At 40.0% G+C, this 106,939-nt stretch overlaps 6 protein-coding genes and 1 long non-coding RNA gene across 10 annotated transcripts; 5 read left to right on the top strand and 2 right to left on the bottom strand.

Moving 5' to 3' along the window:
* Nucleotides 1-14,874: 14,874 nt before the first annotated feature.
* LOC130558270 (uncharacterized) lies at nt 14,875-20,928 on the bottom strand. The gene is made up of 4 exons (XR_008963416.1): nt 19,942-20,928; nt 19,837-19,858; nt 18,911-18,974; nt 14,875-15,752 (listed from the first exon to the last, which is right to left on the bottom strand). It is a non-coding gene; the product is annotated as an uncharacterized LOC130558270 (long non-coding RNA).
* Nucleotides 20,929-25,778: 4,850 nt separating this feature from the next.
* LOC130551403 (uncharacterized protein K02A2.6-like) lies at nt 25,779-28,819 on the bottom strand. The gene is made up of 3 exons (XM_057328989.1): nt 28,768-28,819; nt 28,536-28,668; nt 25,779-28,344 (listed from the first exon to the last, which is right to left on the bottom strand). Exons 1-3 carry the CDS (start codon nt 28,817-28,819, stop codon nt 25,779-25,781), a joined length of 2,751 nt encoding a protein of 916 aa, XP_057184972.1.
* Nucleotides 28,820-38,665: 9,846 nt separating this feature from the next.
* On the top strand, nt 38,666-44,377 carry LOC130551395 (uncharacterized). Its single transcript, XM_057328979.1, has 10 exons — nt 38,666-38,787; nt 38,964-38,993; nt 39,733-40,003; nt 41,592-41,731; nt 42,078-42,348; nt 42,429-42,568; nt 42,956-43,229; nt 43,316-43,455; nt 43,942-44,024; nt 44,171-44,377. Exons 1-10 carry the CDS (start codon nt 38,754-38,756, stop codon nt 44,375-44,377), a joined length of 1,590 nt encoding a protein of 529 aa, XP_057184962.1. The 5' UTR covers nt 38,666-38,753.
* A 9,641-nt stretch (nt 44,378-54,018) lies between these two features.
* Nucleotides 54,019-70,805, top strand: LOC130553006 (adenylate cyclase type 4-like). Of its 4 annotated transcripts, XM_057331993.1 has the most exons (27): nt 54,060-54,122; nt 55,326-55,475; nt 56,685-57,406; nt 57,764-57,961; nt 58,527-58,688; nt 58,821-58,970; nt 60,385-60,527; nt 60,688-60,799; nt 60,896-61,023; nt 61,303-61,461; nt 62,678-62,834; nt 63,584-63,757; nt 63,882-63,913; nt 63,990-64,049; nt 64,123-64,183; nt 64,294-64,391; nt 64,793-64,880; nt 66,967-67,104; nt 67,186-67,263; nt 67,410-67,588; nt 67,684-67,768; nt 67,853-68,011; nt 68,099-68,248; nt 69,302-69,409; nt 69,492-69,606; nt 69,890-70,014; nt 70,160-70,805. In XM_057331993.1, the coding sequence occupies exons 3-27, from the start codon at nt 56,885-56,887 to the stop codon at nt 70,298-70,300; spliced, it is 3,522 nt and encodes a 1,173-aa protein (XP_057187976.1). In that variant the 5' UTR covers nt 54,060-54,122; nt 55,326-55,475; nt 56,685-56,884; the 3' UTR covers nt 70,301-70,805. The 4 variants fall into 4 exon arrangements, with proteins under 4 accessions (XP_057187819.1, XP_057187976.1, XP_057187749.1 ...); XM_057331766.1 differs by having other exon boundaries at nt 67,853-68,248; XM_057331915.1 differs by having other exon boundaries at nt 54,076-54,122; nt 55,326-55,400; nt 67,853-68,248.
* A 3,959-nt stretch (nt 70,806-74,764) lies between these two features.
* si:cabz01101003.1 (ubiquitin carboxyl-terminal hydrolase CYLD) lies at nt 74,765-86,212 on the top strand. Its single transcript, XM_057332828.1, has 16 exons — nt 74,765-74,848; nt 75,143-75,344; nt 75,594-75,869; nt 77,185-77,562; nt 77,816-77,921; nt 78,308-78,816; nt 79,347-79,512; nt 79,584-79,725; nt 79,818-79,940; nt 80,217-80,308; nt 80,999-81,062; nt 83,365-83,563; nt 83,642-83,750; nt 83,960-84,078; nt 84,166-84,373; nt 85,798-86,212. The coding sequence occupies exons 2-16, from the start codon at nt 75,165-75,167 to the stop codon at nt 85,980-85,982; spliced, it is 2,856 nt and encodes a 951-aa protein (XP_057188811.1). The 5' UTR covers nt 74,765-74,848; nt 75,143-75,164; the 3' UTR covers nt 85,983-86,212.
* A 726-nt stretch (nt 86,213-86,938) lies between these two features.
* Nucleotides 86,939-90,519, top strand: emc4 (ER membrane protein complex subunit 4). The gene is made up of 6 exons (XM_057339344.1): nt 86,939-87,092; nt 87,430-87,550; nt 87,790-87,904; nt 88,011-88,164; nt 90,101-90,261; nt 90,357-90,519. The coding sequence occupies exons 2-6, from the start codon at nt 87,447-87,449 to the stop codon at nt 90,390-90,392; spliced, it is 570 nt and encodes a 189-aa protein (XP_057195327.1). The 5' UTR covers nt 86,939-87,092; nt 87,430-87,446; the 3' UTR covers nt 90,393-90,519.
* Nucleotides 90,520-91,476: 957 nt separating this feature from the next.
* Nucleotides 91,477-97,940, top strand: LOC130556500 (lysophospholipid acyltransferase LPCAT4-like). The gene is made up of 8 exons (XM_057337612.1): nt 91,477-91,809; nt 94,425-94,788; nt 95,010-95,122; nt 95,200-95,260; nt 97,127-97,185; nt 97,479-97,513; nt 97,587-97,641; nt 97,719-97,940. Exons 1-8 carry the CDS (start codon nt 91,729-91,731, stop codon nt 97,803-97,805), a joined length of 855 nt encoding a protein of 284 aa, XP_057193595.1. The 5' UTR covers nt 91,477-91,728; the 3' UTR covers nt 97,806-97,940.
* The last annotated feature ends 8,999 nt before the right edge of the window (nt 97,941-106,939 follow it).

Here is a 106,939-nt window from a genome sequence, read left to right as displayed (position 1 = left end):
GTTCAACTTATTTTGTTAGTGTAATGTTTAACAGACAAAGTTCTCTATGGTTGCTCTCCTGAAGCTCACAGCTCAAGTTTATTTCATTTATACAAACCAATATATAAACACATGCATTCAAAACACTGTATTATATTAAAGTGAAATTCATCAAGTTTTCTTTTGTAAAATAATTGAAAATCTAGTTCCAAATAAAAATTGTAGACATTCAACAAGTTTAACTGAAATCTCGTTTTATTTGTCAGAAATGGCAAGGACACACAGTGGGATAGACAGCTCTTACAGTGAAGTAGACATTTTAAATGATAAACATACAGATGTTCAATTGTAAATATATACTTGAAATCTCATTGTTTTGTGTTATATTTGTCCAGGCACCCACCGATCTCATCAGCCGGACAGTAAGATTAGTGTGCATGTTCTTTGAGAGCCCTTAGGAAAACTAACAGTGGTTTTACACCAGTTAAAAACAGATGCTGTTTGGTCTTATTTTTCAGGACAGCGAGCACACATCGTCAGATGATGAGGAAGAGCCACCAGACCCTCACCCCCCTCTTCTTCCTCAGCCATCACCACCTCATCTGGACATAGAGGAGGCATGTAATGGAAATATTACACATGGTCTGTAACCCAATGGTTTAGCATTGCCTGGTTATTTTTTCTCTCACTGCAGTATTTTGCCGATGATGAGGACGAGGGTGAAGATTAATATTTCATTTTATGTTCATTGTGTTTTTTATATTTTTAATTCAATAAAACAAATGATTCTTACCAGTGCATTGGTTTGCTTCATTTTTTCTTGTGGCTCTCTATGGTTGCTCTCCTGAAGCTACAGGAAGAATCAAATAAACACGTGCATCAGTTGAATTGTAAGGGTATTTTAATACCAACATTTTTTATTTAAAGAATCCTGAAAGAAAATGCCTGGCTGCATATGCAACATTTTATCAGCATACAAATATTATATATCATTTTAAAGCTTAGAATGTCACCTCTGCAAAGAGTGTAAACACACGGATGTGGAAGTCTGGTTTTGCCTCTCTCAAAATCATCTGGCAGTCTGTAATGGTGGGAGGTCCATCACATCTGTGTCTGGATGAAACATAAACAAGACGGATTAGGGCTAGGTGATTTTGGGAGGAAGCAACAACATAGTGAGTGTAAAAATGTGAAACAAAAGGCCACCTACAAATGACTCCATTTGCTGTGGGTAACAAATTACACATAATCTGTAACCCGATGCTTAGCATTGCCTGGTTATTTTTTCTCTCACTGCAATATTTCGCTGACGATGAGGACGAGCGTGAAGATTAATAGTTCATTTTATGTTCATTGTGTTTTTTATATTTTTTATTCAATAAAACAAATGATTCTTAAAAGTGCATTGGTTTGCTTCACTTTTTCTTGTGGTTCTCTATGGTTGCTCTCCTGAAGCTACAGGAAGAATCAAATAAACGATGATGAGTGCATCAGTTGAATTGAAAGGGTATTTTAATACAAAAATTTTTATTTAAAGAATGCTGAAAGAAAATGCCTGGCTGCATATGCAACATTTCATCAGCACACAAATATTATATATCATTTTAAAGCTTAGAATGTCACCTCTACAAAGAGTGTAAACACATGGATGTGGAAGTCTGGTTTTGCCTCTCTCAAAATCATCTGGCAATCTGTAATGGAGGGAGGTCCATCAACAAACCATCTGTGTCTGGATGAAACATAAACAAGACGGATTAGGCTAGGTGATTTTGGGAGGAAGCAACAACATAGTGAGAGTGTAAAAATGTGAAACAAAAGACAAATGACTCCATTTGCTGTGGGTAACATCTCTACCTTTCATTGCACATTATATGACAGTTGAGTTTGCATGAACAGGATTTGGCATGAAATACTTATTTGTAAGCCTTTGAAAATATTTTCAATAAATCATATTCACTTCCACTCTAATGACAGCATTTAAACTGAATTACATTTAACTCTATTTATGATGTAGAAATGTGTATGTTAGGCATAACCTCAGTCTAATTGTAATCATCTTTGGGTAGGATATTAATTCTACACTTGTCTAATGATAGTCATAAAATGTACACTTGCTTGAACTGTTTCAAGATAATCAAAAATAAATACATCCAATAATTTCTACATTGTAATATGTGTTTATTCTTGTAAGAATATTGTATTGTTTTCATTTGCCTTGGCGGTAAGGGACCTGGAAAATGGATGGGGGGCGTTGGCCCAAAAACGATTGAGAACCACTGCTCTAGAACAAGGCTGAACATTAATTTGATTTGCACATAGCACTGGTGCTACAGATACAAAACACTTGTAGCACAAGTATAAACCTCTGCTGTCATCATTAAAAAAATATCCAAAAGCAGTTCATCACATAAACAGGTAACTGACATTGTTACATACAGATGGATAAATGAATGCCATAACATTGATTGGTAACACTTTATTTGACGGGGTGTTCATAAGACCGACAAGACACCTTCATCATGACGCATGTCATGAATATGAAGGAGATTTTATGCATGTTTATGACAACTGTCATTAAGTGTCATTCGCTCATTTATGTCATTTTTAATGCAAAGATGACAATGTTTGAGTGGTCTTTGTTATGACAACTTGACATACATCATAATCTGTCAGTGTGTTTGTCAGGACAACTTGACATTACCAAGACAACATAACCTGTCATAAGCATGACATAGCAGAATAATAATCAAATTTAAGAAACTACGTAGCTTTATGGATTAACATTACATAAAACTGTCATGTGGTTGGTTTTGACGTTGACTGTCATGAGGCCATTACATTCACATTTACATTTATGCATTAGGCAGACGCTTTATCCAAAGGAAAAGTCAGTCTTATGAACACCCCGTCAAATAAAGTGTCACCATAGCTTATTCATTTGCATTTTTGTCAGCATGTCTCTCATTGTCATCGGTTGCAGGTACATGTTCCTACTATATGTGGTTGCCTAGTTACGGTTGTTTATTTAATGTGGTGTATAAAAAATAACACAGACTCGTTGCATGCTGCTCTCTGTAGTACTTTGCAGAAAACAACACAACAATGCTGATCCAGAATTATAAAATAGAGGTATGTTCTGCAACACAGAGAATCAGAAAAAAAGGAATGACACTTAATAAAACGGCCTGCTTTTACAACAGAATGCATAACATCTGCACTGATTTCCTTCACATCCAGAGATGACCTCTTCTTCCACTAGAATAGACTTTGTGCCATTAACCAGAGTCAGTCATCTCAGTAAAGCCTTAAGGTTCAGGACAAGTAAATGTTTAACTGTCCATCTCACAGTAAAATGAAAATGTATGATGCTGCAAATCCCATAAAATAATCAAACAACAATAAACAAAATACAATTCTGTACAATAAAATTAATACACAGAAAAGTATTTATGTGCAACAATAACATGCATAATAGTGCCAATGTAATGTCTTAACATAATATTACTGTGACGATAAGGGTTGTTTCCATTTAAACAGCTCAGTTTACACATTTAGTGTGAGGGGGTCCCTGCTCCATGCATCTCTCATCTAAGGGGTCCTTGCCCTGAAAAACATTGAAGAGCCCTGGATAAAAGTGTTTGTTCAGAGGGAGCAAACCAAACGGTTTCAATCATTTATACACATTTTGTTTTACGTGTTTAACATTAATTACGAATTTACTTAAATAGTAAAATACTTAACGTATTTTTTATGCATTTTCTTGTGTGAGGAACAAAATCTTGGTTATAATATTTTGAAAAACAAGATGATGTTGTGGATTTTGTGTTTTCTGTGACATGTGAGAGCTAGTAGACGGTTGGTCAAGTCATTCTGTCTGCTCCCTGACCTGGGCCCCAGCGGGTCAAGTTTTAACATTAAGACTATGTGCCATATTTCTAGACAGGAGATCAGCCCCAGCTCAAGAGGGATGGAGACAGTCTCTTTTCAACAGGTCAGGTCTGCCCCAAAAACTCTACCAATTATATTTAAAACTTATTTTATTTTATTCCATTTTATTTTATTTTATTATTTGTAAACCCTCAATATCGTAAAACCTTACAACTCTCATTGCTACCCCACTGCCCAGGTGTTTTGCTGTGACACCACTGAAATCAAAATCTCCCACGGTTTACTTTCTAAAGTTTTGCATGTGTTCTTTGATACAGCGGTACAACTTATAAATTCTGTCTGAATAATGTTCTCTCAGAAGAACCAGTCATGTGCTATGAGGTGCCCTTATAAAGCTTCAATCTAATAGTGTTTGTATGAGACACAGCTGCTCTCCAATGTCCAGTTTAATGAGTAAATTGATGTGTGACGTCATCAGTTCTTCCTTCACCAATGAGAACACATAAGATCTGATGATGATGATGATGAGCAGCAGCTGTACACATTCAACAGCTCTTGTATTTCAGCACTTAAATACACTGACTCAAAACTTACATTCTTATTCTAGTCATTATACAATCATATATAATATAATCCTGATATTGTTCCTGTTTACTAAATAAGGTCTTGTTAGAGGTTGACATCAAATTAATATCAAACTTTGAACTTAAAACTTTGTTTCTCAATTGCATGGTTTTCACAGACTGGGTCACATGTGTCCTACGATTACAGACATCAACTCTATGCTTTGCATTAGCTGCATATTTACAAACAACACAACTATACTTTTCATCTGCAGCATATCTTATTTGACCTGCAGTTTACATTGTGGTGCCTAAAAATACACAACAGATTTGTGTCACAAAGACTCAAGTTCCTGAAAATGATTTTTAGCTATTTGTTATTATTCTGTATACACAAGTCTACATCCAAATAATCTGCAGCAGGTCTCTGAGGTGTATCTGAAACATTTGATGGAAACATAATTGTCTTTGAAGTGTATTCACACAGCAGATCTTTACTATATACAGATTTATTGGTGTGCATGTTTTACTAAAGCAAGCCTGAAGCTTCTGTGACATGTTTGATTACTTCAATGCTTCACTGATGCTCTGCTGTAGAGAAACCTACCACACAAATCACTGTTTGTGTTCTTCTCATTGTCATTGCACCATGAAACCACTAATATCATTCAGTGTTTACAGATACACACTAACATGACAAATAATGAAACCATTTCCACCATAACTTTGTTTTCTAACACACCAAAATGCTCAACAAAATGACAAATTCCAGAGAAAATGTTTTAGAAAATAAAAAACGCTGCTTTGCTATTTTTGGTCCAAACCCTTTCTTGAACCCTAAACTCAGTTAATTTACTACTTTACTTGCTAGTCACCATAACATTGACTCCAGATTACTGTGGTGTTCTAAAGGTTTTAATATTTGTAAGATATCTGGGGTTGTATGTATTGAGCTTCTTGGAGTAAAATGTGATGTGAAAAAGAATAAATGTGATTTTACTGTTATTCCTAAATTTAAGAATGCTCATCATATATCACATGTTGGCATGAGTGATGTGTAATGTGCCATTTGACAGAATAATGGTCCTTTGGCCAGAATAATGGTTGTTGGGTCATTTATGCTCCTAATTTATCACACGTATGTATAGTGATGTGTAAAGTGTCATAATGCAGAGTACATGTTCCTAAGTCATTTATGCTCATGATATATCACATGTTAGCAGTGATGTGTAATGTGCCATTTATGTAGAACAGTGTTTCTCAACTCCAGTCCTTGGGCCCCTCCCACAATGTTTTAGATGTCTCTCTAAATAAAACACCTGGGCTGCGTTCAGCCCTGACAAAACGTTGCAAAAAGTTTTTTTAAACGGAAATTGTGAACATCCTGATGTCATGATGCAAGAGTTGAACTATGGCAGTTGAGAAGGCCGTTCTTCGTGTTCTTTTTGAAGAATTTTCAGAGCCTGATGGAATCTGTATAAATTCGTGTTGAATACTGCAAAATACATCTCTTCTAATATCTTCTATTGTTGCCTATACCGAGCTGCAGTGGACACATTTAAACCACTTTACTTGGACCCATTGTGCGAGCTGTGTCTTTAATACCACGTGGGTTATATACATGTTGCTGCTGATTGGGCCGACATTCTTGACACACCCACCAAACAAGAGAAAACGTTTCTCAAACCCTGTTGCACACCGTTTCCAGGAAATGTGCAGTTCAACCCGGAAACCGTAGCAAAACGTTGCGCAGCGGATTGAGCTTGACCTTGCCCCTGACTTAACTCATTGGTTGTTTAGTGTGTTAATTGGGAGGACTAATTAACATGCTAACTAACATTTAGAGTGGGGGCTGATGAGTTTAATTAGATGTTTTATACAGGGACACATCTAAACAGTTCTGGGAGGGGGGCTGATGTAGATTATTATGTACCCAAGTCAGTTATGCTCATGATATATCACATGTCATTAGAGTGATGTGTTAAGTGCCATTTGGCAGAATAATGCTCCTTTGGTCTGGTTCTGGAATACTGGCTCAGTATACTGGCTTACAGCCCGCTTCCCACTGAGCAGACACGTCCAAAAGACGTCTTAACGTCTTGTTGACGTTTAAAAGACGTCCACAGGAGCCAGAATGAAAGTTTTTACGACGTCTTTTAGAACATCTTTTTAATGTTCCCTGTTGATGTCCAAATGACATGAATACTGAACGTTCATTGCAACGTCCAATGAGGAGCCAGATTAAACGTTTTTTGCAACATCTTTTTAACCCATCAAATGTTTCAGATACACTTTAGAGACCTGCTGCAGATTTATGTGAGTGTGCTTAAAACAGTCTGCATTCTCAAAAATTTGCACAGAGACTTCTCTAAAATTAAACAAAATTTATTATCAGATGTAAAAAGTAACAAGCTTGGGTTGTCGACGATCTCCTCACTCCATAAAAGCCAACAACCAAAATATTCAAAACACCCATATTTATTAGTATGTGACGCGCTCGTATCTTCTGACTCCCTCCTCTGCCTTAAGGAGTGCTGCTCCGTTTCCACCAATCACCGTGAAGTCCTTTTTCTTATTCCTGTAAAATAACATTTCAAAACGATATCCTGTGGTCAATCGCCAGCTGAGGAATGTTCTCCAGACAGTTTTTTGGGAGTGGTCTCCTAGAAATTCCCTGTGGCCGGACAACATACCAACATTCTTAACATTCTTTTAGTAAAAAGAAAACACTTAATCATCTAATACTTTTAATTATGTAGCGTTGTTTCTTAATCCTATGATTCATTAAAACACATCACAACTCATGATTATACTTAAAACATATGCAGTGGATTGATTCATAACATTTTTATGTGAAAAACACTCTTTGTGTGTGTGTGTGTGTTGATCTAGATAATTTATGGCTCCAACCCCCATTTGCCACAGTAACTATTTTACTGAGTAAGATAGCAAGCACACGACAAAATCACACAGCTTAATGATTTAATGAAAGAAAACACTTATTGATTATATTGATATTTAAATCATACTTTTATCTGAAAAATATTCCCACAATAGCAAGCACATGACAAAAGCACATAGCTTAATGATTTAATGAAAGAAAACACTTATTGATTATATTGATATTTAAATCATACTTTTATCTGAAAAATATTCCCACAATGTAGACTTTCATATAAACAATAATAACAAATGGCTAAAATTCATTTTCAGGAAACTTATAGATGACTAAGTCTTTGTGGTGCCTAAAAATACAAAGCATAGAGCTGATGTCTGTAGTCGTTTTAAGGTCAAAGTTTGATTTTGATTTGATGTCAATCTCTAACATAACCATTTTTAGTAAACATAAACAATACCAAGATTAGATTGTATAGTGAGTAAAATAGGAATATGAGTTTTGAGTCAGTGTATTTAAGTGCTGAAATACAAGAGCTGTTGAATGTGTACAGCTGCTGCTCATCATCATCATCATCATCAGATCTTATGTGTTCTCATTGGTGAAGGAAGAACTGATGACGTCACACATCAATTTACTCATTAAACTGGACATTGGAGAGCAGCTGTGTCTCATGCAAACACTATTAGATTGAAGCTTTATAAGGGCACCTCATAGCACATGACTGGTTCTTCTGAGAGAACATTATTCAACCAGAATTTATAGGTTATTCCTCTGTCTCAGAGAACACTCACAACTAGAGATGGGCAGATAAAGCCTTGTGAAGCTTTTGAGGCTTTTTCCTGATTGTACCAAAAATGATTCAAAGCCTCAAAGACAGACCCTACCAGTGACATCTAGTGGTCAGCTGCAATAATAGAAGGCACTTTTTATTGATTCACATCTTGTTGATTCCAGTTAACACAAAAGCAATACTCAGCAATACCAGCTGTATCTTCAGTCTGAGAATCATTGTCCACACATGAAACTGTTACAACATTTTGAAATGTCACTTTACTAGTAAAATGTTTAAAATATGTTGCAATATGCAATTCAGTGGATACCTCTTATGGTGGAACTGATTATAAGGACATCCCTGGTTTTAGATTTTCTGATTTGCATTAAGAGCATTTTGCATCTCCTTGTAATGAATGAAGGCACGGCAAAGATTTGAATCAGTCACATCGCTTCAGGTGTTTAATTGTGACGTATGAAGCCTCAAACGTCATCAGTCACGTGATCACATACATTTGATACAAGCTCATTACAAAGGCAGCACAAACGTTTTTAAATGCCAATGTTCATTTATCCGCTAACGTGAGCTGCTGCATAACGTGATATGCAACATAAAGCCAAAAGAAACCAGCGCTGTTCCAATCAGAGAAGCGATAAAGTGAGTCATACTGTAGATTAAAAGATCCAATGACATGCTAAAAAACAAGTATGTGATATGCATGATTGAAGAAATGTAATACACAGGGGCGTAGCTACATGGTGGCCATGGGTGGCCACGGCTACCCCTGAATGATGGATGGCCACCTGTCTGGCCACCTCTGTTGTAAGATGTGTGTCGGAATTTACGGAGTTCTGCGCAGATCATTTAGCGTATGCACTGAAAGTAACGCGAGAACAGTACTCTCGCATTAATACGATGTCGTACGCTGACGCACTGATGCAAACAGTCTGAGCGCTATAGCTGAACAGCTGCTAACTAACCGCTTCGTGACAGTGTACTGTCTGTGTACCATGTAAGTTCATCGCGAGCAGAAGGATCAGGTCAGTAAAATCAGTCTTGTTTAACTGGATTTCATTCATTAATTACATTTCCCGAAAGTTTAAGATGGGGTACTGCAATATTTATTTTCTATAAAAAATGCTAAATTACTGCAATAGATAGCTAGCAAATTATTTTAAAATAATGTTAGCACATGAAAGCATTGCAAATAAATTGTTTACTTTACGTTCGTTGTGTATGTTTTTGACCAGCAAACTATGTGTAATGAAGAATTGGTGTAAATTACAGTAGAAGTTTAAGAATTTCTGTCTGTAAGGATTTTTTGGTCACCCTAATAAAATCACTGGGTCTTACCTGGCCACCTCTAAAAAAAAAGTTCTGGCTACGACCCTGATGGGAGGTGCTGTCAAAGTTAAGAAATAGACTGCAACACTGTGAAACAGCTCGTTTCTCAATAAATATACAGTATATGCGTGTGTGTGTTATTAAACATTACTTGATTGTCCCAACGTGGCTGGTTTCTGCGGAGGCATTTGATGAATATGTGTCAGCATCAACCATCATTTTCTGAGATCAAAACAATAACCACGTGTAGTAATGGAATCCTTAGAAAACTCGTGCAACACTAAACTATCAACAAGGGTTTAGTAAAATATAAACAGATGATTCAATATATTGGTAACAAATACATTCTCTGAGCATCTTTAGGTCACATCGATAATGCTGGAATAGCCCATATGCACTTCCACATTAAGTACTGTGTTTTGGTTCAAATAGAGTCCAGTGAGGAAAATACTGTTGATGTGTCAATATTTTAATTGAGAGATGCAAAAGATGCTGGTGCTTGCGGTGGCAAAAATGGTCAAGGTAGCCCACCCCCATATCTCTACGATGTTCTGAAGCAGAACTTCACGCAGGTATGTTGTAAGTGAGGTTAAAATTAGACTGTGACAAGCTACACACAGCCAAATCTGCCATCCCCATTTTATATATTGTTTGTCCATGTTCATTTTGTTATTAATAAATGTCCACTTGACACTTTATGTGCTATATTTAAGAGGTCTGTCTGTGTAAGTAATGCAATTTAACTGTATTTGAAGTGCATATGACATGATGTATACGAAATAGCGAAATTTGGCAAAAGCTTTTACTATAGCATATTACAGCAAGTGATTGTGTTATTTCATGCCTTTTGAAAGACCATCAGAATAGCTGTCTCTGCAAGTCAAACACACTCATGGCTTAAACAATAGTTGTGATTCTACATCCATCATAGAGCAATTTTTCCACATTTAAATTCATAAATCATGATAGTAGCTCAGTAGTCCAATGCACTGCTGTTTATGTGAACTTCTGGATTTCTTCCCAGTCTCGCTTTCGATTCAACATGGAAGTGACGTGAAACCAGTCTATGGAACGGTCTCTGAGTGATAGTTCACCAAAAATGTAAATTCTTTCATCATTTACTCACCCTCGTGTCATTCCAAACCTGTATGACTTCTCACCAATCAGAGTCAAGGACTGGAACTGACCAATTTGTTAAACTTCACAAGGGTAAGTAATAGGGCTAGGATGATACACCGATCTTCGATTCAATACTATCCCGATACTTGTGTGCCAATCAATATTTTTTTGCGATTCCACACATATAGATTTTACAATTTATTGAGATTTTTGTTTGCCCTTTGTTTGTTCTTAATCACTACTCATGTGCATGTGCACTTAACGCATGTGATGCATTTTTTCAAATTAACGCGTGAAAAATATTTAATGCAATTAACGCAGCATCCGTGTTTTGTCATCCTATGTCTAGCGTTACATTATGTAAATTTATATTAAAGACTAGCCCACAGATACATTTGGAAACATATTCACTTTTAATCTCAAAACCTCAAGACGAAATGACTCCGACACACAAAAACCACATTAAATGATATTGTCCATTGGTAATTTTTACTTTAGTTCGGGCGCCAGACAGCAATTAAGTCTGTCAAAAATAAACCCGGATAGCATAAACACACCACCGGTTACATATGATCAAACACAACAATAATATATGTTAACCAACAGAAAAGCAAACATACTCTTTTGTTTCAGTCCATTTTCATGACAAAATTGGGAACTCATTAAGCATCACTGCAGTTCATTAGTAACATTGTTCGTAATACTAGGTGTTTGTTTTTACTTATTCACCCCGTTTTAGTCCATAAGTGTGATAGAAAACCCCAATAGCACTTGTTTTCGCGCCAAGAGAAGAGGGGTAATAAAAAAAACAAAATACATGTCAATACAAGAAAACCATAGCAAGGAGTGTTTGAATTAAGCGTCTGTGTGAAATGTGCAACTGGAAGTGTGCGTCTTAAATGTTTGTGTGTGAAATCACTGACCCAAGTTTAGCAGATCGTGAGGTTTGTCTGTGAACCACCCTGGACTCCAACTTTTACTCTGTCGCTTTCCCAATCTCGCTCTCTGCAGATAGCATGCAAATTTTCACGGTCCAAAAAAGACAGCACGCATGAACACTTTGGTCGATAGATACAGGAACAATGAGTGCCCAAAATACGGTAATGCCATGTTTAAATTACGACTTTCCCCACGAGGACTGCTTCTCTTGGGTTATTGCATCGCTCTCTCTCACAATTGTGACGACTACCAGCACATACGCCATTTCCTTTTTATCGTTTCCGCTCGTTAATTCACACACATCTACTTTTACGTCATCGATTGAGGAAGAGGAATGAAAACTTCAGTCAATGGCATAAGGATCACAGAATACAGTATACTTGGATAGGCTTTACAGACATGGGCAACACTAGGATTTAATCAAAGATAGATTTTACAGTTGGTTGAGACTTATATTAATGGCTACTCCTACACGGAAACCTTAACCTAAACCTAATGTCCGTGTTCTGTGTTTATTCCTTGTATCTTGATATGGCTGTCTCTCTATCTAAACCTACACCTAACCTAATGCCCGTGGTCTGTTCTTATTCCGTGTATTTGACTATTTCTCTCAATGAGTATTTATAAGCCCTAACCTCAGTCCAACCCTAAACCTAATTTTAACTTGTCTTCCTCTTTTAATGGATCCCTATTTGGGCAAAACCCTATATTTCATAACCCTTTATCTTAATATTTCTTAATGCTCCATAGAATTTCACACATCATCTTACAGAATTATGTCTGGCTTAAAAAACTTCTTGATGAATTTCCCTAAATTATTTATTTATTATTGTTTATTTGTGTTAAGTGGATCCCTATAGATATTTATAGGAATTGTCTTTATTTCACGTTGAGTGGTGTGGAGGAATGTATTTGTATTCTTTTAAATAAAACAAGCACCTGTATACTTTGATTTTATGAGCACTTTCTACTCGGTAAAATTTGTTGGGCACTTATTTATTATACTCCTATACTAAGTCTTATCTAGGGATCTTTTTAACATAAATTGATTTTGGTTTTTAGATGTTTGTAAAGCCAGATGGTCCAGAGGTACAACCCACCTGCTAACCAAGCAGGGTACCTGAGCTCATGTTTTTGAAAGGGTTATTTTCATTAAAGTCATCTCACACAGGTTTTATAATTATTTTTTAGTTCAAGCGGTGTAGGGGTGTTGGTGCCCGTCTGTTAATCAACTGGGAGACTGGAGTTCAAGTACTGAGAGGGGACTCCTATAACTTCTTGTTTAAAGGTAAAATAAAGTTTGTTGGAGTTGTTGGAGTGCAAAACAAGATTTTTATGGAGACTTTTACAGTTATCCCATGTGTGCTTTTATTATACTTTAAAAATGCTACATGTGTATGCAATTTTAAATACTAAACTTCTTCATATCATAAAAACTTCAAATCCGTGCAGAACCACCTTGGTGTAGTGGCTAGTCCTTCGTTATCAGCAACGGGCTGACCGGTGTTCGAACCCTGATGGGGACGTCGACAGATGGAAGCCCAAATGTCAGGATAGAGGGAGGAGGTGCTGGAGGTGATGCCGTGGGATCCCAGGTGGGGCTATACCATCAGTGGCGAAAGCCAGTTAAGGCTGAAGAACAACCCTGGGTGTCACGAGGGGTGGGCAGGCCTTCCTGGGATCAAAATTATGGTGAATCCTCTGGTCTTTCTTGACCCATACATAAAAAATAGAGCATGTGCCAGTGTTTAAAATAAGACAACAAAGTCATTTTTTTAAAGTATTTTATTCGCCTTCACCTATCAAGTCCCTATAGTAAGTACATGTTGTTACTTCTTAGTTCTCAGTACTTAAATGTATAATTACACTTGTAAAATAAAGTGTAACCTTTGTTTGTTTAAGATTTTTTTTTAATATAGTCTATTCAATAGGAATCTGAAAAATGGAGGAAGGAATGGAAAAAGTGAAGTGATGAAAGGCAGCTGCAATAAAGACCTTTATGAGGTGCATTGTAAATATATATCTAGCCTAAAACCTGTAAATTAAAGCACAAAATCTGTAATTAACTATATATTATGTGTATTTTTTGTGTGGGGGGCACAATATCATATTGTGAGACTGTTTTTATTTTAGAATTAAACAGTTCCATGATGAAACCACTATGGATGTGTCCATCCATAGTTATAATGAGTGTATTAGTGGAAACATAAATCCAAAACTTATAGTTCATTATTAATATACATGTATTACTTAGATTCTAAAGCAATAAGCCCCAAGAAGCCATGATTTATGTTGATTTTATAACAGCTAGGGACAAGACTTGAAGCGCAAGTGATAATTACAGTATGTAATGCAAACAGCTGCTTAGAACACAGTACAACCAATCATTTACATTTATGAATTTGGCAGACGCTTTTAACCAAAGCGACTTACATTGCATTATACTGTACATTTGTTTCTAAGTATGTGTAATCCTGGGATCGAACCCATGACCTTGGCATTGAACCCATAACCTTGGCATTGCTAGAGCCATGCTTTAACCACTGAGCTTTTTTTTTATAAAACATATTTTACGTTATACTTGCTAATTAAAATGTATCTATTTGATGCTGATTTGTTGTTATAATGTGAATTCATGACATCGTAGATCAATACATCTCAAAACCTTTTTTTTTTTAAATAGTCCATTCATTTGTGGATCTCGTGTAGATGCAGGACACGCAAATCTGATGCTTACTGCATTTGTTCTCTACCACAAAATTACAGGAGCAGCTCTTCAATATTTCCTCACTCTCCTAAATGAACATGTCAGCGCCGAGGCTCAAACATGGGTCTCCGGTGTGGTAGTCAAATCCTTAACCCAGATGCCACCAGGGGCCTGTACCATGAACGTATCTGAACAAACTCAGGGTTACAGTTTCAGAAACACTGCTGATTGCGTTAATGCGCAAGTTAAACAACTATATAGTACACACTGTAAAAAAAAACCCCGTAAAAAAACGGTCAAATGACTGGCAGCAGCGGCTGCCAGACAAAAACCGTAAAATTAAAGTCAAATATCTTAATTCCAATAACGTGCAAAAACAATAACATTACTGATTTTTTTCCTTAAAGGGTTGTGGATAAATTCTGTTATTTTACTGATTTTTCCCAGATTATTACGATCAAACACTTTAAATAAAGCAACAGCGCTAATAGTTCTACAGAAAAAATCTATTATTTTACAGATTTTTCCCAGATTATTACGGTCAAAAGCGTTTAATAAAGCAACAGCACTATTAGTTCTACAGAGAAAATCTAATCATTTACAGATTTTTCCCAGATTATTACGGTCATACACCTTTAATAAAGCAACAGCGCTAATAGTTCTACAGAGAAAATCTATTATTTTACAGATTTTTCCCAGATTATTACAGTCAAAAACGTTTAATAAAGCTACAGCGCTAATAGTTCTACAGAGAAAACCTATTATTTTACAGACTTTTCCCAGATTATTACAGTCTAACACCTTAAATAAAGCAACAGCGCTAAAAATTATGCAGAGAAAATCTGCTATTTTACAGATTTTTCCCAGATTATTACGATCAAACACCTTAAAAAAATTGTAAATTGAAAGACATGTTCAAGATTGTAATTTAAAAAATGTATTCAGGTAGACAAAAAGTCAAGTAAAAATACAGTTTAATTGATTCAAATAATTTCAAACTTTAAATTGCAACAATTGTATTATTTAAAATGTAATGATTTCGTTATAAAACACAAACATTTAAACTTGTGTACTTATTAACAGTAAAACGTTTAGTCAAATTCGTAATATTTAGTCAAGATTTTCACTATTGATTGTAAAACAGTTTTAACGTATTCAGATGTAAATTTGGATTCTTTATAAACCGTACTTTAGAGCTCCCAGAAGTAAATGATGAAATAAGAATGGCATTTATTCTATTAGTATTACTATTGTGTAATGATTTGACCTTTGAAACAGGTGAAGAAAATAACAAATTGTGCTGTTTTAGCTTGTATTTCCCAAACCAGTTTTCCAAAATATTCTACCTGACACCTGGGAGCTCCATACAGTCTTTTAATTCAGAACCACAGCTTAACAAGTGTATTATTAGTAAAAATAAACATAAAACTATAATAAAATAAATATATTACAAATATCAAAATGTCAATGATTCTGTACCAGAAGTGACATATAAAGAGCAATCCTCCAAACTGCCAATAATCAGCTTAATCCTTGGTGCATCTGGGCATAAAAAAAAGAACACACACATTATTTAATTTTCTTACCTTTTAAACAAGCTTATTTTTTTTATTTACATTGTAACAACACTTGACATTGAGACATTCTGGCAACATGAAAAAAGAGTACTATGTCAGCTGTTGCAGTGTTAATTAACAAATGTGGTTATATCCTTTTAAAATTCCCAGAAAGCCAAGAATGTTGGATCAAGTTAATGAAACCATTTCTAACAATGCAAGTCTTTATTATTAATTTGTTCATTAACTTGGAACTTATATGAACGTTATATGAAAATGTGTAATAAAGCAAACCAAAACAACTTGACTTATTCTGTTGATAGACTGTCCTCAAGTAATGTTTACAACAAGCTTTATTTTACAATGTCAATTGTCATGGCTCTGCTTCATTTAGTTATGTTTTTCTTGGTCCTGTGCAGAGTCATGACAAAGTCTTTGGTTAGTGTGGAGAGAAACATATTATTATTCTTTTGACAATAATATGCGTTCTTTCCAGTGTCTCGTCTCTGTTCCCGCCATCTCGTTTCCTCGTTATCTTTCCCTAAGTGTTTGATTACCCACACCTGCCCTGTGTCGTTATCCCTTGTTTGTCTTACCTATATATACCCTCTTGTTTCTTTGTCCTGTGTTCGGTCATTGTGTTTGGTGCGTGTGTGTTTGTGTATGTGTGTCAAAAATATCGATATTTCGATAAGTATCGATACTGAAGAATCTGAAACGGTTCCAATACCCATGTCCCACGTATCGATATCAGCTGCGCGTTCCCGCTCTCTTTCTCTTTTCCGACAGTGAGTTAACACACACTGCACGTGAACGCATAACAACAGAGCCCCGCCTCCTCTCACAGACTTGACTCGTTTGTGGCAGTTAAATAGTGTTAATGTTAGAAAAGATGGCCAGTCTCAGTAACACATCTGGCGTGGTGCACGCTCGTTACGCTTCCCGTGTTTACCATAGCGATCCATGTATGTGCGCTGATCAATAATTTTATCCACTCGTTTCATTCGCCCTGGTTATATGTTGTTTATGTTAGTACAGAGTCTCCGCAACAGTTCTCATGTTTAATGCACGTGTTTCTGTCTTTATGTGCGCTCATCAATGATTTCATCCACTCGTCTCGTTCGCTCTGGTTAAGTTGATGTTTGAAATAATGCTGGTGCGAGTGAAGTCTCCGCAACAGTTCTCGCGTGTGATACACGTTTGCACTCCAGTGTTTACCATAGCGCTCTATGTATGTGCGCTGTTCAATGATTTCATTTCATCCACTCATCTCATTCGCTTGTTCGTTAAAAGTTGTTAATGTTAGAAAAATGCGGAGTCTCTGCAACAGTTCTTGCGTTTAAGTTTGCGTTTCTGTCTATATGTGCGCTGATCAATGATTACAGTATGGGCCTATGTGAATAAAAGCCAATTTAGCCAAATAAAAATGTAGGCTATTAACTAACATTAACGAACAATGAATGAGCAATACATTTGTTGAAGTATTTATTAATCTCTTTTAAATGTTAGTTAAAAAATACAACTATTTATGTAAGCTCCCCTGTTGAAAAATCCAGTATATGCTGGGTAAGGTATGTTTTGATCGATGCTGGTTTGATCTTAAACCAGCTAAGAACCATCTTAAATCAGCATATGACCATCTTAAACCAGCACATGAACAGTTTAAACCAGCACAAACCAGCAAACCAGCATCAAAACATACCAAACCAGCATAGGCTGGTTTTTTCAACAGGGTCTGGTCCATTAATACTGACAAATACAACTTTGATTTTAAATAGTAAATGTATTCGTAAAATTAACATTAGATTAACAATTAATAAATAATGTAAAAATATATACCTCATTGTCTAGTCTTGTTCAATTTAACTTCAAATAAAATTTAAAAAGGCCTATATTGCTATTGCTTATTAGGGCCTTATTGCTATGGCAGTTTATTCCCCGTGGTATCGAAAATGGTATCGAATATCGATATTTTTTTAGGTATTGAATCGAAGTTAGAAATTCCAGTATCGTGACAACACTAGTTATATGTGCTGTCTTGTTCTCGTCCAGCGTTAGTATTATTGCCTGTTCCTGTTGTATTGTGAGTCTAGTCAAGTAAGTCTTTTAGTGTTTAGTTATAGTTTGTCAAGTGTTTCTCAGTTTAGTCCAGTTTTAGTCAGTCTATGTTCTGTTTGAGTTGTTTCCTGTTTTCTTGATTTACCCCATTGTGGGTCTTTGTTTTGTGTTTATTTTCTGTTAAATAAAGCTTTCTGTTAACCCCTTCATCCCCGCTGCCTGCAACTGGGTTCTTTCACCATTTTCATGACAGTCAATGTAATGTTTAAAAACTGTGTGAGAGTAACACACATCAGTGATGGCACAACAGAGAGAAAAAAATATTATTTTATTTCTGTATGCACTAAGCTTTTAAAATTTATAACGTTGGTAACACTTTAGAATACTGTTTCTTACTTAATGGGTAACTAACAAGGAATTACTGCAGAACTGATAGGTCATTCTTCATTAATACTGCCCTCTGCGCTATTAACTACTAAGATGTTTTAACTAATCAGTATGTAGTAGCATTTTATAATTGTGTTAAGTAACAGTTAACTAATCAATAACTTTTGAATTCTCTCATTTCTCCTTAAGAGTGATCTACTAATGCAGGTTCTACATAAATAACTATGAAGTAATTACTAATAAACAGTCATATACGCAATAGACCATCACAATAATCAAGCTGTGCACCTTTCTTTTTATTTACTACTACTATTACTACTGCTTTTATGGAGATACCCTAATGTTGCCATTAATTAAGTAATTCTCTCAGAATATGGTAATTCTATATGAACTATTAATGGGTTCCCCACATTTCCACTTCCACCAGTCATTGTCTTACAGGGTAATACTCAATGGTAATTTGATATATGCTGTGGAAAACAGACACACGTACGGTACTTGAAGATCATAAACTTATTTGAGGTAAGTGGCTAATTGCAGGCAAAGCAGTTGGAGCGGTAAAGTTGATTTCTGGTTACTGAAACACTCACAAAGCAAAATGTGTTGTAATGACTCTTGGGAGTGCAAGAATTCCATGAAATGCATATTGCATTTCCATAGTAGTAATAACGTTGGTTTTATAGTGCAGCTGATACTTACTAGTAATGAATTTCTCCTTCTGTTGGTGCATGTTCTTTCCGTTAACAATGCTGCAATGCTTGATCTAAAGAATGAATGAATGAAAGAATTAATGAATGTGCTTCATCAGTTATTACTGTTGGAAAATGGAATTTAAAACAAACAGGTTTAAGCTCAAATTTACCAGCTCTCCAAGACAAGCTCATGCTGTATTACACACTTATGAGAAGTAACTTTAAAAAAATGTAGAACATACAAAAGAGATTTCTTTTTTTTAATAACCTACATGCTAACAGTATTTTTTTTAGATCAATTTTAATTCCAAAAATCAAATGTCCCATGTTCCTCACATTTATGTGGTACATAAGGATCACATGAAAAAGGTTTAGATTTTTATGCCACATGACTATGGTCCCCAGACTCTAACGAGAAATTGTTGTCATGCGGTTACTAAGGCCCTGTCCACACGAACAGGGGTATTTTCAAAACCGCAGCTTTTTCTATGCTTTTTAGCCATTCCTCCACCCAAAAACGCAGTACCCGGTCACTGAAACCAAACTTTTTTGAAAACTCTGGCCAGTGTGAAGATTTTTAGAAACCTCTAAATTTTGTAGCTGTTTAGCTCACCTAAAAACTGAAAATTCTCTCATCATTGACACACTAATGTTGTTCCTATCAAAACACAACCTAAAAAAAGAGAAATGTCTTAGAATACATACACAGTTTACAAGTTTAAAAAAAGAAATCTATGGACAAGCTATGCCTTTAAAATCAAGATTTAAACTTAAATGTTGCCTTTCACATGAATTTACTCCCACATAAAAGTAAAAGTCATTCCTAACAAATACTAAACAGAAGTTCAGAGCATCCAACAGGAAGTCACTTGCAATTTTTCTTCACCCTCCACGGTAAAGATAAAGGTGGATTAGGATGAAATTAATACTCACTGGCTTGTGTATGGTATCCTTTCTGGAGCATGAGGGTAAAACACAAAAACAATATTAGCTATTTTACTTACTGACAGAGATATGGACTTTCAAAATTGTACTCACCAACTCATTTCCACTTATCGGCAAGTCCCAGCGATCCACAATAGATCCAAAAAACTGGACTGCAAAATTTCCCAGAGTCCAGGAGTAAGGTTCAAGTTCCTCTCGGTCTAACAAGTGTACATGACAGTGATTAATTTACTCATTCCAAATCGCCTTTAATTTTTATGCTACGTTCTTGATCATTAAACTAGCTGGTGATTGTAAAACCGGGATCACACAACGGGACTTTTGACCTGATTCTAACATTACAGAGCGTGTCAAATGCTTTAAATATCAGCCTCATATAACAACACAAAAGAAACATGTCTGTATAATAAAATACGAACCGACCTTGACCAAAAATCTTGTTATTAGCAGACTTCGTCTGTGTAACGTTAGTGCAGATGCTACAAAGTCGAAGCACGACAAGAAATGCACTATAGCAAACCAGGTACTATCCTGTAGCGTGAGCTTGACTAACGCATATAACATACACAAAAACAACACACATTAGTTAACTAGAATTAGTTACTACAATTATATACTTATATAATATCCTGTGCTAATCGCGATTAGCATGTAACAGATAGCAGTAGAAAACGGTAACTTAAAGGGTGAAAGCTATTTATTACCTTCTGCAATGTCTTTGTCCAAATTCTTTTTTTAAGTTCTCTATTGACATTTAACAACTAAAATGTAGACAACATAATAATTTAGCCGTTAAATGTAAAACAATCCAGGTAAAAACCATTAGTGAACCGACCAAAGTATTACTGAAGACCTCCAGCGGCAGCAAATACGCCTACAGATTTGAAACGTTGAAAAGGCGCGCTTAATTGTCATTTGCCAGAGATCTGATTGACAGTCAAAACAACGAATCATGCTAATAAACAACAAGGAAAGGAAATAGTTATTTTAAAAGGAAGATTAGAAATGTATGTAAATTCAGTGTATACATCTTAAACCTGATAGATTTCCACTGGTTGTAAATCAGGTTTAAGAGAATTACATCACCTAATCCAACCCTATCCATAATCCTTCAATTTACCCATCACAGAAACATGTGCAGAACAGGTCCAAATAAAACATGTTTGCGCCAATTTTAACTAGTGAGGTCCAGGAAGATTTTGGACGTGAGAGTCCTCAGTGTTTTACAAATGTCCATGTTTTTGTACTAAATCAGATTCCGTGGAATAATCAGCATGGCAGCATGCAAGGCAGCATTGTAAGCAACCCCCAGTAAAGGATTTGGGTGGAAGCTTAACCTTTGTCCTTTTCACTTTATAAGCACTAATAGCTAACGCACTGTACATGAGCCATTCAAGTGCCATAACTAAAGTGTTGAAATGAAGGATGTTCTAATGATGCTGGACCATAGCTTTGACATACGGCCTATATACAAACTCTCTTTGCTTACATCAGTAACTGAAACTGCGGTCAAAATATTATATATTATATAGACTTCTAATGGTTTTATATCAGGCTAATGGTATATTCTATCCCCAACCCTACCCCAAACCTAACAATCACACAAACATTTGCAAGACATAAGATTTAAAGAAAAAAACAAACTATGAGCCTTTTTATGTAGTGTGGACCAGTAAAATGTCCTCATTAATTGGTTGTAATGATATTTTACTGTATGTGTTACTGAGGACAATTGGGCCCTCACAAATATAGATAAACAAGAAACACAAACAAGCACGCACAAAACTTATAAATTAGACTGATATAAAATCAATAGAAGTCTAATGTAAAGTATGTAATGTCTCCAGTGGGATAGAAAAACAAACGTGTGTGTTGTGTGTGTGTGTGTGTGTTGATCTAGATAATTTATGGCTCCAACCCCCATTTGCCACAGTAACTATCTTACTGAGTAAGATAGCAAGCACATGACAAAATCACACAGCTTAATGATTTAATGAAAGAAAACACTTATTGATTATATTGATATTTAAATCATACTTTTATCTGAAAAATATTCCCACAGTCCCCACCGGGATATACAAACATGAACACACACACACACACACACACACACACACACACACACACACACACACACACACACACAGGTTCTGTTTTTATATCCTAATTGGGACTTGAACATAAATGCACACACTGATGACTCATGTCCTCAATTTAGGTCACACATGTGATATCCAAACATACAGAAAGTTTGTGTGAGGGTTAGGTTTAGGGAATAGAGCATTGGCATGATATGTCTTCACCGGGATAGAAAACAAATGTGTGTATGCGTATGTGTGTATTTGTATAACTATGCTTGTGAGGGCCAAATGTCCTTATGAAATATTATCTCAGCTGACTAGTGGATATATTGGCTCTCTCTAGCTGAATCTGGCCAAATGTTGTTTTTACCTTTCAGTGATGGTTTGGTTTGATGATAGAAAATAGCATTAACCTGATTTGAAATCAAGGGAAGTCTAAGCACTGTCCTTACAGATATAGTTGACTAATGTTGTGTGTTTTCCACCCAGTGCATGTGTTATAAAAAAACAGGAAAACATTGCAACTTATTACAGTTTATCTAGTCTTAACGTTTTATTTTTCAGCTGGTAATCAAGTATACTGCAAAAAAAAGACTGGCTGGATTTGCTGCGTTGTTTTTACGCAACTGGCACGTGCTCAATACACGTGCTGCTACGCATTTTCTGTTCTGTGAGAGCACCACACCGGCAGTGGTTTCTGCTCTGACATCCAGAGTTTTCCATGCGTTTTGCATCTGCGTTGCAAATGCACCATCTCTGTACCTAAGTGAATACGTAGGTAAGAAACAGGTCGTCTAACGTTGATTTACGTTATATTTAAAAAATATAAGGTTTGCTCGGTAAGTAATTACCACGTTTGGGCCATATAACTTCATCCATCACGTGTTAGTTTGCATTTAGCGTATTAGCCTACTTTGTTTTCACGTACTTATTGTTTGCTGCGTTTCAGTTTGTGTACAGAGATTAACGTTACACGTGTTTTCTTGCCCCACAGGTGGGTGGATTAACTACTCATCCGGAGACACGTTTTGCCATCGACATCGAGAACAACGACCACAGCCTTTGGTATGTTCATTTATCACACATGCAAACTTGGTCTGTGTGAGTGCTACAATGGCATATATTATGCCAACTTTTACATGCCACTCCTGTGGCATGTCACAGAAAAGTATTAAAAGGTATGTTGATCACCAGAGTTTGCATAGGCATGAAGCAAATAGTCAGTTTCCATGTTGCTTTTCAGACTGCAAACAAAAATTCATTAAATACACGGCTTTAAAAGCGCATGTCTATCGTTCCCACATCAGACCTGTTTCACAGCTGGTTGACACACAAAGGTCATTTGTATGCAATGATGTGAACTGTAAGAAACAATGCTTAGATTTAAGTGATCTTCTTGGACACCTCAAGGTACACTTGAGTAAGCATGACTTAGTACATTGCCCATTTAGCAATTGTAACAAGGCATTTAAAGTCAAGTCATCATTCACAGCCCATGTTTCAAGAGCACATAAACACGAAACTTATGTGAATCCTAGCATTACTGAGCCAGCTGTGGCCTCTCAAAATGAACCAAATGAAACTGAAATGGAAAGAAATGACAGTCAGTCAACGGTTACAGAAGATGTTGACATGAGGTCTTTGTACATGAGAAATCTGTGCCTTTTTTACATGCAGCTACAGGCAAAGTATCTTGTTCCATCATCAACAATTCAAATGATTGCTCAAGAAATAAATGGTTTGAATGACATTTGTCATCAATACACAAAAGACAAGATTAAAGAGGCCCTTAGAGTAAACACTAACATGTCAAATACTGACATTGACTCTGTTTTTCTGAGTCTTCAGGAAACCGACTTACATGCTGCATGTAGCCCTCATCTCTGCACTGAATATACCAGAAACCAGTATTTTCAGAAGAATTTTGCCTATGTGCCACCACAAAATGTGTACTTGGGCACCAATGAACATAGAAGAGATTGCTATGCACAATACATCCCCCTGCCTGACACTTTAAGAGCTATTCTAAAAGATCCTGTTGTGTGGCAGGAGTGTGGCAAGTCTCAAAATCATCTTGTATCTGATAACACCTTAAGTGATATTTGTGATGGTTCAGTCTTCAAATCCAATGAGCTATTTCTGCAAGCAGGTCACATGATCTTAAAACTGATCTTGTATCAGGACGCTTTTGAAGTTGTCAACCCGCTTGGGTCAGCCAAAAAAACCCACAAGCTTGTTGGAGTATAATTCACTCTTGCTGACTTTGAGCCTTTCCATCGTTCCAGAATTGATCATATGCAATTAGTACTGTTGTGCAAAGAGACAGACTTCAAATCCTTTGGTCCAGACACAGTGTTTTCTAGAATGTTGTCGGACCTGAGACAGCTTGAAGACCAGGGAATTGTGACCACCTCTGGTCATGTGGTTCAAGCAACACTAATATCTATTGTAGGTGACAATTTGGGCTCACACTGCATTGGTGGCTACACACAGAATTTCAGCACTTCTAAGTACTTCTGCAGGTACTGTAAGGCAGAAAGAGACCAGCTTGAGAATGTGAGTCAGCAATTTCCTGTTCGAACAGTTGATACCTGTAATGTTTCTATTTATAATGAAGATACTGTTTGTAGCAGATGTCTTTATTCCAGCTCACATGTTGTACTGTCAGCTCTCTTACTCGAACAACAACCATCTGAGGTCCACCTACCTCTAGCTACCTCTAGTGGTTAGTAGTTGTAACTTACATACATTTATATATCATGACATCCCCTTTTCTTTCAATTACTGAACACTTAGATAACAACAAAATAACATGTCAATATTGTAAACATTATATTGACTATATTATACAGTTTAACCAACCAACATTCTTATCCACCATTAATTTGTATGTTACATTCTTTTTTACAGATTTCAATCTTCTTTTTACCATAAACTTTGAAAACACTTAAAGTGTCTTTGTTCACTTTAATCTACAAGTTTCATTCACAAATTAAGTCTATCAGGAGGCTTTATTGTGCGTTTAGATCTTCTCTGTTCAGGTAAGTGTATTTCTTCATGTTTCTTTCTATTGTCTATGACTGGTGATGTTGCTTGTGTCGTAGGCAATGTTTCACTCTCTGTTTCGTTTTCAGAATGTTCCTCTGGCATTGTTTCTTGTGTTTTTAACAGACTCCTTCTATTCCTTCTAAGGATTTGTCCATCCTCTGTTTTTACTGTGTAGGATCTCGGGTTAACTTCCTCTAGGACTGTGGCTCTTTTATTCCAGGTATTGTTATTCTCGAGTCTTACTGTGTCTTTTGTAGCCAGTGGTCGTAGACTTCTGGATGTCTTGTCATAAATTGCTTTCTGTTTCTGTTTCAGACAAATTTGTTTCTTTCTCCAGGCTCTGTTTTTGTTTTGCTTTGTTACGTAAGGCAGTGTGGTGCGTAATTTGCGTCCCATTAAAATCTCAGCAGGAGACATACCATGTTCCAGTGGGGAGGCGAGATAGTTCAGTAATGCTAAGTATGGATCCCCTTTACAGCTCGCTGCCTTCTTGAGTAGTTGTTTTACTATGTGTACTCCCTTCTCCGCTTTTCCATTAGATTGGGGGTATAGCGGGCTGGATGTCACATGTTTAAAATCATACTCCACAGCAAAGTCCTGGAATTCTTTGCTACTGTAGCACGGCCCGTTGTCACTGCAGACGATCTGGGGGATGCCGTGTCTTGCAAAGATTGAATTCATGTACGAAATTACACAGGCAGCAGATGTATTCGGAAGAAGTGCCATCTCTGGATAGTTTGACAGGTAATCAATGACCAGCAGATAATTCTTTCCATCCAGGAAAAACAAGTCAGTTCCTATTTACTGCCATGGCTCTGAAGGTGGTTGTATTATGATCATTGGCTCCTTTTGCTGCTTTGCTTGATGCTTTAAGCAGATCTCACAGCTTGACACCATTCTGTCAATGTCACCATTCATCCTTGGCCAATAGACAGCTATTCTGGCTCTCCTCTTGCACTTTTCTGCTCCTAGGTGCCCCTCATGAAGTCTTCTCATCATATCCGGTCTCAGTGATTGAGGTATAACTATTCTGTTTTGTCTCAGTAACAGTCCTTTGACAACACTCAGTTCTGTTCTTATGTTGTAGTACTGAGAACACGTTCCTCTTGGCCATCCCTCATTCAGATGTTTAATGACCATTTGTAGATCCTTGTCTTTTTCTGTCTCAGCTGCAATTTGCTTGGACTTCGCATCGGATACTGGAAGAGCATCTGCGACCATGCTTACATGAAGAGTCACATCAGCCTCTGTGGATCTCTCATGAGATTTTTCTCTTTGCGTAGTTGCTCTGGACAGGGCATCTGCCAGCACTATGTACTTTCCTGGTGTGTAGATTAAATCAAAATCGTACCTTTGAAGCTTCATCATCAGCCGTTGTATTCTTGGGGACATCTCATTCAAGTTTTTCTTGATGATGGCTATTAATGGTTTGTGGTCCGTCTCTGCCACAAAAGTTGGAAGTCCGTACACGTAGCTGTGAAACTTTTCCACTCCATACACCAATCCAAGGCATTCTTTTTCTATTTGAGCGTATCGACACTCCGCTGAAGTCATCGTTCTTGAGGCATATACAACTGGCCTCCAGTTTTCTCCCTCTGCTTGCAGAAGCACCGCTCCTAATCCATCCTTAGATGCATCTGTTGAAATCTTTATCCTTTTTGTTGGATCAAAGAAAGTCAGTACTGGTTCTGTAGTTAGAAGAGTCTTTAAGCGATCCCATTCACTCTCATGATTGTCTGTCCACTTGAATTCAGTTTTGTTTTGCAACATTTCTCTCATGTACACTGTCTTTGAAGAGAGATTCGGTATGAACTTTCCAATGAAGTTGATCATCCCCATCACTCGTTGTACAGCCTTCTTGTCGGTGGGTCTGGGCATGTTAAGAATCGCTTGTATCTTACTCTGATCTGGTTTAACACCTCTCTCTGACAACTTGTCTCCCAGAAATGTGATTTCCTTTACTCCAAACTGACACTTTTCTTTATTCAGTTTCAGCCCGTAGTTCTGTACTCGCTGTAGTACTTCCATCAGCCTCTCATTATGCTGCTCAATTGTGGATCCCCACAATATTATGTCGTCCACATAGACGCGCACTCCTTGTATTCCCTCAATCATGTGCTCCATTGCTTTATGAAATACTTCCGGAGCCGAAGAGATTCCAAAAGGCATCCTCAAAAAAGAATACCGACCGAAAGGAGTGTTAAATGTGCAATAATGTGTGCTGTCTTCGTGCAGTTTCAGTTGCCAAAAGCCCTGGGATGCATCCAGTTTTGTGAAGAATTTTGCACCTCCCATTTCACTTATAATTTCTTCCCGTGTTGGAATCTGATAATGTTCCCTCTGTATGTTTGCATTTAAGTCTTTTGGGTCCATACACACACGTAGATCACCATTTGTTTTTTTCACACAGACCATGGAATTCACCCATTCTGTTGGTTTTTCCACTTTTTCTATGACTCCCATTAATGTCATCCTTTCTAGCTCTGTTTTTAGCTTTTCTCGTAGTGGAGCAGGAACCCGTCTCGGTGCATGAACAACTGGCTTTGCATCTTCTTTCAACTGTATCTTATACGTTAATGGTAGCACACCAAACCCTTCAAAGATGTCAGGAAACTGTTTCACTAGGTTATTTACTCTGTCCTGTGTGTTTGCTCCTTCTATGTTGTACACTCTTTTTACTAAGCCTAGGTCTTCGCATGCTGTGTCTCCTAACACAGAATCGTGTCCGTCTGGAACCACTACAAACATGAGATGATATTCTCTGTTTTTCACCTTTACCTTGAGTTTGCATGTTCCTTTTGTTTCAATTAAATGTCCATTGTACGCTTTTAGTTGTACAGTTTTCTGATTAATGTGTGGCTTTATTCTCATTTCTCGTATGTCTTGCTCAGAAATCAAGTTGGCTTTAGCTCCTGTGTCCAGCTTTATTGACACTTTTAATCCGTTTATTTCCAGAGCTTCTATCCACTTTTCTTTTACAACTCTATTCACTTCCGTATTCTCTGAACTCCTTTGAAATGAGTCTATTTGTTCCACCATGCCAACAAAGAATGTGTCACTGAGGGCTGTTTCTTCCACTGTATGGACATGTCCACTTCCATGTTGTTTTCCTTTGGAAAAGCATTGTTTTGCAAAGTGATTCTGTCCTCCACATTTGGCACAGGCTTTGCCATAGGCTGGGCACTGTTTTGGCTGGTGTCTTTTGCCACATCTCTTGCAATTAAACATTTCGTTCTGCCTTCTTTGTGTCATTTTTCTTGAGATGTATTTTTGCATTTTTCCTGTCACTGCTGCTACAGATGAACTTTCACCTCCACTTGTTTTTGTGTTGTCACTGAAGGTTTTAGCATGCTGCTGAGCTTGTTCACTTGCACGACATATCCGAACTGCTTCAGCTAACGTTAGTTCAGTCTCTCATTAATCCCGAACACAATTTGATCACGGATCATTGAATCATTTAGTAATTCAAAGTTGCATGTTCTTGCTTTAAGTTTAAGATCCATTAGGAAACTATCAAAAGTCTCTCCCTGTTGTTGCAGACGCGACCGAAACACATACCTTTCAAAGGTCTCGTTCTTTTTCGGCGAACAGTGGACGTCAAATTTTCCAATCACCACGTCGTAGTTGCTTTTATCCTCTTCTCTATCAAACACGAGCGTGTTGAACACTTCTATCGATTGGGGTCCCGCAACTGTGAGTAGCAGAGCAATTTTTCTTGCATCGGGCTTATCGTTAAGTCCCACTGCTTGTAAGTACGGCGTAAATCGTTGTTTAAACGTGCGCCACTCACAATCGACATTTCCAGTCCAGTTCACAGCGTCAGGCGGTTTCACTCTTTCCATGACGGCGATCCGGTTTTCTTACCACTCCTGGTACCATGTAATATTTCTATTTATAATGAAGAAACTGTTTGTAGCAGATGTCTTTATTCCAGCTCACATGTTGTACTGTCAGCTCTCTTACTCGAACAACAACCATCTGAGGTCCGCCTACCTCTAGCTACCTCTAGTGGTTAGTAGTTGTAATTTACATACATTTATATATCATGACAATACCTACAAAGAAGCAGTGCAATTACTTCAGCAGAGTGATGTAGTTGATGTTAAAGGAATACGTAGTGACTCAGTCTTTAATGCTCTGAAACATTTCCATGTATGTCAGCCAGGCCTTCCTCCATGCATAGGGCATGATTTGTTTGAGGGAGTTGTAACTTATAACTTAGACATTTACCTGCGCTACTTCATAAAAGTTAAGCATCGATTCACATACTCTCAGCTAAACAGACAGATTACACAGTTTGCCTACAAGGACTCGGATTGTAACTCCCGTCCATGTCCGGTGAGTGAAAAAGCCAACACACTAGGTGGCAAAGCAGCTGAGAACTGGTGCCTACTTAGACTTCTGCCTGTCATTATTGGTGACAAAGTTGATCCTCATGACCCAGTGTGGCAACTACTGATCACTTTGAAAGAACTGGTCGAATTAGTGTGTGCTCCCACAATCACCACTGCCCAGATTGCTTACCTCAACATTCTTGTGGTTGAGTATCTAGAAACAAGGAAATCCATGTTTCCTTCTGATCATTTAAAACCCAAGCACCACTATCTTCTCCATTACGCCGCACTGATCCTCAAACTGGGCCCCCTAATACAGCTATGGACAATGAGGTTTGAGAGCACACACTCCTACTTCAAAAGGTGTGTGAGGAGGATACAAAACTTTAAGAACATTTGCCAGTCTCTTGCAAACCAGCACCAACTCCTCCAAACAACCCTCACCTCAAAGTCATTTTTTGCACCAGTGCTTCAGGCAAAAAACTCAACTCCATATCATGCACACCTGTATAATGATGCAGTGTGCAATGCAGTTGAAGCCCACATGTTTACAGAACCAGATTCTGTGTCCAGTGAGGTAAACTTTAAGGGCACACTTTACAAAAAGGGATCTTTTCTTTGTGTAAATCGTGAGTCTAATGAATCAATTAAGTTTGGTCAGATTGAATTTATTTTGATCAAACATGACAAGGAGGTGAGTTTTTTGGTGACGCCACACACTTCAGTGTATTTGTCAGAGTATGGACTGTATGAGGTCACACAAGCCCATGAGGATATGCACTGCATCAAAGCAGAAGACTGCCTGGATTATTACCCATTGCCTATGTACAGTCTTAACAGAGATAAAGTTATATCTCTTAAGCACAGTGTTTTTATCAGGCTTGAGGTTCACTGCTATTTTGGATACTAGTTAAATGTAGAAGTTAGTGTAATTCCATGTAAAAGTTAGTGTACAAACTGTCATTGGGAGGAGGGGGATAATGCAGAATATTACTGAATATAACACATTGTAATTGTGGTGAATCTGATCCGATCTTCACTAAACATTAACCTCATCAATTTTTCCTTGCAGCCATGGATGAATGGACGAGCAACCTAACATTATCCCTTGGTTCTGTAATCAGCCAAGAGGATGTAATACAGCGAGTGATGGAAGTGATTATAAACTTTGGAGTCTCTTCAGCTATGGGCCTGAAGTATGTGGAGGCAGATGACTTGGCAGGAGCCCTGAAGCCAATAGAAGCAAGAAAAGTTATTGCCCACTTTAAATGTAAGTAAAGTAATAGCCATAAGCAGCTGATAAAGATTCAGTTTCAGATGTCGTATAAAGTTCTGAGCAGCATGTATGACTAGTCCATGTTGCTTTCTCATTTTACTAGATCACATCTAGTTGTGTATCAAGGCTGTTTATATAATCCAAAAATGAATAGAGACTTTGACATTTTTATTGCCTGACATCAATGTCTTGGTTTTATATTGGGTTATCTTCAGTCATGGGAATGGTGGATGATTCATTCTCAAATGCTGCTGCTCCAGTAGAAGAGTCAAGTACTGGTGAAGATTCCTTCTTTAGTGACCTTGATGATTCCTTCACCAGTGATCACTCCACAATAGAGGCCACTGCCACAAGAAGGTCAGGTTTTTTCATGGCCTCTCCCAGCGTGCCACATCGGTCCTCACCCAGTGTGCCAAGTGCCTTTCCCTCAGCAATGGAAAATAATAGCTGGCATTACAGCTTCGATATACCATGGAGTAAGTTGACCTCGACTACAAGAAAGTTACTGGATGATGAGCAGAGGCCATCTGCAGCAGAGAGCAGGAAGATTATAAGGATTGTGATTGCTGAGATATTTACTGCATGGAAGAAACCAGGGAAGAGACATATTGTTGAGATAGCAAGAAAAATGATAACTCGCTACCCAAAATCCTTTCGTGATGAGATTGAGGGCCAAGTAGTCGGCACTGGATATGACTCTGTTGTGAGCCAGTTAATGTCTCGAATAGATAATTGCAGACGACTCCAAGCTCCTGCCAAGAAAAGGCACTCTAAAAGTGGCATCACTGAGAATGTTAAAAAAGGGTGTAAAGATGCATATGGCTGCATTAACCCTGACCCAGAGCTTCCTGCTGGTGAAACAAGAGAATTACAAAAGATAAAACAAGAAGAACTTATTCAGATGTTTAAAAACAAAGATGAAGATTCAAAGAAAATGGAACAATTAATGTTGGAGACATTTTCTTCACAGAGGAGAGACATATTGTCTGGACAAAAAGAGACAAAAGATATCATTAGGGAGTGGCCTTTTCTTTTCCATGAAACTGGAATGAAGCTTCATTTCAGGCAACTGACGGGCATTCACATTGATGACTGCTTCGAAGAGTCTGCAGCTACCAAGTTCAGAAGAATTCTCCGGTACTTTCAATTTGCTCAAACTGATTCAACCAGCAAAGTAGGCTCTATTCTGAGTGAAATTCTACAAGGATGTGATGAAACTTGTGCGGCTGTTCTGATGCTTCTAGCCCATTTCAAAGAGCAGGAAGACAAGATGTTTTTACAAGTTGATGACACTGCCGTGGCAACTGATGTTGACACCACTAAGCTTCCATGGACACCCTGCATTGTGGTTTGTGGTAAGTTGTTGGTTAAATTACTTTAACACAATACAGAAGTAATGGGTCAGGAGGGGTGTACTGTATACACTGTAGAACAAATATGCTTGGAGTTTAAGAAATTGTGTAACAGAATTTGTTGCCAGTTTTCATTTATTTTACAATAATATGGGCTGTTAATAAAGAATAAAGCTAACTAAGCAAACTCCTGGCTTTTCTAACGTCACTGGATCCACATACCTGAAGTCAAATATTTACTTGCCATTATAATTTTACTCTGTTCAAACTGTTCACAGGAAACAGCCCATTCTCTGCCAAGATGTTCATGATTGCAGTGGACCAGGTCATAGTAAACGATCAGCTTCCCAGCTTCAAGAAAGCATTCCAGATGATGTTCTGCTCATATGATCTGCACAACATTGATTATCCTGTGGAAACTGCAGCTACACTGGAGTTCCTACAGAGGTATGTATTCAGTATACATACATTATGTTTATCATTTGGACAGGATTTATGCCCTTGTTGTAAAGGTAACTCTAAGGATAGCATTGTCTGTTTGTCAATTATGTAAAGTAAAAGGGTTATTTAACAAAAAATTGTAATTCTATCATTACTTACTCTTATATTGTATTATGTCATGGCTCTGCCTCTATTAGTCATGTTTTTCTTGGTCCTGTGGCAGAGCCATGGCAAAGCCTTTGGTTATGTGTGGAGAGAAACATATTATTGTCCTTTTGACAATAATATGCGTTCTCTCCAGTGTCTGGTCATTGGCCCCGCCCCTCTCATTTCCTGTATTGTTTCCCGGCCGTGTTTGATTACCCTCACCTGCCCTGTGTCGTTATCCTTCGTTTGTCTTCCCTATTTAATGCCCTCGTGTTTCTTTGTCTTGTGCTCTTGGATTACTTTTCGAGCTTACCCGTGGTTGATGTCTGCTTTACGGTCCATGTGCTCCCTGTTTCTGTTTCCCCTGTCTTAGTAAGTGTTTAGTTTCGTCTTTGTTAAAGTATTGTCTAGTTTAGTGTTTAGTTAGCCTTGGTCCTGTTGTTTGTATTATTATTTTGTTACCTTGTCGTTTACCCCCTCGTGGGTGTTTTGTTTCTGTCCCTTTGTGTTTACATTAAAGTCTTGCTTGTTAACCCCTTCACCACTGCCTGCCTGCCTGCATCTGGGTTCTTCCCTCGAGATTCTGTGACAGTATTGTGCCAAGCCCGTAAGACTTTCATTTTTCTTTCAAACACAAATTAAAACCTTTTAATGAAACCTGAGAGCTTTTTGTCCCTCCAGTGAGAGATTATAAAAAATCTGTCATTCTTTACACACCCTGTTGTCATGTCATACCTGTATGACTTACTTTCTTCTGCAGAACACAAAAGAAGATATTTTGAAGAAAGTTGGTAACCGAACAGCACTGGACCCCATTTACTTCTATTTTATGGACACAAAACCAATGCAAGTGAATGGGGGCCAGTTAACAACAGTTTTCAAAATATCTTCTGTTCTCTGTGTAAGAATGTCATACAGGTTTGAAATGACAAGAGGATGAGTAAATAATGACAGAATTTTAATTTTTAGGTGAACTATCACTTCAATGCAGTCTTTAAAAATTGAACTTAACATTGTTAACTTCCTATTTACAAGCGTTGTCTCTCTGGCTTTGTCAATATTAATTATGAGTCTGAATGCCTTGTGTTTAGAGAAATTTATTTTTCCAACAGATGCATCTTTAAAATGAATCCCGATCAAGGGACCAAAGTCTCACGGAAGGAGAAGAGATGCCAGTATGCTGTGAGTCCAAGAGTGCTGAGCCTAATTACTAAAATTTCCAACTTCGAATGGACCGAATAAATTGTACGATCACTCCTTCATGCAACAAACACAATTATCAGTGAATCAATAAATCAGTACATCAGCAAGTCCCAATGTATTTCCTTTGTTAGTTTTGGGAGCAATAGCAAACCAAGGTGTAGATACATCTACTCTTATTAGAAATATTGATGCATGTATGTACAAGTGTGTGCATGGCTGTCTTTCAAATGAACAGTTTGAAAATTCAGTGAAACCATTTACTCCACTGTCTCAAACTCAATTTCTGGAGGGCAAGAGCTCTGTACAGTTTTGCTCCAACCCTTTTTAAACACCTGATCCAGCTTAGTATGATTTTGAGGATTACTAGAAACTTCCAAGCAGGTATGGGTTGGAGCTAAACTCTGCCGAGTTATGGCCCCCAGGAACAGAGTTTGAGAACACTGATCTAGACCATGTCCACATTAATACGTTTTAATTTGAAAACAGAGTTTTCGTTTTGAAAGTGCTCTTTGTCCACACTAGCATTTTTAAGCATTTTCTGTCTATCCACACTGAAATGTACTGAAAACATCCATGTACTGCGCATGTGTAAAGGGTTAGACACTTCAACCTGTGTCATTTGTCATGTGTTTATTTACTTTCTGCCTATTATGTCAAGGCAATGTGGGGCAAAGTTTTTTTTTATTTTTATGGACGGACATTGAGGTAGGGGTGTTGCTGCAGGTATCACAAGGATAAAGCTGCGAAAGTTAAACTGTCCTCGCACTCCGCTGCCAAACTGTGTCAGTCTTTTAAAATGCAATCTAAAGTAAGCACGCTATCAAACTGGAGAGCAGCCAAAACAACTGAGTCACATGACGAAAAACACATCATCGTTATCAAACCCCTCTGTTTTCCTCATCTACACTACAACGTGAAAACTGTTTTAAAATGTATCCACTTTCGAATGCCTTTTCAAAAAGCTCGGTTTTCGTTGACAAAATCTCAGTGGGGACGGAAGGCCAAAACGTAGAGAAATAGATGCGTTTTCAAAGGAAAACTCATTAATGTGGACAGGGTCTTAGTCTTTATTCTGGCAATGACCTGAAAGGTGGTCATGGTAATTGTTGTACATTCAATTAGTAACATGCTTTGCTAGACATTTTAGAGAATAAGTTATAATTCTACCACATTCAATCAATCTCACAAGTTTTTCTTTCCTTCCTTTACAGATACCTGATCTGCAAGTTGACATGACCTTTGGTGATGCAGTTTGTTTATTCATAATCCTCCCTAGGTTGTGTTTATTGAAAATGTTCCCTAGGCTGTGTTAATGAGAGCTACAGTATGTATAGATGTTTGTTCCATGAGAGTTATATACAGTATATATTTATTTATATGTATATATACAGTATAAATATCTTTTATTTTTTTGTGTTTTCTTGATCTTGATATCCATGTGAAGGCCTTTTTTACTATGCCTTTGTTTTTTGAAAAAAAAAAATGGTGTACTTTACTATAATTTGTGTTATTCTTTATTCAATTCATAAAGCTGCATTATGCAATCAGTGATAGAAAAATGTATTCAAACCAACTTAACCTGAAAGTTATCTTTCAACATATTCTTAAATTAGAATTGAGAAACAAAATAATCCAAGTAATCGGGAGCCTTCAAGAGAAGAAAGTAGTCCTGATCTCTGCCTCAAAAGCATTTTTAAGCTCAAACAGAATCAAAATGCAGTCTTAAAAAACTGAACTTAAAACTTATTTGTTTTATTCTTTATTCAATCTGGAAAGCAAAACATCTAAGGTCCAAACATTGTTTGATGTAAAACATTTTATGTAAAATTACAGTTTAAATGTAAAAGTACACATGCATATAAAACAAATAACATTTTCTTTAAAATTACGAAAAGAAATGTTAAATTATTACTACAGTCATTTATCTTTTATATAATGAAATTCATTCATTTACATGAATTTGATATAAGGAAACAGGGAAATGCTGTATAAATAATACAGTATTTTTTTTACAGGGAAATACTGTAATTTATTATTAATAACATAATACTTAAAATATCAATCCATTAATTAACAGATATTGTTTGTAGTTTTATAGTGTTTTAAATATAATTTTAAATAACAAACTACTGTAAAAAATTGAGCATAATTGACTGTAAAAATAGGATGTTTTTTACAGTGTAGTGCTTACAGATCACCTGAATTGTTTTTCGAGTGTGTGTTGAACTTCAAGATTCATTTAAAATAAATTATTTGACTGTCCTGAGATCATTTCGGTCACTCGTTGCAAATCCAGACAACTAAATTTGGGTATCCAAAACATACAAGTGAAGACTCTGATGATGAGCACGGCAGGATTTTAATACCGAGAACAAACACTGGAATCATTCAAATATCAAACAAAAGATTATAAAACTAGTTTTCAAGAATGATAGATTTACAAAGAGCACCAATGTTGAAAAGATGAATGAAGGTCAACAATTGATCATTGAGATCATGAAATCATTATATCACAACTAAACATGACTCAAACGTGAGAAGTTTTATTTTGGATGTATAACACAAAACATTAGTTTGATAAATGATCGGGAATACCCATTTTATTAAACCTATGATTATTTATGTTTTATTAAAGAATAAGAAGATTTTACGTCATAGTAAATAATAGTTAAACATATAATAACTTCGTTCAAACTTGCTTTTTCGTGTGTATTTCTGTGGACAATCAAGTTCATTCAATAGTTGACGACAAGAGTTGGTCATGAATTATTTCAATCATTTGTGTTATAATATTATTAAACACATAAAATAAACACAAAGTTAAGTGAACTTACAAATTTAAGTTTAATCAACATGAGCATCAAGTGAAGTGAATTTGAATATGCAATGTTCAACATCACTCAACTTCAGTTAAGTTTTCAGTTTTATACTTCCTGTATGAAAGTGTCTTTATTCTGAAGTCATAACACAAACATGATGAGAGTGATTATTCAATTCAATTCAATTTTATTTATATAGCGCTTTTCACAATGTGCATTGTTCCAAAGCAGCTTTACAGGAGCAAATAAGAAAAACACAGAAAGGTAAAACACAGCACAGTGCATGGTGTTTATAGACCAAGCAAGATCATTATAATAAATAATATCTAATAAATAAATGAATAAATAAATGCAGTCTCCCGGTGAGCAAGCCAACACTGCACTGCTCTGCTGTGGCGAGGAACCCAAACTCCAATGATGAATAATGGAGAAAAAAAAACCTCGGGAGAAACCAGGCTCAGCTGGGAGGGCCAGATCTCCTCTGACGTGTCATAGCTGCACTCAGTGACCCCGACCAAAGCCACCGAGCAACGTCCAGGGAGAGCCCACGAGCCGCGACCCAGGAAGCCCCACCCGCCGAAACCGTGCAGGTCCAACCCGGTCCCATTCCGTGATCAACAACAGACAACAGAGGAACAACCAGGGAAAATTAGTAATGTCATAATTAACTTTATTCCTCTGTTGTCCGACATCGACCACAAAACAAGACCAACCAGACCAGACCCACACAGTCCCAACAAATGAAACGCCCCGAACCACAACCAACAAGACCCCCCACTCCCTACAACACCCACCCAGCTACCTCCAATCAAAGTCACTGAGTGCAGCCATAACTTCAAACTGCTGTCGTGTGATGTAAGTTTAGCATTAAATACCAAGTATTGTAAATTTAGCATTTATGTGACAGGTAGTCCGTCTTTGCTCTCGGTTGGGGATGGAATTGTCTGAGCTGGGCCGGCCAGATGGTCGCCTTTTTCTTGGGTGGTGATGGAATTGCCTTGGATGGAGCTGGATGGTCAGTCAGTCCGCAGGCTCTCGCAGGAGGATGGCACGGGATTTTCCGATGTAGCTGGCGTAATCTCTAGTTGTGGATGGGCATATGACGTTCATCTGGGCCTGGCGGAATCTCTCCCTACCTCGGGATGGGCATCCCGAGGCGAGGGCAGAAACAGAAAGAGAATAATTAGCGTAGCTGCTGTTCATTAGCTATGTATTAGTGAATGCTTGGCTGAAAAGATGTGTCTTTAATCTAGATTTAAATTGGGAGAGTGTGTCTGACCCTCGAATAGTATCGGGGAGGCTATTCCAGAGTTTAGGTGCTACGTATGAGAAAGCTCTACCCCCTTTGGTGGATTTAGTTATTCTAGGTGTTATCAAAAGTCTGGAGTTTTGAGATCTTAGAGAGCGTGATGGGTTGTAGTGTGGTAGAAGCTCTGTTATGTAGGTAGGGGCTAAACCGTTTAAGGCTTTATAAGTAATTAAAAGAACTTTAAAGTCAATACGATACTTAATGGGTAACCAGTGAAGGGTTGATAACATTGGGGTTATGTGATCGTATTTTCTGGACCTGGTTAGAACTCTGGCAGCTGCGTTCTGAACTAACTGTAGTTTGTTTATTGATGATGCAGGACAACCACTAAGCAGTGCATTACAGTAGTCAAGTCTTGAGGTCACAAATGCATGAATAAGCTTCTCTGCGTCAGCCACACATAAAATATTTCGCAATTTGGCAACATTTCTAAGGTGGAAGAAGGCTGTTATCAGGAAGAGAAAACACTACTGTGACTTCAGAAGAAATAAAACATTCTGTCAGTCTTTCATTCACTTGTGTTCATGATTGAAATCAATCCAGCAAAGAAGTGAATCAGCACAAAAGTTGTTTTCTTTGTTCACCTGCTGGTTTCCAGGTAAGAGCACAAGATGGCCATGTGCAATTGGTGATACGTGCCATTTTCGTAACAAGATTTGATTTGTAAATAAGTCTTGAGTTTTTAGAAGTCCAATGGTGTTCTGTACATTCATTGCTGATGTCATGATGAGGGTGGAGAGTGACAGTCAAATGTCCAGATGGATGTATAGATGTATAGCTAGAAGAGTGAAGAAGAGAGGAGTGAAATCTTCATCTGTAAGTTCTGCTCATAACCCAGAAGAAACTCAATTCTCTTCTCTTCTCCTTTCTCATATTCCTTTTGTTCAGCAGAGACATGGACAAACTCATTCATCTGATCTTACTCTCTGGTGAGTACACCTCACATCATCATCTCAACATTATACATGCTGTCAGTCATTCTTCATGCAAATCTTTAACATGATTCTTTTTAATATTTAATTATTAAAGACCTAACAGCTTTGTAACAATCTCAATGAAATAGATTTTCAGGTATACGTGTAAAATCCTTGTTTTTGTTCAACAGGTCTTGTTTGTATTCCAGGTAGTTTGGCAGGTAATCAATTATTTTGATTCTTCACATAGAAATGTAGAATGATGTAAATGATTGTTTTTATTCTTCATTGATTGTTGTTAGTTTGTGGTTAGATGACAGACCATAACCAGAACAAAACCTGCTCCGGAGCAGGTTAGTCGTATAGCCTAAGTTACCATGGCGATGAAACCCGCTCAAAACCAATCCACCTTCTTGAGCCAGAAAACTCGGTGTATGCTCAAACTAAACGCAAACTTACCAGGGTAAAAACCCAAACCAGCTTTGTGATACAGGCCACAGGACACAGCTGATCACTTCAAAACACCTGTGACACAATTCAGACAATAATCTCACATTAGACTCTATGGGGCGGTCTCCTGGACAAGGAGTAGTTTAACCCAGGACTAGGCCTTGGTTAAATTAGGATATTTAAGTCATTTTTAAAAACATACTTTACACAAAAAACCCTGATGTGCATCTTGAGACAAAACAATGGCACTGATATATTTTAAGATACTGTATGTCAGTGTAAGTTGTTTTCAATCAAGACACCTCTAACATTTAAGTTAGTCTGGGACTCGCCTTAAGCCCTGTGCGGAAAACCACCCATAAAAGTGTTCTTCTGTTCAGCTCAGAATATGTTCAAACAGACAATAAGAAAATCTGGCATTCTGGACTTTTACCTCATATTCATCTTTTAAAGTTTACTAGTCTCATTACAGACCGATTGATCAACAGTCTTTGAACATATATTTTCTAGACAATTTAGCATTGAAAGGAACAGTGACACAGTCATCTACACAGTCTGCCTGGGTAGCTCAACGTGCCATAGATGGTAAAAGATACGGATCTGCATTCTGCTCTGCTACAGCCAATGAGAGTAACCCATGGTGGAGGTTGGATCTCTTGGATGTTTATAACATTAGTACAGTGATCATCACTGCTCGATCAGACTGCTGTCCTGAACGAATCAATGGAGCAGAGATTCGTATTGGAAACTCACTGGACAACAATGGAAACAACAATCCCATGTAAAGTTATTCATGAAATCACTTCAACACTTTTCATTGATTGATTGACTAACACCTCTATAGGGTCCTTCCGTGTTAACTCAACCAGAGGTCCTTGGCTCAAATTTTTGATTTCTTTATATTTTTACAGAAGCAAGACCAACATCAGTAGTAATGATAGCCAAAATATTAAATGCAACCGGTGAACAGGAATGGAGCAATCCGCTCATTTGTAGAGGAGAGTAAAACCGAAAAAAGGGGGTGAAAAACGACATGAGAAATATGCCAGCATAATAATTTTCTTTTTTCACAGAGACTGGTAGGCTACATCTATTTGTAAAATCTGTTAACTTTAGCCACCCTTGATGCATTTCATCTCAATGGTAACAGTTCAGAAATGAGGAAAAGCACTTTTCGTGTTATCTTTACTAAATGTGCACGACTGTAACTCAAGAAATGTACTTAAGGCCCTTGTAGAGAATTTAGCATGAGCCAAATGGTCGGAATAATTAAAAGAAGAGCCATAAACCCCCTCCACTCTCTTTTGGTCTTTTGATGTTGATATCAAGAAACCAGGACAGAGTCAGACTTGGCTCCAGGGGGCCTGGACTTGGGTTGGCGCTCTCCCCGAAAGTGTTGATAACCCCTTTTGTTTCTCTGTGGGATATTTTACGACTCCTAAGCTTCAAAGCAGAGGGGAGAAGTCTCTCTGTCTCATCTGAAACTTAACATCTGAGGCTAACCAGAGAAACTTCTCTGACAAATAGGAACTTGTGTGATTCAACTGTCCTTTTCTATAAATATATCTAAATATCTAGGTTACATGTTGTCGCTCTTGCCATTTTAAATAATCTGTAACTGTTAAATAGGCAAGTTAATTCAGGCTTTGTTTGTATTCATACCTCCGAATGAATCATGTCTTGATGCACTTCAAACCTTAGCATATTTGATATATAAATGTTTGTCTTTACAATTCCTCCTTGTTTATATATATTGTGTGACCAAAGAACATTGTATTCTCATTATGTTATAATTTGGACTGGTATTTTGTAAAGTTCATTGAAATTTTGTAGGTGGCGCTATAAAGCCATTTTACCACACTTCATTGTGCCACTCATATCTGATGTAAATTTTCACCACCTCTGGCACATGTGCAAACTTTCAAGAGTTTTCAAGCATGTTTAGGCTCTCAAAATGTGATTGGTTATGGAGATAATTACAAACGGAGCATTCCTCATATCATCAGGGCTTGGGTCAACATTCCCCTAAAACTCAAACAAATATAGAAAAGATTTTCTCATGAAGCCACGTTTAGATCCCCATATCTATAGGAAAAATTTTAGCTCGGGAAATATTCAAAATTTGGTTGATTTGCCACTGAATGACCCTATAGAGCAGAGGTCCCCAGGTTGGGTCCTGCAGAGTTTAGCTTCAACCCTAATCAAACACACCTGAGACAGCTAATCAAGATCTTACTAGGTACAGCAGAAACCTGCAGGCAGGTGTGTTGAGGTAGGTTGGAGCTAAACTCTGCAGGACACCAGCCCTACGGGAATAAGTTTGGGGACCCCTGCTATAGGAGATAGATTGATTTTCTCTCTCTCTCTAGATGTGCTGTAACTTCTGGTTTTCTAGCTGGTCACACCATCAGTTACTCGTGTCATGGGATGGAGGGACGTTATGTGAATGTGGTCATGACTGGAATTACATCTCATCTCGCTCTGTGCGAGGTGGAGGTCTTTGGAACAGGTAATTTCTGACACATAATTCTATATCCAGTTTTCTAGAACTGGAAAATGAGATTCATTTTACAAAAATGTTTGATTCATAATTTGAGTCATCAATCAGTAATTCCAGTGTGTTGTAGTCTTAACTTTTAAAGTGAATCATTTTTGTTTAGAACAGTCATGAAGTATCAGACGTATATATCAATGTGAGATTCAAGTTTTTCAGCTGTTTAAGGAGGCTGTGGGTCTGTCATGAACATAAAGAGTTGAAATGATTCAAATGATTCGGAGTTGATTCTCACAGATGTGTTTATTTATATATCTACACACTGACTGATCAACTGTCTTTCAATATATATCTTTTCTAGAGAATTTAGCATTGAAGGGAACAGTTACACAGTCATCTACATATTACACCATGGTAGCTCAACATGCCATAGATGGTAAAAGATACGGCCCAGGTCCATACTGCTTTGCTACATCAACTCAAAGTGACCCATGGTGGAGGTTGGATCTTCTGGAAGTTGTTAACATTAGTACAGTGGTCATCACTGCTCTTAACAACCTGTTTTATCAAACCAGTGGAGCAGAGATTCGTATTGGAAACTCACTGGACAACAATGGAAACAACAATACCATGTAAAGTTATTTGAACACTTTTCATTGATTGAATGATTTAAAGAAACACCTCTATAGAGATTGATTGATTCTCTCTCTAGATGTGCTGTAACACCTGATCCTCTAACTGAGAATACTGTCAGTTACTCATGTCATGGGATGGAGGGACGTTATGTGAATGTGGTCATGACTGGACAGACAAATAATCTTGCTCTGTGTGAGGTGGAGGTCTATGGAACAGGTAAATTCTGACACATAATTCTCTACTGTTAGACAGCACTGGAAAAATAGGTTGATTTTCTTTTTTTAACTATTGCAATTTATAGATTGATGAAAATTTATAACTTGAATCATCCATCAAACATTTGCATGCGTTGTAGCCTTTTAACATTTGAAGTGTAACATTCTTGATTATAATAAATTGACATTAATCTTAGAACGGTCATGTAGTATCAGACTTATAGTTTAATGTCAGATTAAAGTTTTGTAGCTGTTTAAAGAGGCTGTGGGTCTGTCATGAACATAAGAGTTGAAAAGATTCAAATGTGATTTATTAGTTGATTCTCACAGATGTGTTTATATATCTGCAGACTCACTGATCATCTGTCTTTCAATATATATTTTCTAGAGAATTTAGCATTCAGAGGAGCAGCTACACATTCATCTACCCCCTGGGAAGCTCCACGTGCCATAGATGGTGAAAGATACGGCCTAGATACTTATACATACTGCTCTGCTACAACATCTGAGAGTAACCCATGGTGGAGGTTGGCTATTCAGGATTATTATGACATTGATACAGTCATCATCACTGCTAGATCAGACTGCTGTGAGGATCAAACCAACGGAGCAGAGATTCGTATTGGAAACTCACTGGAAAACAACGGAAACAACAATCCCATGTGAAGCAAATCACTTCAACACTTTTCATTGATTGATTGATTAAACACCTCTATAGAGATTCATTGATCTCTCTCTCTCTCTCTAGATGTGCTGTGACTTCTGGTTTTCTAAACGGTAACACCGTCAGTTACTCATGTCATGGGATGATGGGACGTTATGTGAATGTGGTCATGACTGGAAGCACATCTGCTCTGGCTCTATGTGAAGTGGAGGTCTATGGAAAACGTAATTCATAGAAAATCATACTGTTTGATAATGAATAATTTGAGTCATTAGTTTTAAAAGTAGCTTTGTGTAATACTCTTTGTTTTGTTTTCCACAACCTTTCAGTTACATCATATCAATTTTGTGTTTCACTTATGGATTTATTTTATTTCAATGTGTATATTTATATTTACAAATTGTGTTGTGAATATCAGTTCATGTGAATGGATAAATGAGATTGAAGTAAGTGAGTGATTGATTTAAGAAGTTCATTTCAAAGTTTTTGAAAATAATTAAACAATTATGTCCATGTAAACTACAAAAATGTGAATTTTAAAAACAATGATCTTGCTTCTTTCACCAACGGTGTGCTTCATACAGTCCTTTTTGGGGGGGGGGGCAGATCCATGTGATTGAGGATCTGTAGTAATACTTTGCAATGTTTACCTCAAATGTTAGTGTTTTATTGGTACATGGTGGTTGAAATTTTTTTTCTCTCTCTTTTAGACCACATGAGAAAAATCTTTCTACGGCTGAAGTTCTCCTCCAGTGTTGATGTAGCTGCTGAGAGCGATGAAGTCCTCCATCAGGTGAGATAAAGAAAATACAAAAGTAAAAGTGATGATTTAAGAGAGAAGTGAAATATGAGAGTGTTTGATGTGTGTAAATATATGAGATGAGTGATGATGAGAGAATGAGAAATGACAGTATAAGTGAAATCTTTGATGAATTTTAGCTGCAGTCTGCTCTGGCATCACACATCTCTGATTTTAATCTGTCCTGGACACAACTACCTGAGAGAGAAGAAGAGGAACAGACGGAGGACGGAGGCGAGTACAATTCAGTTCAATTCACTTCATTTAATCCTGCATTGTCTCAAAGCAGCTTTACAGAAAAGAAAGAAGAACAGAAAGAGGCAGAAAACCGTACAGTACACAAATAGAAAGAGTACCACCATTATAACAAAGCAATGCTCATGAAATTGACATAACCTCCCACTGAGTAAGCCAACACGGCACAGTGGTAAGGAATCAAAACTCCAATGAGTAATACATGTAGAAAAACCCCTGAGAGAAACCAGATTTAGGAGGGCCAGTTCTCCTCTGACACGTTACAGCTGCACTCAGTAATTTCGATTACAAGTTGCGAAGTACATGTTTTTGATCAGTGGGGAGAGCATTATTTGTATTGATTTATTAATTTGAAGCTGTTTAAGTCTAATTATGTTGAGTCAGATTTTGTGACCGATATCAGACAGTAGACGAATGTTTAGGCAGGGATAATAAAAGAGGAATAGTGTAACCGAGTGCAGCTACTGAGTGCAGTGTCTACTTTCAATAGAGAGGCCTTGTGTGCATATACATGTATTTGTTTATAACATGATATCAGGGGAAGTCAGGCATATTTTATGAGGTGGCTATACGTCACCATTTTATGAGCTGGCAAAGCAACGTTAAAGGCCCACCCCTGAAGTCAAATCATAACAAATGAGATCGTAGGAATTCACACAAATGAGCCACCTTGTGAAATAGGTACAAATTCCCATCAAGTTGCGTTGATATATATTTACACATGTGACACATACTGCGTCTTAAAATATGTTAGATTCAAAGTCGTGCTGGGTGACACACAAAAATGAGGAAAATTGTGTCCATGAACACGAATCAATAGATTCAATTGCGTGACTGTCACAGATTCCCGTAAGACTGTGTTGGAAATGCACAACCGATCTCTACACAAGTGTAATAATAATAAAAGCTATAGGATACATCATAATTTGCTGAATCTTTGTTTTATTTACAGGTTCTTGTGTTTAACATCATTAATCTGGATGTACAGACTGAATCTTCAAGGCAAATGCTCATTCATTTTATTCCTTTTTTAAATACACTGATTATATTGTTCTTCTCCTTTATTGATCTTGTGGGAATGTCTTAACTTGAGTGTCATTATAGTCCTCATCCCTATATTTGTGTAGTTTGTTAGTGTCATAGCCCAAGATGAAGTGTGTAGCACAACAGTAATTAGCAATAGCAATATAGTAAATGTTAAGAGTGCAAAAAAAAACTAATTATCTAAACAAATTATTAGTTATATGTTGTACAATGTTAAACTAATACAAGGATTTTAATTATTAAGTACGATGAGAATTCAGTTGTAAATTGCCAGTACAACATAAGAGCATGCACAACATTATACATCTTTATAATGTTATATAATTTACCGTATAGTTTTGTTGTTTGAAACACACTTGTTGTTTGCATTATTGTCTTGCTGTATGAAGCTCAATACATTTTTTTGAACCAGCAGCTGTTTCTGTTCATTTTTGAATGTATTTGGAGATGAAGGATCCAAATTCAATTCAGTTTTATGTATATAGCACTTTTCACAATGTTTCATTGTTTCAAAGCAGCTTTACAGGAAGAAAGACAAAAGTTAGTTTTAGTATTAAAATAACAAGGGTCCATCTTTGCTCTTGATTGTTGACGGAGATTGCCTGAGCTGCAGCAGTTAAATCCACAGGATCTCGTATGAGGATGGCACACATGCAGTCCACAGGTTCTCGAATGAGGATGGTACGTGACGATCAGCTGGTGTTGGTGTAATGTGTAGTTTCCTCTGGATGGGTATTCTGATGGTCGTTCAGTCCGCAGGCTCTCACAGGAGGATGACACCAGGTGGTCCTTCTTGAGACGGCATAATCTGTGGTTACCTCGGGATGGGTATCCAGGGGAGGAGAACAATTAGCGTAACTGCTTTTCATTTACTTATAAACAAGAGATAATACTGGTATGCATCATAAGTATGCTTTGCTGAAAAGATTTGTTATTAATCTAGATTTAAATTGGGAGAGTGTGTCTGTGTCAGGAAGGCGTGGAAGAACCCAGATGCAGGCAGGCGTGAAGGGGTTAACAAAACAAGACTTTTATTAAACAAATAACAAACTAAAATACCCACGAGGGGGTGTCAAAAACGAGAACAGAACTGGGATACAAAACTTGAAACAAAAATACTTCCCACGAGGGGGCAAAAACAGCAGGACAAAATAACGAACTAAACACGACCAAACGTCAAAACACAAGGCTAGACTGGATGAGACAAGTAGCACATGCACAAACGTACAAGTTCACATACATACACAATCCACAAGCACAGGACAAAGAAACATGAGGGCATTTTAAAGGCAAGACAAACGAGGGATAATGACACAGGGCAGGTGGGAAATATTAGACACAGCAGGGAAGCAATACATGAAACGAGAGGGGCAGGGCCAATGACAAGACACGAGAAAGCACATGAGATGTAAAAACATAAACAACTCATGGCTTTCTCACATAAAACCTAAGGTCTCTGTCCCGATCCTGCCACACGACTAGAAGTTCAGAAACGAGAAGGCAGAACCGTGACAGTCTGACCCTCGAATAGTATCAGGAAGGCTATTCCAGAGTTTAGGTGCTACGTATGAGAAAGCTCTTTAGTTATTCTAGGTATCAGAAGTCCGGGGTTTTGTGATCGTAGAGAGCGTGTGATGGGTTGTAGCATGATAGAAGCTCTGTTAGGTTAGCGGCAGCTAAACCGTTTAATGCTTTACTGTATAATTGATTCGAAGTACCTAACTGTCTATACGATACTTAATGGGTAGCCAGCATAGGGAGGATAAAATTGGTGTTATGTAGTCAAATTTTCTAGACCTTGTAAGAACTCTAGCAGCTGCATTTTGAACTAACTGTAATTTGTTTAATGCTCATGCAGGACAACCACTAAGTAGTGCATTACAGTAGTCAAGTATTGAAGTCATAGATGCAGGAATTAGTTTTTCTGCATCAGAACTATACAGAAAATTCCTCAGTTTGGCAATGTTTTTAGATGATGAAGGCTGTTTTTGTGATGTTTGAGATGTGGTTTTCAAAGGACAAGTTGCTGTCCAATGTAATGACCAGGTCCTTAACTATAATTGCTGAGGTAACAGTGCCTCCTTCTATTTGCAAGTTATAATCTGTAATATTCTTTTTACAGGTATTTGGTCTGATAAGTAATATCTCTGTCTTATCTGAATTTAGCAGAATAAAATTACTAGTCATCAAATGTTTTATGTCCTGAACGCACTCTTCCAGTTTTGTCAATTATTAGGTTTCTTCTGGTCTAGATGATATGTATAACTGAGTATCATCTGCATAGCTATGAAAACTAATTCCATGTTTTCTAATGATGTTTCCTAGGGGCAGCATGTAAATAGAGAATAGCAAGGGTCCTAAAACCGATCCTTGAGGTAATCCATAGTTTACTGGCATTTGAATTGATAATTCCCCATTAAAATGTACAAACTGATATTGGTCGGATAAATATGATCTGCACCATAGTAAGGCTTGTCCCTGAATACCAATATAATTCTGTAAGCAATCTAGCAGTATGGCATGATCTATGGTATCGAATGCAGCACCCAATGCAGCATAAACCCATACAAGTGAATGGGTTGCTGCGCTTTTTCGGCATTAAACTCAACTCTCAACTCAACTTTATTTATATAGCGCTTTTTACAATTTTCATTGTTACAAAGCAGCTGTACATGAGACACATTGACTATAAGCAAACCAATTAAAGTTATACCTGTAAAAACAAGAAAAAGGTGAAAACACAGAAGATAGACACACCCACATACAAAACACTCCACACACACAATATGCACACGTATTAACACACACAGACATAGAGACACACACACACACACATGGACGCGCAGACACACACGTACACAGACAAGTACGCACGCACACACACAGACACGCATGCACAGTGAAAGCACACATTTAAGATAAAGGAGAGAGAAGCACAGGTCAAATATAACAGACTATAAATTCCTATATGCAATATTAATTAAGTAAAACTTTAAAATTCTAAAGCAGCTCCCCCGGCCAGGCAAATAGTGCAAAAGAACAGTATGCAAACGGTGGCGAGGAACCCAAAACTCTAATCGAGAAAAAAAACCTCAGGAGAACCCAGGCCCAACCAGGGGATTCCAGTTCCCCTCTGGCAAAAGCTGCTGCCTCTGCACAAGCTCCAGAGAACTTGCACAACAAGGCTAAATAAAATAAATAAACTTAATAATAAAATAAATTATAGTTTAAGATTATCATTAATAATCTAATAGCATTTGAAGTTTTGTGGTGAAGACATGTCAAGAGACCGCGTCCTTCTTTATCCAGCTCTATCATCTCAGCTCTTGTCAGGTCCCCACTTCCCATTCTCCGCTCTACCATCAGGTCAGGCCATGAACTGCATCCTGCTCGCTGTGGTAACCTTGGAACAATGAGACAAGACTGGCTGAGAGTAGAGTACTGTTCTGTACTCTTTGATGCAACAAGTACATCAGTTGTGTTTTTGGTTCCGGTTGATCTAACTAATGCAGCCTAAACCCTCTGAAGATTTATATTATGGAAGAGTAGTGTATGCAAGATTAAAAAGATGCGTCTTTAGTCTAGATTTAAACTGACAGAGTGTGTCTGCCTCCCGGACAGTGCAGGGAAGACTATTCCAAAGTTTAGGCGCTAGATAGGAAAAGGATCTACCACCTGCACTTGATTTTGAAATTCTAGGTATTACCAACTGACAGGACGCCTGAGAGCGTAATGCACGTGAAGGACTGTAATACAAAAGGAGTTCATTCAAGTACTGAGGAGCTAAACCATGTAAGGCTTTATAGGTAATAAGCAAGATTTTAAAGTTAACGCGATGCTTTATAGGTAACCAGTGCAAGGTTGACAGAACCGGGCTAATATGTTCATACTTTTTTGTACGTGTAAGAACTCGAGCTGCCGCGTTTTGGACCAATTGGAGTTTTTGTAATAAGCCTGCAGGGCAACCACTTAACAGTGCATTACAGTAGTCTAGTCTTGATGTCATGAATGCATGAACTAGTTTAGATATATTCTTAAGATGGAAAAACGCAATTTGAAAAGCTTTCACATACAGTATATGATATATGTCAAAAAATATATATGCCTGTAACAAATATTTTGTACAGTTATTACATGTGACCACAAATGAATGTTTTTCTATTTATTAGTCTATTGCATAATTTCCTGTTTTATTCTTCTATCACTTCTTATTAATATCATAAGTATATAAATATAATATGTATTTGTAAAGCTGTGAAAGATTTAAATCGTGCTATAGAAATACATTTGAATTGAAGAAAATTAAATTTACTTTACTGTTGGTTTAGCTTACTTCAAAATCTGATACGTATGTGTTTCCTAATGTTTTCCTAGTAAGGTGAACACTAATATGTTAATGTAATTAATGATTATGAGTCACCTGTACATGTACAGTCAGAGGTATATTGCATGTATTTCAAGTGCAAAAATAATATCTAAGTAGTATGTTCATAAAAATACAACACAATACAACATAGTAGTTTACTAAGAATACACCTTGAAGTGTACTTAGAAATGTACTACAAGTATTGATCTAGTTAACTATCGTTATATCTGCAAGTTCACCTAAAGAAAGGTTACAAACATACTTTAAATAATTTAGTAGTTTACTGAGAGTAAACTTTAAAGTGTACTTTTATGAATGACAACTGTGCTACAAGTAATGAACTAGTAAACTACCAGTACAACTAAAGATATCCTACAAGTACACTTGCAGTATAGTATAAAAACTTTTTAACTAATAGTTTTCTGGGAGTAAACTTCAAAGTGTAAACGTGCTAAAAGTAAACATAAACGTGCTAAAAGTATTGAACTAGTAAACTATCAGTATACCAACAAGTTTAAATGGAGTATAGTTGTAGTACAAATGAAAACCTAATTGTAAACTTGTTGTGTACTCTAAAGTTTACTACTGTTACTCTTAAAGTACACTAAAAAGTGGGCCAATTTAGTCCCAAGCGGTATTCAAATAGTACACTTTCAAGCATACTACTTGCCCATTGATATTAGTATACTTAATACTGTACATAAAGGCCTGGTTTCATAGACAATGCTTAGCCTAAACCAGGGCTATGCCTTAGTTAATTTAGGCTATTTAAGGCACTTTTATTCAAATGCCTTATAAGAAACCATTACTGATGTGCATCTTGAGACAAAACAATGACACTGACATATGTTAAGATATGTCAGGGCAAGTTATTTTCAGTTGAGACTGCTCAAAATAAATTTTAGTCTGGGACTAGTCTTAAGCCTTGTCTGTGAAACTGGGGCAAAGTATACTTAAAAATATACTTGAACTTCACTCAAGTATGCTTAAAAAATGAACTTCAAGTATATTTCTTTTTGATAAGGGACATCAGTAAGTTCATCCAAATCAGCACCACAACTTTCTTTGAAACATATTCCAATCTGTGCAGTCATAACACTCCTTGTCTTCCGACCAATCCCTTACACTTTTTGTTTGTGTTTTCTCTCTCTTTCAAACAGTCTTACAGTATATGTAGGCAATAGAAACACACAGTTATGATCAGCCGAGCCCAATGGAGGTCATGGAAGTGATTTGTAGGCGTCCTTCACTGACCCATAACACAGATCAAGTGTTTCATTCTGCCTTGTTGGGAAAGTGACATACTGATAAAAATATATAAGTGTTTTTTTCAACAACACATGATTAAAATCGCCCAGTATAAAACTCTGTGCTTCAGGTGATATCAACTATTCTTTTTGTACCACCTCAAAAATGGTACTAGCAGCAGAACGGGCATCTGCCTTCGTATGGATATACAGAATACTACCATCACACACATCTGGAAACTCTCGAGGCAGATAAAGGGGCGCAACGATACTGTCAAACACTCGTGGCTCTGCAGTATCGTTCATTCACATACAAACATACACCACCACCTTGTTTTTTCCCCGTCACCTCAGCATTCCTGTCCAAACGAAATCCGTTTATGCACAGGTCCGAGTCTGGGTCCTGCTCATTTAGGCACGTCTAAGTAAAAGCCAGGACGCCACAGTTTTTACAATCCTTCCGGAATCGAACATTCCCCTGAAGTTCATCCATTTTATTCCTTAGGGACTGAACATTCCCCAGGATCACCGAGGGCAAAGGAATCCATGTCGGACGCTGTTTCCTCAGGTGAAGCTTGACGCCACCACGTTTTCCACACTTCCTTCTCCTTCCGCTCGTTTTTCCTGTTGTCTCAAAATAAAGTCCGGAAGATGTGGGACAAAATCCACCGCAGACGTCGAACTCACACAGTTCAACTGCAACAGGACCTCTCTTGAGTAGTGCACCTGACCTTGGTCATTGAGGTTGTTAGCGTCACAAACACACCATAATATAAACAGGGTCCACAGGGCGGTGAAGTAAAAGAGATCCATTTAAAAACAAGCACCTTGTCAAATGTAAAACTCACTGAAGTCACAATCTTTACATTTTTTAACACATTTCAATGGTTTACGATCGACATGGAGTACTAATCTATCATGTCTCTAGTGACTTAATAGTCTGACTTTGACCCAGCACCCGAAATAACAAAGCACTTCAAACAGCCTCCATTATTCGCAAACGGTTTATAAAACCTTGAAAAATTATCTATGAGCCCGCCAAAGCACAGACATGGCTGATTCGCTCGGGATTAAGATCACAGACAACCTCTGCAATCATTACAAATGACTAGAGGTCCCCAGGTAATACTAATCCCGTGTGAATAGTGCTCAGGACATATCAAGCGATCTCTAACAAAGCAATAGTGACGCATAGTACAAATATGTTTTACTCACATAAAATTGCTGCGCCATTCCTATCGGATCCAATATTGACTTTACAGCACTGCTTTCTAATTTTAATCTCTCCGCAAATCCAGCATCGACCTGTGCCTTGTTCACAGCAGAATCCATGGCTAAATGTAGCGAACAAACACTCAATGTTTCACCCACGTGAGCTGGAACGTCTTTAAAATAAACTTCAACCACGCATTAGTAATGTGGGAATCTGAAGGAAGGTTATGCAGCGACTGTGTTCTTCCACAACCAGGCACTGACTGCACAATATTTTGTGATATTTAACGGCATGTTTATTGCTTGCTCGCTCTATCTGGTTCTGTGCAACTTGTGTTACTTCAGTTCTGTCATGCGCGAACCAGTGGGCGGGGCTAGAGAAGTAGTCGTTGATGTTCTTCTGTGGAGGCGGTGTTCAACCTGTCATAGATAGGTGCATTCCAGAACCTGGCGTTCGCTGGGCCTGGTGTCAATAACAGTTGTCTTTCAGTAACAAGGGCGTTTTTAGTTCTGACACTTACAGGATGTTTGCTTGAATATGATTCCCTCTTATATAACAAAAGCTCGGTTTAAATTGAGGTCTTAATTCATGACTCCTTTAAAAGTTAATTGTTGTCAAAAGGAATTGTGAAATTGTGCCTGTTATTCATCCACTAGATGTAACATTAATCCACTAGATGTCATCGGGGGCAAATGGCCCTGGACTTTTTCACCGGGAGCGGCCCACCACACCCAGCTCGCAGCATAACATGACACAACAAACCAGCGAACACTTGGAAAAACAAAGACTTGGACATACATCAGTGTGATAAGAGTGAGCTAAAATGACAGAAAACATCTGTGGAAAGAAGTTATTTAAAGTGTAATTGGATTTTTTTTAGTTTGGCCCCTGTCTAATTTGTTTACATGGAGAGGGCGGGGTTTATAACCTGTACTGCAGTCAGTCGCTAGGCGGCGATCTATTTACTTTGGCTTCACTTCTCCTAGTGGCCACAAGCAGTTACTTCATTTGAGGATTGCTTTGACACCATTTGTCGACTCTTAATTGCACAAGGCTAGAAAAGTTTCTAAAACTTTGAATCAGTATTTAACAACAGTTAATACAGCCAGTATTAGCCATGTTGAAAGCACAAAAATAGTCAGACACAAGCTAATGTGGGTTTATTTGGTAGGGATATCAGTCAGGAGGATAACAGAAAGTTCAAAAGCACCCATGCATGTCAGACCTCATAAGAAGTATATTGATTTATGCAACAATTATTCATAATATCATTGTTTATCCTGTGTGTAGTATATAGATGTTTAATCTAAATGTGCTTTCGCCATTGCACAAAATGAAAGGAAAATGAGATGCATTTCACCCAATGAACACTAGAGGCCAGTGTATCATATTTCATGGTCAATATCAAAATGATTAATAGTCTCTATGACAACCCTCTGGATGCTGTTTTCACTTTTTTCAGAGTTTTATAAGGTTGTTAACTATAGTAATAATAATACAAATAATCATTAATAAAGGTTTGTTATTATAATGAGCATTATTCCTATTTATAAACCGATAAAGGATGTTGATGCAGTCAAATGTTTTTTTAAACTCATGATCAGATTGCAATGAAGCATGATAAAATGGTCTATAAGATGTTTCTATAAGGACAAGCAATGAAGAGCTTGTCTGGGGGGGGCGTCCCATAGCTGTGTCCTTCAATGTGTACTTTTCATGCGCTTTTGTTCTATCGCACGCGTACATCATCATGTGTCAAGTGTGTATTTTTCACTGCAACTCTATGAAGAGTTTTTGCATGAGCAGTGTTATGGTGGGATGTGGCAGGTCTCTTGGGTTTGGCTCTGAACTGTCTGTCATGTCGTCCAACCAGTTTGTCCAGCTCCACCAAAACAAAAAAAGGAAACTGCACACTATTTTCAGAACACAAGTAACAGTGAATGATCGCAAAGACCGGGGAAACAAAGGTAAGTACATTTCAGTCTGTTTTTAAAAAGAGCCTAAAGCTAAAGCAAAGTGTATACACATCTATATTCATATATATTCACAAAGTCAACCTAATTAGTGTCTTTATACTTTACACTAAAAAGAAATCATGTGATCACATCTGCATCAGCGAACAGCAAACAAGTGAGAAACTGTTTTAACAGAATGAAAACCAGAGATTACTCAAATCCTCTTGACTTTTGTATCGATGTGTGCCTCCTAATCTATTGCAATAGTCTACATGTAACAACATAATTATTATAACACTGAATCAGACATCCTCTGTGAGTAAAAGGATTTATGAATGACCGGTGCCGTATGTTTATATTCTAGTGATGTGATATAATGTGTGATTCATTGCATCCATCGCTTCATTTCTTAATCCTACTAAACACAATCTTGAGGTTCTTTCATGAAGACGGCCGTTTGAAGCAACCATTACCTGTCAGTGTATGTGAACTGGGCGGATTGGAAGCTGACACAAGGTCGAGTGTTGACAACGAAAGAAGTTTGAAATATTTGAAATGCTGCGGTGTTGAAAAGTAGACCGAAGTATTTTGACAGTTTGTGTGTGTGAAATGTTAGTGGATGATGTCCAGAGTTAATGTGCTGAAATCATCTTCACTGCATAAAACATCAACGACACAGAAATGTGAAGTTAGTGGTGAGAAATGTTCTTAAGCACCATAGTCCCTTCGCTTTATCTTTTATTATTTGTTATCTAGTGCAGTTTCATTCATGGGTTTTATTAAAGAGTGAACAGATGTTTGGAGGTATATCTCAAATTCATGACGTTTTTGAGAATAAAGGGAATTAAGAAATGTGTGTATGGCAAGAGTCATCATAAGATATATGTCAATCATATGTGAATAACCTAAAGCCCATAAAAAGACACTGACACGTCCAGAGAGAGAGAGAGAGAGACATGGAGCCACACTCAAGACATCCACAAAGACAGATCATCTATAGCTACATTCATTCCAACGTTTGTCTTTCTGATGATGTTTATGTTTGATTGGTTTATTCTGTGAGTGTGCGTGTGGGGGGAGGGGGAGGTCTGTACGAGAACTTCTCTCTCATAAGCTATGAAGCTGTTCACTTACAATAGACGTAAAAGAGCCTTTTGTTAGATGTTGACTCACTTTCTATTATCACATGAGCTTTATTAATCACTGTTTCAACAGACAAATCTTCTGATCCGAGATCAGTGACAGGAAGAGCAAATAAAGCCCCGCAGGACTTTCCAGGGCTGACCTGAGGTCAGTTCAGCCAGAGAATAAGGAAGTAAAGAAACATCGATGATGTCAGTGCTGACTGTAACGTTAGCCGACAAGGTGAAATAGTTTTCCAACATCACAATCATTTCAAAGTAAAGCAAACTTTAATCGCACATCACAGGCAGTTTCTGCCAATCTCATATTGATCTCGAGTGCCTATACACTAGTATCACATACGGCGTGATAGATCTTTAGTTTGGTCACATTAATAAAAGAGAGACAAAACACAGACGTATGACTCAGTTTGACTTACCGCGTGCAGTTCATGTCCGGCATCTTTTAGCACTGGGACCATCTATCAGTTTCAAACCATCTCCAAATCCACAGGGATCACAGGGATTGTCACGGGGATCCAGAATTATAAAAAACTTTCCGAAACCAGTTGGAGTTCTGGGCGAGTGTATCAAGCACAGAAACACTACGTCACACATCTAACTCATTTTTGACAAGTTGACCATGTTAAGCATGAGCAGCCAGCACGTTTAACAGTGTGAAGAAGAAGTCAGAATGCATGACACAGGTTATGTGTTTCAAATATTCAGTCTGTCCTGTTCGCCTCAATTCACTTTGAATGGGACGTAATAAGTAGGTTTGTGCCTTCCGACATAAATACTGCGTGAATGTGTTTCTCAGTGTTACCCAGTTACTCAGTTCATATCATTTAAAGTGTTCTGAGTTGAAACTTCCTTTTTATTTTAGCTTTTTATTGATTTTCAGTTTAGGCCTATTGTTAATGCAACATTTCTAAGCATTTTCATGTGGTTTAGGTTTTCAAACGATACAGTATTTAGGCCTAGATCTCAAACGACAGAAAGGTTGATTGTTGAATACTGAGTGTTATCTGTTATACAGTCCTGTAGGGAAATGAGCGCGTTTGCATCTTTACCGCTGAAGATGTCATCAGAAACTGTGTAGGCCTGTGTATTTTTTTATTTGGCTTCAATTAAAGTATCTTATATAAGCAACAACTTTATTTTAGACTCTTTGGCTGTAAATTAGTCTTTCTTGGGTTCGATCCAGCCAAACCCGCGTGAGCGTGACATCACATTAAGCTGTTATTGTTTTACTGACATAAAAATAGCACAAACAGGTTTCCATCGTGGGCTTGACGATGATCTTCTGGTTCTCCGAGTCGCACCTTTTTGCATTGAGGTGGATGAAGCGCTGGCTGCTTGTCATTGTGTGGACAGCTGCGTGTTTCTCGCGTCTGATTCCCGTGTGGATGATGTTGACCTAATTGTCTTATTTACCCTTCTATTCTTCTAGTGCAAATAGAATGGCTTGAGAGCTGGATTCACTTCAGGAGAACGACACAGCCCGCCTTCACATCACGGACTGAGGAGCTTCAAACACGTCGGACTTTCTACTAAGATGTCCTTTATGTATTTGCACGTGTGTTTTTGTTTATTCAATCATCTTGCTGGAGCCGTACGGGAACCGAACAGACTGAACTCATAAAAACCGTAATGTTGGATAACTCGAAGGTTTACATCGAGCTCGGAGTCGTCAAGGCAGAGAGCGTTCCCGAGCCCCTGACACGGCAAGCATCATCCAGGGATGAGAGCACGACGGATCTTACAGACTCTACCGTGACGTGTTACGGCCACCTGACCCTGAATCCTGACCTGAGACGTTCCAGGAGGTCGCATGGCGAGGCGTTCGATCAGAGCAGGTCCTCTGGAATCACAGCGGAACGGACGGAACCCGTCACTGACGGCAGGAAATTCAGTTTGGCAACCATTTCTGGGACTTCCACTGCTGGCACGGATGTGTTCTCTCAAAGTTCAGACAGCAGATTTTTAGTGACCCCAGTGAGCGATGGCAAGAGATCGGGCGTGAGACCGGCGTGCAACGCGTGCTGCTGTTTCAGAGCGGTGCGCAGGGCGTTTCTGCGCTGTCTGGAGGAGACGCCGATCATGGTGTCAGGCTTAGTGCTGAGCATCCTCTTCTGCGTCACCGTCATCGTCATCATCCCATCCACAGGCAGAGTAAGAGCTCGCTCCATCCCCACCTCCTCTCCCACTCACTCTCTCATTCTGTCCGGAATTATTCACCCTCAAGTTGTTCCAAACCTGTGTGCATTTCTTAGAGAAAGACATTTGGAAAAATGTTAGCAACTGACATGTCTGGGACTGCCATCGTTGACGACCATAGGAGAAAAAGTGAATAATTGTGTTCACCAGAACAAAGAAATGTAAACAGCTTTGAAACAACTTGACAAAATCATCATGTTGCGCTGAACTATTCCTCTCTCATTTGGTATTTTTCATAAACGAAGTGTTTTGAATGATGAAATTGATGTGAGCAGATGTCTGATGGCAGATGTGTTGTGTTATTTGTTGCAGAAGGTCAGTGATCATCTGGCAGCGCTGGTTGTTGTGTGTGTGGTGTTGTGCGTCTGTGTGTTTCTGCTCCTCTCGTTGCCGTGTCTGCCGGTGGTCCGGCGGGGCGAGAAGCCGCTGGCGCTCTTCGTCTGGTTCATGCTGCTCATCATCGCTGTCGTCTTCATCTTCACCGGAGGCGTGATCACGGCGTGGGAACAGGTGACATGCTGAGAACACACGCACACACATCATTATATATCATCAATCTAAAGCCATAATGCTGCTGCTTTGGAAAAGTTTTATGGAAAATCTGTTTTCAAACTGTTAAAACATTTCTGTTATTTGAAATCTAGGCCTAATTATTGTTTGAAAACCTACATGAAAATTAGACGTGTCGCGTAAACAATCAACTGAAATGGGTTTAAATTGAGGCAGGACAATTCTGAACTGGAACTAAATAAAACTAAAAAAACTAAAACTGAAATCAAAATAAATGAAACCTAACATCATTTAAAACAAAAACATAACAAGCGAAAAACAACTACACCAATTGACATGAAAAATATCAATCAATAAATAAATGCGTGTATTTTAATTGCGGCGTCGCATTCTGTTGACATGAACGACTTTAAAGTTTTGCCGTGTGTGTCATTTTGTAAATCAAAAGACGATTTTTTTGATCTAAAAACCTTCCTTACAGTTGCCGTGTGCTTCAGAAAGATTTCCTCAGACTCTCAGAGAGCACATGGCTTTGAAACGACGTGTGTTCATGTTTGTTTTTCAGGTTGCTTTCTTTCTCTTTCTCTCATTGGCTGTTTACACGGTTCTTCCTCTCACGCTCTCGTGGGCTCTTGGTTTCGGCATTGGAGTGAGTGTTTGTCACATCATCATCATCAGCGTGTATGTGTCCGTCACCAGCTCTGACAAACGCGATCTGGCCGTGCAGGTAACACACAAACATGTGACACAGAGGAAATGTCATATGCAAACCTGAGCAACGGCCGCCTCAGGCTCGCACGGTTGTGCTCGGAACACATTTACCTGTCACCACATTTATTCAAATCTCTCTCTCTTACAGTTGGTGGCAAACGCAGTGTTGTTTGTGTGTGTTAACTGTGTTGGCATCTTTCACCTGTGGCACACTGAATGTGCCCGCAGAAAATCCAGCAAGAAGAGAGAAGATTTCAGCAAAAATCGCTCAACACAAGCCAAGCAGAAACGTGATCAGGTACACACGCATTCTAGATGTCTGACTTGTTCAGTCCAGTTGGGTTTTGACCTCTTTCAAGCTTCTGTAGATCCTTTCACCTCCAGGTTCTGTTCTGATAAGAAATCATCTGGTTGTGACAAATGTTTGTGCTTGAAGCCCATGAAATCATTATTCATTTTCTTTACGGGACGACCAAAGAACGATCATTTAAAACGGATAAAATGACAGATATACTGTAGACTCTTACAAATAAAGGTGCCATAGAAGAACCGTTTTTGGTTCCACAAAGAACCATTCAGTCAAAGCTTCTTTAAAGAACTTTCTCTTTCTTACTTTTTAATCATCTAAAGAACCTTTTTTCGCCTCAAAGAACCTTTTGTGAAAAAGAAACTTTCTTCAGACGTTGAAGGTTCTCTATGGAAGCGAAAGGTTCTTCTGTGGCATCGATGAATGCTAGTAATTCTAGTGTCACAGACGGTAACATCTACATTTTTCAATTGGCTCATTTTAATTGTCATAAATGTATCACTTGTGCATCAGTCTTTTCAACAGGCCTTTGAAACTAACATTAAAGGAGTCATATGGCGTGAACACGTGTTGTTCTGTGTCTTTGGTGTGTTATAAGTCGCTCATGCATGTATTAGACGTGTAAAACTGCAGAAATGAAAGTGTGGGAACAAAAGATGCATTCTATCTAAAAGCGAATGCTCACCCAGACGTGCCTGAAACACCTCGTGTAGCCACACCCCCACAAATCTACCTCAGTTGGTGGTCTGGTTTGACTAAGACCGCCCAAATGTAGACGCAAGTAAGGTGGGCGTACCTGTCAGTACAATTGAAGAGGAACCTGATGTTCCAAATATGGTCAGAGGCGTTACATTTCCCTCACACGCTTGCAGTATTCCACCAATCACTACGCACTGGTGAACTGGCCAATCACAGCACACCTCGCTTTTCAGAGCCATGAGCTTTGTTAACAATCAGCGCGTTTCAGAGAGGAGATACAAACATGCACGGTGTGTGGAAAATACAGCGTTTATCAACCTTAAATCCTGTTTACACATTACATTACATCTAAAACAAACCATAATATTCCTTTTAGCCGTATCATATCACCCCTTTAACTAAACCAATAAATAAACAATAAAAAAACTTGTTGTAGTTTGCGTGAACAACTAGCATTTAAACCTGCAATGCAGAACATTTGTCCTCTATCTTCATCTGTGTTTGAAACATAAAATTGCAGATTTATCTTTTATTTGACCTATTTATCTATATTAATGTTAAGAAACAAAATGATGAAAAAATGGACATTTCAGCCTCGGATTATAAAACATTCATTATTATCAACTTACATTTTTTTGTCGGGTGTTGTGTTTCGGCTGTAACGAGGCGATGTATCTTTAACCTGTCAACTCTTTTGGACACGCAGGAGCATCTCTTGCTCTCGGTGTTACCGCGGTACATCGCCATGGAGCTGAAGACAGAAATCGTCATGCGTCTGACAGCAAAGGATGCTGAGGAGAACCGAGCCAATTTCCACAGTCTTTACATCAGACAACACAAAGACGTCAGGTGTGTGACGCACGTTTACTGTAGTGTTTTCATGATAATGCTAATTACATGCGTGACATTTTCAACACGTGTGTGTGTGTGTGTGTGTGTGTGTGTGTGTGTGTGTGTGTGTGTGTGTGTGTGTGTGTGTGTGTGTGTGTGTGTGTGTGTGTGTGGGCAGTATTCTGTACGCTGATATCGTGGGCTTCACGCAGCTCTCCAGCACCTGCAAGCCCGAGGAACTGGTCGGCATTCTCAACAAACTCTTCGGCAGGTTTGACGACACCGCAAAGGTTCGACACACTTCCCATTCATGACGTCACGTGTTTGTCTGTTGTCACGCGCTGTGAGATGTTCTTTTCTATGTTTTTTTCTCTCTCTCTCTGTAGAAGAACGGGTGCTTGCGTATTAAGATTCTGGGTGACTGTTATTACTGCGTGTCGGGTCTTCCAGACCCCATCTCTCACCACGCTCGCAACTGTGTTCAGATGGGTCTGGACATGTGCACGGCCATAAAGTGAGTCCGACACCCGTCCCATCAACATACACGCTGAAGATTTATAAACAGAATCATGATGTGATTCACGATGGCAGAACACTTCGTTTCCCAGAATTCTCCAGTGAAGTTTTCGTCACTGAAATCTTTCATCAAAGATGTTTGTTTCTGTCATTTCAATTTCAACTCCACTTTAACGTCCCGTCGATTCAAACTCGAACTGATGTGTAGAAATGTCGATGATGTTATTCACCTGTAGGTCTGAGTTCGATGTTTAACCTTCACCTTTGACCTCTGCAGTAAACTGAGGGAAGCCACGGATGTGAACATCAACATGCGAGTTGGCGTTCACACCGGAAACGTTCTCTGCGGCGTCATCGGTCTTCAGAAATGGCAGTATGACGTCTGGTCAGATGACGTGACTCTAGCCAATCACATGGAGTCGGGGGGAGTGCCAGGGTATGACATCGTTTGGTTTCCAATGTCCAGATGAAATCCATGCATTAGCGGGATATTTCAAAGTCACTGATCTGACACCAGCAGTGTTGGGTGTAACTCGTTACGAAGTAATTCGTTACTGTAATTTAATTACTTTTCCTTTCAAAAAGTAAAGTAATGGATTACTCTTATTTGTTCTGTTATTTAATTACAGTTACTTTGGATGTAATTGAACTAAATACTGTGTGATGTATACAATAGTGGAATTGACATTAAAACTTTAAAATGCACAAATTAATGTATCATTCTCACATTTGTAATACTTTATGTAGTTTTATCTGATTTATTCGAATGAATTCAGAGTCATTTCATGTCCATCCTTGAATCACTTAACTAATCAAGCTTGATGTAGGATATAGAACGTAAGTAGTGATAAGTAATCTCGGAGAGGGTCATTTGTACAGTAATCTAATTACACTATTGAATATGTCATTAGTAACTAGTTGTAGCGTGTTCGTGGAGATAAGGAAGGAAGAGGACGAGGTTGGCGAGACTGACACGATTTTATTCCACACTAAATAAAACAACCAACTTAAATAGAGCATCAAAAGTACACAACATAAATCCACGGTCTTCCTTCTAGCCTGGCTTGTGTCGCTCTGAAGTCAGCGAAGGTCCCCCTTGCTGACTGAGAAGTTTGGGTTTGTGGCAGCTCGCGTCGAGTCCGTCTCTCCCTCCCCATTGTGACTTTGTCCGATGTTTATATTCTCTCCCCGCGCCCTTACTGGAACGAGACACACGTGTTGATCGTCTGTAATTACTCCACTCACTTACCGCTCGTCTCCCGGCTCTCTCTCCTGCTGCACACCTCGCTACACCACGCTCCCCTCGCCACACTAGTAATTCATTACTTTTTCAGAGTAACTTACCCAACACTGGACACCAGTAACTGATGCGTGCGTTAGCCTCATATGAGTTTAAATCAAGTTCAGGTTTGAAGTGCTGATATTGTTCTTCTAAAGTATTTATTTTTATCAGCCTCTGATGTTTATGTTCAAAGTTATTTTACTTTAATGGCAAAGAGGACGCATTCATTGCCATTAGAGTGAAATCACTGAACATAAACGCAGGAGCCTGATAAAAAAGCTATTTTAGATGTAAATGTCAAACGGCACGCAGAGGCTTTTGCATCTAAAGTCTTCATTTGTTATTTTGAGACTTTTATTTTGTGTCACAGGAGAGTTCACATCACTGAAGAGACGCTGGCTCATCTGGACGGGAAATATGCGGTGGAGGACGGAAACGGGGGAAGTCGAGATTCACGATTGATGGGAAGGAAAACATATCTAGTGATTGATCCAAATACAGAAAATTGCTCAAAAACACCAGCAAAGGTGATTGTAATTGATCATTTAGGCATGAATAAATATTGGATAATCTTTTGTTCACTCAATAAGTGTGCGGTTATTACGTAATGGAGACGTAAATGTACAATTCTGGTCAAAAGTAAACTCATCGAGACTATGGAATAGTATGGACGTGAATAGTGTTTGAGTGTTATGATGTGACTGAAAATCCTTAAAGGGACAGTTCACCCAAAAATGAACATTCTGTCATTATTTACTCGCCCTCAGATTGTTCCAAACCTAGGTACATTTATTTTTTCTGCTAAACACAAAGGAAGATATTTGGAAGAACGTCAGTAACCAGACAGATCTCATTCCCCATTTACTGCCATGGTATAGGGAAAATAAATACTATGGGACTCAATGGAGGACGAGATCTGTTCGGTTACCGACATTCTTTCAAATATCTTCCTTTGTGTTCAGCAGAACAAAGACATTTATACAGGTTTAAGATGATAAGAGGGTGAGTAAATGAAGACAGAATTTTCATTTTTGGGTGAACTGTTCCTTTCATAAATCAAAGCATTTTCTTGAGGCTTATTGACTGATCGTTCAGTCCAAGTCTTCCATTTAAAAAAAACTTGAAATGAAATCCTTGCCTTGTTATAAAAGAAATGAATCGGTTCCGCCTGCAAACTAAAGGATTTTTAAATCATTCAAAACATTTTAGTCAAGTGACCTTGAACTTTGAACTTTTAGATGTTAAAGTGAGTCATTGAATGTTTTTGGGGGGGCAGACTAATGAACTGAAGGTGAACAGCAGACCGAAGCTCAGAGCGTCTGTGAGAATGTCACAGTATCTGAAGAACTGGAAAACCGTCAACCCGTTTTCTGAGCTCAACCAATCAGATCCCTTGCTCACAGCTCCGCCCACCGCTGATGGTGTAGTCAGCCAACCGCAGCCCGCCCGAGTAAGTGTCCATCATCATGACTGCACATTTGCCTTGAATCCAACGCTTTTACGAAAGATTTACACCTTCATTCTGCTTGTTGCATGAACGACGTTTGTTCACTTTTCTCATTTCTCATGAGCAGGAGACGGTGCTCACAGACACCACCTCTCACAGGTGAAAATCACACCTTTCTCACGTTTGTCTGTCAAGGCCTTCAGGGTTTGCAGCTGGCATCTGTTTCTCTCCTCAGGTCTGCCCAAGTCCTGGAAAACGGAGCCATCGAAACATTAGACCCTCTGGAAGATGACGGGTGAGAGAAAATCATTGGCCACATTCACAAGCGTTAACGCTTTCTCATCAACTCGGTGTTATTGTCATGTTAGGAGACGAGAGAAGATCAACTGCCTCACGCTGCTGTTCAACAGTCTGCAGCTGGAGAAAGAGGTGTGTGTGTGTGTGCGTGCGTGTGTGTGTGTGTGTCTGTGTGTGTTTGTATTACGTTGATGAAACGTTTCATTGGTCGATGTGAAGTCATGTGATTGGCGTGTTGTCAGTATTCTTTCAGCAAGCTCCGCGGTCTTCATCAGTCCGTCGGGTGTTTGGCCGTCATCTTCATCTCGCTGTTTGTGGTTCAGATGTTGACCTCAGAAATGTGAGTGTCGTCTGTGATAAAAACACTTTATTAAGTCAACGTGAAATCACATCTCGGCAAATGATTGTGGATTTGTCATCATATTTTCAAAACCTCCTGCTCTGCGATGATGTCACCAATCCCTCTTATTTCTCAAGCATTTCACCACCCAATCAAAACTGAGGATGACAAGATTTCTTATTGTTAAACATCCTGTTAAACTCAAAACACATTCACACGAGGAGGTGTTTCAGAAGTGAATCACGCTAACCCGTCAAACCTTCAGCGCTTGAATCATAAAGCCTCAGACATGTTCCCTTAAAACTGATCAAGACTTCATCTCAAGAGTTATTGCTGATCATTGAAATGCTATTCAGTGAAGTGAAGGTGTAGGATGTTTGAGAAACGTTGTCTTTGTACAGAAATGTTCTTCCTCTGGGGGTGTCATATGGAGCGACGTTCCCCGTCCTGATCCTCATCCTGCTGGTGGTCTGCACTAAATTCCTAAAGGTGGCGTAGACATGACATCCACGAGAATGAGTCTCAAATTCAGACAAATGTGTCCAAAAAAAACCCTGAAAGGGACACTTCACCCATGTCATCATTTACTCCAAATGTGTCTAAATGTCTTTGTTCTGATGGACACGGAGAAAGATATTTGGAAGAATGCTTATAACCAGACAGATCTCAACACCCATCGACTCCCATAGCAGGAAAAATACTTTATCATTTTCTTTGTTCTGCTGAACACAAAAGAAGACATTATGAAGAATGTAGGAACGCAAACAGTTCTGGGGCACTTTTGACTGCCATTGTTTTTTTTTCCTGCTATGGGAGTCAATGGGTGTCAAGATCTGTCTGGTTATACGCATTCTTCCAAATATCTTTCTCTGTGTTCATCAGAACAAAGACATTTAGACAGATTTGGAACGACTCGAAGGTGAGGAAATGATGACAGAATTTTCATTTTTGGATGAAGTATCCCTTTAAATAATTTCTGATTGGGTGTTTTGTGTAAGAACTAGGGCTGTCAGACGGTTAATAAAACTTTGTATTTACATAATATACGTCTGTGTACTGTGCATATTTCTTTGGTGTTTGTAAACACTAAAACATAGAGAAGCATGTATATATATTTAGGAAATATTTACATAAATTATATATAAATGTTTATACTTTTTTATATTTGATATTTTTCTTAAATATATGCATGTGTGTGTATTACAAAATTAATATGCACAGTACATAGACATACACTCACCTAAAGGATTATTAGGAACACCTGTTCAATTTCTCATTAATGCAATTATCTAATCAACCAATCACATGGCAGTTGCTTCAATGCATTTAGGGGTGTGGTCCTGGTCAAGACAATCTCCTGAACTCCAAACTGAATGTCAGAATGGGAAAGAAAGGTGATTTAAGCAATTTTGAGCGTGGCATGGTTGTTGGTGCCAGACGGGCCGGTCTGAGTATTTCACAATCTGCTCAGTTACTGGGATTTTCACGCACAACCATTTCTAGGGTTTACAAAGAATGGTGTGAAAAGGGAAAAACATCCAGTATGCGGCAGTCCTGTGGGCGAAAATGCCTTGTTGATGCTAGAGGTCAGAGGAGAATGGGCCGACTGATTCAAGCTGATAGAAGAGCAACTTTGACTGAAATAACCACTCGTTACAACCGAGGTATGCAGCAAAGCATTTGTGAAGCCACAACACGCACAACCTTGAGGCAGATGGGCTACAACAGCAGAAGACCCCACCGGGTACCACTCATCTCCACTACAAATAGGAAAAAGAGGCTACAATTTGCACGAGCTCACCAAAATTGGACAGTTGAAGACTGGAAAAATGTTGCCTGGTCTGATGAGTCTCGATTTCTGTTGAGACATTCAAATGGTAGAGTCAGAATTTGGCGTAAACAGAATGAGAACATGGATCCATCATGCCTTGTTACCACTGTGCAGGCTGGTGGTGGTGGTGTAATGGTGTGGGGGATGTTTTCTTGGCACACTTTAGGCCCCTTAGTGCCAATTGGGCATCGTTTAAATGCCACGGCCTACCTGAGCATTGTTTCTGACCATGTCCATCCCTTTATGACCACCATGTACCCATCCTCTAATGGCTACTTCCAGCAGGATAATGCACCATGTCACAAAGCTCGAATCATTTCAAATTGGTTTCTTGAACATGACAATGAGTTCACTGTACTAGAATGGCCCCCACAGTCACCAGATCTCAACCCGATAGAACATCTTTGGGATGTGGTGGAACGGGAGCTTCGTGCCCTGGATGTGCATCCCACAAATCTCCATCAACTGCAAGATGCTATCCTATCAATATGGGCCAACATTTCTAAAGAATGCTTTCAGCACCTTGTTGAATCAATGCCACGTAGAATTAAGGCAGTTCTGAAGGCGAAAGGGGGTCAAACACCGTATTAGTATGGTGTTCCTAATAATCCTTTAGGTGAGTGTATATATAAATGAAAAAAAAACTTTTATTCTGGATTAATCGTTTGACAGCCCTAGTAAGAACATCGTTTCATTTTGGTGTGTAACATGTTGTATGTGTGTGTGTGTGTTTGTGTGCGTCAGCGCTGGAACTCGAAGATTCCTCCCAGCATGCACTGGGTGTCGTCGCTGTCAGATGGCGTGGCCACGAGGCCGGCGCTGCGGCTGCTGCTGGTTTTTCTCTGTGTGCTCATCACTCTTCTCATGGCATTTCTCAACATTGTGAGTCAACACACAAACACATCCACACACACACAGTTTTGTAGAAATCTAGTGTGTAGTTAATGTGTGTTTGTTTCGTAGATTTCAATGCCAGCTAAGTGCTTAAATATATCCCACAATGCAACAGAACTGAACAATCTCCGTCTCTACACCTATCCGGTGAGTTCAACCATTGTGCTCACATCATTTACGCACACACACGCACGCACAAATACAAACAAATAGTTCAAATTCAAAACACGAATAATAAATAACATCTTATAGTAGTAAGTAACATGTCCCTCTCTGCACTTGTGTGTGTGCAGTATTATGTGTATTGTTGTCTGTTGGCGATGTTGTGTGTGATTGTGTTTGTGCGAGTGTGTGTGTCTGTTAGAGTGTTTCTCTTGACTCTGGCTGTGGTCGTGTACCTCGCGCTCTTCCTTCACGTGTACGCACCGCTATCAGACTGCTATATGAAACAACTCTACACAAACAACAGCACGTAAGAACACACACACACACACACACACACACACACACACACACACACACACACACACACGTGTGAAGTGACTCTGTGTTTTACTCTTCTATCAGTCCAGGAGTTCTTAAAGAGCCCAAGATCATGTCGGGCATCTGGCTGGTCATCTTCTACCTCACTTCTCTCATTCTTGTGCGTCAGGTAAGAGTTTGTGTATGTGTGTGTCTCTGTTATAAGTGTTATATTTGGTTATATGTAAATGTGTGTTTGTATTGTGTGTGTCAGGATGAGTTAGGCAGCAGGACAGAGTTTCTGTTGAAGAAATGTTTTAAAAGAGAATCTGAGGAAATGGAGACGACCAAGAATGTGAATAAACTGCTGCTGCAGAATTTACTGCCGGGTCACATCACAGATTTCTTCATAGGCAAAGACGTCCCCAACCAGGTAACACAACACACAAACATACACGCAAATAAACTCAGAACACGGATTATGTGTTCTCATCTGTTATGTGTGTTGTGTGTGTTTCAGGATCTGTACGCCAAGTCGTGTGAGTGTGTGTGTGTTCTGTTTGCATCTGTGCCGCAGTTTTATAAAGAGTTTTATAATGAAAGCAGCGAAAACAACAGCGGACTCGAGTGTCTGCGCTTACTCAACGAGATCATTTCAGACTTTGATGAGGTACACAATTGCCAGTCTGTCTGTCTGTCTCTCTCTCTGTCTGTCTGTCTGTCTGTCTCTCTCTGTCTGTCTGTCTCTCTGTCTGTCTGTCTCTCTCTCTGTCTGTCTGTCTGTCTGTCTCTCTCTCTCTGTCTGTCTCTCTGTCTGTCTGTCTCTCTCTCTGTCTGTCTGTCTGTCTGTCTGTCTCTCTCTGTCTGTCTGTCTCTCTGTCTGTCTGTCTCTCTCTCTCTCTGTCTGTCTGTCTCTCTCTCTCTCTCTGTCTGTCTGTCTCACTCTGTCTGTCTGTCTCTCTGTCTGTCTGTCTCTCTCTCTCTCTCTCTCTCTGTCTGTCTGTCTCTCTCTCTGTCTGTCTGTCTCTCTCTCTCTCTCTCTGTCTGTCTGTCTCTGTGCCTGTCTCTCTCTGTCTGTATGTCTCTCTGTCTGTCTGTCTCTGTCTGTCTGTCTGTCTCTCTCTGTCTGTCTGTCTCTCTCTCTGTCTGTCTCACTCTCTGTCTGTGTCTCTATCTGTCTGTCTGTCTCACTCTGTCTGTCTCACTGTCTATCTGTCTGTCTCACTCTGTCTGTGTCTCTGTCTGTCTGTCTGTCTGTCTGTTTGTTTGTCTCACTCTGTCTGTCTGTCTCACTGTGTCTGTCTGTCTCACTGTGTCTGTCTGTATGTATGTCTGTCTGTCTCACTCTGTCTGTCTGTCTGCCTGTCTCACTCTGTCTGTCTCACTCTGTCTGTCTGTCTCACTCTTTCTGTCTGTCTGTCTCATTCTGTCTGTGTGTCTCACTCTGTCTGTCTGTCTCTCTGTGTTTCTGCCTCACTCTGCCTGTCTTTCTGTTCATTTGTCTCTCTCTCTCTCTCTGTTTCTCTGTCTTTTTCTCTCTTTCCTTGTATGTGTCTTTTTCTGTCTGTCTATGTATTCTATATTTTTATATGTCTCTCTCTCTCTCTCTCTCTCTCTCTCTCTCTCTCTCTCTCGCTTTAATGTTAGTTTTCTGACATTTTTTATTTTATTGCAATTTTTTGTTTATATTCTTTTACTGTCCATTCATCTTTTGCTCCTGTAGCTTCTTAACAAGCCAAAGTTCAGTGCTGTTGAAAAGATTAAAACCATTGGCAGCACTTACATGGCAGCAGCTGGACTGACCAATCCTGCGAATGCAGATGAGCGGCAGGTAAGACGGCTTCACCAATCAGAGCGGATGTGTATAAAGGGGGCGTGTCAGGGATGATTCTCATCAGTCTGACGTCTTACAGGCCAGTGAATTGTCCTGTAATCACATCCGCAGCATGCTGGACTTTGCTGTTGCTCTGATGGGACGTCTGGAGAAGATTAACATGCACTCCTTTAACAACTTTAAATTGAGAATCGGTACTGCACACAGTCACACAACACTGCCCACATCCGCTAGTGACTAATGTCCCAACACACCTGACTGAATTTATGCTTCTGATCTTGGGTTATTGATCACATGTTGCTTTTTCATAGCTCAGGACATCTGATGCTGACACCTCACTTATGTTTCATTTAAGTCTCAAACGTGTCTTCTTAAATTGCTCAAGAGATATCAACTCTTAAGAGAACTGATATCCGATTTCAATATAAAAAGTTTTCTGACTGATTGGACTTTGTGAATTGATTTGGTTTTGTTCAGGTATAAACCATGGTCCAGTGATTGCAGGGGTCATTGGCGCACACAAACCTCAATACGACATCTGGGGAAACACTGTTAACGTAGCCAGCAGAATGGACAGCACTGGAGTCCTGGATAAAATTCAGGTACAGGATGAAAAAAACACCCCAAATAGAAACATTATTATGGTTTCATGGCTAGTCTACCTTCGATAGTATGACTAAACATGTATGGCCTCTGTATATTGTATGGTAGATGTGACAGTGAATGACAGTGCGCTGCCCCCTTCAGGTGACGGAGGAAACAGCACAGGTGGCTCAAACTCATGGCTATGGAGTGACTCTGAGAGGAGTGATCAATGTGAAGGGAAAAGGAGAGCTGACCACATACTTCATCCACACTGACACTTCAGTCCAGAATCAAACACTTTAGTCACACAAACATTGCTTTATCAAAGACTGCAGTCAAGATATAGCAAACTTATATATGGACCTGATGTACAAACATGGTGTACACGCAAAATAAGCATTGAAATGTGTGAATGCAATTTTCCATGCGCATATCAAGATGTATAAAAAATGAACTTAAAGCACTTGACGGTGTTGATAAAATCTACGCAAGGTGTAATACATGTTTCATTTGAACATGATTCTGACATTTACTATAGCGCTTAAACTCAGATCATTCAATTAAAAACAAAAGAGACTAGATTAACTTGGTCTTGGCACCTGCTTTTTGACTGTAAAGTCAGCGTAGTCAACTCTTCTAAAATTCCCAAGGTGCTTTATTTTTAGAGTTTTAAATTAATTTAGGAATTTAAAATAAATATTATTTTGCTACTTGTGCATCTATTTATTTATTAATGTCTGTTCGTATTTATGTATTTAATATGTGGCATTGAATATATGTTGGCATATATAAAAGATTTGCATATAAAGCAATTGTTTGTTGTGTTTACACATTCATAACCTATATCTATGTCTGAAGTATAAAGATAAAGTGTGGCAAACAGGAGCATAGCTACGGGTGGACCTGGGCCCACCCACCTGTCAGTCAGGCCCATCCAGTCAGCCACCCCTGATAGCACACGTACATCTGGCAGACATCTATTTGATGTCTGCATTTTCATCTGCAAGACATCTGACAGATGCTGTTTGCTCATCCGCCCTACATCTCTGAGACGTCAGATGTCATGTAGACCTCTAGAAGACGTCTGTAAGATGTGTGTGATTTAGAATGGATGTACAACAGCTCTTTCTAAGACGTTTAGCAGATGTTTTTACACAGCAGATGTTTTCCAGATCTCCAGATCTTTAGCAGACATCTTACATATGTGCTATCTGGGGCCTTGCACGGTAGCCTAATTGGTGAATTCTGTGGCAATTATCACAACACTCGACCTATAAAAATAAATGGTATTGTTTCTTGATTGCCACATAATCAAATCTATCGATCTATGTACTGATATAGAAGAGCAAGCTTGGCATGTATTCCCGTTTTGATAGTAGCCTCACACTCAGGTCACGGTTTTCTTTTTTTCCAGTTATGCGCTTTTTGTTTTAGAAGTTATTCATGCATAGCCTAATAAAGGTTATATTAATTGGTAATCAAAACAAGATTTAAGAGAGTCATTTATTATTCGTAAAAGTGTGACATCGTTTGCTTCAAAATGCAGATTTAAAGTTGAAATTACTTTAAACAAAATAATTAACACAAAAATACAAAGCGTTTTGATCAATTTGATCACTTAGCAATCTTTAAAACAGGGCTGGAGGCTGCAGTCCCCGCGCCACAGAGGAACGCGTATTATTATCTCCGTAGCCGGCCTGAAAGACCTGATTTTTACTCAAGCATTTAATGATTTTACTCGACAAAGCATTTGAAACTTCATAAATGATTATGTGCAGACTCAAGTGTTTATGTATGTTCCCTAATTATTATGGGCAGTCTGCTTTATTAACGTGTCTTTCGTTCACACTTCGTGAGCTCAAAATGCTTTAGTTCTGAATCCTTGCACTCACACACGCACTGCATATTTTCGATTAAAAACTCTGCATATAATGTAAGCTTGCTGTGCATTTAGCTTATTATAAGTATATCAAGTAATACAGGCTACTGAAAATGCCAAACCTGTCCAGTGCTTTTTACATTCGTTAGCTTATACGTATTTTATTTTTTCATTTAAACTCCGCTGTGTTCCATTGTAATTTGAATTGAGAATCCGAATATTTGCACTAAACATCCTAAACAATTTGCATTTATATTCGTTTGACAATTATATTTAGTTTACATTTACATTTACATTTAGTCATTTAGCAGATGCTTTTATCCAAAGCGACTTGCAGAGAGTTCAGGGAGCAATAAGCGATATGTCATACAGGAGCAATACACAATAGGTGCCAATACAAAGTTACTAGTCTTAACAAAAGCTAGACCACTACCTGTTGAGAGAAAGAGAGAGAGGGTTAGTGTTTTTTTTCCCATTTGTCTGTCAAGTATTCACAGAAGAGATGAGTTTCAAGTAGGTTTTTGAATTTTGTGAGAGATGTGGTTGACGTTGTGGTTGGAGTTGTGAAGCAGAACGAGTAGTTCTGTCTTGGCAGGGTTCAGCTGGAGGTGATGCCCTTTCATCCAAGCTGAGATGTCTTCTAGGCAGGCTGTAATGCAAGCTGCTACAGTGGTATCGTCTGGGTGAAACGAGATGTAGATATGGGTGTCGTCAGCATAACAGTGATACGAGAAGCCGTGTGCCTGTATGATGGGTCCCAAGGATGTCGTGTAGATGGAAAAAAGCAGCGGTCCAAGCACCGATCCCTGAGGGACCCCAGTGATCATGTGGTGAGCAGTGGACAGCGAGCCCCTCCAGACACCCTGAAGGATCTGCCGGAGAGGTAAGATTTGAACCAGCGGAGAGGAGAGCCTGAGATTCCTAGAAATGATAGGGTTGCTAGCAGTATCTGGTGATTGACAGTGTAAAACGCTGCAGATAGGTCTAGCAGAATCAGGACCGAGGATTTAGATTCCGCCCTTGGCTAGCTGCAGTGCTTCTGTGACCGATAGCAGTGCAGTCTCAGTGGAGTGGTTTGTTTTGAAGCCAGACTGCTTGTCATCCAGTAGTTTATTCTGGGAAGGATAGGAAGACACCTGGCTGAAAACTGCCCTTTCAAGTGTTTTTGCAATAAATGGGAGGAGTGTGGGTGTCTTCAGTAGGGGTGTGACCTGGGCCTGTTTGAACATGGATGGAAAAGTGCCGGTGAGCAGGGAGGTGTTGATGATGTGTGTGAGTGCAGGAGTGAATGTGCTGGATGTGGCCTGAAGGAGATGGGAGGGATTGGGTTAAGGGGACAGGTGGTGGGGTGGCTGGAGAGAAGTCTGGTGACTTCAGTGTCAGTCAGTGGAGCAAAGAGGAGAGTTCGATGTTTGAAGTGATGGTACTGTGTACCGAGGTAGAATACCGAGCAGAATACATCTGAACACGCCTTCTCGATTAGCAAAACAAAGCCTGAACGACTTGAATGGGCCACGGATCAAACAGTGATCAACTAGCTCCGTGCTTTTAAGTGCAAAACTATAATATCTAGCCGTAACGAGCGGCTAACGGCAACTTAATGTGACTTCAGTAACACAGTAATAAACTTATTATCTGTAATAAAACATCAATAAGCGCACCTAATCTAAATGACACATAGTCATTTGATGCATGGTTATCGACTTCATTGGCTAAATGCCGTAACTCTCTAGCTAATTGTGCGCACGCCATAGTTACTTAACGTTATACACGAAGCAAACGATCAGTGAGTGACGTGACGTTAGTCCAAAACAAGTCAAGAGTAATCGATCAAACGCTTCAATCTACGCTGAACCAATAGTAGGCAAGACCAACCCATCTAATTATCATACAAGACACAGAAAAGTAAGAATAAATACAAGAATAAATAAATAAAAGTGGAAATAAATACATGCGATAATAAATAAATATAAAAATAAATAAACGTATAAATAAATAAATGTAAAAATGAAAGAAAAGGATAAATAAAATAATCTAAAAATAAAAAGAATAAAAAATAAATAAAAAATGGACACAAAAAATAATAAATTAATTTTAAAAATGAAAAAAAGTTAAAGCTAAGATCAATAATAGCTAAAACGAATTATTTTGTTTTATCAAACCATTCATTCCTTTATTTATTTTCATATTATTACATTTATGCGTTTATATATTTATACATTTATTTATCTATAATTTTTGGAGGTTTAGTCCTCCATAGATGTGGTCATCATGTTGAAGCTGTTCTTATGGTTCTTTGCGCCGTTTATAATGACATGTACAGCCGTAAACTCTAATTAAACGGTGGAATATTCTAGCAGGTGAAGTTGTGAGACGTATTTTAGGCACGGTCCGCCTACATTGTGATTCCTGGCTCCGCCACTGGTGGCAACTGTGGTATACTTTAGTAATTGCTTTAGTAAATTGTAGTATACTTAAATGTACAGTTGTAGATTAGTAGGCCTACACGTATACTATTGTATTCTGTGGTATAAATAAACTATAGAATTGAATTGATAAACTGTAGTAGGTATTGCAGTATATTTTAATATTCACTATAGTAAGATTTAAAACACTCGGAAGATTAGTAAAGTAGGCTACAGTATTTTTTCATGTGGAACTGCTGCTTGGTTTAGTTCAAAACCTTCAAGATCTTAAAAAGAAAACACGAGTATAATGTGAGATAAGCAGGTTAAATTCTCGGAAACTGGCCGACATATCCGCCGAAAGAAGCAAAAGAGTGATTTGTTCATAACCAAAATGAAACCCCCGGAATTTCCCACACAACGAAGACCCGCCCACTTCGCCAACTTTCCTCGCGTCTGATTGGCCCATTCATCATTCAGTCACCGCACTTCCTAGTTTTGTGAAGTGAGATTTTATTGTTTTTGATTCGGCGTGTTTTAAGGTATCGGACCGTGATGACACCATCGGTAAGTTAAAATAACTTTGGGTTGTATGTATTTCCGTATATGTTGTCATTTAAACGACTTTATAATGTAGATCAAACTCCTACCTGTTGTTATTCAGGTTTATAAACAGGAGGAAATGCCTTTGCTCGCTATAAGCGTTTGTACATAATGTTCTGCTTAAAGGGAATTTTAAACTTTGTTGCAGGTCTCTTGTTTGTCACCATGGGAAATGCATTATATCGTGTTTCTTTCGTTTGAAAGAGTAAATGTTCGTGTTATGACTTTAGAAATGAGTTTTGTTGCGTGTTGACGCAGGTCTGGACGTATTATCGTCATCATGTCCGGCGACGCGCATCACAGCAGGAGACGACGCCCCCCGAGAATGTACGTGGTCGAGGCCGACTATAAAGTGCAAGACCACCTGGAAGGAACCATTCGCCTGCAGCGGGGGCAGCTGTGCCAGGAGCAGGAGGGAGGGGGGCAAAGGAGCGCAAGAGGAGATTACCTGTGGGTCAAAGTAAGAAACTACACCACGTGAACACCATATACCGTAATATGAGTAAAAATCTAAATATTGTGTGAGACAGTTGACATTATGCAACATTACATCTGACTAAGGTTATTTGGGCTGTTGTTTGAGGATATTTATATGTGATTGGGTTTCAAACACAGTCAGGTTGTTTTTACTCTCACTGTTTTTTGATTTCTCTTAGTTTTGTATGAAGTAAAATGGCAAATTTCACAATCTCGCTGTGATTTTGGACAGGTTATTGACAATGGCTCCATGGTAAAGATCGACACGCGCGTGCTCGGTGAGGTACGAGCTGATTTCGCCGGTCTGCTGGAACCCGTCCGTAACCCGGAGGAGCGTCTGAGGCTTCTGGCCAAACCGCACCGCCTGCAGAGATTGGCATCACTAGCGCTGGGCTCCGAGGTCTGGGTTTACTGGAACCAGTCCAGAGACTTTGCAGAAGCTGACCTTCGTTTCCGCGGCCCTCTGACCAGAGGAAGCTCGGCTGTTTATTTCGGGGTGCAGTTGAAGGTAAGATCACAGACACACGAGGTCACTGTTGCCCACATTTCATTGGGTTTAAACTCGGGGAAGTTCTCCACACAATGGTGTTGCGATGTCCGAAGCTCAGATGATGATGTAGACAGAAAGAAAATGCTTCCGAAATGCCTGTATGACTGACTACACAGTGTAACAAATGGCTGTTTCGCCCGACCTTTTTTTCGTTCTTGTACAATTGTGCGGTGCTAATTATTGTGGTAATATTTATTTTCACGCAGCATCAATGTTTTAGTGTATATTTAGCTCAAGTCCATTTTTAATCGCGATATATTGCCAATAAACAAAAACTGATGATGACGTCTGGAACTTGGTTCGTGAGGACAGTATTAATCCTAAAAGACAAAAACCATCAAATGTACACTTGTGACGACTCATTTTACTAACTGTTGTGTTAAACTGTGGTTTTGAGCTCAGTGTTGTGCACGTCTCACCTCATAAAGAAACGGTACAAATGAAAGCGAAACACAACCTAAAAAAAACAATTTACATTGTGTTATTAACAGATGATATAATAGTTTGCCTAATGCACATTTCGTTTTTTGCTGTGCAGTAAAAATATCTACGCAGGCTAGCGTTAAAACAAGATCTAAATGTAAAATGTGATCGTACATTTAAATTCATATAAAGTGTACCTGCAATAGATTCAATTCTGCTATTAAGATTATATTTCCTACTGCATTGGCAAACACTATTTGTTGTTCTTTGTGTTATGTTTGTGCATTTGCCACGTTGATAAGAAAACAAACTTGTTAGGGATGTAACGATCACCGTGAGCCGGTTGAAAATCGATTATAATGTGTGACGATTCAAATCCGTTGAGGTGTGAACTGAATCGCAATACATTTTTTGAACAGCAGGGGCCGCCATGTTCACTGCAAATCTAAACGTGGACATGCTGATATTTCTTAAAGGCAAAAAATCCAAGAAAAGCACAGACGGTATTAGTTTGTTTATAATTAAGAGACTTTCTATTATTAATTTGTTATAAAATTGCAGTTTAGTTTTGTTATTTGAAATAAAATATAATTTTATTATACAAAGAAACGTGAAGCATTTAAGAAATAATGCAAGGGAAGTTGTTCATTTCTAATTTGTTTCAACTCATTTTGTAAAAATAAATCGCATCGTGAGATCAGAATCGTGCATCGCATCGTGAGCTGAGTGAATCGTTACATCCCTAAAACTTGGATTAATAGAAAACAACACAAATGTACGGTATGATAGGTATAGGATTGAATGATTTTGAATTCAAACGGAGTGTGTTTGTGTGCTGTTGTCGTCTCAGGGTTGGGCAGCTGGCAAGGGCAAGTCGAATGGAAACTATAAAGGTCATCAGCTGTTCACCTGTCCGGATGGCTGCGGTCTCATTCTATCAGCCAGTGAACTCACCGTCCCTCGATTATCACACACGTCTAGTTCTGGTGACCACGATCGCCAAGCACAGCAAGCCAACCAGACTTCATCCAGTAACGGTCATCAGAGTCACGGCCCGAGTCCTGTCAACATTCTGTCCCGGGCGGCAGAGTCTGGTCCTCCAGCGCTGTTCTCCGTCGGTCAGAGAGTGTGTTTCACACAGGGTGATGCCGTCCGACGGGGAAGCGTACGCTTCTGTGGACCCTTGCCTGACCGGCTCTCTTCTGAAGTGTTTGTGGGGGTTTTACTGGTGAGGAAAACATGACCAGAATCGTGTAGCACGGTTGTATACGGCAGAAATGGCATTGCTGGAATTTTATTCAAAATATTTCTTTTGTTCAAAAGTCTTGCAGTAAAGATACCGTGTTTTTTTTATCTTGTATGATTGATTTCTTAATTTACAGTCCAACGGATTATAGCCAGACAGGCTCGTATTGACATGTTGTTCCGCTGTGTGCAGATAATTGACATAAAACATTTATAATGTGTTTTTGTGTGGTCAGGATCACGCTGTTGGATCATGGGATGGAGTTTATAAAAATACTCATCTCTGCTCGATCCCGTCAGCCATGTTCGGGGCTTTACTCCCGCTTTCCCATGTAACTGCAGGTAACAGTCATTCACCATTAAAGAATAAATCAAAGCTCTGTCAGTGTTTATTCATCCTCCTCTCGATCCAATTCATTCCTTCTTACAAAATGCTCTCTCGCTCCACTAAATGAACTTCCCAAAAAAACTCAAGGCTAAATTTAGAAAGCATACAGTGACCAGTAAAGGTCATCAAAAGAGTCGGTTCATATGACGGCACGTTAAAAATGCATGTGCACAAATGATATCCGGTGTTTTTACAAAGACCTTCCCATCTTTCCGTCACACAGATTTGAAAGAGACCTCAGACGGTTATCAAAGAAACGAATAAATGCCTATGTTTCTGAGTGACGTGTTTAAAAGCAAGTGTTCCTATAGTTTGATTTCTTTCTTTTGTTGTTTTACAGAAACTGGATCGGAGCGATCTCCTCCAACGGCAGCCAATCCCAAAGCCCTAACGAAACTGCCCCAGTTGCCCCCGGCCAATAAAACTGTCCTTCAGCCGCTGTCACCCACCCACGACAAAGAGCCCACACCCACCAACAGACCTCTGATCCAACCAGCCATGCTAGTCACGGCTAAAAAAGCTCTCCAGCCTCCGTCCAACTCCGTCCTCAAAGTGGCTTTGAAACCACCTCCTCTAACAGCACCCAAACCTCCCCTGAAACCTCCCGCCGTCCCGCCCAATAAGCCGCAGGCCCCGCCCACGTCACCTCCCACCGACCCTTCACGCTCCTTCGCTAACGGATTCCACAGTTTTCCCTCTCCACCTCCGGTCGTCGAGCAGAAGGCGGAGCCTGACACGTGGTTCGAAGTGGGTTCTATGGTGGAGGTGAATGACCCGCCCCTTTTTGGAGTGATCCGCTGGATTGGACAGATCAGTGGGGTCCCGGAGCCCGTCGCTGGGATTGAGCTGGTAAACCAAATGAACTGAAGTGTGAAAATGTTTCTTTCGCTTCTTTAGTTTCTACTGAAGTGTCGCTTAATGTTGAAATACATAACTTTGGCATCTCGTTCGCCATCGCTGTTTCAAAGTTAGCATAGTTTTGTTTTCAGTTGTGTGCTAGTGTTATTCATATTTTCAGCTAGCTTTAATGTTTTTAGTTTCATTTTTCTTGCAATTTTTTATGTGCTTTTGTCATTTTATTATTTGTTAAAATTTTTTAGTTAAATGTATTTTGATTTTCGTTGACGTGAACATTTTTCGAAGTCATTTATGTTATTAGCGTTATTATATCATTATTTGATTTTGAGTTAGCAAAAGTGGATTCGGACACGCCCCGAGTGCACCTGCGCCGTGCGCTTTAAACCATGCGCTTAGATCGTGAAAATAGGCCCCATGACATCAAACTGACATTTCCTGTGAAAACAAACCCGACAGCTCACGTTATACATCGTCATTATAAACGTACTGATGTGAATTCAGGAGCGGTGTGTGTTTTTCAGGATCAGGAGATGGCCGCCGCCACAGATGGCAGTTATCTCGGTGAACGTCACTTCCGTTGTCCCGCAAACAAAGGGCTTTTCGTCAAACTGCGCAACTGCAGACGCGACTCCAGATTTCCTGCGCCGGAGACGCCCATCAACCAGGTGGACCGCTGCAACTCGATAGGTGTGAAGAGGAATCCTTCAGAAGAGCATTCATGTGCGTGCGTGTGAATGACGACTGTGAGTGTGTTTCAGCGTTTGCTAACTGGAGCAGTCAGCGGGTGGATGAAAACACTCCTCCTGTGATGGGTCTGGACGCTCGGGTGCTGTACGAGGGCTTCAAGAAAGGCATCCAGGGTCATCTCAACTCCTGCTATCTGGACGCTTCTCTCTTCAGGTGTGAGGATAGTCACTTCTGCATTACGCCATCCATTCAGAATTCTTCTGTTCGGTCCGTATGTGAAAAGGTTTGGTGTTTCTGTCTGGCAGTGTTTTCTCCTGCTGTAGCTCTTTGGATTGGGTTTTGTTCTGGCCCACCGGACCTCAGAAGAATCCTCGCAGTAGGAATGCTCAGGATCTTCTGCGCTGTGAGATTGTCAATCCTTTACGCAGGTACAGAGAAAACCCAAATGTAAACACACAGCTATCATCATTAATACATGTTTCCTTTCATGCAAGCAAACTACAAGTGCAGTTGTAATGAAAGTGAAAACCACAGTCAGTAAACACAACATCAGCATTTTGGCAATCAAAGCGTTAAATCTTTAACTGGACAGGATGAAAATGATTGACTTCATTGAAATGTTGTGTTTTTTTGTCATCGCAGAGGAGGTGAAAATGTAAACCAGTGTGTTGAAATAATCCCCCATGATTCATTTGGTTCTGCAGGTTTGGTTATGTGTGTGCCAGTAAAACCATGACCCTGCGCAAACTTCTACAGGCAGAAACGGCAGATGCTGGATTTACCAACGAGGAGAAAGGTGTGTGTGTGTGTGTTCATGTTTGTATATCCCGGTGGGGACCTAAACCTGAATTCACACCAACACATGGGGACTCGTGTCACTGTGGGGACCAAAATTGAGGTCCTCATGGGCACAAAAGCTTATAAATTGTACAGAACAATATTTATTAAAAAGTGTTCTATGATCTTTAGGTTTAGGGGTTGGGGATACAATATACAGTTTGTACAGTATACAACTCATTACGCCTATGGACTGTCCCCACAGAGATTATAAACCAGACGTGTGTGTGTGTAAAGAAGGTTAATATATACAGCCACGGAAAAAATTACGAGACCGTTTCAGAGAGTGTTTTTCTGATTTTAAAATTGACTAGTTATTGGTATGTATATAGGTAAAATTATCATTTTGTTTCATTCTCTGAAGTACAAACAATATTTCTATCAAATTTTAAATAAAAAATCTTGTTTCTACTTGCCTTTATTTGCATAAAACAGGTGAAAATAACAGAAAAGATGCTGTGTTTTTTTTAAGACCTCAAATACTGCAAAGAAAACAAGTTCAGATTCACTTTTAAGCAACACAACAGTCATATTTCTGCATATATTTAGGAGAAAAGAAATGATGTGATGACCTGGATTTTGTTCACAGTTTTCATGTGTCTTGTCATGCTGTCAGTCTTTCACATTGCGTGCGTGTGTGTGTGTTCAGATCCAGAGGAATTTCTCAACCAGCTTTTCCTGCTTCTCCGGGTAGAACCGCTTCTGAAGATCAGGTCAACACCCTCATTCACCTGTCTCTCTGTCAGTTCATCCAAATATAAAGATATTGGGCCTCATTCATGAAACATTCGTAAACATATGTGTCAATTTAGAGATATTTGCGCGTAAAACAGACCTTCCGTAAAACAGACTTTCCGCCGGATTCACAAATGTTTCGTAAACGTCAGATTTGATAGTGAAATGTGTGTATGTTAATGAATTCCAATCACTCGTAAACAGGGCAAGTTTAAAAAAGGGCACATTTATTAATTTCATTTGGTCAGTATAACATGTGTTAATGTGATCTTAATTTCTGTATTGCACATGTCACTGACGTTTACCAGTTTTGACAATTTTTACCATTAAAAAATAACCAAATAATAACCATCTGGGAACGTTATTTTCTGGTTGCAAAAATAAAACCTGAAAACAATGTTCTTAGAACGTTATTTTTTGTTTCCCCAAAAAAACCAACAGGGAACCAAAAACTAACGTTAGGGGAACGCTTTGTGTTTGCTGGGTAAGAATGCTGGAATCCTCTGGACTTCATTCTCTGGTTTGGCATCATTATTGCATAAATGCATAATAGGCTATATGCTTAATCAATTAAACTGTGTCCACCAAAGCGTTTTTAGCCAGTTGAAATAATACCTGGTGCTCTTCTGAAAATGACCAGCTGGATGCGCTTTGGAAGCACTGCGCATTTTTTTCGGAGACGCGTTGGTTGCTGTGATTTGGAATATCCATGACAGTTACATGTTACTATAGTGTCTTATTTTAAAGAATATTACTGAATAGACCGTTATGAAAATGCAGTAACCATTAATATTAACTTCTCCATTGTTGTGTATGATGGTTGGTCAATGTAGTGTTTGTCCCGCCTCTTCTCCACTGTGGTTGGACAGCTGTGCAGAAAAGGACGGTGATGAGCTCTGCGTTTGACCCAAAGTTAAATATCATTATGATACACACAGTGTTGGGTGTAACTAGTTACTAAGTAATCAGTTTCTGTAATTTAATTACTTTTTTATCGAAAAAGTAAAGTAAGGGATTACTCTTCTTTTTTCTGTAATTTAACTACAGTTGCTTCTGATGTAATTGAAGTAAATAGTGTGTAATATTTTCAATAGTCGAATTGACATCAAATTTATAAGTCTAACTTTAAAATGTAGGCTTTAATGTATCCTTCTCACATTTGTATACTTTGGTCAGATAATACGATTAATTTATGACATTTTTATTATTTATTTGAATGAATTAAAAAAGCTGTTTCATGTCTATCCTTGAATCAATTGTAATCAAGGATGATTTAGGATATAGAAAGTAATTAGTAATAAGTAATGAAATACTTATTGGAGAGAGTAATTTGTACAGTAATCTAATTACACTATTGAATATGTCATTAGTAACTAGTAATTAGTTACTTTTTCAGAGTAACTTCCCAATAGTGGATACATCAGTCAACAGTTTGTCTAAAAGAATACAGAACGTTTGAATATTTCACGCGCCACTTACACGTGGTAAGGAGCAGGTGTACATTTCTTTCGTACCAACTAAAATGTTGAAAATACGAATATTTTCATGAATCCGAAAATTTACGTCAAAACGACTTTACGAACGATTTACACAAAAATCTGTTCTGCTCGTGTTTCATGAGTGAGACCCAATGTCATAATTTACACACATTAATGTTGTTCAACCCCCTGATGGCTTTTTGGTGTGGTGTATGTAACCAAAACACAGATTTTGTTGTTGTTTTGGGTTTGCTGCTTTCAGTGGGATGGTGACAATCTCTTCTCAAGCTTTAAGATAACACAAAAAAAATACCTCCATGCAACTTGTGCTTTATATTCCTAGTGTCCTGAATACATATGAACGGGTTTGGTGTGTATATATACTGTAGATATAATCTAGTATTTGATGAAAGTCTTGACCTGAACAAAAGCCGAGAAGTTAAGTTAAAACGGTCATCAAATAATGCATTATATTCTATTTTCATTTTCATCAAACCTGTTTGTATGTCTTACAGTATTCAGCACAAGCGGTGTGGTGTTAGTTAATGATGCGTGTTGTGTCCTTTTGAAACGTGAGAAGACGGTCACCATCCACTCCTGTTATAAACTAAACACTTACAATAATCAGCATTTTTGTTCCGAAGAAAACATTTGGGGGATTAAATGACATAAGGTTGAGTAAATGGTGACGAAATGATCATTATTCTTTTATGAAGACTCCAGGAAAACATGATGAAGGTTTCATATCAAAGCAGTGCAGCTGATCGGATGGTGTGTGTTTGTGTTGTTGTTGTTGTTGTAGGTCAGTGAGTCAGCAACCACAGGAGTGTTTCATCTATCAACTTTTTCCGCCGTCCGTCTCGGCGACTCCATCGTCTCCTGTGGGCTCTCCTCTGTCTCCGTCTCTTTCACCCCTCGCTCTCTCGTCTCTCATGCGGGTGTCCAGCGTGCAGATGTTACTGGAGTCGTCCTTCATGCACTCCGGACTCAAACTCACAGAGGTGAAGATTCACACCGACACGAGGACAGACAAACAGCTGTCAATCACTGAACTGCTCAAACGCATGCCTCATTCACAGGCCCCCTCCTGTCTGCCGCTCCTCATGCCCAGATTTGGCAAAGAGTTTAAGATGTTTGACGTGATTCTGCCGTCGCTGTCTCTTGACATCACAGATCTGCTGGACGAGAGTGAGAACGATATTCTTGCTTTGTTGTATTTGATAATGAATGTAAGGCAAATATTTATAGTCACACTTTGTTTTGATTGTAATAGAAATCCTTAATACTGTTTTTCATCATTTTTTTTCAATATTGTTATATAATTATGTATTTATTAAATCGTGATTCTTTCATTGTGTCATATTTTATTTCATTACATCATATCTTTTTCTCTGCAGCTGTGAGGCAGTGCAGTATCTGTCAATCACTGGCTCAGTGGGAGTGTCTACAGTGTTATGAGGATGATGACATCACACCGGGCCAGTTGAAGCAGTATTGCAACACCTGTAACACACAGGTGAACACACACACAGTCTGAGCGTGAGCCGTGACGGCTTTAAACACACACACTTACACCTTGAACACACGTCTCTGTCTGCGTCAGGTCCACACGCACAGGAAACGACAGGAACACGAACCCGCCGTCATCAGAGGGCCACAGGGCTCATGGGAGGGACCCGTGCACTGCGTCCGGCAGCTCATGGATCTGTTCGCCGTCACGTGTATCGAGACCAGTCACTACGTCAGCTTCGTCAAGTACGGCCCGCAGACGACAGACTGGCTTTTCTTTGACAGCATGGCAGACAGAGAAGGTAACATTGTATTTAGGTTTATCATCACTAAAAGCACAAAATGACTCTGAACGTGTACTGAAGCCTGCTGCCTCAGTTTTTATGATGGCGAACTGCATATACTCCAGAATGTTATGAAGAGGGATCAGATGAATTGAAGTTTATTGTGAAGTCCCTCTTTGCCATGAAAATGAACTTAGTCCAAAAACACATGTACATTCCATTTCAAGCCGGCCACAAAAAGAGCAGCTGACATCATGTGAGTGATTCTCTGGTTAACACAGGTGAGTGTGGACGAGCACAAGGCTGGAGATCTCTCTGTGATGCTGATTGAGTTAGAATAACAGACTGAAGCTTTAAAGGAGGCTGGTGCTGGAGATCATTCTTCTTCCTCTGCTAACCGCAAGGGAACACGTGCAGTCATCATTGCGCTGCACACAAAGGGATTCACAGGCGAGACTATTGCTGCTAGTAAGACTGCACCTACATCAACCATTTATGGGATCACGAGAACTTCAAGGAGAGAGGTTGAGTTGTTGTGGAGAAGGCTTCAGGACGGTGTTGGTGCGAGCTCGCTCAGGAATGGCAGCAGGCCGGTGAGAGTGCATCTGAACGCACCGTGAGGTCAAGACTCTTTGAGGATGGCCACTTCTCTAGAAAACACATCCGGGACAGTCTGATATTCTGCAAAAGGTACTGCTGAGGACCGGGGTAAAGTCATTTTCTCTGATTGTTGGGGGCATCCGGAAAAAAGATCGTCCGGAGAAGAAAAGGAGAGCGCTACAATCAGTCCTGTGTCATGCCAGCAGTGAAGCATCCTGAGACCGTTCATGTGTGGGGTTGCTTCTCAGCCAAGGGAGTGGGCTCGCTCACAATTCTGCCTCAGAACACAGAATGGCACAAAAACATCCTCGGAGAGCAACTTCTCCCAACCGTCCGAGAACAGTTTGTGATGAGCAATGCCTTGTCCAGCACGGTGGAGCATCTTGCCATGAGGCAAAAGTAAGAAGTAAGTGGCTCGGGGACCAAAACATCAACATTTTGGGTCCATGGCCAGGAGACTCCCCAGACCTTAATCCCATTGAGAACAAGCAAAACAAAAATGAGCGAGAATGGGCTGCCATCAGTGAGGATGTGACGCAGAAGTTGATTGACAGCATGCCCGGGCCAACTGCAGAGGTCTTGAAAGAGAAGGGTCAACGCTGCAAATATTGAGTCTTTGCGTAAACTTAATGTAATTGTCAATAAAAGCCTTTGACACTTATGAAATGCTTGTAATTATACTTCAGTATACCATAGTAACATCTGACAAAAACATAAAAATCACTGAAGCAGTGGAGACTTGGTGAAAATTCATATTTGTGTCATTCTCAAAACTTTTGGCCACGGCTGTAGTAAGAAATTAAACAAATGTGATTTCATGGTGACTTTGCGTGTTTCTGCAGGAGAAGAAAACGGTTTTAATGTGCCACAGGTGAGAGCGTGTCCTGAGGTGGGCCGGTACTTGAGTCTGTCAGTGGAGGAGATCGCTCGGCTGGATGCCTCCACGCTCAGAGACCCCGTCCGCCGCTTACTGTGTGATGCCTACATGTGTTTTTACCACTGTGCAGAACTGAGTCTTTACAAATGACACAAACACACAGGCTTAACACGCTCAAGAAGTTAGATTTAACAAATGTTGTACATTCACAAGAGTCCCTAATGCTTTTGCAATGTTGTGCACTATATACAGTACATGTATATTGTAGAATATGAAGAGCAGTGATGTGTAAATAATTCCAAAAGATGTTTTAAACAGAATGCATTATACTGTTTGTTTACAAATGTAAATCTTAAGTGTATTAAACATTTTTTTTTGAAGTGCTGTGTCTGTCATACTCCTAAGTTAACCCTCAGATAATCAAAACCGTCATGTTTAAAATAGAATAAAAATAACAGTTAAAATGTTTATTTTATTTCAAATGAATATTCTTCCTCCAAAGTCTAAGTGTACATATTTATAGTTACCAAATATTATCTACGAATATATATTTTTATTTGTATATCAATTAATAAGCGAAATAAGCGTCACATTTTTATGATAAAATTCTACCCTACAGAAGAGTCCGCAAAAATTCAGTCAGTGCCAAGCTTTGCTAGAGAGCACATTATATTCGGAATATTGGATGATAAAAGGAATTATTTTTTTCCGTTAATATAATCTTGATTCTAGGAAAAAAACATTCATAAATGCAAATGTATGCATTATTTTTCTGTTTTTAAAATATTTTTAAAAGTAATTTATTTCCATCAGTGGAATATATGAAATCTAAAAAGGCTCTGAAACTTGTTAAAGTAATAAAATAACTCGATTTATTGGAAGAGAATGTATAGTCCCCTACTTAATTTTATAAATTTATGAAAAGTATCGGTTCTTGGTATCTGTTTTTTTCCTTTCTTTCTTTTTCTTTATGTGCCTTGCTTAAATGTTTATGTGCATTTATCTATGCCATTATAGATTTATATTATGGTCAATAAAAAAAACAAATTTAATAAAACACAAAAAGAACAAGAGTCTGCTTGACGTCATCTGCTGGGGACGGAAGTGACGCGGAATCGTCATCAGCTGGTGTCTGTGAGGAGAGTTGCTCGCCTGTTTATTACGGCACATTATTTATAAAATAAAACAGAATTAATAGGATTATATAAGGTACTCGTGAAACATCTGTCAGTTTTTCACGCTCGAGTTGATCTTTGAGAGGTGAGTAAATATGACTTTTCAAGATGAATCGAGAAAAACATTTACCGTTACCGTTAGTTATTTATTACAAGTGATGATTGGAATCTGACAGTGAACAGGGTAACAATGTGTTTGAACAGTATTATGATAATGATTTACTCGTGTGAAATAATCCAACTGGACACGTTCAATTCAGTCACGTTATTATGAATGTGGCAATGCCTGTTTTTGGATAATGGTGTTCATACATGACCAACGAAAGTTACGTCATCTAATTATTTTCTTTCTTGGCTCAGTTGACTCAAAGCAACAGATTTATAGTTTTTATATATATATATATATATGTTGTTTTTTGCAGGTGTTTTAACAGGCAGTATGACATCACCATGTAGTCAGGGGGGCGGAGCTGTGTCAACGAGAGGCGGAGCTGCAGCGAAGAGAATGAAATGGGCTTTAGAACTGAGTCTGGGCAACAGCAGGTAATTCATCACATCTGTTGTTAAGACATGCGAGGGGGAATTTCTGAATGATGTGACCTTCGCATAAACACTGTCCCTCCAGGTTTGATCTCGGTCACATGACGCTTGAGAGCCAAACACATGGCAAAGCTGAAATGTGACGTGGATGTGTACTTGAACATCATTAACCACAGCTGCAAACACTGTCCATCCTCAACAGCAATGTTTTATCCAGCTGTTTTCCACTTCTCTTTGTGCAGGAACCGTGGGGACAGGCAGTGTAAAGAGGGCGATGTGATGTATCCTGTGGGATATTCTGATAAACCCGTACCGGACACCAGCGTACAAGAAGCCGACCGCAACCTGGTGGAGAAGGTAAGGCCATTTATCTTCAGTAAATATGTCAACTCTTTGAGCCCTGGGCAGACGGGTGGGAGTGAGGAATAAAACCAGGTCTTATTGGAGATGTTTTGCTCTGTAGAGATGCTGGGACGTGGCTTTGGGACCGCTGAAGCAGATTCCCATGAACCTCTTCATCATGTACATGTCAGGAAACACCATCTCCATCTTCCCCATCATGATGGTGTGCATGATGGCGTGGAGACCCATCCAGGCGCTCATGTCCATGTCAGCCAGTGAGTATCTCCATTACCGGCACACACTACCATTCAAGTTTAGGATCACTTTATATTACGTTACTTTAGAATATTAAAGTAAATATTACGTTATTTTAGAATAATAGTAAACTCTTTAAAACCATGGAGTGACACAAATGTAACTTTTTATTATGTTTTATGTTGTGACTAGAGAATCCAAATGATGGTCAATTTGATCCGCTTCTGTGAATTTACAGATTTGCTCCAAGGTGCTTTTTAAACTGACCTCTTACTGACTGATTTCTCTTTATTATTAAGTCCCAATCATTCATTTAGAAACATTTTGGTAACACTTTACAATAAGGTGCTATTAGTTAACAATGAGGTAATGCATTAGCTATCATGAACTAACAAGGAACAATACTTTTACAGCATTCATTCATCTTAATTGATGTTGATTTCATGATTAAATCAAACGTTGTCACTGTTAACATGAGTCAATGCACCATGAACTCGCATGAATAACTGTATTGACATGAACTAACATTCATTTAAAAGGCATTAATAAATGCTGAAAAACTCAGTTGTTCATTGTTAGCTAATGTCAGCTAATGCATTTACTAATGTTAACTAATAGCACCTTATAGTAAAGTGTTACCGACATTTTATTTTAATTGACATTTCAGTTCTGAAATGGTGAATGAGTTGAAACGTATATTTTTGTCAACAAAAAAGAATATCGAACATTTTAGCATAGAACTTCAGATCAAGTGACTGTTAAACGGCAACATGTACACTAGCAGTCAAACGTTTTTCGACACTTACTCGCTTATGTGTTCATGTTTGTTCCATATTTTAGAATAATAATGAAGTACTCAAAATTATGAAATAATACAAAGGGGACTATGGGAATACATTTAACTAAAATAACAAAAATGAAAACGTGTTATGTTTGATCCTCTTCAGTGTAGTCACCTTTTGACTAGAATTTGCTGAGATGTTTTCTTGTCATTTTCTCAAGCAGCTTCTCGAGGTCTCGCCCTCAGATGCTTTTTAAACAGTATTAAAGGAGTTCCCATCTGTTCTGTGCTCTTATTGGCTGCTCTTTCTTCATCATTCAGTCAAAGTCATCCATTTCAAAAACATTTTTGTATTAAATAAAATGGTTGTTTGCAAAATTATATTTGAATCTACTAAACTAATTTCAGACATTTAAGCATACGCCTTGAGATCAAAAGTTTTAAAAAATAAGGAGAAACATTTCACTCACATGTCACAAAACTTTGGACCATTAGTATGGCTGGGCAATATATCGAAATGATTGAAAACCGCTGATGTGCATATCGCAGTATGAATATGGCAATATCGTGCTATAACTGAATTATTTAAAAAATGTAAAAAGTTACGTATAGACCACTTTGGATGACGTATACAATGCTGGTCCAAAAGAACTTCCTGTTTCAGTTTTTTTAAACCACACAATGGTTGAACAAAATGCAACTGACCGAAACATTTTAACCAAATATCTTAAAGTTTCAGTTATATATGTGAGATTTAAACTAATAAAACTGAAACCGGAAGTGCTTCTGGACCAGTGTTTACATACTGCCAAGTGGAGTAAAGTCTATAAGTTTTAGGTTGATGCAGATAGAAAAAGAAATATTGTATCGGATATTGCATTATTTAGCATGTTATCGCATTTTTCTTTAATATCGCACAGCCCTAACCGAGAGTGTATTTATAAGAAAAAAGGAATAGACATTTCTAAGGCATTATCATTTCAAATGTATGTCAGGATCCAAAAGTAGCAACTGTAAAAAAAAATATTTCAGTAATAATATCAGTCTATATACTATATATACTGTATATATAAAACACTTTCTGTGTTTTAATGCGTGACATTAGTAATTAATGTTTACAGTCATTGTTTTAATCTCCGACTCAAAAGACAGAAATGTGTGTGTTTGTTTGGCAGCGTTTAAGTTGTTGGAGAGCTCGAGTCAGCAGTGGTTACAGGGTTTGGTTTATCTCATCGGGAATCTGCTGGGTTCAGCACTGGCCATCTACAAGTGTCAATCAATGGGGCTCCTCCCAACACACTCGTCTGATTGGCTGGCGTTCATAGAACCGCCCCAGGTACATGAATAATCCATAAACCTGTTTCTGAGTGTCTGGAATGAATCCAAACAGATGTGCTGTCTCACACATCTGCTTCTCTATTATGTCCACAGAGAATGGAGATTATGGGCGGAGGGATGATCATGTGAAGAACAAAATGTTTCTCTCAAACACACACACACACACACATGCAGATTAACATATTTAACACCAGGCATTGATCAATTATAGTTTGTGATTTTTTCTGTTCTGATCTATTAAAACAAGTTAATAACGTTTTCTGTTGTGATCTTTAAAGTTGGGTGAACTGAACACTCTTGAATGTGATCATTTCTATGTGACAGATATGACGAAACTAAATTCAGATATTTTTGATGAGTGAATTTATAGAAGGATGAGAATTTCACACATCTATCATCTTGTTCCTCCCTCCTAACAAAAGAATTCAGTTTGGTTTTGATACCATCACAGACGTCTTTTCTGAGGATTTCACTGTGACAAAGCTGAATAATGTTGTGTGTCGAAACATGACATAAGCACCGTCCTCAAGAAACCAGTTCAACCACATGTTCGTCATTTCAGAAGAAACATCTTAAAGAGCCCACAGATGGGATCGTCAGTGTAGGGCGTCTATAAAAGATCCATCAAGTCATATCTTGAAGACCATCTATGTACATAAATCCACTTCTGTATCAAAATAATCCTGAAATGGAGTTTCTGTCATTGGAATGTCAACAAGTCTCCACCCAGAAAACAACTAATCTCCATGATAACAGTGAAAGAAAACCTGCCGGACCAGCCCAAGACGTTTGTTTCTTCACCGGGCACTGAGCAGACACTTGGTCAAAGTGAGCGAGCTTTTGCCTTTAGACCACTGCGGTGATTACTGGATGGGACGTGCGTTTCATCATTGAGAATACATTTATAGAAATACGCCACACTTCGAATTCTTGTAGTAATTTAAGCAAACGTTTTCAATTTTCACACAATACATACTACAGATAAGCGTTGAGTTTTATTGCACACAAACATGCTTGCTACGACTCTCTCTCTCTCTCTCTCTCCACAGTAGGCTGTATAGAAAGTGGCATACTTGAAAAGAATACTGTGATTGAAGTGTGATTTTAATCGCGTTGTTGTCCACATCTATCAGAACGGGCGTGTGCAGTGATTAATGTGCGAGATAGAGGTGGAGTTTTCAGCGCTGCTCGTGCAGTCGTGTGTTGCGGGGGGCGTGGTCAGAGGGAGTGGGTCCGCGTTGTAGGGGGCGTGGTCACAGGGAGTGTAAATATCAGTTTGTTAGAGTTGCGCGAGCTCGTTTGATGTCGGAGGTCGATCGCACGTCAGTGCGGCTTTTTTACTTGTCTAAGGATCCCTGGCATTTCGTTTGATTGATGTGGGATCTTTGGCGCACTGGACTGTAGCTTCACCCGGATCTCCGCGTTTGTTGTGATTGTGTGTGTGTTTATCTTCGTGTGTGCTGTGATGACGTCGAGCTGTGATGATGGACACACTCGTCACCCATTCATTCATTCCGTGGATCTTACAGCGGCTCTGAGGATTCGGGTAAGATTTCTATCTTCTGATCCAGTTTCACGTGTTCAGCAGCGCCATGTGTGTGACGCACACAACTGGATGTCCTTTTAAAGAAAACCCGTCTCCGTTCTCTCCTTCTCTACATCATCGGACAAATATGTACAAACGTCTAACTACATTAACACTCCGTGTAAACAATCACCATGAGTATTACAGTTTCTTACACGTCTCACACGAAAGCGTACTGCATTTACTATAGTAGATTGTAGAATACCAAATATTGTTCATGTTTACAACAGTATTCTGTTGCGTCATCTAACGTGAATTGATCCTCTGGAGCAAATACTGTGGTAAGGGTAGGTTAAAAACACTACAGTAGCTAAGAACTTTACTATTGTGTTTGATACTGTTTGAATAGTATCGTGGAAGCTGTTACCATGGTGATAGTTTATGATCCTGTTGTCATTATAACCTTTGTTCTGTATAAATACCACACTGTCAAGCCCTTGACATGTATCAAGAAACCCTGACCCTGAAACTGGTTTCCACCACACAAAAAAACATGATCTCCGCTAACACAGTTGCTTCGTTAAACTATTAACAATAAACGCTGCAATATTTCATGATTTTTTGTTGTTGTCATTTTTTATTTCAATGCGAGCGCGCGGCTCTTTGCAGAACAGAGAACGCGCATGCTGGACAAGCGCGCGCATTAAATAAATGTTGTATCTTAGTTATTAAACTCCAGTTTATTGGCTGTGAAAAGTCGGATTAATAACATTCGTTTTGACAATATAACAGATTTTACTCTGATCGTAATTAAATGTTCCATGTAATAACATTATAAACAGAAATGACCAGATTCATTAATCAAATGACCAGTGTCCAGGTAATCTGAAGACCAGTACATCACGTCGCTACAACGTTCTCCATGGGATCAGTTCACGACGTTATTTGAGGACGTGGCTCAGACGTTTCTGGAACGTTAGCAAAAATTCTAAGAAATGGAACGTTGCCGAGACGTCCTCAGAACGTGGTCACAAAGTAATGTCACGGTGACCACATGAAGACCAACTGGCGACGTCGTCAGAACGTACTGTGTTAGCTGGGTATGACCCATCAGCTGTTTACCAGAAGAAAATACCTGTGCGTAGTGTGATATGGATCTTATTCCAGTAGGTGTGAACTTAAAATAACATCTCGCCAACAGAACTCAACACATTACCAGTAGAAATGAACCCACTGAGATCCTCATAGTTCCCATCAAAAGCAAAACAATTCCCATTATAACCATTAAAAACCTGAGGCTTTCTGTGATTGTTTGTTTGTTTTTCAGCAGGGTAAACTTTCAGACTTTAAACATCCTCATTATATCGGATTTATAGATTCTCTCAAACTAAACGAAACATTGTGATGGATTTTCAGATGAAACAATACTTTAGCACGTCCTGTCCAACAATTCTTGCGACAATATCATGTGAAATGGTCTTGTCTCAGTTTACAGATTTACATATTTTTTGAGCAAACCAGTTCACACAGGCTAGATGTGATCAGACTGGAACAGGGTCGAAACAACATAACTCCTTAAGAATGTGTGTTATTCACTCCTGTTCTGACTGCGGTACTAATCTGTTTAAACTGTCAACTTGAGAATTTATTCTAAATATGACAGATTGATTTTACAAGAAAAGTTTGATGTTGCTCTCATTTGTCATTTGTTTTGTCAGACCACCAATAATTGACTATAGAGCGTTTCATCGGATGTGCGCACCTGACCCCCAGTTAACTTCCGGTTTGTGTTTGGCTAGTGTCTGATAATATAACTATTTATATTTTATTTCATTTATGTTCATATTAATTTGTATTATTATTTTGTACTGTATAATAATTGTATTAAATAAACGATTTGTTGACTTTTGTTGTATGCTCCTTTTATTAAATAAACATGTTGTTGAATTGGTCCTGTAGTTTGATCGCATTTAAAGTCCCAGTGAAATGAAAAATGACAATGCCTACTTTTTCATGAAATATTGCAGCGTTTATAATAAATAGTTGATCAATGTGGCTCATTCTCTTTTTAAAATTCGTGTGCCCTCATAATCTTCAGTTAAAATCTGAAAATGCACTTCTGTCCTGTAAGGACTTTCCATCTTAGATGATTATATTAGACGGCTTGGGCGGAGCATCCGTTAACTCCTCCCCTTCAGCTGTCAGTCTGCTGCCAGTTTCATTTCAAAATGCAACGGCTGCTTTTATACATCCAATCAAATCGCAGAGAAAGATGAAAGCCACGCCCACTAATTTTCTCATTCGAAATTCCATTTCACTCGGAAATGCATCAAATACAGAAGTAAAAACTATCGCAACTTCCGGGGACTTTAAAGAAACAGTATGGTACATACTGGTCTAGCGGTTGAGTTTGGTATCGCAGTCTAAATTTAAAATATTGGCGAGACAAGTTTAGCCAAGCAACAGTTCTTCTCCGTTTCTTTTGATTGTTATCAGAAGTAACCTAAAGGCGCTCCATTGTTTGTGAATGTGTACCGGAAGTTCAGTTGGGGTCACAAAAGTAACATTTGTTTGTGTTGTTAAGATGAAATCGTCTATAAGTATGTTTTTTTTTTGTCGTTTGTTTGTTTTCTCAGGGAATTCTGCTGGGGTGGATTCTGTTTCCCATCCGCACCATGCTCACCACCCTCTTCTTCCTGCTGATGTGGCCCATAGCTCGACTGCGATTGGCCGGTCTCTCGGAGGCGGAGCGGGCGGTGCCGGTGCGGGGCTGGCGTCGGTGGTTCTTTCATCCCATCATGGTGTTCCTCAGCCGGGCCGCCTTCTTCTGCGTGGGATTCCTGTGGATTAAAGTGAAGGGACGTCAGGCGGATCTGAAGGATGCTCCGGTGTTGGCCGTGGCTCCTCACAGCACTTTTCTGGACATGTTTGTGCTGCCCGTCACCGGCCTGCCCACCGTAGTGTCCCGCTCAGAGAACGCCCGATTACCTGTGATAGGAGGTAAGAGACGGATGCCTGTGTCATGTGACAGTAACAGCCAATCAGATGAGCCGCACGGTGGGCGTGGCTTAACCAGGGGGGTTTCTCGTGATTTTACAGTTGGAGTTTTAGTTGAGAAGGATGCTTGTTTATTCTTGTTTTATAGAAAAGAACACTGAAGTTGTTTTCACAACAGTAATCGCCATGTGTTGATGCACTCGTGATGTCTGTGTGTGTTTCAGCATTGTTGGAGTTTAATCAGTCAGTCCTGGTGAGCAGAAAAGATCCTGAATCCAGAAAGAAATGTGTTTCACAGATCCGTGAGAGAATCACGTCTGACGGCCGCTGGCCTCAGGTACACACACGCACATTAAACATGAGCGAGGTGGGTGTGTGTTGGATTGTGTTTCTGACTCTTCTGTCTCTGTGTAGATGTTGATGTTTCCAGAGGGAACGACGACTAACGGTCGAGTGCTGATCAAATTCAAGCCAGGTACGTGTGTGTGGGGCTCATGACCATCACCTGTGTCTCAACATGAAACAACCAATCTTTTCTCACTGTAGAAATCATGGGATTGGACAGAAATTGAACGTTTTCGTGACCATAAATCTGTCAGCCATGAGCAGTGTTGTAATGTAACGAATTAAAAATACTGGAGTACAACAGTACCTAAAGTCCCCGTCAACCGGAAGTTGCGATCCATATTCTGACACATTTCCGACTGAAAAGGAATTTCAAAGGAGAAAATGAGTGGGCGTGGCTTGCGTTTTTCACTGCCAATTTGATTGGATATGTAAAAACAGCCGTTGCATTGTGAAATGAAACTGGCAGCAGACTGACAGCTGAAGGGGAGGAGTTAACGGATGCTCCGCCCAAGCCGTCTAACATATGTCATTTGAGATGGATCGTCATTTCAGGGCGGAAGTGCATTTTCAGATTTTAACTGAAGATTATGAGGGTACATGAATTTTAAAAAGAAAAAGACACACATTGATCAACTATTTACTATAAACGCTGCAATATTTCATGAAAAAGTAGGCATTGTCATTTTTCATTTCACAGGGACTTTAAGGATTTTTTTGGTAGTATCTGTACTTTACTTGAGTCTTTATATTTCTGCAGACTTTTACTTTTACTCCACTACATTTCCTGAACAAAGTGTATACTTTTACTCGGATACATTTCCCCTAAGCATGTTCGTTACTACAAAATAAAAGCATAGAAACAGAACTGTAGACAAGTCGGCGATCCGGTCACCATGACTGCAGTGCTGAAGTAATCATTGGTTAAAGCTCAATGTGCAAGTGCCAAAAGGTGCTCTCAGCGGTTAATAAGAAGGTTTTAATGTGCTGCTGCTTTTAAAGAGAAACAGATCATTTTTCAGCTTCAATGAATGATGAAATGACTGCGTTGTTACTGTGAGGGAAATGAGAGGAAAGAAAGAAGTAAGGGCCGGACAGATTTGTTCTGATTTTGTTCTCTTCGAGGGATTATATTGGGTGGGAGGGAACTATCCTTTTATAAAGTTATAAGTTGTAAAGATGTGGTTTCTGAACTTGTATTTTGATAGTTTAGCCATTTGGCAACATGTTGTTACAGATAAAACAACTGAGCTTGAGACCGAGCTTTTTCAAAGTTGTACATTTCTATGTAAGCACCAGTGTTGGGTGTAACTAGTTACTAAGTAATTAGTTACTGTAATTTAATTACTTTTCCCTTGAAAAATTAAAGTAAGGGATTACTCTTATTTTTTCTGTAATTTAATTACAGTTACTTCTGATGTAATTAAACTAAATACTTTGTGTAATATGTGTGTGTGCAGAAGAGGAATTCAAGTCTAACTTAAAAATATGTCCTTTAACGTATAATTCTCACATCTGTAATTAATAATAATACTTTATGTAGTTTTATATTATTTATTTGAATGAATTGAAAGAGCTGTTTCATGTCAATCCTTGAATCACTTAACTCATCAAGGTTGATGTAGGATATAGAAAGTAATTAGTAATAAGTAACTAAATACTTTTTGAAGAAAGTAACTTGTACAGTAATCTAATTACATTATCGAATGTGTAATTAGTAACTAGTAATTAATTACTTTTTCAGAGTAACTTACCCAACACTGGTAAGCACCATTTTTATTAACAACGTTTACGTCAACTTTACTTTTAATACTTAAGTAGATTTAATATAAATAGGAGTTTTGATCCTTAAGTGACATTCTAAAAGGTTACTTTCACTTCTACCAAAGTCATTTTGTGGCGAGATATTTGCACTTTTACTCAAGTATTGCTTAGGTACTTTACACATCACTGAACGTCGGTGTTAATTCTCAGTGTTAAATTTCTCTCTCGACAGGTGCGTTTCTGGCTGGAGTTCCAGTTCAGCCCGTGTTACTGCACTATCCTAATAACTCTGTGAGTGACGTCCGGGGGTCCGGAGGGGGTGGAAAGATCAAATTAGATCGGTTTATATAACAGAAGGTCACTGTGTGTGTGCGCGCGCACTGAGCTTTAAAAACTACAAACACAAACTGATGATGCTGAATAATGTGATGTAAAACATGATCAATTGAAATAACATAACAATTGTGACATGACAAACAACAAATGTTTCACGTTCTTTCAGAGGAAATATTGATGGTGATTTTTCACCAGTGCTGTTTCCGCTTTGTAATTTGCATGATGATAATCGTCTCGTTATTTTCCAGGACACGGTTCGTTGGACTTGGAAGGGAACGACTTGGTAAGAAGGATTTTTGAAGGCCTGGTGAAAATCTGAAATTCTCTGTCGTGTTGTAAATGTGTTGTATTTTTAGGTTTGAAGCTCTGTGGCACACTATGTCTCAGCTCTACACCAGCGTCACTGTGGAAGTAGGTGGTGCTGTTGCGCGATTGATTGACATGACCGAGAGCCAATCAAATCCTGACATTCTCAATAATCCTTTCAGTTTCTGCCCGTCTACACACCATCAGAAGAAGAGAAAGAGAACCCGGATTTATATGCCGAGAATGTACAGAAGCTCATGGCAAAGTAAGTCAACGCATTCTGGGATTCATTTCTTACTGGATTGATCGTTTTACTGGTGACTTTTTTTTCTTTTACGACAAGAAATGTCTCATATTTGAGTGGTTTTCGCCGATTTTAATGCTCGTTTTGTCTTGTTTTGCTCTTACGCACTTGCTTTGTGTTTGACTTCAAACATGATGAATAATCTTGTTATCATGTTAAATCGTCTTGTCTTGTTTTGTGTGCGTGTGTGTGTGTGTGTGTGTGTGTGTGTGTGTGTGTGTGTGTGTGTGTGTGTGTGTGTGTGTGTGTGTGTGTGTGTGTGTGTGTGTGTGTGTGGCGGGGCTCTGTGTGGGTCTCCCCGATAGGTTTAAAGGAACTAGATTTTTTTACCCATCGCACCATGACCTTTAAAACAATACCAAACATGATGATCAAGTCTTCATAACATGACAATAAATGATATAACAGTATGAAATGTGTAAGGACATTTCCAGTGGTCAGGGCCTGAAGAGATGAAGGGGAGGGGAGAGGTGTGATAAGAAGAGGGGGTTCAGTTCCTGGGCATCAACAACCCCTGAAGGGAGGGCAGGATATAATTTCCTCAGGATCTAGCAACAAATAGGGTTTTATTGATGTGTCCCAGCATCAAAAACAAAACAACTATTAAACAAGTAGATACCAAGTGTTCCCTTTCTGTTGGTCTCTCGACGTTGTGTCGAGCTGACAGATGGGGTTCGCTCTTGAGAACCTATCAACTTCTGACTAGTTTAGAAAAGGCCAATGAAATTGGCGAATGAAATTTGCATGCCGGACTCCGCCCCCAGATATCCGGGTATAAAAGGGAGACGGCGTGCCTCATTCATTCACCTTTTGTTCTTTGGAGCCTTCGCTCATGATCAACAGACTTCGCTACAAGACTGCCGGCTCTACGATGTGGTGCAGCGGACTGTCCCTTCCTGCAGCGACTTCCCCTGGGCGTCTCGGCGTTTCCAGAAGTGTTCGAGTTTTTTCTCTAAAAGAGCAAATTTCTCCAGCGTGGCATGTCCCGCTGTTCTCGTGGGTGCAACACACTCATCGAGGAGGGGGACGGACACGATGTCTGCTTCCAGTACGCTGGGGCAGATGTTGTGGATACGTCCTGCCCGCACTGCGGGCGGTTGATGATTCAGACGTTGTGTCACGGGTGGCTGTGTTCCCACGGGACTCAGCCACCACCTTGTCTGCTTCCCGTTCCGTGACGGCAGGACTACGGCCCTGCCGCCCGCTACGGCGAGCAGCGAGGGTGATATGAGGATTATTGTGAGCGCTAATCCGTCAGCCACTGGCTCGCGGACCGTTCGCACCTTGTCTTGCTCGTCTGACCGTTCCCCATGAGACGGTCCGCCGTCTTATTCCTCAATCACGTATCGGACACGGTACGTGATGATGAGATGTCTGTTGCAGCATCGGAGGGTGACTTACTGGCATCAGACTCCGACGATTCCTTGAAGCTCCCTCCCTCGGGGGGTCGAGATCAGGAAGAAGCGGACGTCGAAATGTCAGCCATGTTTTCCCGGGCCGCCGGATTGGGTTGCGGTGCACCGCACTGCCTCTCCCAATGCTCGCGGCTGGATACACGGTACATCGGGCTTGAGAGCGGCTCCAAGCCGCACTCGCCCCCAGTGCCGTGTTCCCCCGGAAGTGCATGAGGAACCTAGTACGACCTGGAACGCCCCCTTCGGCACGTACACGTCAACTAGTTCCATCACCCTTTCTTCCCTCGATGGTGGGGCAGCTAGAGGATACATCGATGTCCCCCAGGGGCTCGACCTAGACTCCCGTCCAAAGCACGTAGGCTTTTTGGCATCTGAGGTGTCGAGAGCTTACTCTGCTGCGGGCCAAGCTGTCCCCTCTCTCCACGCTATGGCCTTCCTGCAGGCCAATGTGCGGAGAGAGCTCCACGAGGGTAAGACCGACCCAGCGCTTATCCAGGAACTCCGCGCCGTCACCGACCTCGCTCTCGGGCGACCAAGGTGATCGCGCGGGCCCTGGGTCGGGCGATGTCCACACTTGTGGTCCAGGAGAGACACCTCTGGCTGAACCTTGCACAGGTGAGTAATACTGAGAAAGTCCGCTTTCTCGATGCACCCATCTCGCAAGGGGGGGCTGTTTGGTGATACTGTCGAGTTCGACAGTTAGGGAGCAGACAGAGGATATCAAGTATGTCCTCCCCAGCCGCAACTCGACCGCCCTTTGGCCGCCGAGATCCCGTGCACCGTCTGCTTCCCAGCAGCCCTGGTCCTCTTCAAGACATCGAAGAGGAGACCACCATCCCGTCAGCAGCCGCGGCGAAAGCCAAAGCGGCCCTCATGGGAAGACCCCAGGGAGATCGAGAATACCTTCGGGCCCGACCCCAGCCATTCCATTGCTGGTGGTCGATCCGGGACGGTTCCTGCCCCGTCCCAACAGCCCATTCTAAAAGGTTTTCTCCCTCTCTGGGCGTTTATCACAGCCCTCTCACCCTCTACACGACGGTGTTCGGCAACTCGACGTTGCGTCATGGCGAGACCCAATGTTGAGGATAATCAGCAGCCTAAGCACTCTCAATCGACGGTGCGTTGTGCCACATCATCGTCTGGGTATTATCACAGCCGCTCTCACCCTCTACACGACGGTGTTCGGCAACTCGACGTTGCGGCAAGACCCAATGTCGAGGATAATCATCAGGCATCATCGCCAGGCAGGTAAAACTGCAGAGCCGATCTCCTCTGGGGGTCCCCCCCACGGCGAGGGATCCGCACTGCCAGCCATCGAACCACCCCCGGGAGGTCGATGAAGCAGAACATACCCCTAGCCTCCCTGTCGGTCCCTGGGAGCCTGACAAGAGCTTCCCAAACCGTCACAGTGACTGCGGGATACGGTCCGTCTCGGCTACGCGATCCAACTCCCCGGACGCCCGCCCAAGTTTCGGGGCATCCTCTTAACCTCAGCAGAGGCAGGGATGCCCCGTGCTTCGGGCCGAGGTCTCCACCCCTCTGGTGAGGAAGTGATCGTGCTCGTCCCTCTAGCCGAGATGTTCAATGGGTTTTACAGCCCGTACTTCATCGTCCCCAAAAGAGCGGGGATCGCTAGATCTGCGTACCCTGAACAGGCACCTACTCAAGCTGCCGTTCAGGATGCTTACGCAGAAGCGCATCCTGGCATCTATCAGATGTCAAGATGGATTCATGGCAATCGACCTGAAGGACGCTTACTCTCATGTCTCAATTTTCCCTTGTCATCGCCCGTTCCTACGGTTCGCTTTCGAGGGTCAGGCATATTAGTACAGAGTCCTCCCCTTTGGTCTGTCCCTGTCCCCACGAGTCTTCACGAAGATCGTGGAAGCCGCCCTCACTCCCCTCAGGGAGAGAGGTGTGCGGGTACTAAACTATCTCGACGACTGGCTCATTTGACACACTCGTGAGATCTGTTATGTACACACAGGGACCTAGTGCTTCGGCACCTAGATCGATTGGGACCACAGGTCAACCGAAAAAGAGCAAGCTCTCCTCTGTGCGGAGCATCCTCTTTTTTGGTATGGAACTCAACTCTGTCTCCATTACAGCGCGACTGCGCTCAGTCAGTGTTGAACTGCTTGGGTTCAAGCAGTCAGCGGGAAGAGGCTCCTGGGCACATGGCATCCTCGACGGTGGTGATACCCCTCGGGTTGATGCACATGAGACCCCTCCAACACTGGCTACAGAGTCGAGTTCCCTGGAGAGCGTGGCACACCGGCAGCAGGCGGATGGTGATTACGCTTTTCTGCCGACGCACCCTAACCCCTTGGTCTTCAATGACCTTTCTACGGACGGGGGTCCCTCTCGGGCAGGTTGAGACGTGTCAGGGTCGCAGACGCCTTCCTGCAGGGTTGGGGTGCCGTGTGCAATGGGCACGCATTGTCGGGGCGATGGACGGGCCCCCGCCTGCGCAGGCATATCAAATTGCCTAGAGTTGTTGGATGTGCTACCCGCACTGAAGGGGTTACAACCTCTCGTGCAGAACAAGCACGTGCTGGTCCGGTTGGACAGCACAACTGCCGACGCCTCCTCCTGTGGAGTCAGCAGGTGGTGAAGCTCCCTGTGGAGCCAACACATCCGGCGCCTGAACCAGACAGCCGATGTGCTCTCTCGTCAGTTGACCCTGCGGAGAGTGGCGACTCCCTCCCCGCGAGCCGCTCATTTGGGGCAGTTTGGCGGCCAGGTGCCTTGCCTCCCGACACCCCCATTGTCCGCTGGTACTCCCCAGTGACCCTCGGCACGGATGCTCTGCGCACAGCTGGCCGGGGACAAGCGGAAGTACGCTTTCCCCCAGTGAGCCTCATTGCACAGCCTGTGCAAGGCAGGGAAAGGAGCATCAAGTGGTACTAGTTACGCCCTTCGGCCCAACCAGGACTTGGTTCTCGGAGCTGAAGCTCTGACACACTCCCCCCTGGGTCCCCCTGCGGGACCGCTTTCCCAGGGGAAGGGGCACGTTAGGCATCACGGCAACCTGGCTCCATGTCTGGACGGGAACGAGGAGATCCTGAGTGGCCACCCGCTGGGTTGACACTACTCAGGCTAGGGCCTGGCCACTGGCGCTATACGCCATAGGTGGGCCTCTTCTCATCCTGGTGCTCTTCTCGAGAGAAGACCCGCGGAGTTGCTGTCGTCGGGTGCGGTCCTCCCAGAGACCGAGATAATCTCTCCCCTCCACACTGGGAATGTATGTAGCCGCTACGGCCGCTCATCACAACCCAAGTGCTGGGTAGCTCTGGACAGCACCCTGTCATTTGGTTCCTAAGGGGCGGGAGAGGTGACCACCTTACCCCGCTCCGTACCCTCTTCGACCTTGATGCGGCCTGAGAGCCCCCTCGAGTCGGGGTTACCGCTCTTTCTCAGTCTTGATAAGACGGTCTCGGATTGCGACTCTCAAGAGGGTAGGGACTACAAGCATCTCCGTGTCCCAGATTGCCTAGAACTCGGGCCCGGATTCTCACGTATCTTGAGACCCCGGCCCGGCTACGTCCCAAAGTTCCCACCACTCCCCGAGAACCAGGTGGTGAACCTTCAGGCGCTCCCCACCGGGGAGGAAGACCCAACCCCATCCGTGCTTTGTCCAGTACGGCATGCGCCTCTGCTTGGACCGCACGCAGAGCCCAGAAGCTCTGAGCAGCTCTTTGTCTGTTTTGGAGTCAGCAGGAGGGCTGTCTCCAAACAGAGTGGGCACTGGATCAGTGGACTGCGTCACTTTGGCGATACCTGTCCTAGTGTTTCCTAGCCCTTGGCGGGTCTTACACGAGTCACACCTCCTCGTGGACTGGCTCGAGGCAGCCTCTCTGGCAGACATCTGCAGGAGCTGCGGGTTGGGCTACACCTAACAACCTCGCGAGGTGTCTACAACCTCACGCGTAGAACCGGTAGTCGGCCCGATCTGCGGCACAGAATGACCGGCGGCCGGTAGGTGCTACGCCTTGACGAAGTACCCTCCCCCTTCTCCTAGGGGGGACAGGGCATACCTGCCATCACTTCTTCTCCCACTCGGGTGAAAGAACAGGCACTCCATCCATCACTCAAGCACCTTCCAGGGGACAGGCTGGGCAGAGCAGCCCTGCCCCCTTAGGCTGGGACACGTGAGTTATCTCGCACATCAGACTCTCGAGGACCTTGACCAGACAGTTGCGAACGTCCCCAGTTAGGTGTACTCGGTTCCGTCTGATGTATCCTCATGCTGGTTCCCACCTTGGTAACCCATGACCTCCTTAGGTGGACCTCCACCTTGCGGTTTTCTCTTCAACCGCTCTTTCTTCCCATTAGTTCTCCCCTAACGGTGAGACCATGTTGGTATCTCCACTAAACTCTTCCCTGCGGTAGGAAGTGGTCTCTGTAGCGCCATCCCCCATTTGAGGAAGTAGTGCTTACCCAGTGGCCTTACGGTACCGGGCGGCTTCTCGCTGTTAGAGAAACAAGGCTGCCGCCTGTGAGGCCGAAGGCAGGGGCCTTCCCACCTTTCAAGAAAAGCTCTGGGACCCCCTACCTACCCACTGGTAGGTTACAATTTCGCGGTAGCGCTCACGGCTGACACGCCCAGGCCAGTCACCGTCGCTTCGCTAGAGATTGTGACAGGGCACAGTGTTGTGGCGTTTTCCATAGGAACCCCATCTGTCGGCTCGACACAACGTCGAGAGACCGACAGAAAGGGAACTTTTCGGTTACGTTTGTAACCTCGGTTCCCTGATGGAGGGAACGAGACGTTGTGTCCTCTTGCCACAACACGTGCTGTCCACTGCAGCAGTCGTGAGAGGTCTCAGGCTCCTCAGAACTAAGGTGAATGAATGAGGCACGCCGTCTCCCTTTTATACCCGGATATCCGGGGGCGGAGTCCGGCATGCAAATTTCATTCGCCAATTTTCATTGGCCTTTTCTAAGAAGTCGGAAGCGATTGGTTCTCAGGGACGAACCCCATCTGTCGGTTCGACACAACGTCTCGTTCCCTCCATCAGGGAACCGAGGTTACATCCGTAACCGAGACGATTTTTTTGCTTCAGACACATTTGTCTCTATTTTACTTCCATACATTCAATTCAATTCAATTCAATTTTATTTATATAGCGCTTTTCACAATGTGCATTGTTCCAAAGCAGCTTTACAGGAGCAAATAAGAAAAACACAGAAAGGTAAAACACAGCACAGTGCATGGTGTTTATAGACCAAGCAAGATCATTATAATAAATAATATCTAATAAATAAATGAATAAATAAATAAATAAATGCAGTCTCCCGGTGAGCAAGCCAACACTGCACTGCTCTGCTGTGGCGAGGAACCCAAACTCCAATGCTGAATAATGGAGAAAAAAAAACCTCGGGAGAAACCAGGCTCAGCCGGGAGGGCCAGATCTCCTCTGACGTGTCATAGCTGCACTCAGTGACCCCGACCAAAGCCACCGAGCAACGTCCACGAAGAACAGGGAGAGCCCACGAGCCGCGACCCAGGAAGCCCCACCCGCCGAAACCGTGCAGGTCCAACCCGGTCCCATTCCGTGGTCAACAACAGACAACAGAGGGACAACCAGGGAAAAGTAGTAATGGCATAATTAACTTTATTCCTCTGTTGTCCGACATCGACCACAAAACAAGACCAACCAGACCAGACCCACACAGTCCCAACAAATGAAACGCCCCGAACCACAACCAACAAGCCCCCCACTCCCTACAACACCCACCCAGCTACCTCCAATCAAAGTCACTGAGTGCAGCCATAACTTCAAACTGCTGTCGTGTGATGTAAGTTTAGCATTAAATACCAAGTATTGTAAATTTAGCATTTATGTGACAGGTAGTCCGTCTTTGCTCTCGGTTGGGGATGGAATTGTCTGAGCTGGGCCGGCCAGATGGTCGCCTTTTTCTTGGGTGGTGATGGAATTGCCTTGGATGGAGCTGGATGGTCAGTCAGTCCGCAGGCTCTCGCAGGAGGATGGCACGGGATTTTCCGATGTAGCTGGCGTAATCTCTAGTTGTGGATGGGCATATGACGTTCATCTGGGCCTGGCGGAATCTCTCCCTACCTCGGGATGGGCATCCCGAGGCGAGGGCAGAAACAGAAAGAGAATAATTAGCGTAGCTGCTGTTCATTAGCTATGTATTAGTGAATGCTTGGCTGAAAAGATGTGTCTTTAATCTAGATTTAAATTGGGAGAGTGTGTCTGACCCTCGAATAGTATCGGGGAGGCTATTCCAGAGTTTAGGTGCTACGTATGAGAAAGCTCTACCCCCTTTGGTGGATTTAGTTATTCTAGGTGTTATCAAAAGTCTGGAGTTTTGAGATCTTAGAGAGCGTGATGGGTTGTAGTGTGGTAGAAGCTCTGTTATGTAGGTAGGGGCTAAACCGTTTAAGGCTTTATAAGTAATTAAAAGAACTTTAAAGTCAATACGATACTTAATGGGTAACCAGTGAAGGGTTGATAACATTGGGTTATGTGATCGTATTTTCTGGACCTGGTTAGAACTCTGGCAGCTGCGTTCTGAACTAACTGTAGTTTGTTTATTGATGATGCAGGACAACCACTAAGCAGTGCATTACAGTAATCAAGTCTTGAGGTCACAAATGCATGAATGAGCTTCTCTGCATCAGCCACACATAAAATATTTCGCAATTTGGCAACATTTCTAAGGTGGAAGAAGGCTGTTTTTGTGACATTTGAGATGTGATTTTTAAATGACAGGTTGCTGTCTAATATAACGCCAAGGTCTTTAACTGTATTTGTTGGAGTAACAGTGCAGCCTTCAATTTGCAGGTCATAATCCGAAATATTCTGCTCACGTGTCTTTGGTCCGATAAGTAATATTTCTGTTTTATTAGAATTTAAAAGAAGGAAATTACAAGTCATCCAATGCTTTATATCGTCGATGCACTCTGCCAATTTGGATAGTTGGAAGGAATCATCTGGTCTTGATGAGATATATAGCTGAGTATCATCTGCATAACAGTGGAAGCTAATTCCATGTTTTCTAATAATGTTTCCAAGGGGCAGCATGTATATGGAGAATAGCAAGGGTCCTAAAACCGATCCCTGAGGTAATCCATAATTTACTTGCGTTAGATTTGATGATTCCCCATTTAAATGGACAAATTGATGTCTGTCTGATAAGTAAGATCTGAACCATTGTAGTGCCTGTCCCTGAATACCGGTATAATTGTGTAAGCGATCTAGAAGTATTTTATGGTCTACAGTATCGAACGCAGCACTAAGGTCAAGCAGGACTAGGAGTGAGATGTTACCTTTATCTGATGCTATAAGCAGGTCGTTTGTAATTTTAACGAGCGCAGTTTCAGTACTATGATGCGGTCTAAAGCCTGACTGGAATTTTTCGTGTATGTCATTATTTTGTAAGAAAGAGCACAACTGAGTGGACACTACTTTTTCTAGTATTTTAGACAAGCTAGTCTAGAGGGAGATTTTATTTGTCAAAAAAAGCTTATATAAAATTGTACAGAATTATATTAAAAAAATCTAAAAATGCAAAAAGTTTTTCTATGATCTGTTAGGAAATTTAGGACGTCAATTAGGATGGTAGGATAAGATAGTGACACTGAGTCCCATGAGAATGGTTGTGCGCATTCAGGTTTCAGGTCCCCCACCGGGAAAAAAAACATAACACCACAGAC

The sequence above is a fragment of the Triplophysa rosa genome, linkage group LG1, assembly GCF_024868665.1.
Source record: "Triplophysa rosa linkage group LG1, Trosa_1v2, whole genome shotgun sequence".
In the NCBI taxonomy this organism is placed as follows: domain Eukaryota; kingdom Metazoa; phylum Chordata; class Actinopteri; order Cypriniformes; family Nemacheilidae; genus Triplophysa; species Triplophysa rosa.
This window is presented reverse-complemented; position numbering and strand designations above follow the sequence as displayed.

Bases quoted from the DNA above. Each gene is read 5' to 3' on its own strand.
- si:cabz01101003.1 (XM_057332828.1), top strand. From the start codon at position 75,165: ATGTCCGGCGACGCGCATCACAGCAGGAGACGACGCCCCCCGAGAATG. The intron at 79,513-79,583 runs GTGTGAAGAGGA...AGTGTGTTTCAG, and splicing joins GGACCGCTGCAACTCGATAG to CGTTTGCTAACTGGAGCAGT. The intron at 81,063-83,364 runs GTCAACACCCTC...TTGTTGTTGTAG, and splicing joins GAACCGCTTCTGAAGATCAG to GTCAGTGAGTCAGCAACCAC.
- LOC130551395 (XM_057328979.1), top strand. From the start codon at position 38,754: ATGGACAAACTCATTCATCTGATCTTACTCTCTG. The intron at 38,788-38,963 runs GTGAGTACACCT...TTTGTTCAACAG, and splicing joins TCATCTGATCTTACTCTCTG to GTCTTGTTTGTATTCCAGGT. The intron at 40,004-41,591 runs GTAAAGTTATTC...CTCTCTCTCTAG, and splicing joins AATGGAAACAACAATCCCAT to ATGTGCTGTAACTTCTGGTT.
- LOC130551403 (XM_057328989.1), bottom strand. From the start codon at position 28,819: ATGGAAAGAGTGAAACCGCCTGACGCTGTGAACTGGACTGGAAATGTC. The intron at 28,669-28,767 runs GTGAGTGGCGCA...TGCTACTCACAG, and splicing joins CTGGACTGGAAATGTCGATT to TTGCGGGACCCCAATCGATA. The intron at 28,345-28,535 runs GTATGTGTTTCG...ATGTCGTGCAAG, and splicing joins AAGAACGAGACCTTTGAAAG to TGAACAAGCTCAGCAGCATG.
- emc4 (XM_057339344.1), top strand. From the start codon at position 87,447: ATGACATCACCATGTAGTCAGGGGGGCGGAGCTGTGTCAACGAGAGGC. The intron at 87,905-88,010 runs GTAAGGCCATTT...TTTGCTCTGTAG, and splicing joins ACCGCAACCTGGTGGAGAAG to AGATGCTGGGACGTGGCTTT. The intron at 90,262-90,356 runs GTACATGAATAA...TTATGTCCACAG, and splicing joins CGTTCATAGAACCGCCCCAG to AGAATGGAGATTATGGGCGG.
- LOC130553006 (XM_057331836.1), top strand. From the start codon at position 56,885: ATGTTGGATAACTCGAAGGTTTACATCGAGCTCGGAGTCGTCAAGGCA. The intron at 64,881-66,966 runs GTGGCGTAGACA...TGTGTGCGTCAG, and splicing joins TCTGCACTAAATTCCTAAAG to CGCTGGAACTCGAAGATTCC. The intron at 68,249-69,301 runs GTACACAATTGC...TTGCTCCTGTAG, and splicing joins TCATTTCAGACTTTGATGAG to CTTCTTAACAAGCCAAAGTT.
- LOC130556500 (XM_057337612.1), top strand. From the start codon at position 91,729: ATGACGTCGAGCTGTGATGATGGACACACTCGTCACCCATTCATTCAT. The intron at 95,123-95,199 runs GTACACACACGC...GTCTCTGTGTAG, and splicing joins CTGACGGCCGCTGGCCTCAG to ATGTTGATGTTTCCAGAGGG. The intron at 95,261-97,126 runs GTACGTGTGTGT...CTCTCTCGACAG, and splicing joins GCTGATCAAATTCAAGCCAG to GTGCGTTTCTGGCTGGAGTT.